Raw genomic sequence first — 144,179 nt, 5'->3', positions numbered from 1 at the left:
CTCGGTCTCTGATCCTGATCGGTTCCTGTACCCGTCTGTATTTGATTCTGTTCTTAGTAAAGGCCCTTGCTGGTAATCTGGCTAGTCCCTGTTTGTTCCTTGCTCCCTGGTCTCAGTCCCTGCTCCCCGGTCTCAGTCCCTGCTCCCAGACCTGTTACTGCACCGCTGTCCTGTTCCAGTCTCCTCGTTGCCGACCTCTGCTTGCTACCCGACTTCGCTATCTGCCACCTGCCTCGGACCCCTGCTTGTTACCCGACTTCGCTATCTGCCGCCTGCCTCGGACCTCTGATTGTGACCCCTACTACGCTCCTGCTGTTCCGGTCACCGAGATCCTACCCGCCACAGGAGTCTCCCGTGACACTTAGATTGAATGAGATGCCCAAGTTGCAAATATCTAATTCAGTATTTGGGATTTTAAACATTAGTTGTAATTTAGGAAAGGGCTTGAAGGTATTTAAATTCATCACATCTTTCACCCTAATGACTCCATGTTGTGTTCACAGTTTTTAGTTGGTTCCTATTCAAACCTGGTAAAAAAGAAGGTTTCGAGAATAGAGGATACTTCGTGGAAAAGGGAGTGGTCAAATTATTCCTGGAATAAGAGACTTCCATAAATGTGCAATGCTTGCTATAATATCTTGAGAATGGAGCAATACCATGGAGAAGGGGAATCATTTATATGGCTAGAGTTAATGTATTTGGCATGCCTCATGAGAAAGTATTTCAGAAGTACCTCACACCATCAATGGAATTTGCAGCTTATTAAGGCTGATCTAGAGCCTAAAATACACATTAGAACAGCTATCCCTCCTAGCAATAATGCAGTACCCCAAAAAGAAAGGTTAAGGGCGAGTGCTGATGCAATTAGGAAAAATCGCGGTACAGGCATATTTATTACACACGATTTGAGAAAAATGTAAAAGGTTGTGCATAGCCAGTGGTTCTCATCCAAGATTTCACTCTCACATTTAAGACCAGTTGGGGCCGACTCTGAAATGCCTAACTCTAAATTGGCTTCAAATTCCAGAAATTAAATTGTAACGCCACCTCTATTTTCCGATTACGTCTAAACTCTAAAATCGGGCCCAATGACACTAAAACCTGCATATCCTTAGTAAATATGTCCCTGATTATTTCAGCAAGGAAAGATTAAGACATTCAAAGTATTGATCCAGGGAGGGATCAATCAGGCTTTTTTTTCTCTTGTGAAACTTACTGTAATTGGCAAATATTGCAGTAACTTATTTTGTTTACTTTACCGTGTACTTCAATAAATATAATACAAGTATCTTGAATAGTTACATAGTATATGATGTTGAAAAAAGACAGAACAGTATGTCCATCGGGTTTAACCTATCTTAAGTTTAGTTAACTGGCCCCATGCATCCTATATTTGTATTTACAGTATATTGTTCCAGAGTAAGACAAACAAACAGTGAAACATTAGCCAACTATGTCTCATAAGGGAAATATAAATTATTTCCTGACTCCAGTAATGCAAGGAAAAATGGGGAATGAAAAAAAGGGGGTTGGCTGGCCTAAAAAAATGTCCATGTGGGACCTGAATTATTGTTGCTGTCTCTGCGGTATCTCTACACCAAATCTATTTTGAATTGGTCATAAGAAGTTCGTAAGTAGGGATCTACTTCGTTTGGGGACAGCTGTCCCGTTTTCTTGTATTTTTCTCTAGTAATAACAATCGGATATCTCCCTGGGTCAATGACTACTTATTTGGTACTGTATATTCCTGTGTAACGGTGTTTCCTCCACCCAATGGGAGATTCTGCCATTTCAGCGTGTGGTGCATGCTACCTGTTGGTAAGTAGGAGGGCCGAGTCATCCGCCGATGTTTGTGGGGACACAGGACAAGCTTCTAGGGTACATGCCCGATGTAGATCTCTAGCAGTACAGCATCTCCATCTGCCACAGGCTCCAGATGTATGGAGGCGATCTCCTACGTAGAACACAATCCCCTCTCCCTCCCCAGAAAGATCACACACCAGGCAGGAGGTATAATAACAGGAACGGTTTATTCTGTTCGGCTCAATGCAGTCACAGCAGGCTTCTGCCCATTGCAGTTTCTGGTGTTGTATCCAGCTGTAGGATGGTCCCTGGACCTGCACTACGGGTCAAGGGCCCCCGCAGCAGTCCTTGCTCTTCCCTGATACTCTATCAGGATCAGGGGAAAGGTGCACACTCACTCTCCCCCGAGGGGAAGGGTAACAGGGAAGGCCAGTATTCAGGCAAACTCTGTGTGGCCTGCCTCTCTCAAGTGGGGAGAGGCACTGACTACATTTGGGCAGCAATCCCCTTAAGTACAGCCAGGAGGAGGGCACCAGGTCTGACCCAGGATTGGGTGTACCCAGGCCTGGTTCCACCTCCTCCCCAGTCACTCAAGGGAACTTCTGGGAGTGTGTAAATCCCATGACAAGTACTGGTAGGCCTGTTCTTACCAGGGCTTACTGCCAGGGAGGGCATACTGGTAGCCAAGAACCAGTCCTGGCTACACCTGTATATCTTTACATTATAAAAATATGTCTAACGTGTTCTTAAAGATATCTTTTTTTTTTTAATCTGCCATGAAAGCCTTTATTGGTAATAAGTTCCACATCACCTTGGAGTCATCATAGAGTGAAAGGCACAGAGAGTCAATGCTCTTCTTGTTAGGGCTGTTATATACAGCATGCGGTCGTGCGGACGATGCGAACGCACGTGCCGCATGCTTTTCCTGTTTAGAGCAGGGAACTGTGTATGTGTGTGCATGTGTGTGTATATGCGAGTATATGTGTGTGCATGGGTTGTGTGAGTGAAAGGAAGACCTAAGCAAGATTTAAAAAATAAATAAAAGTTTAATAAATATATTTTTTTTTGTTCCGCAATCATTGACACACACACACACACATCCATACAAACACACATCCACGCATACATGCATACACACACACACACACACACATCCATACAAACACACATCCACGCATACATGCACACACACACACACACACACACACACACACACACATCCATGCATACATACATTTCAGAGCCGGTAGCGGCACGAAAAGATGAATTTCTTCATCTTCGCCGCCGTCTGTCGGCTCCCCACTCCTTGCCGTGCGCGCGCGGCCCTTCTATAGAAAGGCTGACTGACGTCCGCCAACTAAAATTCCGCGCACGGCGTAGCACACGCACGGCACTATAGAACGTGCCGTAGTTGTAACAAGATAAGAACATCCTAGCTGCTGGAAGTGCAGTATGAAGTCTCTCCTCTAGATGGTGGCATTGAGTTATTGTTGACCGATAACAAGTACTGTACAGTATGTGCGTGATTCGCGTACCCCGTGCTTTACGTAGTGTACTGTGGGCAGCAGTATAGTACATTTGCAATCTTTTTACCCATTATAAGAGGGGTGCTCAACTCCAGGCCGCAAGCCCCCCCCCCCCCCCCAAGAGGTCAGATTTTCATGATATCCCTGCTTCAGCACAGGTGGCTCAATCAGTTCCTACTTCAGCACAGGTGGCTCAATCAGTCTTTGACCGAGCCACCTGTGCTAAAGCTGGGATATCCTGAAAACCTGACCTGTTGGAGGGGTTTGAGAACTGGAGCTGAGCTGAGCCACCCTGCATTATAGTACTGTAAGAGATTCCGTTTTCTCCGGTAAGGAGCATGGCACTGACTATAACATTACATTATTCAACCTAAACTTGCCATTCCTCCTATCCAGGCACTGAAATAGGGCTGTTCCGTGTCTGGATGGGCGCAACACCACAGTTAGGCATAGTTAAATTAACATAGCGTTACTTGCTGACATTTCCCTCTCCTCTTTCCTTACGTCATTACTTCAACAAAACCCCTATTTCGGAGTCTGGATAGGAGTGACGCAAAGACTGTCATAACATCACGTTATTGGATGATACAATAGTGTGATGTCACGGCTATGCGAATGAGGTGTAGTTTCAATGCTTAGCATGGTGTGCACCATCCGGTCTTGTTTTAGGCAACGTCACGCTGACCCTCGAATTACTGGGACTGCGCGGCTCTTGCCCTAACTCTCTTTGTTCAGTATACATTTCTTTTTAAAGCGTGGGAAATCGTGCCGTAAGAGTTCGGCATAAAAGAGTGAAGCACCGTTCTGTTCTGTACTCTTGTTCACAGTGACAGTTCTGCCTAGGGAGCTCGCATCGAATTACCCGAGGCTCCCAAGCATGTCGGATTTGCAGTGGGTTTCCTCCATGCTGTATTTCTATTATTAGAAAGAAAACACGTCAGCAAAGCAAAAACTACATAGAAATCCATACCAAGCTAAAAATATAACAATTACATTTCAATATTTAGAGTGATAAGCCCAGATGCACTAAGCTCCACTATTTAACATAACGTTCGCTTCAATTAATGTTAGGCGTTAGGAATAACCTAATGTATGCACTGAAGCAAATTACCTAACGTTAAACCAGTGCTATTTCTTATATAATGGTGTAGCCCTCTTACCCCCACCCTAAGTGAGATTGAGGTGGGTAGGTGTATCTGACTACTTATCAGTGTGGTGCTGTACCTGTTTGGCAACCAGGAGGGCTGAGCTTCCGCCACGGGGAACCTGGGGTGAAATACTCTTACTACTACTATATGGTGCAGCGCCTCCACCTGCGATGGCTCCCAGCAGAGCGGGAGTTGTTCCTCGCAGGACACATACAAATGAACACATACACTGGATGTAAAATAGCAACGGTCTTTACTATATGCAGAATGTAACTTAACACATACATCAGCAATACTCAACAAGATATATGTACCACCCTCTGCCACTAGCTGGCAACTATAACCTTGCCCCAACTGGGCTATAACCTCCTTAGCCCCTAACTGAGCTATACCCTTACACCCCCTTCCCAACCCCGTGTCCAAAGAGTCCAAGCCCACCCAAGTGTGTGAACAGGCCTGTCACATGTGAGGAGCAAGTTAAAGTTGGTGCACATGTGGAAGGTTGTAAATACCTGCCCAGGTGTCTCTACACCTGGGTGTCTTCGCAAAGGGTCTACCGGCGTCGCTTGGTCCAGCGCTGATCTGTACCTCCGCGTGGGATGGGGTCCAGCCGGACGTCACACCGTAAGGACAGTCTCTGGTTCAGCAACACCGCATACAGGAACATGCAGCAGACTCTATCACTTGGTCCCTGCACTAAAGAACTGCACAGGTACTGTCACTAGGTCCCTGCCTAGCACACAGCTGAAGGGGCACAGGGTCCTTACCTAAGGGCCTTTCCCTATGAACACCCACCCTCACTAGTGGGGAGTCAGGGCCTCAACTCTAGCCTGGGGATTTCTGGCCTAGGGCAGAAGCTCGCAGCTCTGTGCTCCCCTTCTTTCCCCCTCTGTGTCCTCAGTCTGACTGAACAATCCCTGTCTGCACACAACATTGTATCAAATCCCCTGCTGCAGAGAATCTGCAAGTCTCAGTGGCTGGCTGGCTGCAGGTGACAGGGATCATAGGGCATTCCCCAGAGGCTGCTGGGAGATGTAGTCCACTCAGGACCTCTTTCCTATGGGAACCGCGTGCACGATCTCTCCTGCGCCTGTGCGAAGCTGTAATGGCCGCCGCTACGCTTAACTGCACCTGCGCAACTTCCCAGAGCTCCTGCACACTTGTAATGGCCACCGCTACCCTTGCCAACCTCTGCGCATTGCGCGAACCTCGCGTCACAACCAAGATGGCGGCGCCCACCGGGAGAAGTCGCCGTCCCCTTCCCCCACTGCCACAGGGGTAAGACAGGGGGCAAGGGAAAATTAGGGATACCGGGAGTGACCCCCTTACACTCTCCCCCTGGTGAAAATACCAACGTCCTCGCTTGGAGGACAGCGTCACCCAGCACAAAGTTATATAATAAAAATGCAGGGCATGATATATACAACTTATCACATATGCTTTGTATGAATTGGTACACCACATAACAACCACATTAATACCTGAGGCCAGCTGAGTGTTGGCTTTTTGCTGAGACCACTTGTGGGGTGCCCCTAACTGATAATGTGGGGGTACCTCACTTTGACTTTTGTGAGCCTCTGCCTGGGTAATCTCTTGGAAATCATGCTCTGGGGTAACAGTCACTGGTTCCATACTACTTCCTCCCCCTGGTGGAAGTTATAGCACAGTATCTCTTGGCCAGACCTTTACCCGGCCATCCACGGCATGGATGCGGTAGGCCAGGAAATCTTGACCTTTTCCACGGTCCTCCACATGGTGAATGCTGCACTCCCTTTTGTGCTTAAAGGAGGCAATTTTCCCTGAATCACTCACAACACAGTCCTTGTCTCTAAGCACTTTGGAGGCTTCCGTTGGGAAGCGAGCGATTAGCAATGTCTCCGTACTCAAAGTCTTTGTTACATCCTGCAGGGGGTAAAGGGTTGATACCTTACCACTGCGGGGATTCACGGTGGCCAACAGGTCCTCGGGGACGCTGTCAGTTCCCACCTCGGCTGTCTTGGGACCTGTCCCGGGCACTTCTGGGGCAGTCCACTCACTTTCTGGAAACTCGGGAGCGTTGGATCCCAGTCCTGGAACCATGTGGGTTGGAGCGCACGGGCTCACACTCAGGTCATGGGCCTTAGTTGGGGCCTTTTCCACGGCCGCCTCCATCGGAGCCTGTGGGGAGTAAGGAGATTCCTCACCACTCCGCTGGCTTGCGATGGGTTCCTCTTCCTTCGGTCCCATCTCCGGATGTCCCTCCGACACACTGGGAATCGCCACGGCCGTGGGACTCTTCCACGGCTCCGGCCGCACCAGCGCTTGCTGCCGAGGGATGTCGATGTGCAGCGGGCCCACAGCAGGGTCCGCAGCGGATGCTTCAGCTTCACGTGGGTGGTCCGCCGGCTGGCGTATCACCACGGCTGGTTGGCTGCTGTCTTTCCTCTTCACCTGGACGATAGGCGGTGGGTACTGGTCCACTCGCACCACTGAACAGTGGTCCTCTAAGGGGGACACCTCCGCCAGGACGCGATGCCGAGTGGAGCCAAACGCCCTGGTGGCCAGACTTAAGAAGCTACCGTGCTCCACGGTCACCTGTAAGCTCACACCCGACACCCCTGGGGCAGTTAACTCACCCTTGTCGTCGTTAGTTACTGATCCCAAGCCTAGGACCGACGGTACCATCATCTTAGGCCGGACTGGCCGTAGTAGGGCACACAGGCCCACAGCAGGCGAGGCAAACGGCTCTTTGTCCTCAGCTCCACTTGTCATCTGTGGTTCCGGTATTGGAACCGAATCTGGCACCGCGGTTAGGGCGCACGGGCCCTCAGTAGCTGTGGTAGGCTGGTTAGCCGCATCTTCCTCTGCGGGTTCCGTAGCACACAGCAGCACTGGTTTTAGGAACTGTGCCTCGCAGCAGGCACACTTAGGTCCACAGCTCAATTCGCCATCAGGAAAAGCACACTTGGAGCATAGGCACCGGATGTACCTTTTTCCTTCTACTTTCACTACCTGAACCCCTCGTGGTCGCTGGTAGGGATCAAAGTTCATACCACCAGAGAGATTAAGGTCTTTTTGTAAGCACGGGCACAAAAGAAATGTTACATACAGTCCCTCTGCTGGTCAAACACCATACAACTGCGGATGTGGTTCGCTGCATCCTGTACTGTACTTAGTGGAGACAGCAGTTACTGATTGGGACTCACTGTGCTGGCTCCCCCTGGTGGACTCCAGAGGCGGAGCACCCTCTTTCAAGGAGTGGTTCTGACTCTGTGCTGAGCTACTCTCAGGGCACAGCCGGGGCTCTGGTTTTCGCGCCCAACCCGGACAATACTCTGCAACAATCTCTTGCACAGTCCTGGGGCTCGCCCGACTTGGCGGGAGCCGCCATCTTATGTTTGACTCACTGCTTGAGGGAGCCTCCATTTTAATCACAGTCTCAGCAATTACACTAGGGCTCTCTGCATAGATAGGGGGGTAGCCTTCTGGTTTTCCCACCAATCCCGGACAGCTTTCTGCAAGCTAATTCGCCACCTTGAGCGCAGCAGCACGTGCAGGCTTCCAGCTTGGGGAAAATTGCCATGGCCCTAGGTAAGCGTAGACTAAAGGGTAACCCTCACGGGGGCCCCCTGGCATAAACAGTGTGGACTGTGCCTCTGACTGGCATATATCTCACGTGGGTGACACCACAAAAAGTATCGATCTGCACATGGATGTGGGGTCTTCTTCTTCATCTAAAATACAGGCGTACGGCCACCCGGGAATTATACGCATATGATCACAGACCTCCACTTCGGATATATGTGCGGGTAGGCCTCCTACGGCTACCACACGACGGGGGTTAAAATCTTGCCTCAAGGCCCAGGTGAGGACCTCGTGTCCGGACTTTACAAACATGGTGGACAATTTTGACAAAAAAATAGAATAGGGCACCCCAGGTCTGCTCTCAGCAGCGCCTCCAAATGTAGCCCTCTTACCCCCACCCTAAGTGAGATTGAGGTGGGTAGGTGTATCTGACTACTTATCAGTGTGGTGTTGTACTGTTTGGCAACCAGGAGGGCTGAGCTTCCGCCACGGGGAACCTGGGGTGAATTACTCTTACTACTACTATATGGTGCAGCGCCTCCACCTGCGATGGCCCCCAGCAGAGCGGGAGTTGTTCCTCGCAGGACACATACAAATGAACACATACACTGGATGTAAAATAGCAACGGTCTTTACTATATGCAGAATGTAACTTAACACATACATCAGCAATACACAACAAGATATATGTACCACCCTCTGCCACTAGCTGCAACTATAACCTTGCCCCTAACTGGGCTATACCTTTACACCCCCTTCCCAACCCCGTGTCCAAAGAGTCCAAGCCCACCCAAGTGTGTGAACAGGCCTGTCACATGTGAGGCGCAAGTTAAAGTTGGTGCACGTGTGGAAGGCTGTAAATACCTGCCCAGGTGTCTCTACACCTAGGTGTCTTCGCAAAGGGTCTGCCGGCGTCGCTTGGTCCAGCGCTGATCTGTACCTCTGCGTGGGATGGGGTCCAGCCGGACGTCCCACGGTAAGGACAGTCTCTGGATCAGCAACACCGCATACAGGAACATGCAGAAGACTATCACTGGGTCCCTGCACTAGGAACTGCAGCAGGGCCTCTCTCTGTCCCTGCACTAAGGAACTGCAGCAGGTCCTCTCTCTGTCCCTGCACTAAAGAACTGCAGAAAAGGAGACTGCGCTCGTCTGTTCTCTCCTGGATATCTCTGTTTATCCACCTCTCCCCCGCAGCTCCCAAATCCTCCGGCGATCACCCGGGACAACAGTCAGAAATACAATAAAGTTGGAGCGCAGAGAGAAAAGGGTGGTGTTAGACAAAATCACTTTAATGGGTAAAATAACATTTAAAACTTACAATTAGTAAAGCTGCATCGCCCATGGGGTTCCCAAGCCTGTCCTCACTAACACTGCCTCCCTCGGCAGTGTCCTAATGCGAGTCGCTGCCCTGCTACAACCCGGAAGTAGAAGTCCAATACAGGGCTCTCTCGCGAGATCACTACTCAGGAAGTGCTGGCTCTGGCTGGATAATAGAAATGAACCCCCGATAGGCTATAGGTACCACTCTCCAAGACCGAGTGTGTACCCTATATTCTATGCAACCCCTCAACGCGTTTCGCGCGATCTTGCGCTTCCTCCTGACGAAGCGCAAGATCGCGCGAAACGCGTTGAGGGGTTGCATAGAATATAGGGTACACACTCGGTCTTGGAGAGTGGTACCTATAGCCTATCGGGGGTTCATTTCTATTATCCAGCCAGAGCCAGCACTTCCTGAGTAGTGATCTCGCGAGAGAGCCCTGTATTGGACTTCTACTTCCGGGTTGTAGCAGGGCAGCGACTCGCATTAGGACACTGCCGAGGGAGGCAGTGTTAGTGAGGACAGGCTTGGGAACCCCATGGGCGATGCAGCTTTACTAATTGTAAGTTTTATATGTTATTTTACCCATTAAAGTGATTTTGTCTAACACCACCCTTTTCTCTCTGCGCTCCAACTTTATTGTATTACTAAAGAACTGCAGCAGGGCCTCTCTCTCTTCCTGCATTAAGGAACTGCACAGGGTCTGTCACTAGGTCCCTGCCTAGCACACAGCTGAAGGGGCACAGGGTCCTTACCTAAGGGCCTGTCCCTATGAACACCCACCCTCTCTAGTGGGGAGTCAGGGCCTCAACTCTAGCCTGGGGATTCCTGGCCTAGGGCAGAAGCTCGCAGCTCTCTGCCCTTCTTTCCCCCTCTGTGTCCTCAGCCTGACTGAACAATCCCTGTCTGCACACAACATTGTATCCAATTCCCTGCTGCAGAGAATCTGCAGTCTCAGTGGCTGGCTGCAGGTGACAGGGATCATAGGGCATTCCTCAGAGGCTGCTGGGAGATGTAGTCCACTCAGGACCTCTTTCCTATGGGAACCGCGTGCGCGATCTCTCCTGCGCCTGTGCGAAGCTGTAATGGCCGCCACTACGCTTAACTGCACCTGCGCAACTTCCCAGAGCTCCTGCACACTTGTAATGGCCACCGCTACCCTTGCCAACCTCTGCGCATTGCGCGAACCTCGCGTCACAACCAAGATGGCGGTGCCCACCGGAAAAAGTCGCCGTCCCCTTCCCCCACAAGGGTAAGACAGGGGGCAAAGGAAAATCAGGGATACCGGGAGTGACCCCCTTACAATGGTTATTTGTTTTAATGCCCGTTAGTGCGAATGAGATGCAAAAGAGGCGTTCCCTCCAACTGTCAAGGATTGGACTTCGGCTGAAGTGGATCCCAGTGGCAGGAACAGCAGGGAGCGAAGTCAGGAAACAAGCAGGGGTCCGAGGTAGGCGGCAGGTAGCGAAGTCAGGAAACAAGCAGAGGTCCGAGGCAGGCGGCAGGTAGCGAAGTCAGGAAACAAGCAGAGGTCCGAGGCAGGCGGCAGGTAGCGAAGTCAGGAAACAAGCAGAGGTCGGCAACGAGGAAACTGGAACAGGATGATAGCAATAGCTAGCACAGCAGTAAACACAGGAACCTTGCAGAAGCTAAGGAACCAGTATAATCAGGCAAAGAGGAACAGGAAAGGGAGGTTTATATAGGCAGGCTGAGAGGTGGAGCACAGGTGCAGAGGTGTCAGGTATCAGGTTCTGGAATGTTCCTTAGTTTAGCAGCAGCACTCCCGGTGGGCAAATATAGGTACTGCAGGCTAGAACCAGACATTGAGAGTGGCAGCAGTCCCGGTGGCCAAGCATGGGAACAGCAGGCTAGAGAATATGACACCAACATTGCACATGCACAAAAGGTTCTCCAGGTTAGCACAGGGATTTAACCTGGTGTTATTTAGGGCATACCTAAAGGAGGCATTGGTTCCCTCCAGACCCTGAAATATGTGTTCCTCTCTCTCACCTTCATATTTCAGGGTTCTGGAGGGAACTAGCGCCATCTTTCAGTAAGACATGAATTAACATTAGGTTATTTAGCAAGGTAATGCTAAATTAACCTAACGTTTAACCCCTATGCTAATGAGTTAAACCAGGGGTGCGCAAAGTTTTGGTGCTGCACCCCCCTGCCACCACTCCTCCTGTGTTTACGCCCCCCTTACCTTCCTACAGCGTCAAATGATGCGGTGGGGTCATGTGATCTGTTTAGTGGTTCCAGTATACATGTGGCAAAGTAATGTGACTGCTTTCATTCAGTGTAAAATACCACGTACATTACAGTACATTGAGATACACAGAACTACCTGGGCAAGACAAGGAGGCACAACATTAACCCTAGGGTTACCCACATTAACCCTGCGAAAATGGACCACAGGGGGTCATGGCTCTCAGGGCTAAAGGGCTAAAGGGTACCCTGATGACAACGGAGGGAAACTCGCCCCCATACAAACAGACCCAAGGATGGGAAGGGGTGAGGTGGGGAGGGAGAATAATGGGGGGGGGGAATGAATGGTTTGCGATATCCCAAGCCAACCAACCAAACAATTAACCAGATAATCCCCCTGGAGTTCAACCAAACACAGACCAGACCACGGAAAAGCCTGACTAGAAGAAAAGTTTTAGGTTTTCCGTTAATTAAGGCTACTTATGAATTTATATAAAATGGGTGATGGCAGATGAAACACCCAGTACAACACCTAACATACACCTAGAATATAATAGAAAACAACAGGACTAAATCAGAGTGATAAATAATGGTGCAGAAACTACAGAATTAAAAGAAGCCCTAACCTTGGATTGTGTGGTGTGTGTAGTAAATAAGAATCTTGCCCAAAAGGGAAATTTGGAATGTTGATGTGTCAATAATGTACTGTTTTTCAAGTATACCTGTATCCACTCAAATAAAAATACTTTAAAAAAAAACCTGGCCCCATATGTCCTGTCAGGTGGTACTGCAGCTTTATTTATATAGCACCATTTATGTACATAGCGTATCACAGCAGTAATACACGTGACCATCATATAAATAACAATTAATACAAATACCACATAATGGTAATAAGTACTTCAGACATAAAAGTGACACTTGGGAAAATTAGTTCCTGCCCGAAGAGCTTACAATCTAATGGGTAAGTAGGAAGAACGTACAGAGACAGTAGGAAGGTGTGCTGGTAAGTGCATCTGAAGGAGTCAAGGTCAGTCAATGTTTGATGTGTAAAGTATCAGCCACAGAGCTACTCATATGCCCCAATAAGCAGGTGTGTTTTAAGATGGGTCTTAAAGATGGATAGAGAGGGTGCTAGTCGGATATTGAGGTTAAGGACATTCCAGAGGTATGGGGCAGTCAGTGGGAAAGGATTAAGGCTGAAGAGGGCTTTAGATACAAAGGGGGTAGAGAGAAGACATCCTTGAGCAGAACGCAAGAGTCGGGATGGTGCATAGCATACACAGCCCAGAGCAGTAGGAGTACTTTCAAATATCATTAAAAGGTCACCTTTTTGCCTGCTTTTGGGAAACACATACATAGGCAATCCCAGTGCCTTGCAATAATCCTGGGGGTTACAGGCAGTGATACTGATGAAAGGGGCAACAGTTCTGGGTTTAACCTTTATTTTAACCATCCTGATGCCCATTTTTTCACGCTGATTACCACTGGTACAGTATGAAAGAAGAAGAAAGAATATGAGCAAAAGGTAACTGTTTCTTACAATTGCAGGTCCAGATGCCTTGTACGTATTTTGTAACTTCCAGCTATATCATGAGGAAAGGACAGATTATAAGGAAGTCATTTAGAGATTTGAAACCTATTGCACACCAAGAAGGAATGAGAGGTATGTTTTTAACTGCAGGGTAATCTGAAACCATAGATGAGTTTGCTACTGACTTATCATTGAGAAGCCAAGCGTAATTTTGGAGAACTGGGCAGATTCACTCTTTCGTGACAGAATAGTTGTCGATATAAGAGGACAAAAGTGAGAGAAATGACAGTGGGACCAAGAATTGGCATTGGAAAAAGCAATGCAAGTAGGCCAGGCATCAGTAATAACTCGGTCAAGAAAACCACCCATGGACGTGCAACATGACAGCTACAGATATAAGTGATGAAGTTGGGTGTAACCAGGTGCTTCGAAAATGCAGTGCGTTTCCAATTATAAACGTGCCATGATTAATAGCCTGTGCTAAACCCCAATTCTAACATATTAGTGCAATTAAATGTGCAAATCATATATAATAAGTGAATACAAATATATAAATGTAGCATTGGGCACCCCTGTCTTTTGAGATATATATCCTTCACCCCAGTAAAGTGAAAAAGTGCTTAGAGGTATAAATGCAGCAGCTCAAAACCCTTTTGTAGACCGTCCTCTGGTCCCAAAATAGTTTAGTTGTCCAGATGTGGGGAGCGCTTGCAGATCTCGTTGTGAATATGTAAAATAAAAATACAAATGATGGTGTAGCCAATAGTGAAAAATATATGTCTAATAATACATTTATTTGTCCCACTCACTAGTTATGGTAGTAATATGAGCGCATCAGAGATACACCTCTCTCTGATAGTGTAAGGATGGGGCTTCGGTCCCGCCCCCGTTATGCGCCCCGTGATGAGACGGGTGATGCGTCTCGCACTGAGGTTGCGAACAGGCGCCGTGCGGCCAGACATGAAGACACCGCACAGATCGGGCTTAGGCCCCGCCCCTGTGACACCACGGAAAAGGCCCCTCACGCTCACGCACCTACGCGAACAGCGCCGCATCACCAGGGGCACGCGAGGGGTTAACTCTATCTCCAATTATCCTACACCTGCGGCACACTCCGCCCCTGCCTATCAATACACTGAGTGGGTGTAACCAGTCAGTGCTCTCAGCCTGGTGCAGCCCTGCCATTGGCTGCTACTCCTTTATATGCTCGGCCAGCCCTCCTCCGAGTTGGCAGAGTATAACCTTAGTTTGTGACTCGTGCTTGCCTCAAGCAACCTGCTGTTTACCTTGCCTTGTTTCCTGCCTGCTGCTTTTCGTTGTACCTGACCCTTGCTTGTTCCTGGACCGCTGCCTTCTCTGACCCTTGACCTCGGCTTGTATTTGGACTCCAACCTTCTATTTTCCTGGACCCCCGGCTACGCGCTACGAACATCCGACTTCTCCAACCCCCCAGACCACGGCGAGTACCACGACCATCCGACTTCTCCAACCCCAGACCACGGTGAGTATCACAACCATCCTAACCTCTCCTACCCTGACCCGGCTACGACTCTGCAATTCGGACGCGGTTGCGCGGTTGTTGGTGGGTGTATTCAAATATCCCCACCTCAGCCTTGAGGTCCCGTCCTGTTTGTGGTGAGCACCCGTTACAGATAGGAGCACTGTGGCAAATCCTCCTCTATGTCGTATGTCTCGTGTCCAGTGTTATTCAGGAAGTCAGAGAGAGACTCACAATGGTGTAGTATGTCTCAGTAGATATATTGTATAAACACAGAGGATACAAATCACACTCACATTTCCAATATGTGTAAAGTTCATTGGAGAGGACATGAAGACCTCTGGTGCTCTGCCATTCTCTGCCCGCTGCCGCCTTTCCGCGAACGTCACTTCCTGTGATGACAGCAGTCCTGGCGGATGAGGCGTGTGTGGTTACTCGACTGTCAGAATGTTGCTCTGAGGAGGAGCATAGAGGAGGATTTGCCACAGTGCTCCTATCAGAGAGAGGTGTATCTCGCTCATATTACTACCATAACTTGTGAGTGGGACAAATACATTTTTTACTAGACATATATTTTTCACTATTGGCTACACCATCATTTGTATTTTTATTTTACATATTCACAACGAGATCTGCAAGCGCTCCCCACATCTGGACAGCTAGAGATATAGCAAGGCTTACTGTCCCCAGCACCATCAACGAACAAGCAAAGGTACGCAAAACTGGGGGCAGTGTCTGCCGGGATCACGCGGTGGGGGCTCCATGCTTCTGAATGGGACTACCAAAACACTAATCCTTCGGTGCCACGGTCACGGGACCACGGCCCCGAAGACGTTAAAGCTTGCTACATCTGCAGTGTAGATGCTGTAGTGTAAGCATACCAATGGAAAGAGGAACGTTTCAGAACTCCCTGGCAGAAACAGGAGTAGCAAGGAACAGGAACCATTTAAAGATGTGGTGGAAATTCTAAACCTCGTCAATGAAAGAAATGTAAAAAGTGTGGCATTATCAATCACTCTGCACATGTATGCAAACCAGAAAAAAATGGTACGTAGCCTGGATTTAAAGGAGAATTTGAGTGAAAGCTCAAATGACCTGATTGTGGGGTCAAATAACAGTGGAGGAAGAGGAATGGACGGCTGCATTGACAGTGAAGGAAACTCCCATTGTATTGAAATTGGACACACTCTCAGAGGTAGAAATAAAGATAACGCAGAAGAATATTGACTGAAAGTTAAGCTGAGCATATGGGAGGTGGGGGAGAGGGGGAGAGGGGGGAGAGGGGGAGAGGGGGAGAGGGTGGAGGGGGGAGGGGGGGAGGGAGGGAGGGGGGAGGGGGAGAGGGGGGGAAGGGAAGCTATACCTACCCAACCAGTTGAAGGAAAACCTCAGCAGCTACAATTTATGGTCGCAAAAGGAATCTGATGACCAATGCTATGGCAAGAAACTCATAAACAGTAATGTAATAGGTAAAACTGGTACCTATATTACACACCAGTGAGGTCAGTCAGCAGCAATGTCATGTAAATGTACAAGATTCAATTGCAGAATGATTCCAGGTTAAGGACAAAATGAAGTCAAAACCTAAAACCGAGCTAATTATACCCAACAAAGCCAGTTCTACATGCCCCAAGGAAAAACACTCAAGGCTCAACTGCCAAGGTCGAGAATGAAGAATGGAGAATGGAGAAACTGGGTATTGCAGAGAGGGTGCATGATACACGTGTTGGCACTTTCACTGGTGTTTTGGCCTTGGTTTTTGGTCTAAAAAATGTTTGCTAAGGCTTGTTTTTGTTTTTTTATTTTTTCAAAATACTATGGAAACGTGAAAAAAAGCAAGAAAATTATAAAACACATTAAACATGAACAATTCTTAAAATATGTTTTCAAATCATAAAAGAAACTGGGAAACTACAATATTATAACTGAACGTAAAATAATTAAAAAAATATATTTATACATTATGCTAACCTAGTACTGTATATACAGCGGCAAGAAAACATTTGTGAACCCCTTAGGATTTTCACATATTTCAAACCTAAAATTAGATCTTAATCCAAATCCTAATAATAAATACAGATAACCTGGTCAAACAAATGACACAAAATAATGATACTTTTTCAACATTTATTTATCTACAAATGATTCAACATTCAATATCCATGTGTAAAAAAGTATGTGACCCTTTAAATTCAGGACCTGGCAGCGCCCCCTTTGAGCAGCAATGAGTTCAACTAAGCGTTTCCTGTAATAGCTGATCAGTCTCACATCGGGTTTGAGGAATATTGGCCCAATCCTCCTTACAGAACTGCTTCAACTCATGACCCACTTTCGGTTTAGCTTCAGCTCATGGATAAATGGTCTGAAATTCTCCTCTAGAATCTTCTGATATAATGGTTGTGTGTCACGACTGTGCTCGCCACAAACCTGGGTCGGACCGCGTGGCTGAGGTGGGGTTGTAAAAGCACCGACCTGAGACCGCGCAGGCTGATCCGGATTGCGCAGTTCGTAGTCGTACGTAGCAGGATCAGGATAGGAGAAGACAGCATCGTCGGTGGACACGCCAGGGTCAGGACTGGAGACATCAGGGTAAACGTTGTTCAAGCAGGAGTTCGGCAACAGGTAGTCAGGAGAGCCCCGCTTCAGCTTAGGAGTGCGGGAGTGGCCTCTGCGCGTGCGGCGACCATGGCCCATGGTACTGGTCTCAGGAGGTGGTAGACAGACCAGAGTAGCACACCGCCTAGCTGCACTGGTAAACCAGTGCTTCAGCGCAAGAGTCCTGAGCGGGCTGGGGAATCCTCCGATTCAGCGCAGGAACCAGGACACGGCCTCTCTAGATTAGGGAAAGAGTAGGCCCCAGGAACCAGGAAGCTGAAGATACTCAGGGAAACCTCCGCTTCAGTGCAGGAAACCAGGAACAGACCGCTGCATGAATATAGCAGCCGGTCACAGGAAACAAGGAGCTGAAGTAACAAGGAGAGTACTCAGCTTCAGCACAGGAAACAGGAACTGACCGCTGCATGAGACTAGCAGCCGGTCACAGGAACCAGGGAGCTGAAGACAACAAGGAGAGTACTCCGCTTCAGCACAGGAACAGACCGCTGCGTGACACTAGCAGCCGGTCTCAGGAACCAAGGAGACAGACAAGACAAGGCTTATGGCAGAACACAGAGACATCCAGGGAGTACTATGCTCGGCAGGGGGCATTGTGGGAAGGCAACACTTAAAGGTCAGAGAACCAATGGCAGAAGGGGCGTGTGGCAGTATTGCTTTGGTGAGTGAATCCAGGCTGCAGTAAATATCCGGGAAAGTGTTCCAGGACTGCACAGGTCTGCAAGTTAAGGCAAACATTAAACCGAGGAGCGGATTCCTTACAGTACCCCCCTCTTCACGTGAGACCTCCGGGCGAACAAGACCACTCATAGAGTTGGTTGGACCAGGAGTTGTTCCAGAACCATCTAGGATTGGTGTTAGAGTCATGGTTCAAAGACTCATGGTCACTCCTTTGTGTACCCCCACTCCCTGGAGAGAACTGCGGCCAGATAGGGCCAGCCATGGGTCTCGGGGACATCGAGTTGTTCCTAAAGTTTTTTAGGCGGAAAGGGTATCCGTAAACGAGCAGTTCCTTGGTGAGTACTGTTCTAGGATATGAAAGTGGTGGTAGAGATATCATTGGTACCTGGCTCGCCCCACGAAATGGCTTGGGAATCCAAGGCTGTGAAGAACCAGAGGGTTCCGGAGCAGAAACGGCAGAAGAACCCCCACTGGGAGCCCAGTCTTTAGTAATGGGACCAGAATTTAGGATAAGCGGCCTTGATAGTTGATCGAATATACCCAGGCGACCTTCGGGACAGACAAAGTCTTGGCTGACCTCTGCATGTAGGAATTTGAGAGGGACTTCTCCTCCAGAGTTCTCCCAGGTAGTGGTCAGCGAGGGTATAGGGTGGGTGGGAGCATTTCCCGGTATTGGTATGGAAGGTGACAAGGCAAGCAGTAAACCAGACAGAGACCGAAATCTTGGGGTACGTACAGAGTATTTCCAACTCAAAGGTAATAACAGGGGCAACAGAAGGTTCCGAGGGGGAAAAACATCGTTTCACAGAGGCAGAGAAGCACTCAGCAGTGGAGCTCTCAAATACTGGGGAACCCTCAGTGGGAGATAGTATTGTCTGGGGAGTAGGAATAGGCTTTGGGGCTCTAATATCAGAAACTTGAGAATCAGGCAGAGCAAGGGTAGCGGAGGGAGGGGAGCTAACCTCAGAAGCTGAAGTCTGTACTTCAGTGACAGGGACCTGAGAGACTACAAAAACAGCAGCGAGTAAAGGAATTGACTCCGGAGCTGGAGGCTCGGAATCCATAACAGAAACATCTCGCAAAGCAGGGGTACCGATAGGAGAACTAGCGTCAGGAGCTGGTGCCTGGGAATCAGTTACTGGTAATGGGAGAGTAATGATGGGAGTTAAAGAGACAATAAGCGGTAAGTTGGAACTGTGGAAACTCTTAATAGCAGAAACCTTTGAAGTAAAAGGAGTCTTATCCAAAACTGCAAGGGCCCTAACAACAGGGGTGCTTGTCATGACAAAAACAGATTTAGGCGTGTTTACTAGTGCAAAAATTCTGATAACGGGACTCCTAGCCAGTGGTGAGGGTGTCAGGGTTTGACTAGTGAGAACATCAGATATAGTGATAAGTGACTTAGAATCAATCACTGAGGTTCTATGTTTGCTGGACATGTGTGAGAAAGTACCCTTTAGGACAGGAATTTTAATTTTTACCCCGAGTAACCCAACGGTTGCTGGAGCACGTTTAGCTGCAGTGCTGAGGGACTGAGGTTTAGCAAGAGCAGTAAAACTAAATAGCTCAGATTTAAACACCAGGACTTGTAATATAAGCAGGGTGGTCTCAGACTGTACTAAGGGGGTAACAACCGATATGCTGATCCCTGGAGGGTTTGCATGGGCAGAGAAATCAGGGAAACTAACAGCAAGGACGACCTCTATAGAAAGAGATTCTGAATCTGAAGGGAGGTTTTTACCTCTCCGAGTATCAGGGCCGACAAGGCAAATTTCAGAGAGAGGGGAAACTGTGTGCAGGCTTCTAGCTAGCACATATGAAAAAGCGTCGCTTTTAAGTGAAAACAGTGTGTCAGCAAACATTCCTGGGAACACAACATGAACCCCAGGAGGGGCATACTGACCACTGTACGGTTTTAACCCTAAGCTTTGAGAAGGGGAGAACACAGACAGTACACGGGGGGTAATCATTACTGTACTGGTCTCTGAAGTGGGTATTTGGTAAGGAGTGTCTGGGAAACCAGAAATGACTGCAGATTCCACGACGTGAGGACTATGTGCTGAAGCAGGGATCATCGCTCTCTGGGTGACAGACTGGTTCAGCGAAGTACCTGGAAATGGGAACTCTGCGACCAAGCTTAGGGAAAAACTTGGTAACTGAATACATTTAACTGGAATCAGAACTTTAGCCGAAGTTTCACGGGGCACAGCAGCTGAAACTTGAGCTGAAGCAGGGGTTTTATAGCAAAAACTAACTAAGGATTCAACAACCTTGGGGAAGTCATTTAATGCAACCTCTGCTATAGGACTTGGGGACACATTCTCTGAGGCTAGAACGAAGGCATTAGCTTGGAGGTAGCAAGAATTTACAGGAGTTAAAGCAGATAATACCTGAGAGTAGAACATAGAGAGTTTTTCCTCTGTAATAGGTGAGACAAGGGATTCTTCCTCTGGAGCTAGGGACGTGACCATGGCTGGCGGAGAACAGGGGGTTACAAAAGGGGACTCAGAGAGCTGCCCCACAGGGTTTAATACAGGAATGACCCTGGGAACAGAACTTAGAAATTGAAGCTGAGTACGTGGAGGTAGGAGGGATTTGTTCCCTGACAGGGAAGGCATGCAGAACTGCCTAGCAGGGGTTAAAGCAGGAAAAACTTCGAGGGCTGAAAAGGGAGATTCAGAGTTAGGAATAGAGGGAAAAAGGGACTTGTTCTCGGATACTAGAGCCTTAGTGTTGGCTAGAGAAATATACGTATACTCCAGGGGAACCTCACAGTACTGATCAGCAGGGGTTAACGTAGACGTATCATTGGTGTCAGAGTACCCGGGTGTACCATCAGGGCTAGGGACCGTGGCAGCATCTATGTTAGGGGGCAGTGATAGTGGGTCAGTTTGGTCATTTCCTGGAGAGGGAGATACGTCCCCAGGTTTAGCGACAGGACTGGCAGCACAGGTGGACTGCCAAGCGGCAGCGTAGCTGGCGAGGAGAGGGTCCTGTTCCTTTATGCAAATGTCCAAAGTCAGGGAAAGTACACGGAGTGTGTCTTGAGCATGAACCACCATGAAGAGAGGGTCCTGTTGTACTAGGTGAATGTCCAATGATAAGGCCAAGGCAAGGAGTGCATTTCGGGCGATGGCAAGTTTGATAGGGTGCACATTATCCCAGGTTAAAGGGGAACCAGAGGAGCAAACACAATCGGCCAGAGACTGTTTTAAGTCCTTGAGGCAATAAGCCTTACTAATGAGATCGTTACGGCATTGTCTTTGCAACAGGGTTAAACCTTCATACATAATCTGATCTTCAATCAGGGGTAGTATTTCGCACAGATACTGGTTTTCAAACTGGGACTGGTCTACAGGCCGGGACAGGATTTCAGACAGAAACATACTAACCCTCACCACAGGGCGGTCCGAGTTTGTGGGGCCGAGCATACTGTCACGACTGTGCTCGCCACAAACCTGGGTCGGACCGCGTGGCTGAGGTGGGGTTGTAAAAGCACCGACCTGAGACCGCGCAGGCTGATCCGGATTGCGCAGTTCGTAGTCGTACGTAGCAGGATCAGGATAGGAGAAGACAGCATCGTCGGTGGACACGCCAGGGTCAGGACTGGAGACATCAGGGTAAACGTTGTTCAAGCAGGAGTTCGGCAACAGGTAGTCAGGAGAGCCCCGCTTCAGCTTAGGAGTGCGGGAGTGGCCTCTGCGCGTGCGGCGACCATGGCCCATGGTACTGGTCTCAGGAGGTGGTAGACAGACCAGAGTAGCACACCGCCTAGCTGCACTGGTAAACCAGCGCTTCAGCGCAAGAGTCCTGAGCGGGCTGGGGAATCCTCCGATTCAGCGCAGGAACCAGGACACGGCCTCTCTAGATTAGGGAAAGAGTAGGCCCCAGGAACCAGGAAGCTGAAGATACTCAGGGAAACCTCCGCTTCAGTGCAGGAAACCAGGAACAGACCGCTGCATGAATATAGCAGCCGGTCACAGGAAACAAGGAGCTGAAGTAACAAGGAGAGTACTCAGCTTCAGCACAGGAAACAGGAACTGACCGCTGCATGAGACTAGCAGCCGGTCACAGGAACCAGGGAGCTGAAGACAACAAGGAGAGTACTCCGCTTCAGCACAGGAACAGACCGCTGCGTGACACTAGCAGCCGGTCTCAGGAACCAAGGAGACAGACAAGACAAGGCTTATGGCAGAACACAGAGACATCCAGGAAGGACTATGCTCGGCAGGGGGCATTGTGGGGAAGGCAACACTTATAGGTCAGAGAACCAATGGCAGAAGGGGCGTGTGGCAGTATTGCTTTGGTGAGTGAATCCAGGCTGCAGTAAATATCCGGGAAAGTGTTCCAGGACTGCACAGGTCTGCAAGTTAAGGCAAACATTAAACCGAGGAGCGGATTCCTTACATTGTGTCAGTGATGTAAAAAGGAAAGAAAAAATCCCTGTTGAATGCGCTCAAAGTTAGTGTAGTAAGTTTGTAATATTAGTAAAAACCTTTTAATGGTAATAGTACAAATTGATCGCGAAACAGGGATTGGTAGTAATAATACCATGACCAATCCCTTTAAACCACATTCTAATAATTGGTGCATATATGAATCACCAATGTGGCAGTTTATGGTATGTCTGCCTTTTATGAACCAAAATATAACCCCAATGGAGTATAATCTAATCTCCTATTGGGGGTGGCGGATGGGGGGTTGTGGACCAGATAGTATATATCTAAATTGGTCTCACATTAATATATTTTACTAAAATCCTCAGGGGAATAATCCAGCACCGAGCACTAAATCACCAATTGGTGAACTAATGAAAAGAGGACAGATAACAAACTATTAAAAAACTGCATGAAATACATTTTTGAAGCGTATACCACAACTTTGACGTATTTAGGTGTGGGGTCATCGACAGTCAATTGCTGAACTATAATTCACATGTGCAGCCGATCTTTCCAATACAAGATGTCACTTCAAGTAGGGAAGAGATTAACTCTAATATATGTAGATGATATGATCACTTTAGAATATTGCTTCCGGTATGTGAGAGGTTAACTCTTATGTGAGAAAGTTAGTAAAAAGACAGGTACGTCTGGATATTTAAGAAAAGACATGCGTGGAAAACCTATGGAATTTCCATAATTATCATTGGGCTCCACAAATCTTTTTCTTACCACTGTATCCAATGCCGGTGATGTAAAGGTGTTAACTGGAACTGATTGAGTAGTAGAGACAGGTCATATAATGGTATTTCTATTCCAACCTAGGGACAGATCCACAGAGCTCTATTATTTACTTAATGACGTGCTAACTACTGTAGCGCTAAAGAATGTTTTTATGCTAAAACGGACTAGCATCAGCTATAACGGACATTATTGTTAATTATATGAATATAATCGTTCCCTTTAAGATGACAAATCCACAGACCTCCATTGCAGATACCATGGCTAATTAACAAAACGCTCGTTAAGTCACAGGTAACATTGGAGTTAATCCCATACTGTCGCTTAACGAAGCTGCACGTTATGTGAAATATCAGGTTCACATAGCATTAACGATGCAGCGCTCTAGTTTACAATGAATACAGCCATTGGTTCCCAATTGTAACATTACTTACATCTAAAGCTGCTATACATATTGAAATCATATAAATTTAAAGCAACAAAATATATGCAATCATATTTTTGTTAAATAAATCTGTTCTGTAGTATTAGATAATAGTGACATGTTTTTGTTTGTTATTTTTAAAAATTATTATTATTCAACTAAATGCCATTTTAATGAGTTTTCACATACTGGGCATTTTTTGATTTCTATAGCAGGTTTTAGCACACCTCCCTAGCAGTGCAGGATGTTTGCAACACTTTACTGTTTGTGATCATTTGTTGCCAATGTTCCCAGTAGTTTACAGTTCATACTGTAACAATAGTCAATGTTAACTTAACATAATATCAGGATACATTGTAGCTGCTGAGTTGCACGGACTGAAGGATTGATTGAATCTGAAAGTAGGCCATTTCGTTACGGCTTCGAGCAGGATTTTGACGGATTTATTACAGGAGCACCAAACAATGCCCAGCTTAGGTAAGAATGCATGGTCACATGCTTTACATATAGAAATTAAAAAACAGAGGGGTCTGTGTATGAGCGTTTAAGATCAGATTTGGAGTCACGTGCTGACAGGAGTCACTCAGTTCTTGGCCTGCTGGGCACACTAAAAATGTTTAGCCTTTCGTTCATTGCAGAGTACAGTGGCCGCAGTAGGCAATAGGCATGCAACATCTTTCCTAAATCACACAGATTATATATAGGGCCGTGGAAGAGACATGTGCAGAGGTACTGTATACAGTACTCAGGGAGACCGATTTGGGGGGGAATTAAACATGGCTTTATTTAGCCTGTCACTTTAAACAGCAGTTTAAGGCAAAACATGTATACAAAGAAACAAACAACCTATCCCTGTGTAAGGGCTAAATTACTTCCCAGTCCCTATCTGCAAGACTGGGAGGAAAAGCCCCTTACCAGCCTATCACCCCAAAGTCTCAAGATAATGGAGGGGTCAGTGTGCTAGTGCAAGGGGTACATTGTGTGCTGAGGACATGGTAATGGAGGGGTCAGTGTGCTAGTGCAAGGGGTAGATTGTGTGCTGAGGACATGGGTTCCTGTACTAGTGTCAGTGGTTGCAGTACCTGGTTGCATCACTCCTTCTCCTCCCCCCGTTGGCTGGCTGGTGCTGCTGCCTCTTCTCGTGCCCACTCAGACATATTGCTATAGCTCGGGAAGCAAACCACGTGAGGACGCTCCCCCAATCAAAATCATTGGTGGCTAAATGCAATGTAATTCTTCTTTTTCCGAAAGCGGGAATGCCTGTCCATAAGTCACCTTCTGACGCGGGAATGGGAAACAAGGTGTCTTCGGGGTACTTGGCTGGTGTCTTGGAGTAGCACCACAACCTTGTCCAGCTATATGGTTCATATCATAAACTATGTATATCTTTTTTGGGCTGTTCGGATATTTAGGTTGTGTTTAAGATTTTAATCAGTGGGAATGAGGTCTTGCATCCGTAAACAAGATAAGAACGTCACAGTCCTACTGTAGCTGTATTGGCACCGGAGAAGTCAGATTCATTATAGTTGTTATAAACATGTAGGAAACAAGTGCAAAATTCCACTTTTGGTGTACAAGGGTGACAGTACCTGTAGTGGTAAGTACAGATAGATAGTACAACCCTCAGTAGGTTCTGCTCCTCAAAAAAAGACTTTCCAAAAGGCCCTCCAATCGCATGTAAGGACATCCAGAGCACACGATCTCTCAGGGCATATAAAAATACAAAATAAAAGACACTTCGGAGAAAGCAGCGACCGGACTGCAGAATGTGCACGCCCCAGATGCAGTGATCGACGCAAATTGGAAAACCATGACAAATGTGAACTGTGAGAGACATTTTCCTTCCAGGAGCTCTGCACTGCGTTCTCAGAGCTCTGCACTGCATTCTCAGAGCGACTGCACTGCGTTCTCAGAGCGACTGCGCTGCGTTCTCAGAGTGACTGCGCTGCGTTCTCAGAGCGACTGCGCTGCGTTCTCAGAGCGACTGCGCTGCGTTCTCAGAGCTCTGCACTGTGTTCTCAGAGCTCTGCACTGCGTTCTCAGAGCGACTGCACTGTGTTCTCAGAGCTCTGCACTGTGTTCTCAAAGCTCTGCACTGCGTTCTCAGAGCTCTGCACTATGTTCTCAGAGCTCTGCACTGCGTTCTCAGAGCTCTGCACTGATTGATTTGATCTTGATAAGCCTTTTACATCTTCTCTTCTGTGAGTACTTCTGACGGGAGTCCTCCTTTTTATTAATTCAAAAAATGATTTGAAGTGCCTGTGTTTAACTTCCTGTATGTGAGGGCCTTACCAACATTGACATTTGTGTTAGCTATTGATACATTTTATGGAACCAATATAAGAGTTATCTATAGATGAAATTACAGTACATAGAGCTTGCTAAACCTCACATGTACACCTGAAGACCTGTGGAGTTTGGAAGAAGCTTTGTACACTATAATGTTATCTAGGAAGTAGCTCCAGCTTCAGAAAGTTATTCAGAAGGTAGGAGTGAAAATCTTTACTACTCCAAATGTTGAATGGTTTAAATGTAAAGATGAACCCTTATAGCTCAGTTCACTAACTGGCACAATCGTCTTGTACTTAAGTGATGAATGGTGCTAATTCTAAGGCCTTGTTCAGGGTGCCAGAGGCAGGAGTTGGAGGGCGGGCGTTCGCGAGGGCGTGCGGCAGTCTGCTGGGCGATGTGTGCACATCCTCCCCAGCAGACTTTTTCAGGAGTTGAGGGGGCGGGGCTACAGACGGCAGGTTAGGGATCCAAGTTGCTGTCTTGAAATCATTCTCAGGAATGATTTCATTGGCTGCCGAGGTCCCAGTGACGCTGCTGCAGCTTCAAAAAACAACCTGGGTTGTTTATTGAAACTGTAGCCAGCGTCAACTCCGGGCTTCGGAGACCGGGCAGCTGCTACCCTGACAACCACAATTAACTTTAAATACGAGGCCTAAGGCTGCGGCCCCAGTGCACGCGACAGGATGCCTGGCGGCGCTCGATCCCGGCAGCAGCGTGACCTGGTGGACTCCAGGCAGTGCGCGACGGGGTGGACGGGGGTTGTGGCGGGGGCGCAGCAATGTCACGCGGCTGGTTCGCCCTCATTGGCTGAACCGCCGCTATGACATGGCCAGCGCTCCGTCGTCACCAATAGCAAAGACAAAATCCCTGTCCTTGCTAAATGTGGTCGTGCATCGCGCGTTGTGCCGGGGAGTGCAGGCAGCTAATGGGGGAGGGAGGCTTCTGTGCGACGCAGACGCCGTCGCAGCCGCGGACATTGGGGACCTAGCCTAACAAGAGTTCAAGAAATGCTTTTCCCATTTCCCTTTTCTTTAACCCATTCACTACCAGACCGGCATTCAATGCATTGTTTTGCTAATTCAACCCACGTTATCTCTAACCATCGCATGCATCTGTTTTTGTTAGAAAACAGATGAAAACACTTTATAAACACATTATGCCTGGTTAAAGTAATCTTTGATGTGTCTCCCTGATATATATATATGTCAAAACTTATGATGCATACCATTTTTCAAAAGCTGGTAGATGCACATATTTTAAATGCACTCAGTGACAAATTGCCCTATTACCAACACACATTACTGTATTCTGAGAACCAAAGCAGTGTGTATTAACACCAGGAAAAAAATGTTTAGCTAGCTGAAAAGACATACTTATCTACCTGACCCAAAAATGGAGACGGGAAGAAACTCATCAGTAATTTCACTCAAGTTGTAGAAAATAATTTGGAAATGTCAGACCCTCAGACTCTGAATTGACCTCGTGTGATAAAATGTGGATCCCTGTTTACTAAGCCAGCCTTGCAGAAAAGTACACAACATTTTCAAGCCCAAAAAATGTTTTCCCAGTCCTATATACCTTTATCATAATGCTGATCTCATACAAATTGGATTAATTACACTGCTCTCCTATATATTTGCGTCCTATGTAGTTTAAAAGAGCAGGTGCAAGAGAGGTGTATAATATAGTACACAGAGAGAACCCAAAGAACGGGCTCAAAGAACCCCACTATTTGCACCCATTGCCATAAGTCACAAAATAAAGTCTAAATAGCCATCCTGTGGTCCAACAGCCAGATCCAAAACAGGGTTAATAAGAGCGACCAAAACAAAAAGGTTTAAGGTGTGACTTATGGCAATGAGTACAAATAGTGGGGTTCTTTGAGCCCGTTCTTTGGGTTCTCTCTGTGTACCATAATGCTGATCTGTCTGATATCAGTGCTACATATGGTGACGTAACGTGGCTTAGTGAGTAAAGACATTAACTGGCACTGAGTTTGAAGCAGGGGAACCTGGTTCAATTCCCGGTATCGACTCCTTGTAACCTTGGGCAAGTTACTTTATCTCCCTGTGCCTCAGGCACCAAAAAATAGATTGTAAGCTCCACAGGGCAGGGACCAGTGCCTGCAAAATGTATCTGTAAAGTGCTACATAAAACTAGCAATACTATACAAGAACATGCTATTATTATTATTATTATTATTATTATTATTATTTATACTGTAGTGCAGACGAATATTCTACAACAAACCTGGGGCAATCACCAACAAGACCCAGGTACATGCTGCAACATTCCAGTGACATTTCTGCAGACAGACTAATGGCCCATCGGATTAACAGCGGGGGTCCCTGGCAGTCCCATTCAAACTGGGACTGCCAGGGACCCCTGCTGTGTTAATCTGATGGGCCATTAGTCTATGCAGAAATGTCACTTAAATGTTGCAGCATGTACCCAGCATGTACCCAGCATGTACCTGAGTCATGTTGGTGATTGCCCCAGATTTTCAAAAAATGTAGAAGGTGTGTGGTGCTCCAAAAAATAGCCTATTATTTTGAAAATACAGTTGATTGAAGATTCCTGCAAATGTGTACTCCCCAATGGATAAACACGAATTGTATCCCAGATATGTTGAACAATCAACGCTCCATGATAAACCGACTAGTGGACTAGGGTCCCCACAAGCACTGTAGTAAGGGACCTCACAATTAAGTGACCCAACATAATGTATCGGAATGGAGATTTTAAGTGAAATATAATGACTCACTCATTGTGGAATGCTTGATTCAGATTGTCCAGACTTTATCCACAGCAGGGGTTGTGCTTCTGATTCTTCAGTGTGCTAACCAGAAAGATAGATAGGAAAAAGCAGGCACCAGCAGTAAAGGACCAAAAAAAAATTAAAAAAAGAAAGAATATCCAAAGAGCGTGTGCCCATTAAAAATAATTATTTCATGGATTCCAGCAAACATAACAGCCACATTATGGGGTACAGAGCCCCCCACCACGCATTAGTGGGGGGCTCTGTACCCCATAATGTGGCTGTTATGTTTGCTGAAATCCATTAAATAATTATTTTTAATGGGCACACGCTCTTTGGATGTTCTTTAATTTTTTTTGGTCCTGTACTGCTGGTGCCTGCTTTTTCCTATCTATCTCCCAGATTTTCAAGGCAAGTTTTAGAATACTCGTCGGCGCACCTGTATGTTATTTCATTGTTGCTATTCCCCAAATGTGTTCATTTTGATATGTCTCTCTTTTCCCCCACATCGCCCCCTTTCTCTCTCACACTCCCGACCCTCTCTCCCTCACACCCTCCATCTCTCACCCTTTGCCCCATTTTTCACTCCCCCCTCTCACACTCTCTCCCAATGCCCCCCTCCCACCAATTTCTCACCCCCCCCCCTCCCTCCATACTCCCCGACCCAGGCCCTAGCTGCTGTTAGGGTGTCAAAGCCCTACCTGGCAGCCGAGGGGGGTTACAGCTAGGCTTCCAGGAGTGGAAGTTAAGAACAACTTACAGCAGACATTGATTAACACACATTCCCAGCACGCTCAAACTCCTACACCCACCACATCATGAATATATATTTATGTCAAAAAAGAGTGCTACTGAGCGTTGCAAATGTATACAACAAAAGACAGTGGTGCCCAATGCTACATCCAATTGACAAATCATATGGAGACTGTGATGGCAGATACAATGAATTTGTTCAAAAAAAAGAATGGACATCTTTTTAGTAAGGAAAGGTATACAGGGATATACCAAATAAGTATACATGGGAAGGATGTTGATTCAGGGATTAATCCGATTGCCAATTCTTGGAGTTAGGAAAGAATTTATTTTTTCCCTTTATGAGATATCATTGGATGATATGTCACTGGGGTTTTTTGTTTGCCTTCCTCTGGATCAATAAGTAAGAATAGATATAGGATAAAGTATCTGGTGTCTAAATTTAGCTTAGGTTGAACTTGATGGACGCAGGTCTTTTTTCAACCTCATCTACTATGTAACTATGAGAGGTGGCTGAAGTCATTATTTAGTATGATGTTACTGTGTATCCAGCTGGCCTGTACAGGGCACAAACAGCGTGTGGCTGGATGCTAATCTTGGTGATATTAAAAATTTGCTGTAATATCATATCCCAAAACCGCTCTATTATCTTACACTCCCACCAGATATGAAGCATTGTTCCCACCTCCTCACACCCTCTCCAGCACTTATTGGAAGTTCCTGGGTATCAGTATTTCAGTTTTTGTGGTTATAATACCACCTATACATGATCTTATATCCATTTTCTAGAATGTTCGTTGATATAGGAAGAGCTGGCATTACTCCACATCGTGTCCATCCGAGTGCAGAGTACTCCCTGCCCAGCTCTTTTTCCCAGGCTAGTACAAACCCTGGTTTAGTTTCAATATTAATTGTATTGTATTGTATGTCTTTATTTATATAGCGCCATTAATGTACATAGCGCTTCACAGCAGTAATACACGTGGTAATCAAATAAATAACAGATAATATAAATAACAGGTCATGGGAATAAGTGCTTCAGACATAAAAGTAACATTTAGGAAAATGAGTCCCTGCTCCGAAGAGCTTACAATCTAATTGGTATGGAGAACGTACAGAGACAGTAGGAGGGCGTTCTGGTAAGTGCGTCTGCAGGGGGCCAAGCATTATGTATCAGGTGTATAGTGTTAGCCACGGTGATACTCATATGCTTCCTTAGTACATAGGTCTTTTTTATATTTCTGCGTATATTTAGGTTGATGTCATAATTTGCAGTTTTATATCATTAAAACAGTGGTCAGAGTGGCTTAAAAACCCGCACTTGTACTTAACCTGATTTATTAAATAATTTAAGCAAAGCTCTTTTAGAATGATTTCAGCAATAATTATTTGGTAAAAGAAGCAACGTGGAGAAGTTTTCTAAAATAAATCAATTCTTCTTTAAAAAAAAAAAAAAAAATAAGGGGGGATTGTACATTTAAAAAGTTGTGATATTCTGAGCGTGAAAATAAAAATAGGGGAACTCGGTGTGAAAATAAAGTAATTAGTGTTACTCTGTCCCCTGCTTCCAAAGTATCACAGTGACATGTTACGACCACTGTTACCCAGAGAGAAAGGAAAAGTTGAAAGGAAAAGTTTCTCTGCGATTGGAAGCGAGTTTTATTTCTTGGGGGCCACGGGCAGCGTGACTGATTCAGCACAGTCTACATGCCAGTGACGTCACACTGCTCAAGCACCTGGGACAGATCTGGCAGTGGGACGGCTCTGCACCACACGGAATCAGCAGAGTTGTAGCTATTTCCAGGCTCTCTCCTTCCGCTGCAAGTTCACTAGAATAACTCCACGTTACTTATAGCAACATGTGGTAGGTCGAAGATGGCTTTTAAAAGTTCACATATGAAAATGCTTTATCCGACATAATGCTTGATATCTTATGTCATAGAACGAAAGTGTTTTTTTTTTTTTCTGTTTTTTTAATAATTATTATTATTATTACTGGAAGGATAATCCTATAAGTAATTAACACAGTTTGCGATGCCTCACACCCGTACTCGGAACCCTAGCCCTCCTATCCCTGACGTGAACTGGGATTCTGGGCTGAAGGAGATGAACGAAACATGGAAAGGAGCAGTCGCCTGCCTCGGGGTAGCGATCTTTTTCGTTATGACGATTGGGATTATTTACTGGCAAGTGGTGGACCAACCGAACAAAAACTGGATCCTGAAAGGAAGATTCAGTGGACTTATATGGGAAAGGAATACCCACACTCTCATACTGCAAACATTGAGCGAAAACAAGACGTACGTGGAGATAGATGTGGGAAACTTTCCCGATATGGAGCAACCTTTCGTTAAGAATTTGTGCTGGCTGAATAAGACAGAGTTTTGCTATACATGGGAGGCCACTGCAGATCTCAAAGTCTCATTAGACCGCAGTTTCTCAGCTGGTTCTGAGTGCTACAGTATAAGTTGGACCCCAGTACACTGTGACGTGAAACTTAAGGTATGTTCAAAATCTTAACTGAATTTCCTAAAGGGAATAATTTCGTTTTGTTTACACATGCTTTCTTTTATTCAAATCCATTAGTGTTATTCTCAAAAGTGTATAGCAGTTTATCTGTCCAAAAATAAATTTCCAGCAACTCTGAAACTCTATACGTAATTTAGACGTACGATAGAAGGATATCCAATTCATAAAACATGCTGTAATTATTCATCTATTAAATATACTTACGTATTTATCTACAAGCTAGGCATAGAAGAATCATTTTAACAAACTGACAAAAAATGAACTGGTTTTCTTTTTCCACATTAGCATAAACATTTAATATTGTCATGTTATATACATTCTGTTATAAAGAACAGGGTATGAGGCACATGATGAGAAATGCAGTAGCCTAGCCAAAAAATGTTCAAACAATGTTTTGACTTTTATATTGCATTGTAAGTAGTATTTGTCGGTATAATATAAATAACAAGGTACGAAAAGGGCAGATCTGTTACTCGTGAAGGCTATTTTTTGCCATATATTTGAATGTCCTCATTTAAAAGGGTTATTAAATGTTATACTGCAATGGTATAAATTAGATGCAGTGTAGACTGTTGTTAAAATATATACCACAGCAACAGGTTTTTTTAATCTACATAGATTAAGTGATCGGTGGTTCTGCAGTCACAATAAATGTTTAATACTGTAGGATCCATGGGTAGAAATGTACCGAACTGTCCAAGATGCATTTGCAAAATTGTAAAGAGTTCTTTCCCCAAATTCGTTTGGCAGCAGATAATGTTGCTTTGCTTGCAACAAAGTATCGGCAGACCGTGAGCGAAACATGATGTGTGCCCTGTTTGTAGTCTTAGTATGCAGCCAACCTAGCGATTCTAGAAAATGTTGCAAAGCCAACTAGCAATTTTAAAGAATTAAGCATAGTAAATGAAAATGACAATGCACTTCAATTTAACGCGTGGCAAATATTCGGACTCAGCCGCAGTTTTTTTTGCGACTTAAAAAGGGGTCAATTTGCCTGCCAGCTCACGTGCAAGGTTTGCACAAATCTATCCGCGGGCTCGCAGTGCACTTTCACAGGGTTCCACAGTGCTGAAAATGTTGAAAAACACTAGTCTGGAGCAAATTCCTTCCTTCTAATAAGAATTCCCCGAGGAGCACTGAAGGGTCTATATTATACATCTATTTGCTGCAGCGTTTGTGCAATACTGGAAGATCAAAACAGTACACAAAATGGGCCACTAATGCTACAAAAACACCACCACATTTATGGAATAATTAAAACTCCTAGTGTATACAGCAGTTTTTCCTTATTTCTGGGATTGTTTTCTCTTTATTTTTTACTTTTTGCACTAGTCGTGCTCCAGTTTTGGAGCGGGGAGATTTTGATACAGCTCCTATAATTCGCACATAATTTAAAAAAAAAATTGAATTGAAAGCCACTTTATTCTTTAATACACCTTACTGTATGCTGCTTTCTCTTTTTATTATACCAGCATTTTCAGTTAAGAGACGTTGACAGTTACCCAGTACTGTACTGTGTTTATAAAAGTAGAATAAAAGGAAGATTGGTGTTTGCATCCAAAACATTTGAAGTGATAATACAGTATATGGGACTGCAACGTTACTTACAGTAGCATCTTAGCGGAGCATTACAGTTGGTTTTGCAATAACACTTCTGGAAAATAGTGATAACGTTACTCATACCCAGTAACTCTTATAGACCAACAAGCAAATGTCAGTAATTCACAATACAGATGCAGCTAAGCTACACGCATGGTCGTGGCACCCAAGGATTAGCGCTCCGGGGGGTGCCATTAGAAAGTATGGACCACCTGCAACGTGCTCACATCAGATACAGTATCCAGCGGGAGTATTGTTACATCTGTACTTCAGATTGTGTGCTGGTCTAATGCATAATACATTGGCTTTAATATATATATATGTATACACACACACACACACACACACACGCACGCACGCACACACACACACACACTTTGGAAATTGCATCAAACACGTACATAAAAGTAAAGAAACATTTGCTTAATTTCATTTGAATTCACTTGGATGGGCTGTTGCATACCGTTTATTTTTAGTTTAACCGAAGGCTCCAAACCCAAACACAACAGTAAACACACAATAGTAGATTGCAATAGCTTAAATTGTATCATAAGCTAAAACTCACCACAAACACCAAGCTGTTCTCTAAATTAAAGTGTAATTGTTATCTCATCTGTCATAGGAAGTGTGTAAAACATCTATAAATATTGACAAACCCTCCAATTGATGGCACATGAAAGTAGGTGCACTATTTTCTCTGCAGGGTGGTGGAACTTCCAATCAATAGTGCAAATTACAAGGCGACACCTTAACATATGTAGAATAAAAATGTGGTGTATTTAACGGGGCAGCTCCTCCTACTCGTTTTTATGCGGGCCAAACATCACTATTTTCAACTCCCAAGATACTTACCAGTAAAGATACCGGATTTAAATTTGCCTCAGTGGAAACAAAATGGCTGCCAAACAGGAAGTTGCAACATCGGTTGCAGCTTCCTATTGGGTGCCCATTTGAAGCCCGTTTAAAAACCAGGAAGTAATACCGGTAACTTTACCCGGAAGTATCTCAGGAACCAGGGGTATCACCCGTGTTGAAAACAGTGCAGTTCAGCTCTGGAGGACCAGTTTCCAATCCTATAAAAAAAGGAGGTTATTTAGGGTGGATTGCTCTTTAATTCATTTAATTATACATATGTACATGTAAACACATAGACACACAACTAATGATACATTCCAATTAACAACATTGTTTGAATTAAATTTTAGGGCCATATTTACTAAATTGTGCTACTCCATAAGACACCATCCAGCACATGTTAGGAAATATGTCCTCTTACTGCTTGAGTTGGGTCATATGGTGTCTTCCAGTGTAGAAGATGTCCTCTGGATCGGCATTTTTTAATAATATGGTCAATGTCCCCAATTCTCTAATTTGCTGAAGGTTTTGAGATTTATCGTAGATGGGAGAAGACTGCTTCCTCTGCATTCCCATAATGGCATATACATATATAATATACAGATGCAATTCATGCAGATGTGCTCCAATGGGTACGAGGCAAAATAACTAAGTAGAATAAGGGACGTATCAAAAATGGTGCAATTTGCACGAAACCCGGAGAATCTTCCCTCAATTTGCAGAGACATACAGAGGTGCCAAGACTTGATGTCCCCAGCGCCGTGGACAAACAAAGAACAATCTGTGGCACTGGCGACCGTGTCTGCTGCGATGGCACTGTGTGAGGTCCATGCTTCTGAATGGGACCCCCGGAGTGTTATTTCTTCAGTGCCGTGACCGCGAGCCAATGATGTTAAGTCTTGCAACATCTGAATGCAGCGGCAGATTTCCCATTAGGCTCGGGCCTAGGGCGGCTAAATTTTGGGGCTGCAAAAATGTCTGCCACCATATACATTTGCCGCGCTCTTGGGCCTGATGGGAAGTTGCTTACATATGTCGGGCGCCTCCTTGCTGTCTCCGTTCTGCCGCCTTCCTCCTCCTTCCAGTTCGCAGCGCCAAATGATGCCACGGACGTCACCAACGTGGCGTCACACGGCGTCTCGTTGCCATGGAGATGTGACGTCGTGGCGTGAAAATATGTCACGTTACCATAGCAACTAGACACCATGTGACGTTACTTTGGTGACGTCCTTGGCGTCATTTGATGCTGCGAATCAGAAGGAGGAGGAGGGCGGCAGAAAGGAGGCGAAATCCGCCGCTGTCTGTATGTATGAATTGTCCGAATCTTGCTTCTTATATTTAGAACAAGTAACAGAGAAGCCCAATGCTACATCCAATATGACAAAAATACACAGTAAAATACTTATATATTCTTTTGAAAAAGGGTCATTTAGTTTAACCCTTTGGCCAAAGCGCTGTAAGCCTGTGAGCCACGACAAGGCAGACACCTGTTCACAGGTCCTAACACTACCAGATAAAATACTAATATACCTCTATTAGGATTAAAATTCTCATTTACCTCTATTAGGAGGGAGAAAGACCAACAGTGGATTCTTATATTTAGTGCAGATCACTTTGCAGAAGAGGCTAATGCCACCTAAACCTAGTGATACCCAATCCCTAAAACACTCGTGGTCCTCTATAAGTGGAGCAAATTGGGGCAAAATAATTAGCATTGCTCCTGTTTGCGACACAATAAATCTCCCCCTCCCCCCACCCCCACCCCCCCAAGTACTGTAAGTGCTAAATGTGTTAATATATTGAGAGTCAGTGGAATGTGAATGGTTTAGTTCAGGGGTGGCCAACTCCAGTCCTTAATGGCCACCACCAGCAGGTCTTCAGGTTTAAGATAGAGCCACCTGTGCTGTAGCCGGGATAGCCTGAAAACCTGACCACAAGGTGTCCCTTGAGCTGGCCACCACTGGTTTGGAAATAAAAGAAATGACCAGCCCTCTGGAAACTTGCATGCTCTTTTGGTGTATTTAAGCTCTGTTATTCGGACTTAGAAATCATGTGAAACGTTAAACCTCACTAATCCTAATCGGGATACAAGATCAGACTGAATGGTTATACTGTACGTTTAATGGGGCTGACAGGCTCAGAAGTAGCTCAGTGAACTAACTTAATAATGTGGACACGGTAAATCAATGAGCCCTTGCATTTGATATATCCAAAGTACACAGGACAAGAAGAATTTCATAATCAAATTGTGTTGTTACCAAGTCTGAAATACCTCTTGGGTTCCTTCATTTATAGATCATAAAAATGTGTGTTTTATTTTCCATGTTAAATCTGTAGACTGAATGGATCAATGAACTCACTGGGATCTATTTGTATGTATATCTTTATTTGCAGGGCTCGACAAATGATAAAAAAAGCTACTCACCAGACAAAAAAAGGGACTCGCCCCCAAACCCCAATTTAAAAGGAGACAATGTAGGGCATAATGGTCCCTACTCAATGTGTTGAGAATAGCAGTGCACAGTGAGCAATGCATTTATATGAATTCATTTGAGTTACATAGTTACATAGTAGATGAGGCTGAAAAAAGACATATGTCCATTGAGTTCAACCTATGCTACATTTAGACAATAGATACTTTTCCTATATTTGCATTTGCAGTATATTGGTCCAGAGGAAAGCAAACAAACTCCCAGTGAAATATCATTCAATGAGGTCTCCCAAAAGGAAAAATAAATTCCTCCTGACTCAAGTATTGCCAATAAGATTACTTACTTATTTGGTGTATCCCAGTATACCTTTCCTTTCTAAAAAGATGTCCAATCTTGTTTTTGAACAAATCTATTGTATCTGCCATCACAGTCTCCATGGGGTAATGAACCCCACACTGTAACTGCCCTAACTGTAAAGAACCCTTTCCTTGGTTGCTGGTGAAATCTCCTTTCCTCCAACCTTGAGGGAGTTGAAGTTAATGCTCCTTTAGCTTCTTATCGCCCCATTCCTCATCCTATTAAACAGGGGACGGTGTGTTTCCTTCTGACTAAAAATACCAAATGGTGTCAAGTAGTAACCAGGATTGTATGTATGTATATCCTTATTTATATTGCGCCATCCAGGCACATAGCGCTTCTAGCAGTAATACATGGGACGTATACATGGGACGTTTAACTCTGTGCGCAGGACATACTTGAAAACGAGAGGTAACTCTCAATGTACTGTATTACTTCCTGGTAAAATATTTTATAAATAAATAAATAATATAACACAGAGTGGTGATAAGTGCTTCAGATATGAAAGTAACAATAGGAAAGGGAGTCCCTGCCCCGAAGAGCTTACGATCTAAGTGGTGAGTAGGGAGAACTTACATAACACCCTACTACTTTCTCTGTAAGTGCTTCTGCAACGGGTCAAGGTTAATGCATCTGAGATGTATAGTATCACCCAGATGAGCTACCCATATGCTCAGTTAAAGAGCTGTGTTGTGAGAAATGTCCTAAAGATGGAGAGCGTGCCAGTCGGATATTGAGGGGAAGGACATTCCAGAAGTGTTGGTCTGTGAGTGAGCGGTTTTATGCGGAAGAGGACTTTAGATACAAAAAGGGTAGACCGAAAACATCCTTGAGCCGAATGCAAGAGTTGGGCATGTGTATATCAAAAATTAGGGTGGTGATGTAAGGAGGGGCAGAAGAGTGTGCAGCCTTAGGCTGCGTCCATGGTACCTCAGACCGCGCAGACGCGTCCGCACGCTGAGTGAACAGACTGCCTTAAGGCAGTGTTTGCGTACATGTGTTGTGCGGGCGCATGCACAGAGGCAGGAGGGGGCGCGTGATGTGCAAGAAATCAGTTATGTGGTGTTACAGAACTTGTGTAAGGGATCGGGGGACACGCGCCTCTCAGCGGGTCCCTGTCACCTCACTTCCCAGTGCGGCTCTCAGATCCAGTTCCTCGCTCCCACGGCCTCTGACCTGTCCTGCCCCCCTTTCAGGCCGCTCCTCCGCGGCACACGCCACATCCTCACGCACGCAACCAGTGCGCGCGCACGGCAAGCTTACAGAGTCCGCGCGGACCCCATCCTCTTACTATCCCTCCCGTGCCGCTGGCTCCGCCCCCCCATTGGCTGTGGGCTATTGCCATTACTCACACCTCTGAGTCCCTCCCTGCTCTCCTGGACCTATCCCTGGGATCACCCAGACAGGCCTCCGCTCCACCCCTTGCTACCATTGGTCCTCCTGCCTTTATAACCCCTGCCTGCCCTCTCCTTCCTCGCTCTGCACAGCTTCTCTGTGACTCCTGTGTGCAGTGTCTATGCCAAGCTCTGTTATCTGTTACAGCTCTTGTTCCTGTCCCTGCCCCTGTTGGATACCTTTGGATTTGATCTCGGCTCTGTTTGACTAGGTGTACCTCGCAACCCCTGGACTCGGTTATGGACCTCACTACGCTGCTATATCCTGCCCCTGACCCACGGCTCTTGGATCTGGATCTCCGTACCTCTGGCACCCCGGACTCAGCAAGTATCACGGTAACCCTTTCTCACAGGTCCGGCAACACACCTTACCACACTCCGGGCACGCCCTCACTGCTGTGGGTGCGTGTTATACCCATACCCACCTCAGTACTGGGGACTGGCCAGGTCTGCGGGCATACAGGCATTACAATTTGCTACCTCTGCTCCATCCAGAATTCCACATGGCTTAAGTGTAGAGTTTAGACTTAGCTCTTAGTACAGGAGGTCACAACACTTGTCAGGGAACTGATGGGCTGTGTAAAGAAACTAGTTTGTGGAGCTAAGGCAGGTGGCACATGCAGAATAAAAGAATTGCATGCATGAGGGAGAGGATGGAGCAGCTCAGGTGACTGGCAATGTATTTTCTTGGACAAGTTTTTAACACTGTTGGAAAAGAAAATCATATGCATAATGAATTGTCCTCACTCCACCCACATAGACTAACTGTATGATACTGTATGTATGTCAGTATGAATGCAGTATGTGTGATATGCATTTACTAAGTTGTGCTACACCATAAGATATCTACCAGTTCCTGCACTGCAGAGATATGCAAAAATGTTGCCCAAAGTAACAAAATCTGACCTAGTTTAGCCGTGAAATGAATGACATCTGAGTCAGAGGTCGCAAGCGATTCATCAAACTTTCTGATGGTGTGCATTGCAGTTTCGCTTAATATGCTTATTTGGGATACTAAAATTTCTGGATTATCTTAATGCTGAGACAATTAATAGGGCTGGCACACCATGTTTCGCTCACTGGCGAAAAAAATCAAAGACTCATTTTGCGACATTATTAGCCCATTGAGACTCGGCAAAACGTTTTGCAAGGAAGTGAAATTGAAAATAAAATGCTAAACATTTTAGATAGTCACGCACATTTCTCTCTACCAGTAACTTCGTTCTTTTAAATTGGGACAGTAGCAATTATAAAGTTAGAATGAGAAACTGATGTGAAATTTCATATGATGACCTTCAGGTTAACCAGATCTAGTCTTTCAATCTAATAGTTTTCAGTCCGTAAGAGGAGCTTTTGCCGGCCCACTCTGTCCTGTATTTCACTGACATGCTACAGAATCTGGAACTTAAGAAGAGTGGCATTATGTCCTTTTGATTTAAAATGTCATGTTACTGGATCATTTGTATGTAATTGGCATACACCAGTGTTTTGCTCATTATAACATCTGAGTTTCCAAGCAAGTTTGTGTAACATAAAGAAAGTAACATGGGAACTTCATTGCATCATGTAAATCCCAAATGGTCGCGTGCATCCACTGCATTAAAAAGAACTTAACTTGGATCATATCATGTGGCATTGCCACTGATCATGTTGTTGCTACCACAGTTTAAACATGGAAAGGTGCCATACTGTAGTTGTGTTGGCGTTGGAAGCACTGTAAACTCTTCCTCGCACTTAATGTGATATCTGTTCGCACTACTCTATCCCCCAGATTTGGTGCCCTGTTGTAAGAAGAGAGTGTAGGGTCTTAAGAGGTATTCTATTACCGGCCTGGACCTGACCAAGGGGATTCTCTAATATCCATGGACTTGTTACACATTGGTTCATTTTGTCTATATTATATACAAGAAATTATTATTAATATCTTTCTGTGTTTGACGCCAACATATTCCACAGTGCAGTACAATGTGGGGGTAAAACAAAAACAAAACATAAAATATATACAACTTAAAACAATAGGTAACGGTCCCATTTATATATTTATAGCTTACAATCTAAAAGGAATGGGAGATCGATGAGAAAAGGATAGGTGGTGGCCACTCAGCTAGATTTTAGCCATAGGCTTGTCAAGAAGGTGCTGCAGAGGTGTTTTATTAAAGCGGTGAGTTTTAAGGAAACTTTTGCAAGTGTAATAGTGCTTGAGAGTCTGATGGTGTGGGGTAAGGAATTCCACAGTTGGGGTGCAGTCCTGGAGAAGTCTTCGAGGGGGGAATGAGAGGAAGAATTGAGGAAGGAGGAGAGCTGTAGACAGAGTTGCCACCTTCTGTTCAATTATAATCTGGAGAATTTTTTTTATTTAATGTTTTTATATTTTTAACTAATCTTCTCCAGCGGCATCATCCGGCAGCATCTCCGCCTGCATGGTCCTGTCAAGATTGCTCAGCTACCTCAAATGGTGTTGTGTTGCCATGACAACGGGGCATCACGTGACGTTGCGGTGCTATGAGACGCCGCGTTGCTATGACAATGGGACCCCTCATGGTGCTGCGACATCATGCGGTGTCCTGTTGTCATGGCAACACAGCGCCATTTGACGGGACCATGCAGTGGAAGATGCCGCCAGATGATGCCACCGCCGTAGAAGGTAAGCGCCGAGGCCCGCACATATCCCTGCCCCAAACATCCCAGCCGACCCTGCAGTAACCTGGAGATTCCAATCTCAACCGTAGCCCGGAGATACCTTGTCAGGAACCTAGTGGAAACTGCGTGTGGGAGAGTACTTGGGCATAAAAATTGTAACTGTAGAGAGGGGCTGTGTCATGGAAAGATTTGTAGGTGAGAACCAGAACCTTGAATTTAATTCTGCTGGGTAGCCAGTGTCGGGATTTGCACAGGGATGCATCAGATGTAAAATGGTTGGCCAGACGGATGAGCTGCGCAGCAGCATTTAGAATAGACAGGAGGGGGGACAAGAGGGGAAGCAGGTTACAGCCATCCAGTTGGGTTATTAAGATGTTAAAAAAAATCACATATGTATATATATATACTAGCTGAGAGACCCGGCGTTGCCCGGGATGTAATGTTCCCGTTCCTCTCTCTCCTCCCCCCTCTCTCTGTTTGTCCCCCATTCACATCAATCCAGTCCCCCCCCTCCCTCCCTCCTTTACAGCTTCATGTAGCGTGTGTGCGTCAGTCACTGTGTGTTTGCTCGCGCGTCAGTGAGTCTGAGGCAGAAACACAAACACACACAGACTGACTGACGCACACACAGTCAGTGTGTGCCTCAGTCAGTGTGTGCGTGCGTCAGTCAGGCTTTGTGTGCGCGTCAGTCAGTGTGTGCGTGCGTGCGTGCGGCAGTCAGTCAGTGTGTGCGCGCGGGGCGTCAAAGGCAGGGGGGGGCGTCAAAGGGAGGGGGGGGGGCGTCAAAGGGAGGGGGGGGGGGCGTCAAAGGGAGGGGGGGCGTCAAAGGGAGGGGGGGGGCGTCAAAGGGAGGGGGGGGGCGTCAAAGGGAGGGGGGGGCGTCAAAGGGAGGGGGGGGGCGTCAAAGGGAGGGGGGGGGCGTCAAAGGGAGGGGGGGGCGTCAAAGGGAGGGGGGGGCGTCAAAGGGAGGGGGGGGGCGTCAAAGGGAGGGGGGGGGGCGTCAAAGGGAGGGGGGGGGGCGTCAAAGGGAGGGGGGGGGGCGTCAAAGGGAGGGGGGGGGGCGTCAAAGGGAGAGGGGGGGGCGTCAAAGGGAGAGGGGGGGGCGTCAAAGGGAGGGGGGGGGGCGTCAAAGGGAGGGGGGGGGGCGTCAAAGGGAGGGGGGGGCGTCAAAGGGAGGGGGGGCATCAAAGGGAGGGGGGGCGTCAAAGGGAGGGGGGGCGTCAAAGGGAGGGGGGGGGCGTCAAAGGGAGGGGGGGGCGTCAAAGGGAGGGGGGGGGGCGTCAAAGGGAGGGGGGGGGGGCGTCAAAGGGAGGGGGGGGGGCGCCTCAAAGGCATGGATTCCTCCCCCTGCATTTCCTGCAGTGGACAGGAGGGGGGGGGGCAGTGGACAGGAGGGGGGGGGGGGGCAGTGGACAGGAGGGGGGGGGGGGGCAGTGGACAGGAGGGGGGGGGGGGCAGTGGACAGGAGGGGGGGGGGGGCAGTGGACAGGAGGGGGGGGGGGCAGTGGACAGGAGGGGGGGGGGGCAGTGGACAGGAGGGGGGGGGCAGTGGACAGGAGGGGGGGGCAGTGGACAGGAGGGGGGGGCAGTGGACAGGAGGGAGGGGGCAGTGGACAGGAGGGGGGGGGCAGTGGACAGGAGGGGGGGGCAGTGGACAGGAGGGGGGGGGGGGCAGTGGACAGGAGGGGGGGGGGCAGTGGACAGGAGGGGGGGGGCAGTGGACAGGAGGGGGGGGGCAGTGGACAGGAGGGGGGGGCAGTGGACAGGAGGGGGGGGGGCAGTGGACAGGAGGGGGGGGGGCAGTGGACAGGAGGGGGGGGGCAGTGGACAGGAGGGGGGGGGGCAGTGGACAGGAGGGGGGGGAAATGGACAGGAGGGGGGGGGGGCAGTGGACAGGAGGGGGGGGGGCAGTGGACAGGAGGGGGGGGGCAGTGGACAGGAGGGGGGGGCAGTGGACAGGAGGGGGGGGGGGCAGTGGACAGGAGGGGGGGGGGCAGTGGACAGGAGGGGGGGGGCAGTGGACAGGAGGGGGGGGGGCAGTGGACAGGAGGGGGGGGGCAGTGGACAGGAGGGGGGGGGCAGTGGACAGGAGGGGGGGGGCAGTGGACAGGAGGGGGGGGGGGGGCAGTGGACAGGAGGGGGGGGGCAGTGGACAGGAGGGGGGGGGCAGTGGACAGGAGGGGGGGGGCAGTGGACAGGAGGGGGGGGCAGTGGACAGGAGGGGGGGGGCAGTGGACAGGAGGGGGGGGCAGTGGACAGGAGGGGGGGGCAGTGGACAGGAGGGGGGGGCAGTGGACAGGAGGGGGGGGGCAGTGGACAGGAGGGGGGGGGCAGTGGACAGGAGGGAGGGGGCAGTGGACAGGAGGGGGGGGCAGTGGACAGGAGGGGGGACGCAGTGGACAGGAGGGGGGACGCAGTGGACAGGAGGGGGGGGCGGTGGACAGGAGGGGGGGCAGTGGACAGGAGGGGGGGGGGCAGTGGACAGGAGGGGGGGGCAGTGGACAGGAGGGGGGGGCAGTGGACAGGAGGGGGGGCAGTGGACAGGAGGGGGGGGCAGTGGACAGGAGGGGGGACAGGAGGGGGGACGCAGTGGACAGGAGGGGGGGGCAGTGGACAGGAGGGGGGGGGCAGTGGACAGTGACACACACACACACACACACACACACACACACACACACACACACACACACACACACACACACACACACACACACACACACACACACACACACACACACACACCCACCTCTCAGTTGATGCGCCCTTTCTTTAGTTCCGTTTGGCGCCGGAGGTGGGGAGCGACACCTACCTGTACTTCCGGGCGCCGCCACCGTCTGACTCGGCGCCGCGAGGGAGGAAGGGGGTCCGCCATCTTACGCGCCGCGTGGCAGCTGCGGGAAGCGAGGTGATTTGGAGCGGGGAGGGGGGAGAGGTGATTTGGAGCGGGGAGAGGTGATGCCGCTGGGGAGGGGGAAGAGGTGATGCCGCTGGGGAGGGGGAAGAGGTGATGCCGCTGGGGAGGGGGAAGAGGTGATGCCGCTGGGGAGGGGGAAGAGGTGATGCCGCTGGGGAGGGGGAAGAGGTGATGCCGCTGGGGAGGGGGAAGAGGTGATGCCGCTGGGGAGGGGGAAGAGGTGATGCCGCTGGGGAGGGGGAAGAGGTGATGCCGCTGGTGAGGGGGAAGAGGTGATGCCGCTGGGGAGGGGGAAGAGGTGATGCCGCTGGGGAGGGGGAAGAGGTGATGCCGCTGGGGAGGGGGAAGAGGTGATGCCGCTGGGGAGGGGGAAGAGGTGATGCCGCTGGGGAGGGGGAAGAGGTGATGCCGCTGGGGAGGGGGAAGAGGTGATGCCGCTCGGGAGGGGGAAGAGGTGATGCCGCTGGGGAGGGGGAAGAGGTGATGCCGCTGGGGAGGGGGAAGAGGTGATGCCGCTGGGGAGGGGGAAGAGGTGATGCCGCTGGGGAGGGGGAAAAGGTGATTTGGAGAGGGGAGAGAGGTGTGTGTGTGTGTGTGTGTGTGTGTGTGTGTGTGTGTGTGTGTGTGTGTGTGTGTGTGTGTGTGTGTGTGTGTGTGTGTGTGTGTGTGTGTGTGTGTGTGTGTGTGTGTGTGTGTGTGTGTTAGTTATTTTTTTTGGACCTTTGGCCCGTCACTCCGCCTCAGGCCAATGAGAGGTGTGGGGGGCGGGCCAAGGGGGTGGTGTGAGTGTGTGAGGCCAATGAGAGGTGTGCGGGGGCGGGCGGGCCAAGGGACCAATGAGATTGCCGCTAGGGACACCGGACATCCAGCAGGCAGGCATGCATGCATGCATGCAGGCAGGCAGGCAGGCAAACATACAGTGCTTTCACTAATATAGTATAAGATATATATATGTAGCCCTTTTTCTGAGGCCTCCCAAAAGGACTACTGGTCACTGCACACAACCTGCTGCTCCAGGAGATTTGAGCCTCCGCTAGCTGGGAGCCTGGGGTAACTATTGTAGCACAGTGCCTCCACTTACCCAGGATCCCCGTCATGCAAGATTCCCCTGGGCAAGAAACATACCACCACAGTGCGTGCAACCAAGTTTTACTATGCAATCATACCTTATACTCTATATGACATCACACATAACATATTCTTATACTATAATGATAGTCTTGGCAGCAATACCTAACACTTTTATAACTGCTACGGTCCTTATACTATAGTGCAGGGGTGGGGAACCTTTTTTATGCCAAGGACCATTTTGATATTTATAAAATCATTAGAGGGCCATACAAAATTATCAACTTAAAAATGATAGAAACAAAAATGGGGTGAACTGCGCTCTAGTAATTGTGAACAAGTGCTTAGTGCTCATTCAGTGATTAATAAGTGATTAATATATAAATATATAAACCTGACGTCATCCAGTGGCGCCAAAAGTTTCACAGTATCGGCCAGTCAGTGAAGCAGCGGGAGGGAACGGAGATGGAACAGAATAGCAGATAGGATAAAATCGCACAGCGGGTAGTACTGGAAATGCGCCCTCTCATCCAACGCGTTTCGTACTTCAAATGTACTTGGATGAGAGGGCGCATTTCCAGTACTACCCGCTGTGCGATTTTATCCTATCTGCTATTCTGTTCCATCTCCGTTCCCTCCCGCTGCTTCACTGACAGGCCAATACGGTGAAACTTTTGGCGCCACCGGATGACGTCATTGACGTGCGCCCGAAGTAGACGTCACATGTGCGGACAGACGCCGGAAAGCCAGGGAGTGAGAGCTTGCTTCTCTGCAGCAACAGCCGTGAGTACACCGCGGGACAGACGAATTCAACCGGGTTGCTGTGTCCACGATGTGGGGCTGATGCCATACACCACGGCTGTTTGATTCGTGCAGAGAGCATTTAAAGGAGACGTGAAAGGAGAAGAAAATCCATCTGATGACCACTATACCCCATCCGTTGCTGATTGGTAACATGTCCATATACTGTACATGTACTGCCAGTAAATATTTTAACTGATGTACGTGCAATACTCACCTGTTATACCAATATAAGTTTTTTATATATACTACACTATGAGGTTTTTTGCGCTGTTTCTTTCAACTTAAAAATTAGCCTGCTATATTTGGTCAAACATTTAATGAACTCACCACTAATGTGATGGCTGGAACTGCTTCTCTTTGGGTGACAATGACTGACTGTGGGTTGTGTCTGTGCACACGCACACGCACACACACAGAAATCGGGCAGGGGGTAGGGAAATCAGACTCTCAGACCCACTCTCTCTCTCAGACTCTCAGACCCACTCTCTCTCTCAGACTCACTCTCTCTCTCAGACTCTCAGACCCACTGTCTCTCTCAGACTCTCAGACACACTCTCTCTCTCAGACTCTCAGACACACTCACAGACTCTCAGACACACTCACAGACTCTCAGACCCACTCACAGACTCAGACCCACTCTCTCACTCTCAGACCCACTGTCACTTAGACTGTCAGACCCACTCTCAGACTGTCAGACACACACACACTCTCTCAGACACACTCTCTCAGACACACTCTCTCTCTCTGACACACTCTCTCTCAGACAAACTCTCTCTCAGACACACTCTCTCTCAGACACACTCTCTCTCTCAGACACACTCTCTCTCTCAGACACACTCTCACTCTCAGACACACTCTCACTCTCAGACACACTCTCACTCTCAGACACACTCTCACTCTCAGACACACTCTCACTCTCAGACACACTCTCACTCTCAGACACACTCTCACTCTTAGACTCACTCTCAGACACACTCTCACTCTCAGACACACTCTCACTCTCAGACACACACTCTTTCAGACACACACTCTTTCAGACACACACTCTCTCAGACACACTCTCTCTCAGACACACACTCTCTCTCAGACACACTCTCTCTCAGACACACTCTCTCTCTCAGACACACTCTCTCTCTCAGACACACTCTCTCAGACACACTCTCTCTCAGACACACTCTCGGACACACACACTCTCTCTCTGACACACACACTCTCTCTCTGACACACACACTCTCTCTCTCTGACACACACACTCTCTCTCTGACACACACACTCTCTCTCTGACACACACACTCTCTCTGACACACACACTCTCTCTCTGACACACACACTCTCTCTCTCTGACACACACTTTCTCTCTCTGACACACACACACTCTCTCTCTCTGACACACACACTCTCTCTCTCTCTGACACACACAGACTCTCTCTCTCAGACACACACACTCTCAGACACACACACACTCTCTCTCTCTCTCTCTCTCTCAGACACACACACTATCTCTCTCAGACACACACACTCTCTCTCTCAGACACACACACTCTCTCTCTGACACACACACTCTCTCACACACACACACTCTCTCTCTGACACACACACACTCTCTCAGACACACACACTCTCTCTCAGACACACACACTCTCTCTCTCAGACACACACACTCTCTGAGACAGGATACAGTAGAAGGCAAGGCGGTGCAACTGCCCAGTGGTGAAGATAACAGACCAGGACCACTCAGATAACTGCAAAAGCTTTAATGGCTCAAAAGCAACATAGACCCACTCTTATGCGTTTCGCACGACTTGGCGCGCTTTGTCAAAGAGTACCAGGGGGTGTGGGGCTCCCTTCTTTTCCACTCTCTGACACACACACGCTCTCTGACACACACACACACACACTCTCTCTCTCTGACACACACACACACTCTCTCTCTGACAGACACTCTCTCTCTGACACACACACACTCACTCAGACACACACACACACTCGCTCAGACACACACACACACACTCATTCAGACACACAAACAGACTCGCTCAGACACACACACACTCGCTCAGACACACACACACTCGCTCAGACACACACACACACTCGCTCAGACACACACACACTCGCTCAGACACACACACACACTCGCTCAGACCCACACACACTTGCTCAGACACACACACTAGCTCAGATACACACACACACTAGCTCAGATACACACACACACTCGCTCACACACACTCGCTCACACACACTCGCTCACACACACACACACACACACACACACACACACACACACACACACACACACACACACACACACACACACACACAATCTCTCTCAGACACACACACTCTCTGACATGCACACACACACACACTCTCAGACACACACACTCTCTCAGACACACACACACTCTCTCTCTCTCTCTCAGACACACACAGAGAGAGGGAAATCTTATCGGGGGGGGATCGAAGCAGGTGCCCTCCGTAACTGCTGCTCGGTGTAGGGAGAAGGAGGACTATGTAACTGCGCAAGGGGGGGGGGGGAATCTGAGCAGGGGGGATCGGGGAAGATGCCCTCCTCCGAAACTGCTACCCGGAGTGGGGAGGAGGGCCGTGTAAGTGCACGGAGGGGGGAGGGGCATAGCAGGGGGAAATCGGAGCAGGTACCCTCCACAACTGCTGCCCGGTGTGGGGAGGAGGAAGAGAGGCGGTAGTGAGGTGATACTCAGGTCCTTAATCACCTCAGGCGGCTGCTGCCACACACAGACAGTGACACACAAACACAGTGACGGTGACACAGACAGTGACATACACACACACACAGAAACACACACACAGTAACAGTGAGACACACACACACACAGTGACAGTGAGAGACACACACACACAGACAGTGAGACACACAGAGACAGTGAGACACACAGAAAGTGAGACACACAGAGACAGTGAGACACACAGAGACAGTGAGACACAAAGAGACAGTGAGACACACAGGGACAGTGAGACACACAGAGATAGTGAGACACGCAGAGACACACAGAGACAGTGACATACACAGAGACAGTGATAGCAATACAGACCGGCGCCTCAAAGTCCAAAACTGAAATGAGTCCAAAGATGTGCTGCAGTGTCCAAAACGCTGATCCGGTAGAAGGACTGCAAACTCCACAACAGCACACGTGGTATCATGCAAGGGAGATAAAGAGAAAGATCATAGCGTGACACTGCAAACTGTAAAACATATAACTCATACAAACAGGACATACATGACAAACAACACTAACAGAAAGGCTGACAATATAACAGAGATTTATTTTGACAATACTAAAAATAAGAGAAGCTTTGGAGCGGGTCTAGGATCCAGTGTGGTAAAACTGGAATCCTACTTACAGCAATCCAGAAGGGTTCAAGCGGTGTGTATACTGTGCAGTTCTTTAATCAGCTTATCCTCGGCGCGTGGTGCTGCTGTAATGGCCGCCGGCGCTTCCTCCGGTTACTCTCGGGCTCAGCGTCCCTGCAGGCCAAACCTCGCGAGATTTCTCGTCCGTGACGTCACTCGCTAGGTGGAGCTACTCGCCGCCGCTTTTTCCTGTAGCGCACTTCTACACCGTTCGCTCGAGCTCTGACTGGGTGCTGTGACCTGCTCCTTTGATGCTCTCTTCCAAATGATCTCTAAAAACACCCAACGCGTTTCGTGCGCATGCGCACTTCTTCAGGGGACCTGAAGGGGACCTGAAGAAGTGCGCATGCGCACGAAACGCGTTGGGTGTTTTTAGAGATCATTTGGAAGAGAGCATCAAAGGAGCAGGTCACAGCACCCAGTCACAGCTCGAGCGAACGGTGTAGAAGTGCGCTACAGGAAAAAGCGGCGGCGAGTAGCTCCACCTAGCGAGTGACGTCACGGACGAGAAATCTCGCGAGGTTTGGCCTGCAGGGACGCTGAGCCCGAGAGTAACCGGAGGAAGCACCGGCGGCCATTACAGCAGCACCACGCGCCGAGGATAAGCTGATTAAAGAACTGCACAGTATACACACCGCTTGAACCCTTCTCGATTGCTGTAAGTAGGATTCCAGTTTTACCACACTGGATCCTAGACCCGCTCCAAAGCTTCTCTTGTTTTTAGTATTGTCAAAATAAATCTCTGTTATATTGTCAGTTCTGTTAGTGTTGTTTGTCATGTATGTCCTGTTTGTATGAGTTATATATTTTACAGTTTGCAGTGTCACGCTATGATCTTTCTCTTTATCTCCCTTGCATGATACCACGTGTGCTGTTGTGGAGTTTGCAGTCCTTCTACCGGATCAGCGTTTTGGACACTGCAGCACATCTTTGGACTCATTTCAGTTTTGGACTTTGAGGCGCCGGTCTGTATTGCTATCTCTGTGTTTTTCTAACTGTGTTTGGGTTAGGTTTTCCTGGCAGCCGTCCTATAGATAAATTTTCCACATTGTGTTTGCATTGTATATATTCACATATTGTTTAGCGCTAATCACACCACCCTTTTTTCTAGATACACAGAGACAGTGACACACACAGAGACAGTGACACACACACAGAGACACTGAGAGTGACACACACACACACACACGCACAGTGACAGTGACACACACACACACACGCACAGTGACAGTGACATACACACACACACAGTGACAGTGACATACACACACACACATACAGTGACAGTGACACACACACACACACACACACACACACACACACACACACACACACACACACACACACACACACACACACACATACAGTGACAGTGACAAACACACACACACACACACACACACACACACACACACACACACACACACACACACACACACACACACACACACACACACACACAGTGACAGTGACAGTGACACACACACACACACACACACACACACACACACACACACACACACACAGTGACAGTGACACACACACACAGTGACACACACACAGTGACACACACACACACAGTGACAGTGACAGACACACACACACACACACACACACACACACACACACACACAGTGACAGTGACACACACAGACACAGTGACACACACATACAGTTACAGTGACACACACACAGACAGAGACACACAGTGACAGTATCAGTCACACACAGTGACAGTGCCAGACACACACAGTGACAGTGCCAGTCACACACAGTGACAGTGCCAGACACACACAGTGACAGTGCCAGACACACACAGTGACAGTGCCAGACACACACAGTGACAGTGCCAGACACACACACACACACACACACACACACACACACACACACACACACACACACACACACACACACACACACACACACACACACACAGTGACAGTGACACACACACACAGTGACACACACACAGTGACACACACACACACACACACACACACACACACACACACACACACAGTGACAGTGACAGACACACACACACACACACACACACACACACACACAGTGACAGTGACACACACAGACACAGTGACACACACATACAGTTACAGTGACACACACACAGACAGAGACACACAGTGACAGTATCAGTCACACACAGTGACAGTGCCAGACACACACAGTGACAGTGCCAGTCACACTCAGTGACAGTGCCAGACACACACAGTGACAGTGCCAGACACACACAGTGACAGTGCCAGACACACACAGTGACAGTGCCAGACACACACACACACACACACACACACACACACACACACACACACACACACACACACACACACACACACACACACACACACAGTGACACACACACACACAGTGACACACACACACACACACACACACACACACACACACACACACACACACACACACAGTGACACACACACACACACACACAGTGACAGTGACACACACAGACACAGTGACACACACATACAGTTACAGTGACACACACACAGACAGAGACACACAGTGACAGTATCAGTCACACACAGTGCCAGTGCCAGACACACACAGTGACAGTGCCAGACACACACAGTGACAGTGCCAGACACACACACACACACACACACACACACACACACACACACACACACACACACAGTGACAAAGACAGACACACACAGTGACACACAAACACAATAAGCCCACCTCTGAAAACACACACAAAAATAAGGCCTCTCCCCCCTTGGGGTGGGTAAGGTGTCTGGGAGGGGGTATAAGGGGGCATGTGGGTTACCTGGGGCCCGTGGATGGGCTTCTGGAGCTGCATAGGTAGCCAGTGCAGCTGAGAGACTGGCAGACCCGCGGAGCCTAAAGGAAGGGACAGAGGGGTGGAGCCTAAAGTGAGGGACAGAGGGGCGGAGCCTAAGGAGCCAGCATTACTGGAGGAGAGAAGGGAGGGGGGCATTGCTCAGGAAAGAGGCGGGCCAAAAAAAAAATCTTGGCAGAGTGACAGCACGGCAGCCGGACCAAATGATTTCGCGGGCCTTACATGGCCCGTGGGCCGGACGTTCCCCACCCCTGCTATAGTGGCTCAGCCCCACCTCTAGGGAATAGTGTCCTGTACAATAGTGGCTCAGCCACGCTCTTATAGAGTATTGTCCTTGTATTGTATTATGTGGTATAGGCTCAGTCCTCTAGCCACTCGCTAGTGTCCCTAAAGAGTTTAGCCTAAGGCGGGATCAGCGCCTGATGACCGGTGTTGGTGCACTTGTTGTTACAATATACCTTCTGGTCACGGCGGTGACCGGTACCTCTTCACAAAGGATCACATGCCTCCGACCCTTGACCTCCAGATGTCGCGGTGTCCAGCCGTCTGGTCCCAGATGACTGCAACCGGCCGCAACTCTGTGCTTTGTCCCTAACTAATGTATAGTAGGGTGACAATCACTTTCACTACAGGGCGTCCCTGCAGTACAGCAGCCTACTGTGACTCAGGGGATGCTCCTATGGGCCTGAGGGGATAGCTGGCCTATGCAGGCGGGTCACTGACCCCCTGCACTCACACTACCTCCTTCAGCTCTGTCCAGATCTCCTCTGACTAGCGTGGTCTCTCCCCCACGCTTCCCTTTCCTGCTCCCATCATCCTAGCCTTCTGATTGGTTCTTTACATCAGGTGACTGCCCAGGAGCTCATGGGAGTTGTAGTTTCTCGACGGAGCCTCTCTGCCTTAATCTGCACAGACACACAGCTATTGCATCAGCCACTGCCTGTCTGACTCTGCTCTGACACACTGCAACACTGTTGCAGACACTCCACAGGCCTCTCACTGAACAGTGTCAAACACCAACTGAACACACATATGAGGTTCCTACCACATCCTTACATATATATATATATATATATATATATACACACATATATATATATATATATATATATATATATATATATATATATATATATATATATATATATATATATTATACTGTACCAGATTTATTAAAGGAAGCATTTAAATTAAAACCAATGAGATTTTCTTGATGCATAAATCAAGTGCAGTGTTTTTGCTCTAGTGTCGACCTGGTTTTGCAGTTGGGAGACTGCTAAATGATCCCCCAAAAGCATTTCCTTCTTAAAATGACACATGGCATTATACATTCTTGCTGTGGAAAATCTAAGAATGATATATATATGCTTATTATTGTGCCATCTTTTTGACTATAAGATGTTAAAAACGTATGGTGCTGTATGTTCCTATTTACGCATTAACTACTAACATTACTGTGATGGTAACTTTGTAACAGGCTATAATAATACACCAAAAATAACTGGGTTGGACTGAACGAGGCTTAGATATAAATAAAATGTAGTTTATTCCTTGAATAAGGTGAACTCAGCAATATAGTACAATTTAACAGACAAGAAGGTAACACTTACGTTTTGGGTTGGGAAATGAAGAAGTATCAGATAGCAATTCTCCAGCAATCAGGTAACAATCAAGATGTAATCGAAGACAAGTACTGTAGGATTGACAACAGTTTATATATCTTTGTAACCCTATTCTTAACATTGAGTACAGGCCATTGGAGATCAATTATCTGTAGCCAATCTCTAACGTGGGAACACAGGTTAATCCATGCCTGAGAGCTAGTTGGCACATGCGTCCTGGGACTCTGAGGGTCTCATTTCTGTAGCCCCACATTTAAATCAGAGGCGCCAGCCAGTCTGCTAAATGGAGTATCTGGCAGGAGATGCTTTGTTTGCAAGTGTGAGTTATGACACTCACAAACTACTCCAGCTTCACGCTTCTCCGCCTTCCTGTAAACAGTTGGAGTGCTGAGTCTTTGATCAGGGGCCTGTTTCCCTGACCATTTGCATTCCTTAGTAGGCAGGAATCTGCGCGGGCATTTGCCCCCGCTTTGAAATATTGTATGGTTCTGAATATACACACATATTAAAGTACCCGGTTCTGGTAGGTCCAGCGGGTCCAAACTTTTCAGACCTTAATGCCGGAAGTGGTACATTATAGGGTCCAAGTTTCAGACCGCTGCGACCTTCGGAACCGGAGATATACAAATATCACATAAACCGTTTCATATTTTATTATAAACATCTCCGCTATAAAGAAATCTCCGTTTTTCACTAAATCCCCATTGAAAACAACGGGCTCCGCCATTCTATGGGACTCGGCAAAATGGTGCCTGAAAAGGCGGGAAAATTAAACAAAGGGCTATAATCACTATTCAGCTATTAACCCTTGCCCTCCCGGATGGATCCCAGTGTTTGTGTGGTGCAGACACTGACATGATGATATTACATTGGAACAGGGGAACACACATTTACATGTTATGGCAAGGGTAAAACCACATTCCTGGACCGCAGTCCAGTTAACCCCTTGCCTCCCTGGTGAGGTCAGGGGGTGGCTATATGGGGTGCAACCCCTTTAATACCGGGCCAATACCCCTCTCCCTCTACAATTACCCAGTAATATTATATGCATGATCACTTGTATTAGATATGATACAAATCTGGCATAATTAAATTATACAGTAGGCAGTATAGATATCTCACATAAAATACAAAAGTTCCTATTAACATTATTTTTAAATGTGAATATAAAATGAAAGAAAAAAAAAACATTGTAGAAAAATGGGAGCTGGTAAAAATATAAAAATAATCATAGGATCTGCAAAGAAAGGAAAAACATTTTTTTCTGGGGTGTTTACAAGGAATTGACAGGTTATTCCTCTCTGAAGCGACAGTGTATTCTCCCCATGTACAGATGCAGTGGCCGTTACCCGACCATTTTTCGAATTTTTTCCCCGAGATCTCCCGGAGACCCTCGCTAAATTTTCCGCTACAGACTAATGGCCCATCGGATTAACACAGCGGGGGTCCCTACCGGGGTCTGCCTGTCTGTAAGAGACGTGCAGTAAGAGAGATGCTGAATCAGTCACTCTACCTGCATGTTTCTAACAGGCGATCACAGGGGCTTTATTTTATTTTAATACCACAGTATTGTAGCAGGGGGTCTCTGGAGCAGAACCGCATATTGTAGATTTCAGGTCCGGGGACCCCCTACTTTCCGAGTTACAGGCCCCGTTATGAGGTGCCGGTATCCCTGCCATGTTAAAATCCTCCAGTCACATGACACGGAGTATTTTAACATTGCAGGGATACCGGCACTGTAACTCGGAAAGCAGGGGGTCCCTGAGGCTGAAATCAATGCGGTTCAGCCCAGGAGACCCCCTGCTCATGCACACTATGAATAAAAATAAAATGTAAGCAGCTTCATTACCTTAGCGGCTAACCGCTAAGGCAATTAAGGGGTTAAGGCAGACTACCAGGTTAATTGGGGGTAGAGGGGGTGACTGAAGCGGGTAATACCCCTTCATTACCTTAGCGGTACGAACCACTATGGTAATGAAAGGGTTTATCCCCTCTGACTACAAACCAAGGCCTGGCATAGTGACAGCTCATGCCCACAGAGCATGGGTGTGCCACTGTGCCAATCAATATTTTTTTTTTTGGCTTTTTTTGTTTTATGGCAATGCAATGTGGTTTTTATTTGATGCATATACTGTATTTATTTTTTTGCAGGTTGCCCATTGTCTGGCATAGTGGCAGCTCATGCCCACAAGGCATTGGTGTGCCACTGTGCCAATCAATAGTTTTTGGGGGCATTTGTTAGCTTAAAATGTAATGTGTTTTTAATTTGAGGCTTGTTTTGGTGATTGGCAGGTTGTATATTGCCTGGCATAGTGGCAGCTCATGCCCACAGGGCATGGGTCTGCAACTGTGCCAATCAATTGGTTTATTTGCATTTGTAATGGGTTTTTTTTCTATGTAATACTGTGTTTTATTTTGGGCCTGTTATTTTTTTAGCTTGACCATTTATTGCTATGGTGGCAAAGCTTGCCCATATTTATGGGTGGAGGGTGGGGTTTTTGCCTGGGGAGGTTGGGTTAACCCCTTAATTACTATAGTGGCTACTAACCGCTAAGGTGATTAAGGGGTTAGGGGCCATTAGTATGTATTTTTTAATTGCATTGTTGTTGACAGCGGAGGACAAGGACGGTGATGGGGATGAGGACGCCCTGCAGGCTGGCAGGGGTTAGTGCAAGTTTTATTTACTTTATGCTGCTGGTTTATGTTTTATTTTAAATGGGCAAATGCACTATTATCCATATCTGAATAATAGTAATTTTGCCCATTACTGTACTGTATGTGTTAGGGGGGATGTTGAGGGTACAGGGGGGGTTGTTGGGGGTACACGGGGTGGGTTGTGTATTGGTACAGTAGGTAATTTTATAAGGAACGCCCCAGTTTCTTCTTTTTGTAACAGTAGGTAGTAGGTATTTTAATCTTTATTTGGGGCAGAGGGGGTGAATGAAGGGGGTAGTTGCCACAGGATGGGTGGTCAGGACTCAGTGGTTAGTGGGAGGGGTTAACCCTTTCATTACTATAGCGGTTACAACCGCTAAGGTAATGAAGGGGTTAACCCCTCCCAATGCCTACCCAAGAGACCTAACCACCCATCCTCGGGCCATTACCCCCTTCACTCACCCCCTAATAAACCTGGTAGTGTGCCTTAACCCCTTCATTGCTTTAGCGGTTAGCCGCTAAGGTAATGAAGCTGCTTACAGTTTATTTTTATTCATAGTGTGCGTTAGCAGGACCCCATCTGCGTCACATGACCGGAGGCCTTTAACATTGTGGGGATACCAGCACCCTATACCGGGGCCTGTATCTCGGGAAGCAGGGGGTCCCCAAGGCTGAAACCAACTTTGTTCAGCTCAGGAGACCCCCTGCTCATGCACACTATGAATAAAAATAAAATTTAAGCAGCTTCATTACCCTAGCGGATACCCGCTAAGCCCAGATTGTGGAGTATGGTCACACATTTTACTACAGGTATACACTTAAGGATTTCACATATGATTAACTAGATAAGTGCCGGGCTTCACATGGGCGGCAGGACTCTGGAGTCATCTTTTTCCATTGCAGAGTTGAAACTGTGACTCAAATCGGTGCTGGCGTCCTCTTTAACCCTGATCAACAATTCCACCTTCCACTGAGTAATTGGGGGTTGGGGTGCAGCATCCCCGGCTCCCATCCCAATTATAGTGACATTCACCCTCTTCACTGACACACTCCCTTAGTAGTACTCACACCCAATTAGTGACCTTCCTCTTGTACCCCCACCTCTCTCTCTCTCTCTCTCTCTCTCTCTCTCTCTCTCTCTCTCTCTCTCTCTCTCTCTCTCTCTCTCTCTCTCTCTCTCCCCTCCCCCCACCCCCATATATTTCTCTCACCCTCCCTCACTCTTCCTCCACCATCTCCCTCCCTGTTTTACTCAAGCTCCTCTCCCACTACTTCTCTTACTCCCCTTCCCTCTCTTACACCTCCACCTCTCCCCCTCCCTCTTACACCCCCACCTTTTTCAGCCCCGCGGCTCACGCTCTCCACATAAAGAATTTACGGAAGGCCTTTCAGCACGGCAACCAATCGCATACCACCTTAAAAGCAAAGGCCAATCCGCAGCCTCCTCTCTTATACCCCCACCTCTCCCCCTTCCCTTCGTACACCCCCACCTCTTCCTCCCTCCCTCTCATAAACCGTAGCCCACGCTCTCACTCTAAGAAATAAGCGGAAGTCCTCCAGCTCAACGCAGTGACCAATCACATACCTCCTTACAAATAGGGTTGCCAGGTGGCTTCTCCAAAAATACTGCACAAACCTCAGTTGGTTTGGCTTTTCTCCCCTGCTGTGTTTTGTTAATAGGCATAGTCCTTTGTTTGTTCCTGCCTGGACAGGAAAGTGCGCTTTATTTTGGAGCCAGCAGCCATTAGGAGCCGTCTGTTATTCTCATATCCTGGTAGAAAGTATCTTAATTTTCCCCTCCCTGATTTATGCCATATACCCCAGTTCCCCTCCTTTGTTGTTATTATTTGCCCTTACAATAAAAGAACAGAAAGAAAGAAGGACTCAGTGTGCATCTAAGGGAATGGAGTTAACTACCTGTCTCTAGCACTTGTCCCAGTGTGCAGGGGTCAGAATAACCACACTTCAGACACTCCCATCCGGTGACAAACTTAGGCCCTGACCCACAAAGCTTTGTTAAGTCACTTAACGTGATGTTAACCTAACAACGTCACATTCAAGCCTAACCAAGTATCTCCAAAGAATAATAACGTAGAGTTCAGTCGTGTTTTTCTCCCTAGTTACAGCCCCATGCACCCTAACATCACATATCCACTGAAGTGCATTAAGGTTAACGCGCACCATGCACCCTAACATCACATATCCACTGAAGTGCATTAAGGTTAACGCGCACCATGCACCCTAACATCACATATCCACTGAAGTGCATTAAGGTTAACGCGCACCATGCACCCTAACATCACATATCCACTGAAGTGCATTAAGGTTAACGCGCACCATGCACCCTAACATCACATATCCGCTGAAGTGCATTAAGGTTAACGCGCACCATGCACCCTAACATCACATATCCGCGGAAGTGCATTAAGGTTAACGCGCACCATGCACCCCAACATCACATATCCACGGAAGTGCATTAAGGTTAACGCGCACCATGCACCCTAACATCACATATCCACTGAAGTGCATTAAGGTTAACGCGCAGACTTTACGCTAGTTATCTCATTACTAAACTTGCACTTACGCACACCCAGACCCTATAGTGCGTTTACAGTCGCGAGTAACAGCCCCGTTAGGTATGATTTAACTCACACGGTGTCATTTCCCGACGTTGCATCCTCCAGGCTCTGGATAGGAGCAGCAGTGAGACTGGCGTACCGTCACATTATTGGGATGCAAGGTTATGCTACAATAATGGGACGTTAAGCCTATGCACATGTAATATAGAACTGCAGGTAGCCACAGGATGCGGAGGTGCAGAGCACAGGACTCCACGGGACAGCAGCGGTGTAATAAAAAGATACTTTATTCACACATCATGGTGCAGACAGGGATGGGAGCAAAAAACCCCTCCTTCTCTTACGCGTTTCACGCCTGTGCAGTGCACAGGCGTGAAACGCGTAAGAGAAGGAGGTTTTTTTTTTCTTTGCACCCATCCCTGTCTGCACCCTATGGCTACCTGATCTTCTACTCAACCCTGCAGAAGCACGCATACTGGAAGGCTAAACGGGCATGGTTCACGTGAGTCACTGTACTTATCATTGTACTGGGAGGTATACTACAGGTGCTCATAGGCGTTTTTTTCAGACTGGTCCTTATTGGGAGTGATGTGGTGGGGCTTATATATCTCCATTCACTACACTCACCAGGACATTATACATATGTCTTAGTTATACGCCCACCTATATACCTCACACACTTACTCATATACCATTAACCCAGCTATCATCCTTTTTCAATCAAGAAACTGTTTATTGATCACATGTTCAGTACCCAAGGTCATTAGAGCACTATCATGAACTATGTTCTTTTACCTTAATATAAAACTGCCATTGGCTTTGCCTATAATTCGCTTTGTGGATATACGATAACCTCAGGGAAATAATGTCCATCCCTGATTTAAGTACCATGACATTAGATCCCGGATCTTACTGAGCTTTGTTGATTCAAAACAAAAACCAAGCAGGTTTCTACTGGGTTCCACTTTTTGCATATGTGGTGTATTTGAATTTAGTCTCATGTCTACAAATATACCTGTGTGTAAGAGAAGCAGCTATGTCATTCACTATCTTCTTTTGTGTTCCTAGGATTGCTTTTCTATGACGAACATATCATGGTACGGAGGAGCAAGTCTCAGTGCCCAGCACTGGCCCATGAACAATGTGAATATGGCACTACAGCCTTTTATAATCAGTAACCTGAAATCCAGTCCCAAGGGGTACGGATCGGTTCTAGAAAGATACTTCCTGGGATCAACTGGTAAGAACAACCACATGTATGACAAGTTTTTTCTTTTTATCATTTATGGTACAAATACTAGTAGACACATTTGTACTTCCAGTAATTCGACACAATGCTAACAACATATAGAAATAAACACATATTAGAACAAAGCCAACTTACATTTGTAAAGGAAATGTACAAGTAGCCAGTGACCACAGTGTGATCGCACAAGGAGGTACAAAGTAGCCATCATTTGTTATTTTTACACCCAATGCACCACTACTTTATTAATGTACTGTACAAATAAGACCCCCTTATAAGGCTCTTTCACACAGCGTTCTTCTTTATCTGTATGTGATAAAAATCAATACATTTGTGAGATTTGTGGGTGGCCTGATTTCTCCTGTTGCAGTTATGTCTAGAGTGTACGTGCAACTCTTAAAGAAATAACAGCTTGTGATATAAGTATGTTTGCTATGCTTGTGCATTGGGGTCAAAAAGTATAGTTACCACAGGATCATGTTTCTTAGCTCACACTTCTGTTCAATCAGGGTGAACTAGAGATGATATTCATCAAGGTTTTTTGTTGACTCCAAAATATTATTCTCATTTATTTGTAAACCACCAGCATACTCCACAGCGCGGTACAATGGGGGTACAGAGATGTTATTGCATAAACAGAGTTGCATACAAATAAGGACAAACATGAACTAACAGATAAAAATGGTAATGCGGGCCCTGCTCGTGAGAGCTTACAATCAAAAGGGAATAAGGGACAATGTTGAAGGTAAAGTGGTTTCTCATTGTGAGAAGGAGTGTGCCTCATGATGGAGTTTAGTCCAGCTGCACAATTGGTCCCAATACAGGAGTTTGATGCTAGGGGTATGCCAAATAGGATTCCTTGAACGTGCAGCAGAAGTGGAGGCGTGAGTGAGGTAAATGAGTCGGGCCGCAGTATTTTGGATGGATTGAAGTTAGGACAGACGGACAAAGGAAAATCCAGTCAAGGTGGGGCAAGATGAGTGAATTAGGACTTTATTGGCATCTTGAGTGTGAAAAGGGCATATCCTGGCAATATTTCGGAGGTGGAGACTTTGTGAGGGACTGAATGTGAGGAAGAAGAGATCAGAGTCAAAGATGACCCCTAGACAATGGGCTTGAAGGGTTGATGAGATTATGGTGTTATTGGCAGTGAGGGACAGTTTGGGCAGGGCCGCCAACAGAAATCATGGGGCCCAGGACAAATGAAAGGAGCAGGGCCCTCCCCCCACCCCCGAACCCATAGCACATCTACCACTATTTTGTTTAGCGCGTAACGTTTACTTAACTGTTTTCTTTTTATTGTGATACAGAAAAAAAAATTACAATGCAACCTGTTTATTTTTATATTTTCCACAAAAGACAATGATACCCAATGCTACATCCAATGTGACAAAAGGCCTGATGGGGGGATTCAGTATAGGCCTGGGGGGGATTCAGTATGGGTCTGGGGTATAAGTGTGGGCCTGGGGGTGAGGGGCTAAGTGTGGGCCTGGGGGGGGGGTACGTATGGGCCTGGGGCAGGGGTTAAGTATGGGTGAGTGACTGCCTGGGTGGTTGACTGACTGACTTCCTGGGTTGGTGAGTGACTGCCTGGGTGGGTGACTGCCTGGGTGACTGACTGCCTGGGTGGGTGACTGACTGCCTGGTTGGGTGACATGACTGCCTGGCTGGGTGACTGACTGCCTGGCTGGGTGACTGTCTGGGTGAGTGACTGTGTGGGTGGGTGGGTGACTGACTGGGTGGGTGACTGACTACCCGGGTGGGTGGGTGACTGTCTGCCTGGGTGGGTGGTTGACTTACTGACTGACTGCCAGGGTTTGACTGAGTGACTGGGTGGGTGAGTGACTGATTGGGTGAGTGACTGAGTGACTGGGTGCATGGGTGATTGAGTGACTGGGTGGGTGGGTGACTGAGTGACTTGACTGACTGACTAGGTGGGTGGGTGAGTGACTGGGTGTGTGGGTGGGTGACTGAATGGGTGGGTGACTAAGTGACTGGGTGGGTGAGTGACTGGGTGGGTGACTGGGTGGGTGAGTGACTGGGTGGATGAGTGACTGACCTTGACCGGGTGGGTGCTACTTCCTTACCTGCCAGACGCTTCCCCCCCTGCTTCCCGGGGCGGGAGGTGGGCTCGGGGGGGCGCAGGGGGTGCGGGGGAAGCTGGGTTGGTGGGCGCAGCTCACCACAGCGTTTCCCTCCATCCCACGTGGGGAGCGGGGGGGAGCGGGCCCACAGGCAGCAGGCCGGACACCCTGCTTTCACTGAGAGCTCGGCTCTGCGCATGCACACGGGGATCGCCGGCAAAAAAAATATTTTCTGGTCAATTTTTTTTAAATAAAACAGGCCTGGCCGCGCAGAGGGCCCGGCCGCACAGGGGGCCAACCCCGGCAGAACCCCCCCCCCCCCTTGTTGTTGGGCCTGAGTTTGGGTGTAGGAGTTGAAGTGGAAGGGGAAAGAGTATTTGTTCTGTTTGGACATGTTAAGCTTCAGGTAACAGTGGTACATCCAGGAGGTGATTGCAAATAGACAGTTGGTGACACTGGACAGGAGAGAGGCGTAGTGCTCAGGGGAGGAGGGGTAAATTTGAGTGTTATTGACATAGAGACAATACTAAAAGCCAAAAGATTGTATTTGTTCCCCAAGAGAAGAGGTGTAGAGTGAGAAGAGCAGAGGGCCAAGGACAGATCCTAGTGGGAGCCTAGCAGAGACAGTAAAGAGGAGGAGACACCAGAGAAGACAGACTGAAGGAGCGGTTGGATATGTAGGATATGAACCAGGAGAGGACTGCGTCATGGCGGCCAATGCATTGGAAAGTGTGCAGGAGAAGAGGGTGATCAACAGGGTCAAAGGCAGCAGAGAGAACTAAGGGAATTTGTAAGGAGAAATTACCCTTAGACTTACTGTATCAGTGAGTTGTTTGTTGGCCACTTTTCTTAGAGATGTCTCAGTGGAGGACAGAAATTACATTGCAAGAGTCAAAAAGGGTGTTGGAGGAGAGAAAGTGAGTAAAGCGTTTGTACTGTATACAAGTAGCTTTGGAGGCAAAGGGGAGAAGAAAGAGATGGTGCTTATAGATGTTGACATGAAGAGATGTCATGTCTGATTTGACTTAATCTTGTCTGTAAAGTAGGTGGCGAGGTCTCTGGCCATGAGGGTAGAAGGGGTGCAGGTCTAGTTGGGCAGAGAAGGGAGTTAAAGGTGGTGAATAGGTGTTGAGGGAAAGAGGACAGTATTTGTATGAGTGACAAAAAGTAGGTTTGCTTGGCAAGGGAAAGGACAGTGTTTTAAAACAAAAGTATGAATTAATAGTGGAAGAAATCTGCTTTAGAGAGGGATTTCCTCTGGTAATGTTCAGCAGTCTTGAGGTCTTTGTGTGTGCCACGGTTGTGGCTTACATTATCCAGGGGTGACTTGTGGTGGAAGGAGCAATCTTGTCTAAGATTGTCTAAGATGAGAGTGTACCATCATATAGAGAGGTTGCTATGTCAGGGCAGGAAATGGTGGAGATCAGAGAGAAGAGATGAGATCAGAGAGTAAAAATGTAGAAAATTGGAGGGGTCTAGATCATGTATGTACATGTAGACGTACAGTAGGTGTGGAGGGTGCAGAGGGTAGGGTGAGGCTAAAGGTTAGGAGGTGATGATCAGAGAGAGGGAAGGAAGTGTTAGAGGAGACAGAGCAAAAGCGGGGGAATAACAGATGAAAGAAGTGTCCATTGCAAGGAGTAGGAGAGGTGGTCCACTGGGAGAGACCATAGGAGAAGGTTAATGAGATAACAGCATAAACAACTATTTCACTGAAATATTAAACATTTTATCTTTTTAAGACTGGGCATTCTTGTAATGTGGACGAGATGTGCTTTGGATCAAATCCTTGACTGTGCTTAGTTATTGGACTATGTGGAAAAAAATCCTCTAAATAATAGTGGTACATATCATTTTGTACTACTGTCTGCCCTAAAGCCTCAAAGCAGAATACATCTGATGGTGGAATATCGTGTAAATAAAATGTTTTCTCCTATTTTTTTAAATGTGGACATTGTACTAATCCATTTTATCCCACAATTTTAAGAACATTCATACATTTTAAAAACTGTCCCATTAATAAGGAGTCACGCTGCATTTCAGTTTGTTGGCTGTTTACTACAAATTTAGGAGACCCATGAGTGCAACTTCAGGTCTTCCACAGGTCTCCCAAACCTGCTTCATTGACATCATTGTCATCTCATACAGTTCTTAGGCTGCAAACAAGATCTCTGGGTAGTGACGTGCGAATGAGGACACTGGGCGGGTCACTTTTAGCTTCTTATCAATGTTACATGGTTCCCCTATAGCTATTGTCTGCTGTAATACAAAGGTTGTACATGCTGGAACAAGACAGGACAGAAATGATGGACCACTCAAAAGCAGTTTCATACTTTCAGATTAACCAATTTGAGCTGCCGCATGGTATCAGCCATTAGAGACTTTAGGGGCATGTATGTGATATAGTACAACTTGATAATAGCTGTTCACATTAACATATTGTGTAATAAGTCACAACTCATTCTCATATTTAAAGTATTTGAAGAATATACCCATTTTTAAATGAGAGGAGTTATCCAGCACTCAAGATATTTATTACAGTTTTCCCACATTAGTGCATTATTTTCATGGTCCTTGAGGCCAAATAGTCAAGGACAATTATCTTAAAGATGCTCACACAGGTACTATTGCTGATGTGGATGAGTTTCCTACTGTACATTAATCAACATTGGACAGAAATCTCCTCATAGATGTACTGTATGTTGAACACTCCCAGAATATCTTCATTATTTATGAGACTCCTGTCAACCTCATTCATTCGCATAGTTTCATTGGAATGCCAGCTGTATATAGATAGTACAGTGGATAGGAGAATGGGGAAGCATTAGCAGTACAGTACATTTAGGCAGGAACCCAGACAGCTTTCCCAGGGCTCAGGACTGGAGTTTTCACTACCCCCCCCCCCCGCCGCCCCCCGTTCCCATCCACAAATGTTGGCGGCTTTGTGAGACTCCCCTCTATATCTTGCACTCCCCTTTCTCACACACCTCGCTCTCTCACCCCCCTCAGCCACCCCCTCTATTTCTCTCCCTTTCTCATTCTCTCCCACACTGTTTCTCACTCTCCCTCACACCACCACCTCTCCCCAACCCTCTCTTAAACCTCCACCTCTCTTCCACCCCCAACTTTACCTCCTACACTCTGTTGTACCCCAACCTTTCCCCCCTTACTCTTTTCTTACACCCTGTGACTGGGCCTTAACCCATGTCTAAATAGAGCTCCAAATAGGAAGCCTGTATCTGGCCGATGAGTCCAGCAGGGAGCTGGTTAATTGCAGCTCGCGACAATTAGCCAGTTTCCACCTGGGTCATAAGTCAGGTAGAAAAGCCTCCTGCTTGAACTACAGGGGATCTCTCTAGCACAAAGGAGGTGGGTGCTGCCAGAGAGTGACCCCAGTTAACCAGATCCTCCATGACAAAGCGGTCACTGGAACCCGCCAGAGGGTTTACTCCATGGACAACCTCGACTGAGGGAAAGAGCCCCTGATAACAGGTACCTCTTTGGACTTTGAGTCAGTGACTGGTAAGAGGCCTATCCTATTACTTAGATCCTGGATCAAATGTTATCCCCCTATTAAAAACATATTTTTCATGAGTGCCATTTATGAGGGCTTCTTGTGGAGGGAGGACCTTCTTGAATCCTCACCTCCATTTTGTTTAAAGAGGCCTATCCTACCAGCAGTGCAGATAGGGACTGGGAGAGTGAGTCAGCCCCTACAGGGGGACAGGCTATTTTGTTTGTTTTTGTGCGCTGGCTTAAAGCTGTAATGTTTAAAGCTACGGGCTGAATAAAAGCCAATGTAATTTGCCCTCAAATACGTCTCCCTGGTTATACCTCTGCGCCGGGGCTCATGTCACGTCACTTCTGGTGCGTCAAGAACCGCCGGGCTCGATGGTAGGAGTCGAAGCCGTAAGCACACAACGGCGAAACGCGTAGTTTAGTCCAGCAATACCCAAGAGACGGAACACCGAGAATCCACTCCTACCATCGAGCCCGGCGGTTCTTGACGCACCGGAAGTGACGTGATCCCCGGCGTGGATACAGTATTCTGGTGAAGCGGAGGACAACGAGGAACCCAGGAGATCGCGACTCCCTGTATACCTGTTACCCGCTATCCATTTTCGCCTATCTTGATCATTCAGAGTGTAAGCCTTTATTTGTATACCTATTGTCAGAATATAATACTGTCTACACTATATGGTCTTTTTTTTCTTCCTTGGAGATTGATGGCTGGTGGCTGCTGCATATTCACAGGGAACATCCACCCCTTATAAGTTGGATGGAGGCTTGATTTTGGCTACTTCTATGTGAGTAGTCATTTTTTGAGCTTCATACCCAGAATCACTGTATTTTAACATTACTGTACTATGTGATGTTTTTCATTTTTCTATGACTGCGAGATACGCTCCCCTGGCTTTTTTGGAGTAACAGTTGATGCAAGACAAGTGGAACTGTCTTATTCAAGGGTTGTAGTGTGTCTTTCAGTCTCTTATTCACTTTTATTTAATATAGTGCACTTTGTTATTTGGCACGATTATTTATAATATTTTATATCACCTTCACGTATTACACACTATTAAGTGGTTATTTTATTATTATTATTTTTTGGGGTTTGTTAGAGCGCTATCGAGCACCTTTTTATTCTGTACTTAAGTGTTGGAGAACTGGCAGAAGAGGCGCTCCATAGTGCAGGAACTGCCCACAGTTGCGCATGCTCAGTTGAGGGTAGAAGCGGCCATTACCAGTTTGCGCATGCGCAGTGTAGTTCGTGCACGCGGCCCCAATGCTAAAGAGGGCCATGGGGAACTACAACACCCAGAAGACATAGGGGCAGATATACCAGGTGACACCAGGGAGCCAATAGGGTTACGGATTCCCCTGCAGAGAAGGGTTACATTTGACGCGCTCAGGCAGGAAGTGAGTAGGAGCTGGGACACAGACAGGGGAGGGTGTAGGTGCAGGGAGGCAAGTAGCTCCTTCACTAGGCCACGTTACCCACTAGGCCCCAGCTAGGCCCCTACTCATATCAGATTGTGGCTGCGCTAGGGAAGGCCCCTGCAGTTAGGGACTTTGCCCTTTAAGTAGTTAGTTAAGTCAGTGACACAGCTGCAGTGCTGTGCGGCTCTGACCGGTGTGACCAGTGTGGTCTGGGGCCAGACCTATTTCACTACAGACAAGAGACTGTCTGTAAGGTGATATCATTCAGAGGGAGACATCCTATCAGGAGGAGGACAAAATCGCTAAGGCTTCGGCGCTGGACGCAGACGGATCCTCTTCCTGTGGTTCTGCTGTACCCGGGTGCCGGAGCCCCGGGCAGGTATCATACACAAAGTGCACCAATTATACTCCTCATCTAGTACGGCACTGATCACGCCTAAGGGGTAAGGTTGTGGGACTCTTGGGACACCTGGGTATAGAATGTGAGTTTATGGCCCTAGGAGGTCAGTGTCATAGAGGGACACCAATGCGATGTGTTGATGTATGTTGTTCTTATCTGCACATATAGTAAATAGTCTGGGTATGTTCCTTTGCAACAGGCTGCACTTCTCTTCAGGCAATGTCGTGCAGCATCTCTCTCACTATTACTACAGTGAAAATGTCCCTATCTGAGGCCTTTGCTACAGCACTCAATGTTCACAGTACTACTGGGACTCAGGGAACTATCTGGGACCTTGGGGCAATTCTGGCCTAACCCAAGGGAGCACTGCCCCCTGCACCCTCTCTGTCCAGTTCTTGACTGACCTTTCTGCTCCCAGCATGTAATATCAATCCCTTCCCCTTCCAGGTGAAAACAGCCGTCCCATTGGTAGTTCTGGGTCACATGATCAGCTGGGTGTTGTAGTCCCTGCATAGCCTCCTTATCATTGCCTCCGCGTGCGTTTAGCGTGTTGCGCATGCGCGACACTGTCATGGCCGCCGCTGCTTGCGTCTGCGCATGCATGAACCAGAAAGGCCCTGCACTCTGTAACTCCGCATCTGAGCAAGCGCGAACTGTCGCGCTTACGTGCGCACGCAAACATGGCGGCACCCTGTGGAGGGAGCTGCCGGTGAGCACGTCGCCCTCCCCGCAACATCCCCCTGTAATTGGAGGTAAGGGGTGGGGAACAGGAGAGCGGAGGACCGGAGGGAATACCTGGCTACACAAGAATAAACCAACCTCACACTGATGATACCCATCAAGGTTGAAACATGTCTGTGAGCGGTCTGTACTTGCTTTGCTAGTCCCATGCTGTGTGTTAAAGCTGTGTGAATGGCGATGCATCAGCTTAAATGGGCTCCATGTTTATGGATATTCCAGGCAAAATGTGACATATATATTTATATATTGGAAACATATAGGCCCGCTAACAGCTCCAAGCCGGGTGGCCAAACAGCCTAACTTCTGGGAACAGCCGTCCAGACCAAATAGAACAGCAAAGCATCAGGAACCAAACAAAACAGGTAATACAGGCTCTGGCAACAGAATCCAGTGGTAACGTTAGTTGTTTTACCAGCAGCCAGGCACTGCTGGACTGGAACTATTTATAGTCCTATTTGACCTTTGGAGAACCAATCGGGAGTGACTGGGCATGTCCAGACCAAGTGTAGTCATCGCACTGGGTTTGCTGAGCAGCAAAGCTGCTGTATAACTCAGACAGCAGAACGACTAAGCAGCTGCTAAATGTCGCAGTAAGCAGAGCTGCTGCCTCTGAGAACACAAGTCCCAGGTTTAATTCCCAGGGACCCTTACCCAGAGAAGGATATGGTACACATGATCATTATGATTGTTATTGCTTATTTATAAAGCGCCAATATATTTCGCCGCAGCATACAATGTGGGAAGAGACTGATATAAATGACAAACAAGCATGAACATATATAAAAATTGGATACATAATGTTATAGTTTGTTAACAAGTATATCAGATCATTTCCCTCTTTGTCTCAGATTCAAATGAATAGAAGTTAAGGTGTGCTAAAGCTTAGCACCATTTAGTAAATCGGGGTCTTTGTACAATGAAGAGCTTCTATAAAATATACAGCAAATACATTCTGTACATTCTACTACGTGTCATTTGCATAGGTCTAAGATTCCAATAACATTCTGCATAGCACCGCACAGTTTGCCACATTCAACTAAAGTGAAAACATACCATGGCCTAATATCCTAGGGGAAAGTGAGATTTGAGGGGTCATTTGTTTGTGAATGGTGCTTCCCTGTTTGGCCACAATCCAGCACACTGTATCAGATGCCTAATGTCTATACACCTTCCGGATGCCTGCATGCAAAGAGCTATTTCTGTGTGTCCTCCAGTGTTATTGGTACTCTGCTTGATCTCCAAAGGAGATGTTCTCCTTTCACCTGTGACCTCATATGCAGCACAACATGTATGTATTCAGTTAATGGGCAGAAGAAACTGCTCAGTGGCAATGTCACTGCCTTTGTAGCGGGTGAACCCTGTTCAAAACCCAGTGACGCTAAGCCCCAGTGACCTAGAAGCAGTCTTCTGCCACAAGACAGCTTGCAGCCCTTTGACTTACTGTATATGAGCAGCATGGTGTGTTTCACGGTTTGTGATTGACCAGACAACTTGGGATCACAATTACCAGGCAAAACACAGCGATTAATAAACGTTAGCTTATTTCGCCAGAGCCACCAGTAAGTAACACATACAAAATAGAACAATAACCACACAAAACAGGACCTTAGGGGGGGGGACTCTTCGCTCGCTAGGTGTAGGGCACTACCAAAGCTAGCGTACCCTGGATGCCACCTCAATAGTCTGTTCAAGATATCCCAGTCACAAGGGAGGACTGCTCCAGGTTTACACAGTCCACGATACAATTGGTCTCCCGACACCAGACCACAATCTGTGGAGTTCGAATCGGCTTTTGCGTCAATAGTTTCCCAGCCTCCATTTGGAAACATGGATCTTAACTTAATCCACTGGAAACATGGAAACATGGAAATCCACTGGAAACATGGAAACTTAATCCACTGAGCCAATCTAAAGTTAGGGGGGTATCCAGAATGGACTACTCTGGAGAGGAGGTACCAAATGACTGGTCTGGGAGTATGGGATTTTAAAACTGACTAATGGAAACCGCGCCGTCAGGGCTAGGACCCGAATGCGGGTTCCTGAGATCAGTTCCGGACTTCCCGCAGGGCTAGACACCTCACTGCCGGGAAGAGAACAAAGCTCCGGTCTTGGAATGTGTACTCCCAGCAGGTGGACGCGTAGCTCCCTATCTCCCCAGTGTCCCCAAACATAGCACCTGTCCCACACAATGGCAAGACCACTGGCTCATTGTATGCCTGGTACTCGAGCACGGTTCCTGGCCCAGGCACCCAGCGCGTTCTGCAGATACCATGGATAAACACAGTGTATAACACACAGAAACAGATACAGAACTTCAGGTTATACATTACAAGGGTTGGGACACTTTCCAACCCTAGAATGGCAACTTTAACCCTTACATGCCATGTTGACGGGCGTGGGAAGCATGCTGGCTTAACCTTTATTTAGAGCGCCATGCTGCCCGTGACATCTCCGTGTCTTATGACAATGTGAAGGTGCAATAAAGGTGCTAACCCTAAGAGTGACAGCTAACATTATAGTGAAAAAATAGTGACATCTAAAAGACAATGTGCAAATATCAGTGCAAATACTAGTGCAAAACACTTATCAGTGTTATGTGCCTGTTTTATTCTGCATTATTGTAAGTGTGCCTTTTATAGTTTATACATAAAAACATGTTACATTTCCTTGATTTGTGCTATGGATACATGTTTTTCTTTGCTGAGGGCCATCTCTACTGATTTCCCAGTTGATGCACATCCCTATCTGAATCAAGAGAACATTATTTGCCACAGTTTTGGGGGTGCTTTTAAACATCTTTAATCTTGTGAGTAGGCTGCACAGAAGAGCCAAGATATCAGCTGATATTTAAATCACTTTCTTCAGAATCACCGACACTGAGATTGTTTTGTCTTGCTGTTTCTCTCTCCCTATGTGCTCCTCCTGGATTCTGAGAATCCATCTCAGTGCCTTATGCCAGTAGGCTCCTTAGTAAATACTATATGTCCCTGTGGCATCAACATTGTAAGCTTTACAGAGCAGAGATTTATTGTGCCTGCACAAATTCTATGTACAGCGCAGTATACACTGTGAGTGCTTTATAGGAAAACATATGTTTGCTATTAACATTGATTCTCAATGGAGAAATGTTGTATTGAACATCATGGTGGGATTTTCTGCAACTTACCTGCAGGTTAATTACAGATGTGCCTCACGGATCCTATCTGAGCACAGTGAATATTTTATTTAGGTAATCTGATGTTACAAAGCTGTAGCACACAGGGGAGTTGCAAAAAAGAATACTAGAAAAATGTACAGATTAATATAAATTGTTTGTTCTTGTATAGCGCTTAGGGTTGCCAGGTAGCTTGTCCAAAAATACTGGACACAATGGTGAAAGGTGTATCCCATGTCCGGTATTATCTCTCATATTTTACCGGACAGGCGAACCAAATACCGGCCTGTCCGGTTCTGTACCGGACACCTGGCAACCCTAATCGCGCTGCTAGTTTTGCATAGCACTTTACAGAGACATTTTGCAGGCACAGGTCCCTGCCAGGCAGAGCTTACAATATATTTTGTGGGTGCCTGAGGCACAGGGACTTGCCCAAGGTCCCGCCACCGGGAATTGAACCAGGGAATTGAACCCTGCTGCAAACTCAGTGCCAGTCAGTGTCTTTAGGCTGCGGTCTCAGTCAGCACTGTAGCACGCGCGCCCAGCGGGGGGGCTGGCGCGTGCACTGCGCTTCACTGCGATCTGAGGTCTGCGGGGAGAGGGAAAGATTGCGAAGGGGGGGGTGTGGCATGGTTTTTGCAGGGGCGTGGCCATGACCTCACGCAGCTGGTTCGCCCTCATTGGCTGAACTGCCAGCCGGGGCGTGACCACGCTTCCGTCACAAGTTGTAAGCTCAATTTGCACGTCTTTTTAAAAAATGGTCGCACAGCGCTGCTGCCAAATGCGCGTGAAGGTGCGTACTGGGCCCAGCCCCATTGAGGGGCGGTACTTGTACGCACAGCGCACACCGAGCCTTGCGCTGCAGAACACACAGGGACCGCAGCCTTATCCCATGTATAATGCAGCATCTGATCACACAACATATCCCCTGTATAATGCAGCATCTGATCACACAACATATCCCCTGTATAATGCAGCATCTGATCACACAACATATCCCCTGTATAATGCAGCATCTGATCACACAACATATCCCCTGTATAATGCAGCATCTGATCACACAAAATATCCCCTGTATAATGCAGCATCTGATCACACAACATATCCCCTGTATAATGCAGCATCTGATCACACAACATATCCCCTGTATAATGCAGCATCTGATCACACAACATATCCCCTGTATAATGCAGCATCTGATCACACAACATATCCCCTGTATAATGCAGCATCTGATCACACAACATATCCCCTGTATAATGCAGCATCTGATCACACAACATATCCCCTGTATAATGCAGCATCTGATCACACAACATATCCCCTGTATAATGCAGCATCTGATCACACAACATATCCCCTGTATAATGCAGACTGTCACACAACATATCCCCTGTATAATGCAGCATCTGATCACACAACATATCCCCTGTATAATGCAGCATCTGATCACACAACATATCCCCTGTATAATGCAGCATCTGATCACACAACATATCCCCTGTATAATGCAGCATCTAATCACACAACATATCCCCTGTATAATGCAGACTGTCACACAACATATCCCCTGTATAATGCAGCATCTGATCACACAACATATCCCCTGTATAATGCAGCATCTGATCACACAACATATCCCCTGTATAATGCAGACTGTCACACAACATATCCCCTGTATAATGCAGCATCTAATCACACAACATATCCCCTGTATAATGCAGACTGTCACACAACATATCCCCTGTATAATGCAGACTGTCACACTTTCCATGAGATTCACAGGCAGTGATAACGCAGAATATTACAACATATCCGGTCAAAACGCACAAAAGGGAGCAATAAAGACTGCTACATGTGTATACGTTGTTTTAATAACTTGTACTATATACTGTTTATCAATGCACATGGCAGTGTGTGTATTGGTGTCCATGCCTGGCAAGGTGTAAATGTACAGTATGTGTACGCTGTGTGCACCAGTTTGTCTGTATAGTTGTATCAGTGGGTTAATGTAGTGTGTGTGTGTGTGTGTGTGTGTGTGTGTGTGTGTGTGTGTGTGTGTGTGTGTGTGTGTGTGTGTGTGTGTGTGTGTGTGTGTGTGTGTGTGTGTGTGTGTGTGTGTGTGTGTGTGTGTGTGTGTGTGTGTGTGTGTGTGTGTGTGTGTTAGTGGATTCATGCAGTAGGGTTAAGCAGTATCAGTAGTTGGCATTACGAGCCAGGAGATATGAATAGCATGGCAGCCTCCTACCCGGATCACAGTAACATGAACACGGTGAATAACCGCCACTTACCAGCCATGTAAAACATAACAGTGTAATTACTGAATCATAACAAAGCAATCAGCAATTATATTGTCTCCCTTCAATTAGCAGATCATTCCAATCAAGTTGTTTTTTTCTACCAGTAAAATAACAAAGAGAGAGCAGATGTTTGAGATACAGATAAATGTTTCATCAGGTGTCCCGGGGTTAGAAGCACGTACTTCTGCGCCTTGTCACTGAACTTTCACAGGGACGTGCCTGCTGCATTTAGCTGATAAAGCATACAGTATGCCTGGTCACCACCCAAACTGGGGCGCATTATTACTGGGGGTACGTGTCACTGCCTAGTGTTACTCTAGTCACTGGGAAACGTCCCCTGCTGTAAATGAGGGCGGTAGCATGCTTCAGGTAATATATCTTCAGAATTGGTAACCCTTACAATGCCCGTATGGTGCTCTCACTTCTCAGGATACCAGAAGGGCGGTCAGACCAGTGGCCCCTCACCCAGAGAGCAGTATGCCCCGTGTGCTTATTTTCCTGGGGAGATGGTGTTCCGCTGTCACAGGGAGCAGTGAGCAGGAGGGGCTCAACTCCCGTCCTCACGCCCAACCCCAACAGGTCAGGTTTTTAGGATATCCAAGCTTCAGCACAGGTGGCTCAATCAGTCCCTGCTTCAGCACAGGTGGCTCTGATTGAGCCACCTGGCTGGGATATCCTAAAAACCTGACCTGTTGGGGGGAGCGGGGCTTGAGGACTGGAGTTGAGCACCCCTGCATTAGTGGATGCACCTCTTCTTCTTGTGTTATCACCCAGAGGGTGCGTGATAACTGCATGATTGCTATCCAGGCCCAGAAATTCTGCAGCCCTCTGGCGCATCAAAAATATTCATTCATACCCAATGTTCCAGGATAACAGTATCCTTCATACCCAATGTTCCAGGATAACAGTATCATTCATACCCAATGTTCCAGGGTAACAGTATCATTCATACCCAATGTTCCAGGATAACAATATCCTTCTTACCCAATGTTCCAGGGTAACAGTATCCTTCATACCCAATGTTCCAGGGTAACAGTATCATTCATACCCAATGTTCCAGGATAACAGTATCATTCTTACCCAATGTTCCAGGATAACAGTATCCTTCATACCCAATGTTCCAGGATAACAGTATCCTTCATACCCAATGTTCCAGGATAACAGTATCATTCATACCCAATGTTCCAGGATAACAGTATCATTTATACCCAATGTTCCAGGATAACAGTATCCTTCATACCCAATGTTCCAGGATAACAGTATCCTTCTTACCCAATGTTCCAGGATAACAGTATCATTCATACCCAATGTTCCAGGATAACAGTATCATTCATACCCAATGTTCCAGGATAACAGTATCATTCATACCCAATGTTCCAGGATAACAGTATCATTCATACCCAATGTTCCAGGATAACAGTATCCTTCTTACCCAATGTTCCAGGATAACAGTATCATTCTTACCCAATGTTCCAGGATAACAGTATCATTCATACCCAATGTTCCAGGATAACAGTATCCTTCTTACCCAATGTTCCAGGATAACAGTATCATTCATACCCAATGTTCCAGGATAACAGTATCATTCATACCCAATGTTCCAGGATAACAGTATCATTCATACCCAATGTTCCAGGATAACAGTATCATTCATACCCAATGTTCCAGGATAACAGTATCCTTCTTACCCAATGTTCCAGGATAACAGTATCCTTCTTACCCAATGTTCCAGGATAACAGTATCATTCATACCCAATGTTCCAGGATAACAGTATCCTTCATACCCAATGTTCCAGGATAACAGTATCATTCATACCCAATGTTCCAGGATAACAGTATCCTTCTTACCCAATGTTCCAGGATAACAGTATCATTCATACCCAATGTTCCAGGATAACAGTATCATTCATACCCAATGTTCCAGGATAACAGTATCCTTCTTACCCAATGTTCCAGGATAACAGTATCCTTCATACCCAATGTTCCAGGATAACAGTATCATTCATACCCAATGTTCCAGGATAACAGTATCCTTCTTACCCAATGTTCCAGGATAACAGTATCCTTCATACCCAATGTTCCAGGATAACAGTATCATTCATAACCAATGTTCCAGGATAACAGTATCCTTCATACCCAATGTTCCAGGATAACAGTATCATTCATACCCAATGTTCCAGGATAACAGTATCATTCTTACCCAATGTTCCAGGATAACAGTATCATTCATACCCAATGTTCCAGGATAACAGTATCCTTCTTACCCAATGTTCCAGGGTAACAGTATCATTCATACCCAATGTTCCAGGATAACAGTATCCTTCTTACCCAATGTTCCAGTATAACAGTATCCTTCTAACCCAATGTTCCAGGATAACAGTATCCTTCATACCCAATGTTCCAGGATAACAGTATCATTCATACCCAATGTTCCAGTATAACAGTATCCTTCTTACCCAATGTTCCAGGATAACAGTATCATTCTTACCCAATGTTCCAGGATAACAGTATCATTCATACCCAATGTTCCAGGATAACAGTATCATTCATACCCAATGTTCCAGGATAACAGTATCATTCATACCCAATGTTCCAGGATAACAGTATCCTTCATACCCAATGTTCCAGTATAACAGTATCATTCATACCCAATGTTCCAGGGTAACAGTATCCTTCTTACCCAATGTTCCAGGATAACAGTATCATTCATACCCAATGTTCCAGGATAACAGTATCCTTCATACCCAATGTTCCAGGATAACAGTATCCTTCTTACCCAATGTTCCAGGATAACAGTATCCTTCATACCCAATGTTCCAGGATAACAGTATCATTCATACCCAATGTTCCAGGATAACAGTATCATTCATACCCAATGTTCCAGGATAACAGTATCCTTCATACCCAATGTTCCAGTATAACAGTATCATTCATACCCAATGTTCCAGGATAACAGTAACATTCATACACAATGTTCCAGGATAACAATATCCTTCATACCCAATGTTCCAGGGTAACAGTATCCTTCATACCCAATGTTCCAGGATAACAGTATCATTCATACCCAATGTTCCAGGGTAACAGTATCCTTCATACCCAATGTTCCAGTATAACAGTATCATTCATACCCAATGTTCCAGGATAACAATATCCTTCTTACCCAATGTTCCAGGATAACAGTATCATTCATACCCAATGTTCCAGGATAACAGTATCCTTCATACCCAATGTTCCAGGATAACAGTATCATTCATACCCAATGTTCCAGGATAACAGTATCCTTCTTACCCAATGTTCCAGGGTAACAGTATCCTTCTTACCCAATGTTCCAGGATAACAGTATCATTCATACCCAATGTTTCAGTATAACAGTATCCTTCTTACCCAATGTTCCAGTATAACAGTATCATTCATACCCAATGTTCCAGGATAACAGTATCCTTCTTACCCAATGTTCCAGGGTAACAGTATCATTCATACCCAATGTTCCAGGATAACAGTATCATTCATACCCAATGTTCCAGGATAACAGTATCATTCATACCCAATGTTCCAGTATAACAGTATCATTCATACCCAATGTTCCAGGATAACAATATCCTTCTTACCCAATGTTCCAGTATAACAGTATCATTCATACCCAATGTTCCAGGATAACAGTATCATTCATACCCAATGTTCCAGGATAACTGTATCATTCATACCCAATGTTCCAGTATAACAGTATCATTCATACCCAATGTTCCAGTATAACAGTATCATTCATACCCAATGTTCCAGGATAACAATATCCTTCTTACCCAATGTTCCAGGATAACAGTATCATTCATACCCAATGTTCCAGGATAACAGTATCATTCATACCCAATGTTCCAGGATAACAGTATCCTTCTTACCCAATGTTCCAGGGTAACAGTATCCTTCTTACCCAATGTTCCAGGATAACAGTATCCTTCTTACCCAATGTTCCAGGATAACAGTATCATTCATACCCAATGTTCCAGGATAACAGTATCATTCATACCCAATGTTCCAGGATAACAGTATCATTCATACCCAATTTTCCAGGATAACAATATCATTCATACCCAATGTTCCAGGATAACAATATCCTTCTTACCCAATGTTCCAGGATAACAGTATCATTCATACCCAATGTTCCAGGATAACAGTATCATTCATACCCAATGTTCCAGGATAACAGTATCCTTCATACCCAATGTTCCAGGATAACAATATCCTTCTGACCCAATGTTCCAGTATAACAGTATCATTCATACCCAATGTTCCAGGATAACAGTATCATTCATACCCAATGTTCCAGGATAACAGTATCATTCATACCCAATGTTCCAGGATAACAGTATCATTCATACCCAATGTTCCAGGATAACAGTATCATTCATACCCAATGTTCCAGGATAACAGTATCCTTCTTACCCAATGTTCCAGGATAACAGTATCCTTCTTACCCAATGTTCCAGGATAACAGTATCATTCATACCCAATGTTCCAGGATAACAATATCATTCATACCCAATGTTCCAGGATAACAGTATCCTTCATACCCAATGTTCCAGGATAACAGTATCATTCATACCCAATGTTCCAGGATAACAGTATCATTCATACCCAATGTTCCAGGGTAACAGTATCCTTCATACCCAATGTTCCAGGATAACAGTATCATTCATACCCAATGTTCCAGGATAACAGTATCATTCTTACCCAATGTTCCAGGATAACAGTATCCTTCTTACCCAATGTTCCAGGATAACAGTATCATTCATACCCAATGTTCCAGGATAACAGTATCATTCATACCCAATGTTCCAGGGTAACAGTATCCTTCTTACCCAATGTTCCAGGATAACAGTATCCTTCTTACCCAATGTTCCAGGATAACAGTATCATTCATACCCAATGTTCCAGGATAACAGTATCCTTCATACCCAATGTTCCAGTATAACAGTATCATTCTTACCCAATGTTCCAGGATTTCAGTATCCTTCATACCCAATGTTCCAGGATAACAGTATCATTCATACCCAATGTTCCAGGATAACAGTATCATTCATACCCAATGTTCCAGGGTAACAGTATCCTTCTTACCCAATGTTCCAGGATAACAGTATCATTCATACCCAATGTTCCAGGATAACAGTATCATTCATACCCAATGTTCCAGGATAACAGTATCATTCATACCCAATGTTCCAGGATAACAGTATCATTCATACCCAATGTTCCAGGGTAACAGTATCATTCATACCCAATGTTCCAGGATAACAGTATCATTCATACCCAATGTTCCAGGATAACAGTATCATTCATACCCAATGTTCCAGGATAACAATATCCTTTATACCCAATGTTCCAGGATAACAGTATCATTCATACCCAATGTTCCAGGATAACAGTATCATTCATACCCAATGTTCCAGGATAACAGTATCCTTCTTACCCAATGTTCCAGGATAACAGTATCATTCATACCCAATGTTCCAGGATAACAGTATCATTCATACCCAATGTTCCAGGATAACAGTATCATTCATACCCAATGTTCCAGGATAACAGTATCATTCATACCCAATGTTCCAGGATAACAGTATCATTCATACCCAATGTTCCAGGATAACAGTATCATTCATACCCAATGTTCCAGGATAACAGTATCCTTCTTACCCAATGTTCCAGTATAACAGTATCATTCATACCCAATGTTCCAGGGTAACAGTATCCTTCATACCCAATGTTCCAGTATAACAGTATCATTCATACCCAATGTTCCAGGATAACAGTATCCTTCTTACCCAATGTTCCAGTATAACAGTATCATTCATACCCAATGTTCCAGGGTAACAGTATCCTTCATACCCAATGTTCCAGGATAACAGTAACATTCATACCCAATGTTCCAGGATAACAGTATCCTTCTTACCCAATGTTCCAGGATAACAGTATCATTCATACCCAATGTTCCAGGATAACAGTATCCTTCATACCCAATGTTCCAGGATAACAGTATCCTTCTTACCCAATGTTCCAGGGTAACAGTATCATTCATACCCAATGTTCCAGGATAACAGTATCCTTCATACCCAATGTTCCAGTATAACAGTATCATTCATACCCAATGTTCCAGGGTAACAGTATCCTTCATACCCAATGTTCCAGTATAACAGTATCATTCATACCCAATGTTCCAGGGTAACAGTATCCTTCATACCCAATGTTCCAGGATAACAGTATCATTCATACCCAATGTTCCAGGATAACAATATCCTTCATACCCAATGTTCCAGGATAACAGTATCCTTCATACCCAATGTTCCAGGATAACAGTATCATTCATACCCAATGTTCCAGTATAACAGTATCATTCATACCCAATGTTCCAGGATAACAGTATCATTCATACCCAATGTTCCAGGATAACAGTATCATTCATACCCAATGTTCCAGGATAACAGTATCATTCATACCCAATGTTCCAGGATAACAGTATCATTCATACCCAATGTTCCAGGATAACAATATCCTTCATACCCAATGTTCCAGGATAACAATATCCTTCATACCCAATGTTCCAGGATAACAGTATCATTCATACCCAATGTTCCAGGGTAACAGTATCATTCATACCCAATGTTCCAGGATAACAGTATCATTCATACCCAATGTTCCAGGATAACAGTATCATTCATACCCAATGTTCCAGGATAACAGTATCATTCATACCCAATGTTCCAGGATAACAGTATCCTTCATACCCAATGTTCCAGGGTAACAGTATCATTCATACCCAATGTTCCAGGGTAACAGTATCATTCATACCCAATGTTCCAGGATAACAGTATCATTCATACACAATGTTCCAGGATAACAGTATCATTCATACCCAATGTTCCAGTATAACAGTATCATTCATACCCAATGTTCCAGGATAACAGTATCATTCATACCCAATGTTCCAGGATAACAATATCCTTCATACCCAATGTTCCAGGATAACAGTATCATTCATACCCAATGTTCCAGGATAACAGTATCCTTCATACCCAATGTTCCAGGATAACAGTATCATTCATACCCAATGTTCCAGGATAACAGTATCATTCATACCCAATGTTCCAGGATAACAGTATCCTTCATACCCAATGTTCCAGGATAACAGTATCATTCATACCCAATGTTCCAGGGTAACAGTATCATTCATACCCAATGTTCCAGGGTAACAGTATCCTTCATACACAATGTTCCAGGATAACAGTATCATTCATACCCAATGTTCCAGGGTAACAGTATCATTCATACCCAATGTTCCAGGATAACAGTATCATTCATACCCAATGTTCCAGGATAACAGTATCCTTCATACCCAATGTTCCAGGATAACAGTATCATTCATACCCAATGTTCCAGGATAACAGTAACATTCATACACAATGTTCCAGGATAACAATATCCTTCATACCCAATGTTCCAGGGTAACAGTATCCTTCATACCCAATGTTCCAGGATAACAGTATCATTCATACCCAATGTTCCAGGGTAACAGTATCCTTCATACCCAATGTTCCAGTATAACAGTATCATTCATACCCAATGTTCCAGGATAACAATATCCTTCTTACCCAATGTTCCAGGATAACAGTATCATTCATACCCAATGTTCCAGGATAACAGTATCCTTCATACCCAATGTTCCAGGATAACAGTATCATTCATACCCAATGTTCCAGGATAACAGTATCCTTCTTACCCAATGTTCCAGGGTAACAGTATCCTTCTTACCCAATGTTCCAGGATAACAGTATCATTCATACCCAATGTTTCAGTATAACAGTATCCTTCTTACCCAATGTTCCAGTATAACAGTATCATTCATACCCAATGTTCCAGGATAACAGTATCCTTCTTACCCAATGTTCCAGGGTAACAGTATCATTCATACCCAATGTTCCAGGATAACAGTATCATTCATACCCAATGTTCCAGGATAACAGTATCATTCATACCCAATGTTCCAGTATAACAGTATCATTCATACCCAATGTTCCAGGATAACAATATCCTTCTTACCCAATGTTCCAGTATAACAGTATCATTCATACCCAATGTTCCAGGATAACAGTATCATTCATACCCAATGTTCCAGGATAACTGTATCATTCATACCCAATGTTCCAGTATAACAGTATCATTCATACCCAATGTTCCAGTATAACAGTATCATTCATACCCAATGTTCCAGGATAACAATATCCTTCTTACCCAATGTTCCAGGATAACAGTATCATTCATACCCAATGTTCCAGGATAACAGTATCATTCATACCCAATGTTCCAGGATAACAGTATCCTTCTTACCCAATGTTCCAGGGTAACAGTATCCTTCTTACCCAATGTTCCAGGATAACAGTATCCTTCTTACCCAATGTTCCAGGATAACAGTATCATTCATACCCAATGTTCCAGGATAACAGTATCATTCATACCCAATGTTCCAGGATAACAGTATCATTCATACCCAATTTTCCAGGATAACAATATCATTCATACCCAATGTTCCAGGATAACAATATCCTTCTTACCCAATGTTCCAGGATAACAGTATCATTCATACCCAATGTTCCAGGATAACAGTATCATTCATACCCAATGTTCCAGGATAACAGTATCCTTCATACCCAATGTTCCAGGATAACAATATCCTTCTTACCCAATGTTCCAGTATAACAGTATCATTCATACCCAATGTTCCAGGATAACAGTATCATTCATACCCAATGTTCCAGGATAACAGTATCATTCATACCCAATGTTCCAGGATAACAGTATCATTCATACCCAATGTTCCAGGATAACAGTATCATTCATACCCAATGTTCCAGGATAACAGTATCCTTCTTACCCAATGTTCCAGGATAACAGTATCCTTCTTACCCAATGTTCCAGGATAACAGTATCATTCATACCCAATGTTCCAGGATAACAATATCATTCATACCCAATGTTCCAGGATAACAGTATCCTTCATACCCAATGTTCCAGGATAACAGTATCATTCATACCCAATGTTCCAGGATAACAGTATCATTCATACCCAATGTTCCAGGGTAACAGTATCCTTCATACCCAATGTTCCAGGATAACAGTATCATTCATACCCAATGTTCCAGGATAACAGTATCATTCTTACCCAATGTTCCAGGATAACAGTATCCTTCTTACCCAATGTTCCAGGATAACAGTATCATTCATACCCAATGTTCCAGGATAACAGTATCATTCATACCCAATGTTCCAGGGTAACAGTATCCTTCTTACCCAATGTTCCAGGATAACAGTATCCTTCTTACCCAATGTTCCAGGATAACAGTATCATTCATACCCAATGTTCCAGGATAACAGTATCCTTCATACCCAATGTTCCAGTATAACAGTATCATTCTTACCCAATGTTCCAGGATTTCAGTATCCTTCATACCCAATGTTCCAGGATAACAGTATCATTCATACCCAATGTTCCAGGATAACAGTATCATTCATACCCAATGTTCCAGGGTAACAGTATCCTTCTTACCCAATGTTCCAGGGTAACAGTATCCTTCTTACCCAATGTTCCAGGATAACAGTATCATTCATACCCAATGTTCCAGGATAACAGTATCATTCATACCCAATGTTCCAGGATAACAGTATCATTCATACCCAATGTTCCAGGATAACAGTATCATTCATACCCAATGTTCCAGGGTAACAGTATCATTCATACCCAATGTTCCAGGATAACAGTATCATTCATACCCAATGTTCCAGGATAACAGTATCATTCATACCCAATGTTCCAGGATAACAATATCCTTTATACCCAATGTTCCAGGATAACAGTATCATTCATACCCAATGTTCCAGGATAACAGTATCATTCATACCCAATGTTCCAGGATAACAGTATCCTTCTTACCCAATGTTCCAGGATAACAGTATCATTCATACCCAATGTTCCAGGATAACAGTATCATTCATACCCAATGTTCCAGGATAACAGTATCATTCATACCCAATGTTCCAGGATAACAGTATCATTCATACCCAATGTTCCAGGATAACAGTATCATTCATACCCAATGTTCCAGGATAACAGTATCATTCATACCCAATGTTCCAGGATAACAGTATCCTTCTTACCCAATGTTCCAGTATAACAGTATCATTCATACCCAATGTTCCAGGGTAACAGTATCCTTCATACCCAATGTTCCAGTATAACAGTATCATTCATACCCAATGTTCCAGGATAACAGTATCCTTCTTACCCAATGTTCCAGTATAACAGTATCATTCATACCCAATGTTCCAGGGTAACAGTATCCTTCATACCCAATGTTCCAGGATAACAGTAACATTCATACCCAATGTTCCAGGATAACAGTATCCTTCTTACCCAATGTTCCAGGATAACAGTATCATTCATACCCAATGTTCCAGGATAACAGTATCCTTCATACCCAATGTTCCAGGATAACAGTATCCTTCTTACCCAATGTTCCAGGGTAACAGTATCATTCATACCCAATGTTCCAGGATAACAGTATCCTTCATACCCAATGTTCCAGTATAACAGTATCATTCATACCCAATGTTCCAGGGTAACAGTATCCTTCATACCCAATGTTCCAGTATAACAGTATCATTCATACCCAATGTTCCAGGGTAACAGTATCCTTCATACCCAATGTTCCAGGATAACAGTATCATTCATACCCAATGTTCCAGGATAACAATATCCTTCATACCCAATGTTCCAGGATAACAGTATCCTTCATACCCAATGTTCCAGGATAACAGTATCATTCATACCCAATGTTCCAGTATAACAGTATCATTCATACCCAATGTTCCAGGATAACAGTATCATTCATACCCAATGTTCCAGGATAACAGTATCATTCATACCCAATGTTCCAGGATAACAGTATCATTCATACCCAATGTTCCAGGATAACAGTATCATTCATACCCAATGTTCCAGGATAACAATATCCTTCATACCCAATGTTCCAGGATAACAATATCCTTCATACCCAATGTTCCAGGATAACAGTATCATTCATACCCAATGTTCCAGGGTAACAGTATCATTCATACCCAATGTTCCAGGATAACAGTATCATTCATACCCAATGTTCCAGGATAACAGTATCATTCATACCCAATGTTCCAGGATAACAGTATCATTCATACCCAATGTTCCAGGATAACAGTATCCTTCATACCCAATGTTCCAGGGTAACAGTATCATTCATACCCAATGTTCCAGGGTAACAGTATCATTCATACCCAATGTTCCAGGATAACAGTATCATTCATACACAATGTTCCAGGATAACAGTATCATTCATACCCAATGTTCCAGTATAACAGTATCATTCATACCCAATGTTCCAGGATAACAGTATCATTCATACCCAATGTTCCAGGATAACAATATCCTTCATACCCAATGTTCCAGGATAACAGTATCATTCATACCCAATGTTCCAGGATAACAGTATCCTTCATACCCAATGTTCCAGGATAACAGTATCATTCATACCCAATGTTCCAGGATAACAGTATCATTCATACCCAATGTTCCAGGATAACAGTATCCTTCATACCCAATGTTCCAGGATAACAGTATCATTCATACCCAATGTTCCAGGGTAACAGTATCATTCATACCCAATGTTCCAGGGTAACAGTATCCTTCATACACAATGTTCCAGGATAACAGTATCATTCATACCCAATGTTCCAGGGTAACAGTATCATTCATACCCAATGTTCCAGGATAACAGTATCATTCATACCCAATGTTCCAGGATAACAGTATCCTTCATACCCAATGTTCCAGGATAACAGTATCCTTCATACACAATGTTCCAGGATAACAGTATCATTCATACCCAATGTTCCAGGATAACAGTAACATTCATACACAATGTTCCAGTATAACAGTATCATTCATACCCAATGTTCCAGGATAACAGTATCATTCATACCCAATGTTCCAGGATAACAGTATCATTCATACCCAATGTTCCAGGATAACAGTATCCTTCTTACCCAATGTTCCAGTATAACAGTATCCTTCATACCCAATGTTCCAGGATAACAGTATCATTCATACCCAATGTTCCAGGATAACAGTATCATTCATACCCAATGTTCCAGGATAACAGTATCATTCATACCCAATGTTCCAGGATAACAGTATCATTCATACCCAATGTTCCAGGATAACAGTATCATTCATACCCAATGTTCCAGGATAACAGTATCATTCATACCCAATGTTCCAGGATAACAGTATCATTCATACCCAATGTTCCAGGATAACAGTATCCTTCATACCCAATGTTCCAGGGTAACAGTATCATTCATACCCAATGTTCCAGGGTAACAGTATCATTCATACCCAATGTTCCAGGATAACAGTATCATTCATACACAATGTTCCAGGATAACAGTATCATTCATACCCAATGTTCCAGGATAACAGTATCATTCATACCCAATGTTCCAGGATAACAGTAACATTCATACACAATGTTCCAGTATAACAGTATCATTCATACCCAATGTTCCAGGATAACAGTATCATTCATACCCAATGTTCCAGGATAACAGTATCATTCATACCCAATGTTCCAGGATAACAGTATCATTCATACCCAATGTTCCAGGATAACAGTATCCTTCATACCCAATGTTCCAGGATAACAGTATCCTTCATACCCAATGTTCCAGGATAACAGTATCATTCATACCCAATGTTCCAGGATAACAGTATCATTCATACCCAATGTTCCAGGATAACAGTATCCTTCATACCCAATGTTCCAGGATAACAGTATCCTTCATACCCAATGTTCCAGGATAACAGTATCATTCATACCCAATGTTCCAGGATAACAGTATCATTCATACCCAATGTTCCAGGATAACAGTATCATTCATACCCAATGTTCCAGGATAACAGTATCCTTCATACACAATGTTCCAGGATAACAGTATCATTCATACCCAATGTTCCAGGATAACAGTAACATTCATACACAATGTTCCAGTATAACAGTATCATTCATACCCAATGTTCCAGGGTAACAGTATCATTCATACCCAATGTTCCAGGATAACAGTATCATTCATACCCAATGTTCCAGGATAACAGTATCATTCATACCCAATGTTCCAGGATAACAGTATCATTCATACCCAATGTTCCAGTATAACAGTATCATTCATACCCAATGTTCCAGGATAACAGTATCATTCATACCCAATGTTCCAGTATAACAGTATCCTTCTTACCCAATGTTCCAGGATAACAGTATCATTCATACCCAATGTTCCAGGATAACAGTATCATTCATACCCAATGTTCCAGGATAACAGTATCATTCATACCCAATGTTCCAGGATAACAGTATCATTCATACCCAATGTTCCAGGATAACAGTATCATTCATACCCAATGTTCCAGGATAACAGTATCATTCATACCCAATGTTCCAGGATAACAGTATCATTCATACCCAATGTTCCAGGATAACAGTATCATTCATACCCAATGTTCCAGGATAACAGTATCCTTCATACCCAATGTTCCAGGATAACAGTATCATTCATACCCAATGTTCCAGGATAACAGTATCATTCATACCCAATTTTCCAGGATAACAGTATCATTCATACCCAATGTTCCAGGATAACAATATCCTTCATACCCAATGTTCCAGGATAACAATATCCTTCATACCCAATGTTCCAGGATAACAGTATCATTCATACCCAATGTTCCAGGGTAACAGTATCATTCATACCCAATGTTCCAGGATAACAGTATCATTCATACCCAATGTTCCAGGATAACAGTATCATTCATACCCAATGTTCCAGGATAACAGTATCATTCATACCCAATGTTCCAGGATAACAGTATCCTTCATACCCAATGTTCCAGGGTAACAGTATCATTCATACCCAATGTTCCAGGGTAACAGTATCATTCATACCCAATGTTCCAGGATAACAGTATCATTCATACACAATGTTCCAGGATAACAGTATCATTCATACCCAATGTTCCAGTATAACAGTATCATTCATACCCAATGTTCCAGGATAACAGTATCATTCATACCCAATGTTCCAGGATAACAATATCCTTCATACCCAATGTTCCAGGATAACAGTATCATTCATACCCAATGTTCCAGGATAACAGTATCCTTCATACCCAATGTTCCAGGATAACAGTATCATTCATACCCAATGTTCCAGGATAACAGTATCATTCATACCCAATGTTCCAGGATAACAGTATCCTTCATACCCAATGTTCCAGGATAACAGTATCATTCATACCCAATGTTCCAGGGTAACAGTATCATTCATACCCAATGTTCCAGGGTAACAGTATCCTTCATACACAATGTTCCAGGATAACAGTATCATTCATACCCAATGTTCCAGGGTAACAGTATCATTCATACCCAATGTTCCAGGATAACAGTATCATTCATACCCAATGTTCCAGGATAACAGTATCCTTCATACCCAATGTTCCAGGATAACAGTATCCTTCATACACAATGTTCCAGGATAACAGTATCATTCATACCCAATGTTCCAGGATAACAGTAACATTCATACACAATGTTCCAGTATAACAGTATCATTCATACCCAATGTTCCAGGATAACAGTATCATTCATACCCAATGTTCCAGGATAACAGTATCATTCATACCCAATGTTCCAGGATAACAGTATCCTTCTTACCCAATGTTCCAGTATAACAGTATCCTTCATACCCAATGTTCCAGGATAACAGTATCATTCATACCCAATGTTCCAGGATAACAGTATCATTCATACCCAATGTTCCAGGATAACAGTATCATTCATACCCAATGTTCCAGGATAACAGTATCATTCATACCCAATGTTCCAGGATAACAGTATCATTCATACCCAATGTTCCAGGATAACAGTATCATTCATACCCAATGTTCCAGGATAACAGTATCATTCATACCCAATGTTCCAGGATAACAGTATCCTTCATACCCAATGTTCCAGGGTAACAGTATCATTCATACCCAATGTTCCAGGGTAACAGTATCATTCATACCCAATGTTCCAGGATAACAGTATCATTCATACACAATGTTCCAGGATAACAGTATCATTCATACCCAATGTTCCAGGATAACAGTATCATTCATACCCAATGTTCCAGGATAACAGTAACATTCATACACAATGTTCCAGTATAACAGTATCATTCATACCCAATGTTCCAGGATAACAGTATCATTCATACCCAATGTTCCAGGATAACAGTATCATTCATACCCAATGTTCCAGGATAACAGTATCATTCATACCCAATGTTCCAGGATAACAGTATCCTTCATACCCAATGTTCCAGGATAACAGTATCCTTCATACCCAATGTTCCAGGATAACAGTATCATTCATACCCAATGTTCCAGGATAACAGTATCATTCATACCCAATGTTCCAGGATAACAGTATCCTTCATACCCAATGTTCCAGGATAACAGTATCCTTCATACCCAATGTTCCAGGATAACAGTATCATTCATACCCAATGTTCCAGGATAACAGTATCATTCATACCCAATGTTCCAGGATAACAGTATCATTCATACCCAATGTTCCAGGATAACAGTATCCTTCATACACAATGTTCCAGGATAACAGTATCATTCATACCCAATGTTCCAGGATAACAGTAACATTCATACACAATGTTCCAGTATAACAGTATCATTCATACCCAATGTTCCAGGGTAACAGTATCATTCATACCCAATGTTCCAGGATAACAGTATCATTCATACCCAATGTTCCAGGATAACAGTATCATTCATACCCAATGTTCCAGGATAACAGTATCATTCATACCCAATGTTCCAGTATAACAGTATCATTCATACCCAATGTTCCAGGATAACAGTATCATTCATACCCAATGTTCCAGTATAACAGTATCCTTCTTACCCAATGTTCCAGGATAACAGTATCATTCATACCCAATGTTCCAGGGTAACAGTATCATTCATACCCAATGTTCCAGGGTAACAGTATCCTTCATACACAATGTTCCAGGATAACAGTATCATTCATACCCAATGTTCCAGGGTAACAGTATCATTCATACCCAATGTTCCAGGATAACAGTATCATTCATACCCAATGTTCCAGGATAACAGTATCCTTCATACCCAATGTTCCAGGATAACAGTATCCTTCATACACAATGTTCCAGGATAACAGTATCATTCATACCCAATGTTCCAGGATAACAGTAACATTCATACACAATGTTCCAGTATAACAGTATCATTCATACCCAATGTTCCAGGATAACAGTATCATTCATACCCAATGTTCCAGGATAACAGTATCATTCATACCCAATGTTCCAGGATAACAGTATCCTTCTTACCCAATGTTCCAGTATAACAGTATCCTTCATACCCAATGTTCCAGGATAACAGTATCATTCATACCCAATGTTCCAGGATAACAGTATCATTCATACCCAATGTTCCAGGATAACAGTATCATTCATACCCAATGTTCCAGGATAACAGTATCATTCATACCCAATGTTCCAGGATAACAGTATCATTCATACCCAATGTTCCAGGATAACAGTATCATTCATACCCAATGTTCCAGGATAACAGTATCATTCATACCCAATGTTCCAGGATAACAGTATCCTTCATACCCAATGTTCCAGGGTAACAGTATCATTCATACCCAATGTTCCAGGGTAACAGTATCATTCATACCCAATGTTCCAGGATAACAGTATCATTCATACACAATGTTCCAGGATAACAGTATCATTCATACCCAATGTTCCAGGATAACAGTATCATTCATACCCAATGTTCCAGGATAACAGTAACATTCATACACAATGTTCCAGTATAACAGTATCATTCATACCCAATGTTCCAGGATAACAGTATCATTCATACCCAATGTTCCAGGATAACAGTATCATTCATACCCAATGTTCCAGGATAACAGTATCATTCATACCCAATGTTCCAGGATAACAGTATCCTTCATACCCAATGTTCCAGGATAACAGTATCCTTCATACCCAATGTTCCAGGATAACAGTATCATTCATACCCAATGTTCCAGGATAACAGTATCATTCATACCCAATGTTCCAGGATAACAGTATCCTTCATACCCAATGTTCCAGGATAACAGTATCCTTCATACCCAATGTTCCAGGATAACAGTATCATTCATACCCAATGTTCCAGGATAACAGTATCATTCATACCCAATGTTCCAGGATAACAGTATCATTCATACCCAATGTTCCAGGATAACAGTATCCTTCATACACAATGTTCCAGGATAACAGTATCATTCATACCCAATGTTCCAGGATAACAGTAACATTCATACACAATGTTCCAGTATAACAGTATCATTCATACCCAATGTTCCAGGGTAACAGTATCATTCATACCCAATGTTCCAGGATAACAGTATCATTCATACCCAATGTTCCAGGATAACAGTATCATTCATACCCAATGTTCCAGGATAACAGTATCATTCATACCCAATGTTCCAGTATAACAGTATCATTCATACCCAATGTTCCAGGATAACAGTATCATTCATACCCAATGTTCCAGTATAACAGTATCCTTCTTACCCAATGTTCCAGGATAACAGTATCATTCATACCCAATGTTCCAGGATAACAGTATCATTCATACCCAATGTTCCAGGATAACAGTATCATTCATACCCAATGTTCCAGGATAACAGTATCCTTCATACCCAATGTTCCAGGGTAACAGTATCATTCATACCCAATGTTCCAGGGTAACAGTATCATTCATACCCAATGTTCCAGGATAACAGTATCATTCATACACAATGTTCCAGGATAACAGTATCATTCATACCCAATGTTCCAGGATAACAGTATCATTCATACCCAATGTTCCAGGATAACAGTAACATTCATACACAATGTTCCAGTATAACAGTATCATTCATACCCAATGTTCCAGGATAACAGTATCATTCATACCCAATGTTCCAGGATAACAGTATCATTCATACCCAATGTTCCAGGATAACAGTATCATTCATACCCAATGTTCCAGGATAACAGTATCCTTCATACCCAATGTTCCAGGATAACAGTATCCTTCATACCCAATGTTCCAGGATAACAGTATCATTCATACCCAATGTTCCAGGATAACAGTATCATTCATACCCAATGTTCCAGGATAACAGTATCCTTCATACCCAATGTTCCAGGATAACAGTATCCTTCATACCCAATGTTCCAGGATAACAGTATCATTCATACCCAATGTTCCAGGATAACAGTATCATTCATACCCAATGTTCCAGGATAACAGTATCATTCATACCCAATGTTCCAGGATAACAGTATCCTTCATACACAATGTTCCAGGATAACAGTATCATTCATACCCAATGTTCCAGGATAACAGTAACATTCATACACAATGTTCCAGTATAACAGTATCATTCATACCCAATGTTCCAGGGTAACAGTATCATTCATACCCAATGTTCCAGGATAACAGTATCATTCATACCCAATGTTCCAGGATAACAGTATCATTCATACCCAATGTTCCAGGATAACAGTATCATTCATACCCAATGTTCCAGTATAACAGTATCATTCATACCCAATGTTCCAGGATAACAGTATCATTCATACCCAATGTTCCAGTATAACAGTATCCTTCTTACCCAATGTTCCAGGATAACAGTATCATTCATACCCAATGTTCCAGGGTAACAGTATCATTCATACCCAATGTTCCAGGGTAACAGTATCCTTCATACACAATGTTCCAGGATAACAGTATCATTCATACCCAATGTTCCAGGGTAACAGTATCATTCATACCCAATGTTCCAGGATAACAGTATCATTCATACCCAATGTTCCAGGATAACAGTATCCTTCATACCCAATGTTCCAGGATAACAGTATCCTTCATACACAATGTTCCAGGATAACAGTATCATTCATACCCAATGTTCCAGGATAACAGTAACATTCATACACAATGTTCCAGTATAACAGTATCATTCATACCCAATGTTCCAGGATAACAGTATCATTCATACCCAATGTTCCAGGATAACAGTATCATTCATACCCAATGTTCCAGGATAACAGTATCCTTCTTACCCAATGTTCCAGGATAACAATATCCTTCATACCCAATGTTCCAGGATAACAGTATCATTCATACCCAATGTTCCAGGATAACAGTATCCTTCTTACCCAATGTTCCAGGATAACAGTATCATTCATACCCAATGTTCCAGTATAACAGTATCCTTCATTCCCAATGTTCCAGGATAACAGTATCATTCATACCCAATGTTCCAGGATAACAGTATCATTCATACCCAATGTTCCAGGATAACAGTATCATTCATACCCAATGTTCCAGTATAACAGTATCCTTCATACACAATGTTCCAGTATAACAGTATCCTTCTTACCCAATGTTCCAGGATAACAATATCCTTCTTACCCAATGTTCCAGGATAACAGTATCATTCATACCCAATGTTCCAGGATAACAGTATCATTCATACCCAATGTTCCAGGATAACAGTATCATTCATACCCAATGTTCCAGGATAACAGTATCATTCATACCCAATGTTCCAGGGTAACAGTATCCTTCTTACCCAATGTTCCAGGGTAACAGTATCCTTCTTACCCAATGTTCCAGGATAACAGTATCATTCTTACCCAATGTTCCAGGATAACAGTATCATTCATACCCAATGTTCCAGGGTAACAGTATCATTCATACCCAATGTTCCAGGATAACAGTATCATTCATACCCAATGTTCCAGGATAACAGTATCATTCATACCCAATGTTCCAGGATAACAGTATCCTTCTTACCCAATGTTCCAGGATAACAGTATCCTTCATACCCAATGTTCCAGGATAACAGTATCATTCATACCCAATGTTCCAGGGTAACAGTATCATTCATACCCAATGTTCCAGGATAACAGTATCATTCATACCCAATGTTCCAGGATAACAATATCCTTCATACCCAATGTTCCAGGATAACAGTATCCTTCTTACCCAATGTTCCAGGATAACAGTATCATTCATACCCAATGTTCCAGGATAACAGTATCATTCATACCCAATGTTCCAGGATAACAGTATCATTCATACCCAATGTTCCAGGATAACAGTATCCTTCATACCCAATGTTCCAGGATAACAGTATCATTCATACCCAATGTTCCAGGATAACAGTATCCTTCATACCCAATGTTCCAGGATAACAGTATCCTTCATACCCAATGTTCCAGGATAACAGTATCATTCATACCCAATGTTCCAGGATAACAGTATCATTCATACCCAATGTTCCAGGATAACAATATCCTTCATACCCAATGTTCCAGGATAACAGTATCCTTCTTACCCAATGTTCCAGGATAACAGTATCATTCATACCCAATGTTCCAGGATAACAGTATCCTTCATACCCAATGTTCCAGGATAACAGTATCATTCATTCCCAATGTTCCAGGATAACAGTATCATTCATACCCAATGTTCCAGGGTAACAGTATCATTCATACCCAATGTTCCAGGATAACAGTATCATTCATACCCAATGTTCCAGGATAACAGTATCCTTCATACCCAATGTTCCAGGATAACAGTATCATTCATACCCAATGTTCCAGGGTAACAGTATCATTCATACCCAATGTTCCAGGATAACAGTATCATTCATACCCAATGTTCCAGGATAACAGTATCCTTCATACCCAATGTTCCAGGATAACAGTATCCTTCTTACCCAATGTTCCAGGATAACAGTATCATTCATACCCAATGTTCCAGGATAACAGTATCATTCATACCCAATGTTCCAGGATAACAGTATCATTCATACCCAATGTTCCAGGATAACAGTATCCTTCATACCCAATGTTCCAGGATAACAGTATCCTTCATACCCAATGTTCCAGGATAACAGTATCATTCATACCCAATGTTCCAGGATAACAGTATCATTCATACCCAATGTTCCAGGATAACAGTATCATTCATACCCAATGTTCCAGGATAACAGTATCATTCATACCCAATGTTCCAGGATAACAGTATCATTCATACCCAATGTTCCAGGATAACAGTATCCTTCTTACCCAATGTTCCAGGATAACAGTATCATTCATACCCAATGTTCCAGGATAACAGTATCATTCATACCCAATGTTCCAGGGTAACAGTATCCTTCATACCCAATGTTCCAGGATAACAGTATCATTCATACCCAATGTTCCAGGGTAACAGTATCATTCATACCCAATGTTCCAGGATAACAGTATCATTCATACCCAATGTTCCAGGATAACAATATCCTTCATACCCAATGTTCCAGGATAACAGTATCCTTCTTACCCAATGTTCCAGGATAACAGTATCATTCATACCCAATGTTCCAGGATAACAGTATCCTTCATACCCAATGTTCCAGGATAACAGTATCATTCATACCCAATGTTCCAGGGTAACAGTATCATTCATACCCAATGTTCCAGGATAACAGTATCATTCATACCCAATGTTCCAGGATAACAGTATCCTTCATACCCAATGTTCCAGGATAACAGTATCCTTCTTACCCAATGTTCCAGGATAACAGTATCATTCATACCCAATGTTCCAGGATAACAGTATCATTCATACCCAATGTTCCAGGATAACAGTATCATTCATACCCAATGTTCCAGGATAACAGTATCCTTCATACCCAATGTTCCAGGATAACAGTATCCTTCATACCCAATGTTCCAGGATAACAGTATCCTTCATACCCAATGTTCCAGGATAACAGTATCCTTCATACCCAATGTTCCAGGATAACAGTATCATTCATACCCAATGTTCCAGGATAACAGTATCATTCATACCCAATGTTCCAGGGTAACAGTATCCTTCATACCCAATGTTCCAGGATAACAGTATCCTTCTTACCCAATGTTCCAGGGTAACAGTATCCTTCTTACCCAATGTTCCAGGATTACCGTATCATTCATACCCAATGTTTCAGTATAACAGTATCCTTCTTACCCAATGTTTCAGGATTACCGTATCATTCATACCCAATGTTTCAGTATAACAGTATCCTTCTTTGCTTCTACAGGTAAAAGTTATCAACCCAGATGGTGCACTAGCACCGGTGAAAGAGTGAACTGCCCCCTGGCCATTTTTCATGTGGGGCGGCATCAAAATAATGACCGCTTTTCCCGCTGGAGCGTTGTGTACATCCAACTGCCATGCACCTGCTGGAGTAGTAACTTGGCTACAGTACATCAGCATCTGATTCATGATGTGTGTCACAGAATAGCATGGCCCTGTGCCCTTCTATAAGAATCTGCCAATGTGTGTAGTGCCTGCCTATGGCTGTCAGGACACCCAGCACTGGCTGTGTACAAAACTACAATATATCCTTGCTTAACCCCACGGAGAAGGACATAGGCAGCATGCGCCCTGAGTAAAGGTGAGGCCGCCAGCTCCCTGCTCCTCACCAACTGCTAGAGCCCTAGACTGGGGGTGGCATAATCCCCACCCCCACCTCCTGATTGGCCAGAGTTCTAGACCCAGAAGCTCCCTGATTAGCCTACTCAAAATCCCATGTTTCTCAATAGGAGAGCTTTGTAGAAGTATATGTAACATATTTCCCCCCCCCCCATGGAAGATGTGGTGGCTACAGTGTGTTTGGTCCACCACTGGGAGCCTGGGGTGTACCTGATTCATCAGGTGACAGCGCCTCCACCTGCAAGGGATCCCAACAGGGTGGGATGATCCTCTTACAGGAACAATACTAATGATGCACGCACACAAATATATGCTAACAACCTTTAATACACACAATAATAGTAGTAACCTGTACCACACTGTCATATAGGCCCAATCTGAAACCAACACTGAGTGTCCCCAGAGTACATTGGGTGCCGGGCACCAATTCCCTGATGTCCACTCCCCAATGTCAAGGCCCACCAAAAGTGTTGGAGATAGCGCTATCCCGTGGAGTGTTAGTGCACTTGGTTAGGTACCTGCCCGGGACTTCCGCACCCGAGTGTTGCAGAATAACAAGAAGGATCCGTCTGATCCAACGTTGTCGTCCGCGATGGCGTCTGCCTCCGCGTGGGGGAGAATTCAGGTGTGGATAATATGACCCTACCGTCTTTACCACATCACTGGTCTGGTCCCTGACCACTGGCCGCAGTAACCGCGTGGCGTCTCACTGGTGCTCTACCTGACTATTTGCCGCTACTGGGGAAAGGTCCCTGACTATGGGCTTTCCCTATAGCAGCCACAAGCTACAGTGAGTCGGGGCCTAGCTGGGGCCTAAGGGGGAAGATCTGGCCAAGTCCAGGGGAGCACTGCTCCCTGGACACTACCTGCTCCTCAGAGGTCCCTCTTCCGACTGGCGTGGTCCCAGATGTGCCAAAAGTATAAATTCCTGGCTGCAGGCGAATGCCGAATCCCAATTGGCTGTTTGGGATCAGATGGCTGCAGCCCCTGGGGCTGCTGGGAGTTGTAGTCCCCTGTAGACTACTGCCGCCCAACAGAAAGACTGCCCTGTGCATGCGCGAGCAATACCAAAAGGGCGGCGCTCTACAATAGGAGCCGCCGATGCCTCCGACGACACGCTCGCCTGCACAACTGTAACGCGTAGCTCACCACAAACGAGGCGCGACCGCGGGGCTGAGGTAGGGATTGGTAGAGAACGCCGACCACAACCGCGAGGGCACGTCTAGAGTGTAGGATAGTCTTGCAAGCCGGGTCGGGGTTATAGAGGACAACGTAAATGTGGTACTTGCCGGGTCGAGGAGCGGAGAGTAGCGGATCGTTGGGGTACGTAGCCAGGGTCAGGATTGGCGAGAGTAGAGTCATCATAAAGCCAAAGCCAGGGTCAGCACAGGAGAGAGCAGGATCGTCATATACCAAAGCCAGGGTCAGTGCAGGAGAGTATCACAGAGTCTAAGTCCAAGGCAGGGTCAGGCAGCAAGGTAAGAGGCAGGCAAGGCAGGGTACTGGATGCAGTGAGATGCAGCGTCACAAAACACAGGTTATGCTCGGCAATAAAGGAGACCTCAGACAGGGTATAAATAGGACCTCCCTCCAATGGGAGGCAACCAGGAAGTGGAGGAGCCCTCACTGATAGGCTGCTGGATTGTGTAGGTGCGTCCTATTGTGCAGCCGATTAGGAGTGGGACCTCTAGAGAGTGCACGCACTCCACACGTAAACCCGTGCATCATGCTGGCAACCCGGTCGCGTGCCATTCGTGCGCGTCAAGGTACCCGCGTCAGTGCGGGGACGGAGACCGGAGGCGGGACCCGAGGTGAGAAGGGAGGGACATGTGTGACCGCGGTGCCGTGTACCTCCTTCATCAGAGCGGGGGCGGAGTTGGGGGGCAGAGACCACAGGACGCCGGGGAGAGTGCGTACCGCGCATGCATCGTGCGTCATTGCCGCCTTGGGGGAGAACGTACCCTGGACACAGGAACCGCGGAGACAAACGGAGCCCGCGCTGCCCGTGCACCGCGCATGTGAACCACCACAGAGATGCCTTCTTTGAGTGCCTCTAGATCCTGATGGACAGGTGAGGGTTAAGGGGACAGAACCGCCGGAATAGCGAATCCTCACAACAACATCAGCACATGGAAACGGGGATCCGGGGAAAGGAACTCTGCTGCATATACTTGCCTCTCAAGACTTTAACTGGGGGATAACTTCTACTTATCTCAAGCCTCGCCTTGAAGCATCCCTTCTGGCTGACTCCTTTGAACCAAGACGTTGCCTCTCACCCTGCAACAAACCCACCTGCTCCCAAGGTTTCTTCCATATCAATGGACTAGCCCTCTACTCGGCATTCTCAAGTGCTAGATTCTATGTTTCCTTCCCCTTTTGTTTATCTGTTGTAACGTTGCTGACTGCAAAACAGGACACAAACCCGCAAAGCAGAGGTAAGGAGTAGTACACCGACCTGCCTGCTATTTAAAGGCCAGAAGCAGCTGCTGGCAATGAGGGCCAGTGAGAGGCTGACTTCTTGTCAGGAAGTGAGGAGCAGGAATTTCCAGGAAGCAAGATGGCCACAGAAGCTTAAGTGAGGGTGAGAGGTCACTTCCTGTCAGTAGCCATCTTAGGTATCCGGAAAGATCCCTTATATCTGTTATGTGTGTATGCTTGCTTGTTTGGTAATAATAGGTTGCTTGTCTGACTGATTGCTAGCTCACATGCTCCGTAATGATACTCACTGATTTTATTACAGTTTCTTCTATTTTTTATGTGGTGTGCTTTCTAAGGGCCTTGTGACCTTTGAGTTGGCAGAGGCTCCATGGTCTCCTGAAACTAGCCAATAGTAAATATCTTGGGTGATTTCCATGAGAGTACTGTGGTTCCCGGAGGGTGGGAGGTACCCCATTGAAAAAGCGTTGAGCTCTTGGGTGATTCCCACTGGGGGTTCCAGCTACTGTCACGCTACCATCCTAGTGGGCTTAGGGTAGGATTTTGTGCAGTTTAGGTGCTGGGTTCCCTAACGATCATAGGACCCAGAAGCTACCCAGGGTGGCAGATACGTCCAGAAGGGCACAAGGTCCTGCCGTTTCATGACAATAAGCTTCTTTTATCGCCGTTTTAAGACTCATCATTTACTCTAATAATATGGGGTTAAGAAATAAAAAGTGTGGTGGGGGAGAGGGGGCTGATGCTTTACAGCAGCACACAATGCTACTCTTTTAGATGTTTTTACTGGCTCAAAGAGCTCCGGAAAAGCTCAACCTCACTGCTGTTGGCTCCAGGAAACTTCCAGTTCCCAGTACATTCCAAATTTAATTTCCCAGGCAAGTATAATATGGCCACCAACTTCAACCTTGCTTCCGATGGTCAATAGAAAGCATAGTTGTCTTTTTTTTTTACCATCAAATTTATCGGCAACTCAAGGGTCACCGGTTGCGCTCCCAGGCTCTATGAAAATTAAATATACCTGTATATATTTTCTTTTTAGGCATGGGGTGGCTGCTTTGAGCTTAACACATTAAGGAAATAGATTAGAATGACGACCCCAAAATGTTTTCGAGGAGAATCTCAAAAATCTACTGATTTATGAACAATTGTAGTCTTAAAGCTTGCCACAGAATAAGGAAATTCTATGGCTGATATTTCCTCTCCCAGAAGCCCCTGCTTCTTCTATCGCCACAGTTGATTAGTTTGTATGGGCAGTGACATCATGAAACTGGTAATAAAGCTTCAGCTGATTACACCTGCGATGTCGTTCTATCCCAAAATGCAGGAATTGTGTAGGGGGTTTACTTTTATATGGAGAGATACATTTTAAAAAGAAAATAAAGGAAGAGGGAATTTTACCTTTTAAACAAGTGAATGATGTCTTTCCAAAATCATAATGCTAATTTTATTTCACGCGTCACAGTAAATGATATTGAATATATGTAAATTAGGCCGTTTTAAACGTTGTCTAGTTCTTTATTTGTTTCTGCTCATTTTTTTTTTTTTTTTTTTTTTTTTACAAGGAGTCTCCGTTCTGATCAACCCCGATATTCCAGTATCCATTTCAATAGAGAGAAATAAATCCTTCTGTGTGGAGACTCCCTCAAGTACAAAGATGACCCCACTGCAATACACCATGTGCATCGGTCAGACCATCCAGTCTGTCCATCAAGAAGTAGGGAACCAGCTCTATGAGAACAAGCGGATGCTTCCAAATATCGAAATTCTTTGGTTGGTAGTGTTCTCAACATCAGCAATTACAGCTTTAAAACATGGCTTTAAAACATTAGTGGTTGGTTGTGATAACTTTTACTTGACCAACATTTGAGTTCTGCATAGATTAAATTATACCATGTAGAACATTTTAAACCTCATAGAATTCTTCACAATCCACCAGGCCCGTCAAACTCAGAATAGCCTGGGGGCCGATTCTTACGTCCGACTGCAAGACTTGGGCCACACCAGATTTATTTTATTTTTTAATAAACAGTCACTATAACCCACACAGACACTTTTTTTCTTGTGTTTTCCTTCTTTTCTCCCTGCCCTCTCTCTCCGCATCCCACTTCTATCTACCTCTCTCCCCATCCCTTCTCTCTCTCTCCCCATCCCTTCTCTCTCTCCCTATCCCACTTCTATCTACCTCTCTCCCCATCCCTTCTCTCTCTCCCCATCCCTTCTCTCTCTCCCTATCCCACTTCTATCTACCTCTCTCCCCATCCCTTCTCTCTCTCCCCATCCATTCTCTCTCTCGCCCCCTCCCACTTCTATCTATCTCTCTCCCCCATCTCTCTCTCTCCCCATCCCTTCTCTCTCTCCCCCATCCCTTCTCTCTCTCCCCATCCCTTATTTCTTTCCCCATCCCTTCTCTCTCTATCCCCAACCCTTCACTCTCTCCCTACCAATCCCTTCTCTCTCTCCCCAATCCCTTCTCTCTCCGACCCCAATTATTTTCTCTCTCCCTCTTTACCCCTGCCCAACACTTCTCTGTCTTTACCGCTGCCCAACCCTTCTCTCTCTTTACCCCTGCCCAACCCTTATCTCTCCCCACCAACACTTCTCTCTCCCCCCCAACATTTCTCTCTCCCCACCAATCCCTTCTCTCTCTCTCTCCCCACCAATCCCTTCTCCCTCCCCCCTCTCCCCCCAACCTATCTCTCTCTCTCCCCCCAACCCTTCTCTCTCCCCCAACCCTTCTCTTTCCCCTAACCCTCCTCTCCCCCCAACCTTTATCTCTCTCCCCACCAACCCTTTCTCTCTCCCTCTCTCTCCCCCAACCCTTCTCTCTCTCCCCCCAACCCTTTCTCTCTCACCCCCAACCCTTCTCTCCTTCTCGCCTCCCCAACCCTTCTCTATCACCCCAATCCTTACTCTCTCTCTCTCTTCCCCCAATCCCTTCTCCACTCTTGCTCTCTCCCACCTCTTGCTCTCTCTGTCACCATATACACACAACACTCCTCCCTCCCCTACACTACCCACAATACCCCTCCCTTCAATACAATACACACACAAAATACCCCTCTCCCCCACAATACATACACAAACAATACACCCCTACCTCACAATACACACAATACCCTCCCTGTCCCACAATACCCCCATGCCCCACAACACAGCCCCCTCCTCCACAATAGGTCCACACAATCCCCCAACCCCACAATAGCCCCCACATAATCCCCTCCCCCACAATAGCCCCCCACCTGTTCCCCTCCCCCACAATAGTCCACCACCTGCCCCTCCAACACAATAGCCCCCACCTGCCCCAATACCCCACAATTCCCCCCTCCCCCACAATAGCACCCCTCCTACCCCCATCCCTCACAATAACCCCCTCTTCCAAATCTTACCTTGAGAGCGCTGCGCTGCCTTCTTCTGGCACACACCAGCGAGGGAGGAGGTGTCCTGGCAGCAACCTCCAGCATTCACCTGGACCCCGCAGTCCTATTTATAGGACTCCTGTCCCAGCTCGCCCCCGTGTCGGCTTGCAGGCAACATAGCGACACCTTGTGGGACTCATGCGGCCCTGGGGCCATGAATTTGACATCTCTGCTCTACACCCTCTAACATCCTAAATTGAATCTACATTTCTCTTGAACCATTACAGCTACTAGAGCTTTGAGCTACTTGTAAAAATGAAATTGCCCATAAATTTCATAATCTTAGTATGATTCGTGTTGAAGAGGACTTTATGGATAAAGTCACATTTTAAATAATTTCCAGTTCTCGATGGTTTTATTTTATTTTAGGATGCCACTTTGGAAGCATTACGGAATATCTGATTCTGCAGCTAAACTTGAAAGAGAATTAAGGTCGTTCCATAATAAACTTAAAAGGCATGGCTTGGGGGAAGGCTTGATTGCCATCAATGAACATTCCACTATGTTACTTTCTAAAAAGGTAAGGTCAAGATTCGCTAAGCTCTGATAAACGTAAATGTTGGCATTAGCGGAATGTAACGCCAGCTTTGATGAAATATCCCTGAACCCTAACATGCTATTCACTAAACTCCAATATTCCTATAATGAACTGCAATTTTTATCACCGACTACAGTTACAATTATCTTGCCTATGTGAATAATGGCCATTATACATATATACAACATCAGCTGAATCAACCTGAACTAAATGTTATGTATCTATTAACATTGAATTGCTTTATATATTTATATATATATTTACACATTAGTAGCCCAAAGTGACCAGGTAGTCATGGACAACCCATGATGAGCTGGCCACTGAAGTCTACAACGGGTTTAAGATATCCCTACCTACCACAATGCCATCTACTCCCTGCTTCATTGCAAATAGGCTAGTAAGGTGTCTCTTGGCATTGCCTAACTACCCCTATGGAAAACAAGGGGGTTAACCCTGACCCACCCCCCCCATCTCCCACCTAACCACCCACCCCAGTGCCTCAACCCATATCACCCATCCCTCCACCCCAACACAACTAACAACACGCCCTCCCTCGATCTACAGGAATGACTTTCAGCCTTATTAGTTAATTCTGGTTAATAGGGCAGTTAGTCATGGTACAAATACTTAGGAAAATGCAATGCATTATACATATAGTATACCGAAAGCAATAACAATACATTCAATGCAATGTATATGAGGTGGCCATCAACCCTACCCTCTCAAGGAAAGCCTAATTAGCCTGATTGGGGTTAATGAGGGTAATAAAAATCACTTGACCCATCCATAACGATCATCCAATCATGAAAACAAACAAAGGAAAAACACAAGTCTATCCTAAATGTGAAAGAAAACAAGACCATGTAATAGGGCCTGAGTTTCAGAGAGGAGAATGGACAGACTAAGGCCTTGCCCCCGCTGCCTGCTACAGCGTCCGCTGTGGCGGACGCTGCGCTCACGAGAGCCCTCCCACAATGGCGCCGGGCCCGCTGCGAGGGGGGGCCGCAGCGCTCGCGCGAGAGCTACTCCTGCTCTCAATAGAATTGAGAGCAGGAACTCACGTCGAGCGGCTAGGCACGCCCCCCGGCGGTTCAGCCAATGAGGGCGAACCTGCCGGGTGACGTCATGGCTGCGCCCCCGTCACTCCTCCACCACGCCCCCCCCGGTCTCTGCTCCTGCAGTGAGCTGCAGACCGGGGAATCGCCGGAACGCGCAGCCAAAAGCGCGGGCGCGCATTAGAGCGCCGTGACCGGGGCCTTAGCCTAAGGTGGGCCATGTGGTTCTTATCTGCTGTGAATTTCTATGGCCCAATCTTAGGGTTGCCACGTGTCCAGTATTGAACTGGACTGTCCTGCATTTGGACACACTGCCAGTAAAAAATGAGAAAACTGGACATGTATGTGCCTGGTAATACCTCTCTGAACATAGTGACCTGACAGGCTTGTGAGAGCAGGGAGAGAGCAGGGCTGTTGCTAGGGGGCTGGGCAGCTTCCTCCATCCTGATTGGCTGCTGCTGGGTAATGCAGCCAATCAGGAGGAGGTGTCAGGGGCCTGAGGGTGGGACCAAAGAGAGGACGAAACCGCATGGAGTGGAGAGCAGACAGAGAGAGGTGTGTGTGTCTCGAGTGGGTCGCACCTTTCACCAATGAGCTATATGGCGTCTATTTATCAAGACGATTTTTATGCACTTTTCCCTTCCTTTTGCACACAGAAACATCTTTGTTTAGTAAATACCATTAACATCGGTACGCCAACCTCAGTCCCTTTCTGTGCACACCCCCCTTAAAATAAAATGCTTGAAGATGCTGATGCAGATGGAGACATTTCAGGTTAATACATAGGGGCACACAAGTGCAATTTAAAATTAGATTTATATTTACAAATTTTGCACAAAAAAGCCATTTGTGACATGTGGCACCAATAGGTTTTAATGGGAAGGTTTTTCCCTGATAAATATTTTTTTCCCTTTTCTTGCCCCAATTTTCGGTGCATATTATGTACTAAGATCATATTGACATTTTTATTGTGAGTCACAAGTGTTTGAAATAACATTTGACACATTGCGTCATGTTAAATAACCGATTGATCCAATTTCAATAAAAACAGAATTGTGTGCATTTTTACTTATTAATAACCAATCTTAGTACATATCCCTTATTAGTGTAATATTATTTGCAATTGTCATAAGGTGAAAATAATACATTTTGTTAACCTACATAATAAAACATTCACACAGCATCAAATACATTTTTGGTTGATAGATAGCAACTTAATTCTGCACTCGCAATATAAGGTTTATGATAGGTTCAAGTTGGCTGACGATTTGGAAGCATGCTCTACTTTTTTATGGCGCGCAGATGATTTATTTTTTTAGTACATACAGTATCATTAACATCTGTTAACATCTGAGTAAAATCTATTGAGGACAAAAAAGTTAGTACAAGAGTGCACACAAGCACAATTACATTTAAGAAAAGTTACAACCATTAAAGATAAACTAGAGATACTGTAAAACAGTGTAATCAATGACTGTATGTACTATGTTTATGTTGATTAATTGGGGTAACATTATTGCCCCATGGAATTTATTGTATTTTTTCTCTTCCCTATAGGACCACATACCCGTTGCCAACCAAGGAACAGACACTCAACGACATAGGCGGGATCCATATCTGCTTAAACATTTAAAACTATTAATAACCACGTCGCCCTATGCAAGTATCAACTCCGAGCCATTTAAAATGTATTTGCAAGAAGGAACAGGAAACTACTGGCTCAGTCTTCATTCAAAGTCAGATGGATCCATGGTATGGGCTACAGTATATTACACAATTATTAGGCACTAAAATATATGCTACTAAACCTTCCAGGACCAAAAGCACTGACACTTACATGCAGTATTGTCCATGTGTATTAAGCATAGCAAGCTGGTGGTCTAGGACATTTGGTCGTGGCCGTTTTGCCGCGACTTAAGTTGCTGCCGGTGTTTAGCCGGCACTCAACCCATCACCGGGACATCGCTCTGCTGTCCATTTCGCTGCTAAAGAAAGCCCTTAACCTTACCTTTACCCTAAAACCCCCTCATTTTAACTCATAATACTAACGTTACCTCCTCCCCTAAAAACATTAACTCCTTACCCTAAAACTCCTAACCTTATCCCCTAATTCTAATGCTACCCGTTACCCTAACCACCTAACCCCTTAACCTAAAACCCCTATCCTTGACCCCCTAACTGCTAAAACTCCCTTAAATGGGCAGCGACTGAGTGACCAGCGACAGAGCGGCTGCGGTGAAGGGTTCGTCTGCGGCCAAACGCCGGCACTGACCTGGTCATGGCAAAACACGACCAGATGTCCGATTTCGCAAGCTGGAGCATTGATCCCCATATAAAGCAAATTAAGTTATTTTCACTGGATGTCATTTCAAGTCATTGAGGTCTATTTATGCAAATCTGGGGAAATACCAGTGCACCACTGCACCAGATTTACGGTATTAGAGAAAAAGGTCCATTAGGAAACAGCTGGATTTTTTGCTTTGATAAATATTGTGCAGATGTTCTGCTTCAGTAGGAGGCTTTGGGGACTACAGTATGTAGTAGTTGAACGTATTATGAAGGGCCTTCCGGAATGGGATGTGTGGTCACGGCAGTTTCTTCACGACCACGGCTGCTTCTAAGGGGTTTTAGCATTTAAGGTAGGTGGTTAATTTAAAGGGTGTTTATTTAAGGAGTCTTAGTGGTTTGGTTTGGGGTTAATTTATGGGGTTTAACAATTAGGACAGGGGGTTCATTTTAGGGGGTTTAGTGGTTAGGGTAGGGGGTTTGAGGGTTAGGGTAAGGCGTTTTAGTGTAAGGAATTAGGTTAGGGGGATTTAGGGTAGGGGGTTTAGGCACTTACCTTAGTGGCCGGTGACGACAGGTCACAGTGGCGGGCTGAGTCACGGTGAAGTGCTGGCGGTCATTTGGTCGCGGCAAAATGGCAGCAACCAAATGTCTTAGGCCGGTTCCTTCTGGCACCACAACGTGTCTTATGGAATAGCACTGCTTAGCAAATATGGGCTCAAATGTTTTATTTGAAAATCGGACAACGCAAGTAGAAATAAGCAGATAATTTTACTTGAATATTATAGTTGCTGCCTTGGCACAACCTGCCTATCGACATCGGGAAAGCTTCCCACACTCCAAGCTTTGAAGAAATCACCTAAGATCCTCCTCTTCTTAGAAGCATTTGGGCACTATCCTCACCTGCTCACCATATTGATCCATGCTGGGTAGTTAGCGCGATAAAAAAACATGGATTCATTGATGATGTGTCCTTGATGTAAAGTACAAATATAGATCATCCTCTCTCATCAAAACACTAAGAGCCAGATCCACAAAGCTCCATTAACTGAGGGCTCAGAACGTCATGTTGCTACAATCAGTAACGGACATTATGTTCCCTGAGTTTAACGCCAATCCAGGAAGTGAATGTTATGCAAAAGCAACAAGTGCTCATTATCTCATTAGCATAGGATACAGAGCTCCTATCCTGGATCTCCTCTTACCTCTCCCATCATACTTTCAATGTCTTGTTTGCTAACACCTCCTATATCGATCTCTCCGTAGGGATACTCCGGGGCACTGTCCTGGGACCTATTCTCTTTACACACTCTCTCTAGGTGATCTAATCACATCTCTTGGTTCATATATAACCTCTATGCTGATGTCACACACATTTACTTTTCAACCTCTAACCTTACATCTGCTGTACAGACCAAAGTTTCTGAATATCTCTCCTCGATATCATTCTGCATGGCCCTGGGCCGACTCAAACTTAGCATGTCAAAAATGTTGATACCACCAAGGTTGCGCTCCTAACTGCAGTTGCGGGCGCGCGTCCGGGACGAACGGCCAACTTGCGTGTGTACGCGCGGAGAGGGGAGTCTACGCGACCATCCAGCTGATCGGCAGGACGCGCCATGCGCGATCCTGACACTCCCATCTTGATTATTGTAAACTTCTACTGTCCGGCCTTCCTGCCTCTCACCTGGCTCTTTCAATAATAATAATAATAATAATTGTTTGTTTGCTCTTGTATAGCGCTGCTAGTTTTACGTAGCACTTTACAGAGACATTTTTGCAGACATAGTCCCTGCCCTGTAGAGTTTACAATCTGTTTTTTGGTGCCTGAGGCACAGGGAGATAACGTGACTTGGCCGCTGAGCCCCTCCTTCAGCACAATATATCCCAAACGCTGCTAGAATCACTCTACTCTGTCCTAAATCTGTCTCAGCATCTCCCCTGCTGAAATCCCATTCCTGGCTTCCTATCAAATCCCGTATTACACACAACCGTCTGCTCACTTTTAAGGCTTTATACTTCTTCTGCTCCTCCTTACATCTCAGCCCTAATTTCTTGCTATACACCTGCCCGACTCTTGCGTTCTGCTCAAGGATGTCTGCTCTTTTCCCCTATTGTATCTAAAGCCCTCTCCTGCCTAAAATGTCTCACTCACTGCCCCACACCTTTGGAATGCCCTTTCCCTCAATATCCGACTAGCACCCTCTTTATCCATCTTTCAGACCCTTCTTAAAACACACCTCTTTCACAAAGCATATGGGTAGCTCCATGGCTGATACTATACACCTCAAACCTTGGCCCCTTGCCGACGCACTTACAAGAACACCCTCCTTCTGTCTCTGTACATTCTTCCTGTTTACCACTTAGATTGTAAGCTCTTCGGGGCAGAGACGCCTTTTTCCTAATGTTACTTTTATGTCTGATGCTCTTATTCCCATTATGTGTTATGTTAGTATGTCCCGTGTGTTACAGCTGTGACGCGCTAGGTACTTAAATGGCACTGTACAAATAAAGATATTACATAAATGCAATAATGGAACTTTGTGGATCTGGGACTAACCTGAAAATAAAAAGACACAGGCATACCCCGCATTAACGTACGCAATGGGACCGGAGCGTGTAATATACAGGCATACCCCGCATACCCCGCATTAACGTACGCAATGGGACCGGAGCGTGTAATATACAGGCATACCCCGCATTAACGTACGCAATGGGACCGGAGCGTGTAATATACAGGCATACCCCGCATTAACGTACGCAATGGGACCGGAGCGTGTAATATACAGGCATACCCCGCATTAACGTACGCAATGGGACCGGAGCGTGTAATATACAGGCATACCCCGCATTAACGTACGCAATGGGACCGGAGCGTGTAATATACAGGCATACCCCGCATTAACGTACGCAATGGGACCGGAGCGTGTAATATACAGGCATACCCCGCATTAACGTACGCAATGGGACCGGAGCGTGTAATATACAGGCATACCCCGCATTAACGTACGCAATGGGACCGGAGCGTGTAATATACAGGCATACCCCGCATTAACGTACGCAATGGGACCGGAGCGTGTAATATACAGGCATACCCCGCATTAACGTACGCAATGGGACCGGAGCGTGTAATATACAGGCATACCCCACATTAACGTACGCAATGGGACCGGAGCGTGTAATATACAGGCATACCCCGCATTAACGTACGCAATGGGACCGGAGCGTGTAATATACAGGCATACCCCGCATTAACGTACGCAATGGGACCGAAGCGTGTAATATACAGGCATACCCCGCATTAACGTACGCAATGGGACCGGAGCGTGTAATATACAGGCATACCCCGCATTAACGTACGCAATGGGACCGGAGCGTGTAATATACAGGCATACCCCGCATTAACGTACGCAATGGGACCGGAGCGTGTAATATACAGGCATACCCCGCATTAACGTACGCAATGGGACCGGAGCGTGTAATATACAGGCATACCCCGCATTAACGTGCGCAATGGGACCGGAGCGTGTAATATACAGGCATACCCCGCATTAACGTACGCAATGGGACCGGAGCGTGTAATATACAGGCATACCCCGCATTAACGTACGCAATGGGACCGGAGCGTGTAATATACAGGCATACACCGCATTAACGTACGCAATGGGACCGGAGCGTGTAATATACAGGCATACCCCGCATTAACGTACGCAATGGGACCGGAGCGTGTAATATACAGGCATACCCCGCATTAACGTACGCAATGGGACCGGAGCGTGTAATATACAGGCATACCCCGCATACCCCGCATTAACGTACGCAATGGGACCGGAGCGTGTAATATACAGGCATACCCCGCATTAACGTACACAATGGGACCGGAGCGTGTAATATACAGGCATACCCCGCATTAACGTACGCAATGGGACCGGAGCGTGTAATATACAGGCATACCCCGCATTAACGTACGCAATGGGACCGGAGCATGTAATATACAGGCATACCCCGCATACCCCGCATTAACGTACGCAATGGGACCGGAGCGTGTAATATACAGGCATACCCCGCATTAACGTACGCAATGGGACCGGAGCGTGTAATATACAGGCATACCCCGCATTAACGTACGCAATGGGACCGGAGCGTGTAATATACAGGCATACCCCGCATTAACGTACGCAATGGGACCGGAGCGTGTAATATACAGGCATACCCCGCATTAACGTACGCAATGGGACCGGAGCGTGTAATATACAGGCATACCCCGCATTAACGTACGCAATGGGACCGGAGCGTGTAATATACAGGCATACCCCGCATTAACGTACGCAATGGGACCGGAGCGTGTAATATACAGGCATACCCCGCATTAACGTACGCAATGGGACCGGAGCGTGTAATATACAGGCATACCCCGCATTAACGTACGCAATGGGACCGGAGCGTGTAATATACAGGCATACCCCGCATTAACGTACGCAATGGGACCGGAGCGTGTAATATACAGGCATACCCCGCATTAACGTACGCAATGGGACCGAAGCGTGTAATATACAGGCATACCCCGCATTAACGTACGCAATGGGACCGGAGCGTGTAATATACAGGCATACCCCGCATTAACGTACGCAATGGGACCGGAGCGTGTAATATACAGGCATACCCCGCATTAACGTACGCAATGGGACCGGAGCGTGTAATATACAGGCATACCCCGCATTAACGTACGCAATGGGACCGGAGCGTGTAATATACAGGCATACCCCGCATTAACGTGCGCAATGGGACCGGAGCGTGTAATATACAGGCATACCCCGCATTAACGTACGCAATGGGACCGGAGCGTGTAATATACAGGCATACCCCGCATTAACGTACGCAATGGGACCGGAGCGTGTAATATACAGGCATACACCGCATTAACGTACGCAATGGGACCGGAGCGTGTAATATAAAGGCATACCCCGCATTAACGTACGCAATGGGACCGGAGCGTGTAATATACAGGCATACCCCGCATTAACGTACGCAATGGGACCGGAGCGTGTAATATACAGGCATACCCCGCATACCCCGCATTAACGTACGCAATGGGACCGGAGCGTGTAATATACAGGCATACCCCGCATTAACGTACACAATGGGACCGGAGCGTGTAATATACAGGCATACCCCGCATTAACGTACGCAATGGGACCGGAGCGTGTAATATACAGGCATACCCCGCATTAACGTACGCAATGGGACCGGAGCATGTAATATACAGGCATACCCCGCATACCCCGCATTAACGTACGCAATGGGACCGGAGCGTGTAATATACAGGCATACCCAGCATTAACGTACGCAATGGGACCGGAGCGTGTAATATACAGGCATACCCCGCATTAACGTACGCAATGGGACCGGAGCGTGTAATATACAGGCATACCCCGCATTAACGTACGCAATGGGACCGGAGCGTGTAATATACAGGCATACCCCGCATTAACGTACGCAATGGGACCGGAGCGTGTAATATACAGGCATACCCCGCATTAACGTACGCAATGGGACCGGAGCGTGTAATATACAGGCATACCCCGCATTAACGTACGCAATGGGACCGGAGCGTGTAATATACAGGCATACCCCGCATTAACGTACGCAATGGGACCGGAGCGTGTAATATACAGGCATACCCCGCATTAACGTACGCAATGGGACCGAAGCGTGTAATATACAGGCATACCCCGCATTAACGTACGCAATGGGACCGGAGCGTGTAATATACAGGCATACCCCGCATTAACGTACGCAATGGGACCGGAGCGTGTAATATACAGGCATACCCCGCATTAACGTACGCAATGGGACCGGAGCGTGTAATATACAGGCATACCCCGCATTAACGTGCGCAATGGGACCGGAGCGTGTAATATACAGGCATACCCCGCATTAACGTACGCAATGGGACCGGAGCGTGTAATATACAGGCATACCCCGCATTAACGTACGCAATGGGACCGGAGCGTGTAATATACAGGCATACACCGCATTAACGTACGCAATGGGACCGGAGCGTGTAATATAAAGGCATACCCCGCATTAACGTACGCAATGGGACCGGAGCGTGTAATATACAGGCATACCCCGCATTAACGTACGCAATGGGACCGGAGCGTGTAATATACAGGCATACCCCGCATACCCCGCATTAACGTACGCAATGGGACCGGAGCGTGTAATATACAGGCATACCCCGCATTAACGTACACAATGGGACCGGAGCGTGTAATATACAGGCATACCCCGCATTAACGTACGCAATGGGACCGGAGCGTGTAATATACAGGCATACCCCGCATTAACGTACGCAATGGGACCGGAGCATGTAATATACAGGCATACCCCGCATACCCCGCATTAACGTACGCAATGGGACCGGAGCGTGTAATATACAGGCATACCCCGCATTAACGTACGCAATGGGACCGGAGCGTGTAATATACAGGCATACCCCGCATTAACGTACGCAATGGGACCGGAGCGTGTAATATACAGGCATACCCCGCATTAACGTACGCAATGGGACCGGAGCGTGTAATATACAGGCATACCCCGCATTAACGTACGCAATGGGACCGGAGCGTGTAATATACAGGCATACCCCGCATTAACGTACGCAATGGGACCGGAGCGTGTAATATACAGGCATACCCCGCATTAACGTACGCAATGGGACCGGAGCGTGTAATATACAGGCATACCCCGCATTAACGTACGCAATGGGACCGGAGCGTGTAATATACAGGCATACCCCGCATTAACGTACGCAATGGGACCGGAGCGTGTAATATACAGGCATACCCCGCATTAACGTACGCAATGGGACCGGAGCGTGTAATATACAGGCATACCCCGCATTAACGTACGCAATGGGACCGGAGCGTGTAATATACAGGCATACCCCGCATACCCCGCATTAACGTACGCAATGGGACCGGAGCGTGTAATATACAGGCATACCCCGCATTAACGTACGCAATGGGACCGGAGCGTGTAATATACAGGCATACCCCGCATTAACGTACGCAATGGGACCGGAGCGTGTAATATACAGGCATACCCCGCATTAACGTACGCAATGGGACCGGAGCGTGTAATATACAGGCATACCCCGCATACCCCGCATTAACGTACGCAATGGGACCGGAGCGTGTAATATACAGGCATACCCCGCATTAACGTACGCAATGGGACCGGAGCGTGTAATATACAGGCATACCCCGCATTAACGTACGCAATGGGACCGGAGCGTGTAATATACAGGCATACCCCGCATTAACGTACGCAATGGGACCGGAGCGTGTAATATACAGGCATACCCCGCATTAACGTACGCAATGGGACCGGAGCGTGTAATATACAGGCATACCCCGCATTAACGTACGCAATGGGACCGGAGCGTGTAATATACAGGCATACCCCGCATTAACGTACGCAATGGGACCGGAGCGTGTAATATACAGGCATACCCCGCATTAACGTACGCAATGGGACCGGAGCGTGTAATATACAGGCATACCCCGCATTAACGTACGCAATGGGACCGGAGAGTGTAATATACAGGCATACCCCGCATTAACGTACGCAATGGGACCGGAGCGTGTAACATACAGGCATACCCCGCATTAACGTACGCAATGGGACCGGAGCGTGTAATATACAGGCATACCCCGCATTAACGTACACAATGGGACCGGAGCGTGTAATATACAGGCATACCCCGCATTAACGTACGCAATGGGACCGGAGCGTGTAACATACAGGCATACCCCGCATTAACGTACACAATGGGACCGGAGCGTGTAACATACAGGCATACCCCGCATTAACGTACGCAATGGGACCGGAGCGTGTAATATACAGGCATACCCCGCATTAACGTACGCAATGGGACCGGAGCGTGTAATATACAGGCATACCCCGCATTAACGTACGCAATGGGACCGGAGCGTGTAATATACAGGCATACCCCGCATTAACGTACGCAATGGGACCGGAGCGTGTAATATACAAGCATACCCCGCATTAACGTACGCAATGGGACCGGAGCGTGTAATATACAGGCATACCCCGCATACCCCGCATTAACGTACGCAATGGGACCGGAGCGTGTAATATACAGGCATACCCCGCATTAACGTACGCAATGGGACCGGAGCGTGTAATATACAGGCATACCCCGCATTAACGTACGCAATGGGACCGGAGCGTGTAATATACAGGCATACCCCGCATTAACGTACGCAATGGGACCGGAGCGTGTAATATACAGGCATACCCCGCATTAACGTACGCAATGGGACCGGAGCGTGTAATATACAGGCATACCCCGCATTAACGTACGCAATGGGACCGGAGCGTGTAATATACAGGCATACCCCGCATTAACGTACGCAATGGGACCGGAGCGTGTAATATACAGGCATACCCCGCATTAACGTACGCAATGGGACCGGAGCGTGTAATATACAGGCATACCCCGCATTAACGTACGCAATGGGACCGGAGCGTGTAATATACAGGCATACCCCGCATTAACGTACGCAATGGGACCGGAGCGTGTAATATACAGGCATACCCCGCATTAACGTACGCAATGGGACCGGAGCGTGTAATATACAGGCATACCCCGCATTAACGTACGCAATGGGACCGGAGCGTGTAATATACAGGCATACCCCGCATTAACGTACGCAATGGGACCGGAGCGTGTAATATACAGGCATACCCCGCATTAACGTACGCAATGGGACCGGAGCGTGTAATATACAGGCATACCCCGCATTAACGTACGCAATGGGACCGGAGAGTGTAATATACAGGCATACCCCGCATTAACGTACGCAATGGGACCGGAGCGTGTAACATACAGGCATACCCCGCATTAACGTACGCAATGGGACCGGAGCGTGTAATATACAGGCATACCCCGCATTAACGTACGCAATGGGACCGGAGCGTGTAATATACAGGCATACCCCGCATTAACGTACGCAATGGGACCGGAGCGTGTAACATACAGGCATACCCCGCATTAACGTACGCAATGGGACCGGAGCGTGTAACATACAGGCATACCCCGCATTAACGTACGCAATGGGACCGGAGCGTGTAACATACAGGCATACCCCGCATTAACGTACGCAATGGGACCGGAGCGTGTAATATACAGGCATACCCCGCATTAACGTACGCAATGGGACCGGAGCGTGTAATATACAGGCATACCCCGCATTAACGTACGCAATGGGACCGGAGCGTGTAATATACAGGCATACCCCGCATTAACGTACGCAATGGGACCGGAGCGTGTAATATACAGGCATACCCCGCATTAACGTACGCAATGGGACCGGAGCGTGTAATATACAGGCATACCCCGCATTAACGTACGCAATGGGACCGGAGCGTGTAATATACAGGCATACCCCGCATTAACGTACGCAATGGGACCGGAGCGTGTAATATACAGGCATACCCCGCATTAACGTACGCAATGGGACCGGAGCGTGTAATATACAGGCATACCCCGCATTAACGTACGCAATGGGACCGGAGCGTGTAATATACAGGCATACCCCGCATTAACGTACGCAATGGGACCGGAGCGTGTAATATACAGGCATACCCCGCATTAACGTACGCAATGGGACCGGAGCGTGTAATATACAGGCATACCCCGCATTAACGTACGCAATGGGACCGGAGCGTGTAATATACAGGCATACCCCGCATTAACGTACGCAATGGGACCGGAGCGTGTAATATACAGGCATACCCCGCATTAACGTACGCAATGGGACCGGAGCGTGTAATATACAGGCATACCCCGCATTAACGTACGCAATGGGACCGGAGCGTGTAATATACAGGCATACCCCGCATTAACGTACGCAATGGGACCGGAGCGTGTAAGATACAGGCATACCCCGCATTAACGTACGCAATGGGACCGGAGCGTGTAATATACAGGCATACCCCGCATTAACGTACGCAATGGGACCGGAGCGTGTAATATACAGGCATACCCCGCATTAACGTACGCAATGGGACCGGAGCGTGTAATATACAGGCATACCCCGCATTAACGTACGCAATGCGACCGGAGCGTGTAATATACAGGCATACCCCGCATTAACGTACGCAATGGGACCGGAGCGTGTAATATACAGGCATACCCCACATTAACGTACGCAATGGGACCGGAGCGTGTAATATACAGGCATACCCCGCATTAACAATGGGACCGGAGCGTGTATGTAAAGTGAAAATGTACTTAAAGTGAAGCACTGCCTTTTCCCCACTTATTGATGCATGTACTGTACTGCAATCGTCCTATATGTGCATAACTGATGTAAATAACGCATGTGTAACAGGCTCTCTAGTCTCCCCGCTTGCGCACAGCTTCGGTACAGGTAGGGAGCCGGTATTGCTGTTCAGGACGTGCTGACAGGCGCATGCGCGAGCTGCCGTTTGCCTATTGGGCGATATGTCCTTACTCGCAAGTGTACTTAAAGTGAATGTCCTTAAAGCGGAGTATGTCTGTATACTACATTTCAGTTGGAATTATCATCTACCTTGACATAACTTTTCTTTCCTGTGATTTACCTCTTGCAGGCACCTGTTTTGACTAAATGGAAGGGCCAGTTCTCTGGGCGATTAAATATAACTAGTGAAGCTGCAGTTAAGTGGTACTTAAACACTGTGAGTACTTTGAAAAAGAATCTCGGAGCTGAATACATGACATTTGAAGGTGTGGAAGGAAACACATTCATGGAACAATCAATCCAACCACCAAAAGGATTGGAGGGGGACAGTTACACAGGCTTTCTGGCCCTGCTGGCAGCAAAGCTTGGAAATTCAACAATAATTACTGCAAGTACAAGGTAAGTCAACTGAACTATACACATGCAGTCATACAGTATCTTACCAGGCAAAGAATAATAGCTTGTAAGACTTTATTCAATACTAAGGGCCTATGCACTAAGCGCTCATAAGCCACATATCGACCACTTATACGGCAAAATACCTACTGCTATTCAGTAAGCGTCGATAAGTGGGCGATAAATGCCTGAATCGCCCCAAAAACTTTTTAACAAAATCAAATCGCCGACTGAGCGGCGATAAGACACTTATCGACGCTTTTCTGAATGATCATAAACTCGCGCAATTCTTGTAGACGCGAGTGGGTTATCGCCGCCTATCGCCGCTCTAGAATGGCAATTTTCTCCCCAAATCCAAACGCCAGGAGAAGTTGGCAAGTTGGTGGGGAGAAGCGGAAATGAGTATTGATAAGCGGAGAGACGGGACTTAGAAAAAATCAGGCCTTTTTCCTGCCTGGGATTGATGCCGGGGGTCTCCGGAGCTGATACACATTAATACCAGCACCGGAGCCCCCCGGCATGCATCCGAGGCAGGAAAAATGCATTTACAGCAACTTCATTACCTTAGCGGCTAACCGCTAAGGCAATGAGGGGGTTAACCACCCGTGCCAGGCTTATTGTGGTTAGCGGAGGTGGGTGAAGGGGGTATTTGGCCCTTGGTGGGTGTTTAGGCCTTGCGGGAGATTGCGGGTGGACTTAAGCCCTTCATTAACTTTGCGGTTAATACCGGGAGTTAACCCCTCCCGCTGCATCCCCACAAGGCCTAAACACCCATCCTTGGGGCTAATACCCCCTTCACCAACCCCCGCTACCCACAATACAAACAACAGCCCCACTAACCACCTCCTAGGCCCCCCAAAAAAACATTACAAAATCTAATAAACACCAATACACCACCCACCCATACCCACCCATGCCTCCCCATACTGTAAAACCATGATTTATTTTTTAACATACAGTATTAATACCCCAGGCCGGCGGGGGTCCCCGGTGGGCCCGACGGGTGTCAGCAGGCCTCACATGCTTTCATTAATTCATTGTTGAGCTGGGAAGTGCTTTTATTAATTGCATTAGCTGGCTAGAGGTTTGATTTATTGAATGGTGGTGTTACAGTGGTTTTTAATGTTTTCTTATTTTGTGTTTTGTGCATTAATGTATTTTGATTAGGGTGCCCATTAAGTGCTATAGTGGCTTGTCATGCCATATTATTATATGGGTATGATGTACCAGTATACTACTCAATGGGTACAGGGTGGGTATAGTGGGTCCAGGGTGGGTACTTAGGCCTCCCTGGGCTGGCAGCGGGGCAGGGTGGGTTAACCCCTTAATTACTATAGCAGTTATTAACCACCATGGTGATTAAAGGGTTAGGAGACATTAGATTGTATTTATTATGTATGTATGCTTTCTGGCAACGGAGGACAGGGACCTTAAGTATCCTGACGAGGACGCACTTTATAATGCCAGGGGTAAGTAGAACTGTAGTTATTTACTTTATTTATGTATGCTGGCTAATTTTGTGATTAATAATGGGCAAATAATCTATTATCCATATCTGGATAATAGTTATTTTGCCCATTACTGTACTGTATGTGTTTGGGGGGGAGGATTTATTTAAATGTAGCGACCACCCCAGGGCTCCAGACCCCATGAGAACCACCCAAGGGCCCCCAGACTCCTGTGGGAACCACCAGAGGACCCCCAGACACCCACGGGTACCACCTGCAGATCCATGGGAGACACCTGGGGGGAAAAACCGGGGGCCCCACAGCTGTGGAGGCCCCGCGGACCCGCAGGGACAACCCGAGGGCCAATGACCCCCTTGGGAACCACCTGAGGGTCCCAGACACCGGTGGGGATGACCCGGGGTCCCCCAGACACCACCCGTGGACCCCATTTTGGCCAGCGGGTACAACCTGGAGGCCCCCGGCGCCTAGCGGTGACCAACCGGGGACCCCCAGACACCCATGGGCACCCTCCGGGGTGCACTGTGGGGCCTGCGGACACCCGTCGGGCCCACAGGGGACCCCTGCCGGCCTGGGGTATTAATACTGTATGTTAAAAAATAAATCATGGATTTACAGTATGGGGGGGCACAGGGGGTGGGTGGTGTATTGGTGTTTACTAAATATTTTTTTTATATACATATTCATCCTAGTGTAGATGTGCAGGGGGTCTCCGAAGCAGAACCGCATTGGTTTGAGGTCCGGGGACCCCCTGCTTCCCGAGATACAGCCCATTAGGGGGTGCCGGTATCTTCTATGCATTTAATTGTCCTGGTCACGTGACGTGGTAATCCAATGCATAGGAGATACCGGCACCCCCTAACGGGGCCTGTATCTCAGGAAGTAGGGGGTCCCCAGACCTCAAACCAACGCGGTCTTGCTCCGGAGACCCCCTGCACATCTACACTAGGATGAAAATGTATATTAAAAATCATACATTTCAGGCGAGATTTTCGCTGGGAGAGGTGGCTCTCTCTGCAGCAGAAATGAATCGCCGGGTAAGGCCTTTCCAGAGGGTTGATCCTATCGCCGGCGGAAACTCGCCCGTTTTGGGAATTTTGCTATGACAGGTAATCAATGCTTTCTGAATACCGTGATAGCAACGCTCCAAAAAACGGCGATATAAATGGCCCGGCGACTTTTCTTTTTTTAACCTTTACTGCATAGGCCCCTAAGATTGTGTGATGTATCAGGCATGGGAGTAATCATTAATCTACAACTTACGTACAGTGGAAGGCGATTAATTGAATAAAGTATTGTTAACAAGCATACATGCAGTTCATATTTTCAGTGGCCAGAAGGGCCAGAGAAATGTACATTTGTTGTTGTTGGTTGTGGGCGGGGAGGAGGATCATGGTCATGCTGATGTTGTGAAAGAAGTTCCATCACATTTTAGCATCCCCTTTTTCTACTTCGTTTACCCAAACCCCTAACCCGAAGTCTCTTGGAAGTTAAACCTGCCCCAGTTTTGCATCTGGAAAAATACATGTAATTAAATCCTCAGATTTATCAAAGAAGTCAATGCCATTTCTTTCAATGAGAGTCAGTTTCCCTGGAAAAATAGGATGCAGTTTTTGCCTTGGACCAGTTTAGCAGAGACAATTTTGAGACATAACCCCAACCAATTATAGACTCAATGTCTAAATAGTTGCGGGTAATAAATAATAATATTTAATTGGTTAATTTTAATGCATGTACTAATTATTTTATTTACATTTTTAAATGGGCCGCACATTTTGAATTGTTGTAAAGTGATGGGAAGCAACCGTAGACAAACAATTAGTGTGTATGAATAAAACATACTTGTGTATTCTTCCTCTGCAGATCAAACTATTTACCGTTATTTGTTCAAATGAGCCCCCTTCATTCGGACTGGACCTACCGTGGACTTAAAGGAATTATTCCTTCCATTCTTCATTACAGTTTATTAGGATACAACTTTTTCATTCCAGATGCAGTAGGTAATGGATTTATATTTATTTATATCGACATTATTTATTTGGAGAGAACACCAATCCCACGGGGACCCTGGAAGAATGTAGTAATGGGGGGCAGTGAAGAGGGTCGTTTATTCAAGTCTCCCAGCTGCAACACTGGAGCAAAGCTGAATGCCAAATGATTACGCCGGGTTTATAGTTATAAATCCCATCAGTTCCAATGGGAATCGTTGTCCTTGATAAACGTGGTGCTGTTTCTGGCCCTAGCTTTGCACCTGGGACACTTGGCAAAATTAATACCAGAGAGATAATATCAAAGACAATACTGAAAGGAGGAGGTGCATTGAAGAAGTCCACAGCATATAAAGGTGTATAGTCTATTAGTCTTCTCTTTGAGTGCCGAAGGGGTAGTGGTGCTTCTCCAGCACAATGCGGTGACATGACCGCAGCACCTATTTTCTGTGCGACGGAAGAGGAAAAGTCCTCCTCCTCACAGGGCAGATCTAACTTGGACAAAAATGACCCTTTGAGGATGAGGTCGTCACTACGTCATGGCGCCCCCCCAAGTGCAAGTGCCCATAACATAATCCTGTGGCACTGAAAGGGTCAAAAGAAGAGCAATCAATCTTCATAGTTATAAAAGATGTACCTACTTGACAGCGCCTCCTCTGCTACTTTTACACCAGACCTTGGTTTTACAGCTACTTTTCTTGCAATAACGGCTTCCAGTCCCTCTTGTATGCGTACCTGTTGTTAGTGCAATTCTTCACCCCCACACATGCTCTCTCCAACGATATTTATTTGAACCCAAGCCTAAATTCAACCCTCTGTTGAGTGGTGTGCAGATGTAGTGACCATCATTGCACCAACTAGCGCATTAGGACACAAAATGCGCAGCCCGCTTTTTCCGAGCCTCTCCATTCAAAGTGCCAAAACCCATGCAGAAAAACGCGTCATCCATGATCTCCCAACGCGTTAATGGGTGCAGTAATAGCTGCTACATCTGTAATGCATAGAGATTGACTTTAAATGGTCTGCTTCTCCATTTCTAGCAATTGAATAAGGTAACTTTCTGTGAACTCGGTTGTGTGCTATCTTGGCTGGGAAGCAGCTGGATTAGCCCTAGTGCGAGCTTGTGTCATAGTGAAGTAAGGAAGATCAGTTATGTATGATTTTCACACCCTCTAGATTTTTGTTATTACAGTTAATAATTGTGATGCTCACACCACATTGCAGTCTCTTGTATCCCAGTTTAAGGCCAGAAACACTGTATTTTCTATTCAGGGGTTTATTTACAGGGATTAAATCATATAGCAACAGGCCCACCCTCCCTTTAAGAAAAACCAAATAATAGAAAATAAACACCTATTCCCTTTAGGGAAAGCTAACTACACTGTAGCTTTCGCTCTCACTAGTTGGATGGCCAACTATGCTGGTTTCCACCCTCAAAACATGCCCTAGCATATGCAACAATCTACACAGTCTTTTCACACAGCAATAACAAAGGTTTTTTTGCTTATCTGTTTGTAAGTCCTCCGGAGCAGACGTCCCTGCTTCAGCACAGCCTTGTCATCCTTTCCTTCTTAGGGGAACTCGGCCCCACATGAGCCCAGAGAAACTCTCCACTATACCAGCTTCTGCAGCTGGGGAGCACTTTTATCTCCCCCTCTCCTCCAACCCCTTCCCCACCCCCCGCTCCCACCCCCCCCCCCCACACACACACACACACACACACTCTGGGGAAAACAGCCTCTCAGCATAGCAGCTTAGTCTGTCTTTTAAACCAGTTCCTTGTTCACTCAAGAAGTCTGATTAACTCCATTAGTTAGCAGCTGATGCTGGCTTCTCTTTGAGGAATTAACTCTCTGTGGACTGGAAAGCACACTTACTGCACTGTTCCAGCCACTAGAGGACAGTGATGGTGTCACATAATGTAATGATGTGCAAAGCAGAGCAAAAGTAAGACTCTCAGAGCTATTACTATCTATCTCTGCAATTCATTTATTTGCAAATTGTAGTAATCAAGCAGAAAAAGCAGTATTCTCACAAGAAGGAACCTATTTTAAGCTACACTCATATTGTCAATCATGAAAATACATACTCCTGTGTATAAAACGTCTAAATATTCTAAAATCAAACCTCAACACAACCTTCATGTAATGAAGCCTCACTCCATTACATGAATTGAAACGACACATACTATCCCATATTTACTAAGCGATGCTACTGTATCTCATAAGACACCTTCTGACGGTGGAAGCCACCTAACCTAATATTGCCCATAGCTTGGACTCGGTCCATGGATATCTTTTCAGCTCTCTTCTTCCTCTGCCTAGTGTGGTCAGTTACCTTAACTTCTGATAGAGGCTGAGTGAAGAATGAAGGGTGTTTTCAATAAATAGGGCTACTTCCTTCTCCTTTGGTTGTCTACTATTAACATCTCTCCTGTATCAGATCTGTATTGATATTATAAGGCAGTTAAAAGACAGCTGTTGGAATCCTTTAATGGGCCCATTTATATTTTCCAGATCTTTATTCTCTAAGTACTGTAGGAACAAATGTACAAGTGTGTCACACTTCCCTGGGATTCGTGTGAGAAATATAAGATGTTTGGTAGAGCATAAGTCTATCCCAAGTATTCAAAATATTAAATGCTACTTTATAAGTGTTTAGCAAAATGACTTTTGTAACTTTCCCAATGTGTGTTTTTTTTGTTGTTTTGTTTTTAAGGAGGGACATTGGCAGATGAGTTTTTAACAGACGAAGAACTGTTTATCCGTTGGTTGCAAATTGTGACTTTTCTTCCAGTGATGTCCTTCAACACTCCTCCCTGGGTTTGTTGTGATGATTGGGTGAGCAATTGGTTATCTTTTTATCCTCTCTCTGAAGAACACTTAGGATTGTGAAGGTTTTAAAGCATTCTCTGTAACAATGTGTTGCCGTTACTTTTATCCATACAGACGTGTACTGTAGTTTGGTGGTCATATAATCACATTTGAATCAATTTGCACAACAAACACATATGGTATTCATCCCACAGCAGAATGACTGCTATTGGGATTTATTTGCTGGTATTGATTGCACTGGCAGATAATGGTATATTGTCAGGTCAATGTAGGGATGTGACGGTAGCTTTGAGACAGGCTATTAATAATACACACCAAATATAACTGGGTTGAACTGAACGAGACTTAGATATGATAAAATATAATTTATTCCTTGAAAAAGGTGAACACACGAGATTATACAAATAACAGACAAAATATGGACACTCACTTAAGATGGAAATGATGAAATAGTCAGAAATCGTGACTAGCAGTTCATACAGCAATCTTGAAATTCACAAAAGACACGAAAGACAATAGCCATAGGCTGAGCCTGGTTCTTATACCATTATTTCCCATTGAACACAACCTAAACCCAGCCCCTCTCATAAATCAGTGGTGAGGTTGACAGTATCCCTCAGAGTAAAACTCCTCCCACCCAAGGACGTTTAAAAACTGCTTTTCCTATCTAAATAACTTCATAACTTCAGTTCAGTAATACTTACTGGCACGCGAGCCATATTAATACATTCCGGCACGCATGACGCTCCCAATAAGACTAAATATTACCGTGTAATATTAAAATTAAGAGAGATATTAATATCTGTCTCTTAGTACCTGCTAGACATCAGGTGTCTGTAATCCTTATGTGCGAATCAGTCCCACGAATACACATATGTAGCTTTTAGCACGTTCAGCCGAGGACATCTCATAATATTCTTATATATAATAAGGTCACTCATTCTGAGATCTCCTTGCGTAACCGCACCCCTGGCCCCCATCAAGAAATCCTTTGAAGCTGGGCTGTGTGTAGTGAACATTTGTCACCGGTGCTATATTTCACACCCAATGCCCCAGCCTGGGTCCTAGCTGTCTCTACCAGCAATATGTTTTAACATACACCAAACCCCCTCTGTACTTTTCACACCCAACTTCAATCAAGCCTGTTGAAGCCCAGATGTTTCTGAAATTACCCCACACAATTGTATTTTCCTAAACTGTAGCTCATTAACCCCTTAAGCCTCCCGCATCTATCCCAGTGTATGTGTTGGTGCTACACTGGAACAGAAACAATACATTTTTACAGGGGACTATACATTAGGATGCTGAAGCAAGGTAAAAACACATTACTGGACCCCAGTCCAGTTAACCCCTTGCTTCCCAGGTGAGAGTAGAGGGTGGCCAAATGGGATGTAACCCCTTTAATCCCGGGCCAAATCCCCTCTCTCTTGACAAGGAACAAAGCTGAGCAACCCCTATATTTTATCTACTCATTGAGGTTAAAGGATATTCTCTCTGTTCAATTCCATTAGTCTCTGTGTTTCTGAATTCATCCTCCTTTAAGCAGACTTCTATATATACACATTGCTTCTGGCTTATACATTTCAACAAGTTTTTACAAACCCCAAACATATCTTCTTCAGGTTTTACAATAAATAGTTGCCAATAATATATTACAGATGAATATGTATCTCCTAGTTGAAGAGCAAATGATTTGCAGTTTGTGCGACCTTTCACCAAAATTAACATAGAACTTGTCCAGTTATGATTTGATTTACCTTTCCATAGCACAAAAGTCTCTTCTACTGTATGTGTATAGTTGTATGGGCTATGTTTACTTCTGCCACAAGATCACTTCTGGTGCTGCAATTGCAAACCAAAATATTGGTTGGGCAGTATCCCTTTGCCTAAAATATATCTAATAAGTAAAGTTGTGCACTTGCCTTGTAGGGTAGATCTAAATGAGCTGACCTCTATTAATCATCTCTTGTGAGTTTAATGTTTGTGTATTTATTATGGCTATGGGAAGTAGCTGTTTTCTGAGCTTATAATTGTAGTAGAAGATCAATACCTCTTAATTTAGGATGTTTGTCTTAGAGCACAGTGTGTTCTTTGTGTCATAGATGAGTGGTTGTAGATATAATTTGTTCTGGTCTGGTCTATGCAGGTCCTAGCACTACCTGTGAACATTCTCATTTACCTCTGCAGTGCAGGGAGAATGGCCTCAGTGCACCTGTCCTGCACAGGTACGTGGAAGAACCTGCTACTTAAAAAGTAGAGGTAAATGAGAATTGTCATATGTAGTGTTAGGACCTGCATACTGGTCATGCCGTGACTTGGCTGCAGGCTTATAACGCTTTGGCCAAAGGGTTTATCTAAATGACCCTTACTCATGAGAATACTAGCATTGATGTATCTAACTACATCACATTGGATATAGCATTGGGTATTTTTGTCTATTGTTGTATAACTCACATAATGTTAGTATCTTGCCTCATGAGTACAATATGCCTGGCTCTTTAAAAATAATCTTTTTAGTGTTAAAACTCCCGATTTTAACTTGTGAGGTCACTGTGGTAACCTTCAGACTGCCATGGTCTCTAGGGACACTTAATATTTTAAATGATTATATCCCCTTAACGAATCATCAGATTGTAAAGATAAAAACAGCATTGACAAGGGAAACAAATGGCAATCAGCACAGACCACTGCTTTATAAGGTATCCCAACCTACAGTAAGAAAGAATGTTCTTTTCTCACGGTTTAATATGGCTTTTAATCTTCAATTCAGAACAGTTCTGTGAAGTTACTAAATGCTCTTCCTTATGTAAATACTTCCAAACCATATGATTAGATGGAGATTGTAAAATGCTATTATTTTAAGTGGATAAAGAACGGCAGCTTTTGTTACATTTCACAAAGTTGTTTGGCGATGTAAGTCAGCTTTCTCCAGATAATATACAGTATATGAAAGAAAGTTCAAGACCACCAAGTCCTACAATTATTTATTTACCTTTCATACTAGCAGGAAATCATTTTTTATACCTGCCGCATTTGTTCAATAAAAGTTTTAGTATGTTTCTCCAATTGCTCTTTCTTTACATTTATTTTCTTACCTTCTGTAGAATATGACTCCCTAGGTTCATGAACTTGGCCTATGCAGTATAGTCTTTTCCCCTTCATTTTTATTTTTTATATATTTTATTTTTTTTATACGTAAAGCATATGTACATTGTATGTATCCTGCACCTATATCTCCATTCAATGTGTTCCACGTTCTTGCCTAAGCTGGCAATCGTTTGGTGCTCCTGTTTTAGATCTTTCAAAATCCTGATTGTGTGCCTAAGGCCGCGTTTATACTCCGTGCGATTGGGCGCTTGTGCGCAACAGGAATAACCTGCTCAATCCCTATGATGGCTTCCCTAGAACGCGCACTACGAAGCGCAAAGGCGAAGGCAAAACATTTTGTCTTTTCAAGTGACGGCCGCGTCACGTGAGTGGTTCAGCCAATGAAGGCAAACCGCTCACGTGACATCACGGCCACGCCTCCCCATTGCCTGAACATAGCCACGAAACACAGTTCACATTCGCGCCAGTAACAGGCGTGCGTCATGTGCATGCGCTCCATCGCGCGTGGTGAGTATAATCTCAGCCTAACATAATAGCCACTTCATTCAGTGTAATGTACTCAGCAGTTACAATGTATCTTTATGTTACTTAGGTAACATTATCCATTGTTATAGTTTACAGCTCAAACTGCTGGGAACGTTTGCAACAAATTATCACAAACAGGAAAGTGTTGCAAAGATGTTGCACTGCTGGGGAGGTGGCTAAAACCTGCTGCATAAATCAAAGGATGCTTTAAACTCATTAAAAATGGCATTAAGCATTGAGTTTAAAAAAGAAAAAACAGTCACTATTTTCTAAAACTACAGAACTGATGTATTCATTTATTTTAAAACAGAAAATATCATGTTTTACTGCTTTAAGATACCCTTTAAAAAGGCAAAAGAATGCCAGAAGAGACATTAAACCTTTGAAAGAAAGAGTAACAATTTGAAACCATTGTACACATTACCATGTGTATGAAAACCTCTATTATTGGTCCATTAACAGGAGCAATGACTTCCTGTGATGGTAACTTTGTGACAGGCTATTAATAATACACACCAAAAATATACCTGGGTTGAACTGAACGAGGCTTAGATATAATAAAATATAATTTATTCCTTGAAAAAGGTGAACACAACAAGATAGTACAAATAACAACAAAATATAGGCATTTACATAAAGGTTAGGACAAGAAAGCCATCAGGATACAGGATGGTCCATTTCTTCCATAATTCAGGTTCAGATGTGGACATCACGACAATACATGAAGACAATTGAGTAAGGGCTGATCCTGGTTTAAATACCATTTCAAAACCCATCTCTTAACCCTAGGCACCGAGCTGGCTACAAAAATCTCTTTGAAGTAGATTTTGGCTTCCCTTGTAAGTGTGAAGTACCACACTTAAAAAATACTCAGCTCCTTTGTTCCTGACCCTAGTATAAACAATCAGGGCAGTTAACTTTTGATCACTTTTGATCACTGGGCTATGCTAAATCTTCAGGATGGCCTTCCTGCCCTATTAGCATAGCAGATGGAGTCTGCATTTTCAGAGCAGATCCAAAATCCCATATAAACTTTAATATCTTCACATATTAATAAGTTCCGTTCTGGTGGGTCCAGTGGGTCGAAATCTGCCAGTTTTTAATGCCTAAAGTGACCTTACATGTTTGCCAAATTTCAACTCTCTCCGACCTCCAGAACCGGAGATACAGAAATGCACTTTAACACATTTTTAAAATACAGGATTCGTCCCTTTAAAAATGAATCTCTGCTTTTCATTCTTTCCCCATTGAAATCAACGGGGTCCACCGCCATAGCGTTAAATGGCGGACCCAGCCATTGCCGTCAATGGGGTTCCCCGCCATAGGCTTTCAATGGGGTAACCGCCGCCATTGAAGTCTATTGGAAAAACCACAAATCTTTACCTTCGCCCACACTCTGTCTGGTTGCTCGGAGGGGGCTGGGAATGGCCATGCATTAAAGCCGGAACCTTGGTTACATACCACCCAAATCCCATCCCTCTGGTCATTTCAGAACCGGAGATATGGACTTACATTTTTCAGCATTTCACACTTAGTCGTTTTTACGCCACGCGGCTTTTCCCCATTGGAATCAATGGCCGGCGCCGCCATAGACGATGCATGGCGCACGTCGCCATTAGATTCAGTGTGACCTCCGCCCCGCCATTGAAGTCAATGGCGCGACCTTCCTTCTCCGCTCGACCCCTTACAGGGGTCTCTCATTGCTAGACCCGGTGTGGATCGTGTGTGGGGGTTCCTAGGAGCTAGGGGCAAAAAGAATTTTATTCCCAGGGGCCCTAGAACCTAAGATTCCCACGCCAATTGTCTTTGAACTTGACCGAAGTGATTAAACTCTTTTCAAAGACATTGTATCCGCTTTTGCGGTCTGCGGTTTGGATGGCTGCCAACCTGTTCCTCGAGGCCGGCGTTGAGGAATCTCCATTGAAGTCTTTTAACAGAAACAGCTGGTGTTCAGCAAAAATAGGGTTAAAGGAATAAAAAAATAAAAAAAATCCTATCTATGGGGCGCAGGGGCTAGACCCCTTATCAACAACAATCACAGAAACAGTGTGGAGGTCAGTTACCTTCAGGCCCCGGCTTCCTCCTCTCTGGCAAGGAGAAGGGGTGATAGGGGGAGAGAAAGGGGGGGGTAATAGAAGGTCCAAGCTGCAGGGCGATTCCTCTTGCGCGGTCCAGGTGCAGCGAGCCTCCTGGATCAGAGAGAGGTCCTTGCAGGGTGATTCCTCTTGCGAGGTCCAGGTGCAGCGAGCCTCCTGGATCAGAGAGAGGTCCGTGCAGGGCGTATTGCCGGCTTTTTAAATAGCGTAATGAGGCAGCTGAGGAGATTAACTAAGGCTGCCTGCTTTAGAATTAACCTCCTCAGTGCTGTGTCCGGCGACGAGAACAGGTTGGGTTTTACTGTATGTTAGTACATTGTGCTTGCTCAGTCATCCCTACATTTGCTTTCTTTCTTATGTGATAGGTTTTAAATCTTACCAGACAGTATATACAGAAACACCAAGACTTTGTGGCCCCTCTCGTGACAAAATATGCAGAAGAGTGGCTTCGTTGTGGGACCCCTATCTATAGACCCGTGTGGTGGCTGAGCCCAGACGACCCCGTGGCATTCACAGTAGACAACGAGTTTCTGATAGGAGATGAGGTAAGAACGCACGCGCACATGTAATTGGTTTTATATTATTTTTGCGTTACCGTTCACACTTTTCGATAATGACATGTTTTCATGTTTCCGGGATATTGACAGACTACCGGTGGAATAGTGTAAAGATCAAAGCTTAAGCACAGTCCATATTAATGTGCTATCACCCTTTATCCTACTAGAGGTTCCGCTTATCAGAGCCTCCAACTGTGCCATATCTGGAACAATTAAACAGCACCAGATGTATTAAAGAAAATGAATGAAGGTTGAATTAATGAATGAACTAACGAATAGGATATTTTTCCTTTGATGAATAAGGTGAAATTATGATTGTGCCCAAGTTTTGCAACTAATTCATTTTAAGATACAGGTTGTCCTCGGAATCCGATGGTCCGCTTTCCGTCATCCATTTGCCTCATCCAATGCCGTATAATTCAGTCCACTGGACACATTATCCAACGTCGGTCCTGCTTATCCGACGTCACCGCCGCCGATTATATATAATTGTGGGGGAAAGACGTATAGTTACTGTGGACCACCCTCTTCTCCTGTGCATTCTTCATTCTCTTGGCATCCGTTACCTCCATCACAGTGGCAGATTTTCCATTAGCCCGGGCCTGGGGCGGCAAAATTTGGTGGCGTCAAAAATGTCTGGCCCCCATACACTTTTGCCGCGCTCTCGGGCCTATCAAGCCTGATGGGAAGTCACTTACATATGCCGGGCACCTCCTTGCTGTCTCCTTTCTGCCAGCCTCTTCCTCCTTCTGATTCGCAGCGTCAAATGACACTGCGGACGTCACCAACGTGGAGTCACCCTGGAATAAAAATGACATCATGACGTTGTGTTACCATGGCAATGAGACACCGTGTAACATAACTTTGGTGACGTCCGCGGCATCACTTGACGCTGGGAATCGGATGGAGCAGCAGGACGGCAGGTACGGCCTAGGGGCGGCAGATTTCGAAATCCACTGCTGCTTCTACTGTAGCGTTGTAAAGCGCCACATACATTTTTAGCGCTTTATAATTAAAATTACACAGACTATACATATATCATGGGGAATGAGGGGGGAAAGTGTATAATAATGTATGTAGCAAAGGATGTGCCAGGTTTATCCTTTATCGACTTAGTTGTAGCATAGGGAATGGTTTAAAAAAAAAAAAGCCTAAGCTCAAGTTGAGAAAGAGAGAGGAGAGGGATATAACACTGGTAACCGCATGTCTGTGGCACCTATGGCTGGTTGATCATACCTAACTGTGGTGTTACACTCATGCAGACCTGTACAAGCCCTCTTTCAGGGCCGGGATTTGGGTAGTGTCCAGTTTAGGCATTAACTGCATTAACTTTAATGGACCTCTATTGATATGCAATGTCATGGTACCCATCATTGGCATATAATCAATAATGGCCCTTATACTTAAATCTACATGTAGCCCTGATTTTTTTGGGGCTATAGGTCTGCTCTCCTCCTGGCAGTAAAGCCTAGTAAGGCTAGGTTGCCAGGAGTAATTATGGGTTTGCCCCAGTCATAGCAGTGCATTGAGTCAGAGAATCTAATGTAATTAGACCTTGTGTCCAATCAGAGGCACTGGGGTGTTTCCTTCTGGACTGGTACTTAAGGCACTGCACTTCCTGTATTTAGCCAGTCTGCCTCTACCGTGATAGAGGCTGGTTTACCCAAACCAAGCTGTCAGGGCTCTGGCTGTTTGAGGCCCTTCCTTAGGGGAGCAGAGGGAAACCGTTTCCTCTTATCCCACCATGGGATAGGGGAAGAGCTAGGACCGCTCCTTGTGCCCTTTGGCTGGGAGTGAGTCCACAGACATCCTGAGGGTGGACACCCTACAAGCTACTATCAACTGTGCTGCTGAATACAGAGAGACAATAAAGGACACTGTGTTGTATTATACCTCCTGCCTGAGAGTGAAGTCTATTGGGAGGAGGGAGAAGAGATTCTTCTGCAGAGACTTCTCCCCATACACCTGGAGGCTGCAAGAGATGGAGGTGCTGCACCTGTGAGTACTATTCGGGCAAGACCCCAGAAGCCTATAACATCATGCAGGAGACCCAGGGCCCCCTGTTACCAGCAGGTTTGCACCACACTATACCATGTAACCAGAGCGAGTTTGCCAGAGAGAAGCCCTATGTGAGATTGGGTGGGGGGGGAAACAGGGTTACATACAGTATGTTTTTTTATGGGAAATAACATGACTTAACATCCTTAGAAGATGCACCGTTACTCTTAACATGAAGTTAGGCTAAGAGAACTTCATAAACCCTGCAAATTAAGTTAGGTGAACGCCACGTTAAGTGACTTAACAAGGCTTTGTGGATCTGTGCCAAGAAGTCTTATGAAATAGCACCATTTAGTGAATATTGACCAGTGTGCACGCACTGCTGTAAAGATTCCAAAGTTTATCGGTTCAAATCATCCATGCTCAATACCATGCTTCTATCTCAGCAGTTTTATGGATCATATTAGTATCTGCTGCTTTGATGTACTCTTTAGCCAGCACAAGACAGACTGAAAGAAACAATGCAACAGAGTTTCCCAAGTGAGACACCAACTGGGACTCTACTCACCGATTTCTTAGTGCAGTCTCTTCCATTTATTAGAGAGCGGTGAAGAATGCAATGTTTCAGGTTCCATATGGACCTCTCATCACGGGCATTGTGACAAGACAAGCAGCATTACCCCAGTAACATTCCATGCAGCTGGGAATTGCTGGAGAAAAATGGCAGCAGCAATCCCTGACTCCGTGGAACGCTGCCGCGGACATCTGAGATGTTGCAGCTGTTTGTCTCACATCTCCAGGAAAGCTACGTCAGGCCTCATCTGTACACTCAAGTTTGCAAAAGAGTGTAAATAGTAGAGATGGGCGAATCCACACAAATCCGTTCCCCGGATTTTCACTGAAGTTACCTCCAACATCCGTTTGCGGTGTAAAATCCGGAAACGGAATGCGCGGTTTCAACCCCCGCGGATTCTTCCAAATCCACCATTGATACAACCCAGCGGACGGATTTGCAGAATCCAATCTGCCGACTCAGCCAACAGACTGCTGAATCCGCGGATTGGATTCCGTCCACGGGCTGTGGAATCCGTGGAGTGCGTTGGTTATAATCATTTTTAAAAATCCTCAAAACACGAATCGCACTTTATGACATTGATCCGTTGAAATCTGGGGACCAAAGGACCTGCCCGATCCACTGTGGGTCCAAACTCACCAAAAAATGTTGCCAATTTCTAATAAACGGCAGCGCCACTTAACAAACTGATATTACAAGTAAGTGAAAACTTCGACATTCTCTGCCGGTTCAATGTTTGTTTTCTTTTTTAAGATACGCTTTTAAAAAATGTGCTAGAGGGGGTCAGAAAAGTATGGTCGGTGCTTGCTGCTGTGATGTACAGTTAATGGATGCAAGAACCAAATGCCTAACACATACGGGGAATAACAATCATTGAACCGGGCGATCCCAACAGTGAGCGTGTCAATTGGTGAATAATAAATAGTGAATATGAATCATTCAAATAACGGGAACTAATAATATTATTGTCAGATGTATATCTGCAAGTGCTTAATAATGGTGCTAAGTCTGCTGCTTTAGTTACCCAAGTGGACCTGCCTTTTGGTTTCAAATCTGATTTAACTGAAAGTAATGGTGAGCGCTGGTTTACATGTGGGTGATATATATTAAGGCATAAAGAATTGCAAACACTGTCAACAATGTCCCACATGGTTATTAAAATGGATTAACTTCTACAATAAAATTAAATATTAAACCATGTAGAGTGCTTATCATGATCCTGGATTCAGCCTCTCTGATCACAGCGCAGGTAAGCTGCATCCAGTCACAATTCTCCTCAAAACAGCATCCCGAGATAAAAAGGGAAGAGCCCAATGGTGCCGGTTTGGTTTGTGTTGATAAAAACTTAAGAGCAGTGTCAATTATGCTCACATTTTCAAAGTTCTTTAATGCTTTTCACAAACATGGGGTAAAAACAGGAGCTCTCAGGAAGGTGTCACCGCTGCACACATTCACCTCCGCTCAGCTTGTTTGGTTCGCACTGTCTGTTTGAAATAACGTCACCCTCTGGTCTCACGGTCTCTCTGAGTGGGATCTCACAGTTTCTCAAGGTGAGCTGCTGGTCTCGCGATCTCTCCGGGTGAGAATTCACCTCTCCTTTATCTCTGCTCCAGTCTCCCAATAGACTGTACACGCGTTTCGCAGAATTGCTTCCACTGGAGTCCTGGTACCAGTACTCCCTATGTCTTTCATTCTAACCCATATGGGGCCTGATTCACAAAGCTTTACATGATTTAAGGTGACGTTAACCTTATGTTATGACTTACCGCATATCTTCAATGGATAATCACATAATATTAAGTCTTGTTGTCCTGGAACCTCTCTGCATGTTTGGATCCCTGTTCTGTGGCAGCCATTGCCCCTCAGTGTATATTGCAACATTGTTGCTTTTCCCCATTGCTAAATCCTCTCTTCTTTTGGCTTTACCCCCCTGCTATATTTTGTTAGTTGATTAGTCCTCTGCTTGTTCCTGCCTGCACAGGAAAGTGCGCTTCCTTTTGGAGCCAGCAGCCATTAGGAGCAGTCTGTATCCCATCTCCTGGTAGAATTATCTTAATTCACCTCTCCCACACTTAAGTCACTTACCCACAATTCCCCTCTTTTGTTACTATTGTTTTACCTGTACAATAAAGAACAGAAAGAAAGAAGGACTCAGTGTGCATCTAAAGGGAGTGAGTGAACTGCCTGCCTCTACCACTTGCCACAGTGTGCAGGAGTCAGAATACTTGTTTTCTCACAGAAAGAGCATTACTTTTACTTTCACAGTTGTCAGTAGTACTGTACATGTAAAAGTGGCATTACCGCCTAAGAGCGCAAATTCATTAAAGTCCATTAACCTTAAAGCGGTGTCTTAATGTTACATTAGTTGCCATACCTAGAGATTTGTGTCGGTCCCATCCAGACCCTGAAATATGGGTTTTGCTGGAGAGTAGAGGAAAACCCCAATTTCCGGATCCGAATGTCATACAGAAAGTCACGTTATTGGCAGATCACACAATGTTGTGTAACAATAACGTGACGTTGAGCCTTTGCTGATGTGTTAATCTCAGGGAAAATAACGTCCATTACTGTTATGAGACCTTGGGTAACAGAGCCCATGGTATTGTTAGTTGCCTGGTCCATAATAGGCTGGACAAGCATGGTTTTACCTAAAAGTGCACACTTCCTAGCTCAATCTTTTGGTTCTTTCTTGGTTAGTAATGGAAGAGATAGTTGAGAGAGCAACTACTCTTTATTTAGGGATTTCCTGGCTTCGGTGCTAAACCACCTAACATCTCCCACAATGCATCATCAAGTTCCAACCACTGACAAAAGGAATCGCCAATAGCAGATTAAACTTCTTTTTTTTTTTCACTTAAAATTTTATTTGGTTTGTACATTGAAAATACAGGTATGTGGTGGGGGGTGATTTTGTAATGCAAATCTGCAAGTAACTGTTGTTACCGATCGAAAAAGTGGGACAATTATTGTTTGAATCGTTACTGGTTTCTGAGTTTTGTCCTTTTTTTTTTCAGATGCTAATAGCACCCATTACAGAACAAGGCCAAGTTCAGCGAGATGTGTTTCTTCCCGGAAATGAATATAAGTGGATGGATACAAGGACTACTCAGGTGTTTGATGGAGGAACCATCTTAAGAAACTATGACTGTAGCCTATTGGAAATTCCAGTTTTCATAAAGAAAGCCTCGTAGATTCTAAATGATTAAGAGTAGAATATATTACTTCTAAGAAGACCGTTATTACGGAGGTGTCTCTTATTTAGAGATTCATTTGAGATGATCGCACTTTTTTAAGCAGTTCACCTATCATATATAATTATGTTAGCCTTTGTTTTCTTATAAACTGTTCTGGTCTGGGTCTTTGGCACAAACATTTTGCAATATTCCGGATCTGCTGATACACGGCTAAGTGTCATCTGCTTTTACCGGACGAATGCCAATACTGGTGTGATGTGCTATTGGAAGCTCAGATCATGCACTGTAATATTTCTTGCAAAAATAAGTCTTAGTAGGTCATTTACATTATCTACCTCTCTGTATTAACACAATGTTCTATAATGGCTCACTGTCTGCTTTGTAACTCCTTTTCACACTAGAGACTAAATGAATAAAGCATTTTGAGTTTGTTGAAAGACAACTCATCAAACAACTACTGTAGAAAAAGTCACATTCTATTGAAATCGGCACAAAAGTGTTTGCATTTTTCTTATTCATGTTTGTAAGAGATGTGTGCAGAGGTACGTAGCGGAGACCGTTTTTAAGGTGAAACTAATATAAGGCTTTATTACCTGCTCCTTTAAATAATACGGGAAACAAAAATATACATAAAACAACAAACACCAATCCCTGTGTAAGGGCTAACTTATTTCCCCAGTCCCTCTCTGCAAGGCTGGGGGGAAAAGCCCCTTACCCACTTATCACCCCAAAGTCTCAGCGGTACCTTAATGCAGATGGCCCTTCAGGTAGTTGTCTGCTTAAGGGTCCAGGCATAGAGGTTTGGTCCCCTTTTGTCTTGCTCTCAGAACACAGCCCTCCTTTTCCTTATGAAAGCCCAAATGTGAGCTAAGGAATCTCTTTCCTGTGTCTCACATTACACTCTTTCACAGAGCTCCCTTTAGGCAGGTGGAGTCTGGTCAATTGCCTGGCTGCACTTAACCAGCTTCCTTGCTGGATTTACAGGCAGTTTCTTCAACAGGGATAAGTCCCGGTTACAGTGTTATTAGCAATGAATTCAAAACTATTCACGGTGACCTCTCTGGGAGTTCACATCTGCTGTTTAATTGGTCGTCAGTTTCTCCAATTTATGGCTATGATAGTTATAAAGGATCTGAAACTCATTAGGACCGCTCCAGATGTTCCTGAGACAATTGAACATCAGCTGACAGGTTTGAAAAGAGATGTTCTTCTAGTGACCTGCTGGTGATGCATGTGCAATACAATACTGGCTGGATTAGAACTGCAGATCAGTACAAAATGTGGCAGCTAATCATTCCTAACCCCAGTTATTGATAGTGAGCGAAGTTTGTAGCCTATTGATCGTATTTGTTTATAACCCCAGGGCACCAATACTTTTTATTTCTAACTCCACAGAGTACGGTTACTTTTTAGTGGCACACTTACAGTTCCCTTTTCTTTTTAAACAAAGGGAATTTATTCTAGAAATATGGTCTCACCTTACTGTTTTCGTAGCATAACTATTGTATTAATTATTCTAAAATATGTGCACAGTCCCATGCTTTAAATATGTTGTTTTATTTTTTATTTTATTTTTAGATTATGCACAGTTTAATGGTCCAATTTCATCTTTAATTTTAGGAGCTAGCATCACACTTTTGTGCCCTACAGTATATACAAAAAAGAAATATGTTTATTGTGTAGACATTTTGAGAATTGCACCGTGTTGGTTATTAGATTATATGGGGCGGCAAACTCCAGTCCTCAAGGGCCACCTTCGGGCCAGATTTTCAGGATATCCCTGCTTCAGCACCGGTGGCTCAGTCATAATAACTGAGTCACTGATTAAGCCACCTGTGCTGAAGCAATCAGTGACTCGGTTATTATGACTCAGCCACTGACAGAGCCAACTGTGCTGAAGCAGGGATATCCTGAAAACCTGGCTTGTTGTTGGCCCTTGAGGACAGGGGTGGCAACCCCTCCAGGGGAACAAAATGGTGATTTAAATCTCGAGCGTTACACGGACGAACAGGAAGCACGTCGTCATCCATGGTGGCTTCCTACTGGCCCATGTGGCGCAGGAATTTAAATACCAGGAAGTAGCCGGCGCTAGCTTTCCCGGTATGTATTTCCAGAACCATGGGGTCCCTGCATCTCAAATGTACACTGTTCAGCTCAGGGGACCCCCTGCTTCCCTTCTCTTTTAATAGAGTTTCAACAATAAAAATCTGTACATTTCCATTCTAATGTCATCTGTTTGATCTCGAGTTCAGTAGTTGGTTAACATCTGTTCCAGGCATGTGCTGGCAAAAACTGTGTTTCATCGGCTGAGCTTTCAGCAGTGAATTTTATAGCAGTATACAGGTTTACCGAGGGTCATCAGGGTAAATATCTTCCATATTTATTCACTTTTAAATCAATCCTCTCACTGACGATTCTCCATTTGCTAGTGTGTATTTATTAATGAATTCAGCATGTCTCCAGTTATAATTATCCTTTGACGAACAAGAGAACATTATAAGGTCTTACCTTTGACATTAAATTGCTTTTCCTATCATCTCTGAAACCTTCCACTATTTTGTAAGCAGATCATTGAATTATCTATCACTTGTGTTCCTATAAATACTACTCTATATCTATGTAGGTATCTCTGAATGACTAATTACTAAACTAGCTCCCTGTTTTGTTTTGTTTTGCTTCGCGCAGGCATAACCTTTTCCCTGTCCTTATGAGGTAACCAGTTTGGCACAAAGCTGGAACGCCAGGGGCGCTTGTGCCGTACCGGTACATGATGCTATACTGCAGGGGTGCGCGAACTTTCTGCGATGCGCCCCCCTGCTTGCTCTTCCAGTGTCGTGCCCCCTCTTACCTTTAATCTGGCGTAAAATGTGGCTGCGGGGTCATGTCACATGACCTTGTGGTGTCATTTGACGCCGCATTGCCATGGCGACGTGTTGCCCGAAGCCGGCTGAATTCAGGTAAGTGAATTAGAGAGGCCAGGGTCGCCAACAGAAATCCTGGGGCCCGGGAGAAATGAAAGGAGCAGCCCCCCCCCCAACCCATAGCACCCCCCCAACCCATAGCACCCCCCCAACCCATAGCGCACCTACCATGTAAAAAGATTTTTAGCGCACAACTTTTACTTTACTTACCCCCCCAATACATATAAAAATACACCCCACCCCACCAATACATATAAAAATATACCCCCCCAATACATATAAAAATACACCCCACCCCACCAATACATATCAAAATACACCCCCACCCCACCAATACATATAAAAAATATACCCCCCCAATACATATAAAAATACACCCCACCCCACCAATACATATCAAAATACACCCCCACCCCACCAATACATATAAAAATACACCCCACCCCACCAATACATATAAAAAATATACCCCCCCAATACATATAAAAATACACCCCACCCCCCCAATACATATAAAAATACACCCCACCCCACCAATACATATAAAAAATATACCCCCCCAATACATATAAAAATACACCCCACCAATACATATAAAAATACACCCCCACCCCACCAATACATATAAAAATATACCCCCCCAATACATATAAAAATACACCCCACCCCACCAATACATATAAAAATATACCCCCCCAATAAATATAAAAATACACCCCCACCCCACCAATACATATAAAAATACACCCCACCCCACCAATACATATAAAAATACACCCCCCCAATACATATAAAAATACACCCCCACCCCACCAATACATATAAAAATATACCCCACCCCACCAATACATATAAAAATACACCCCCCCAATACATATAAAAATACACCCCCCCAATACATATAAAAATACACCCCCACCCCACCAATACATATAAAAATACACCCCCACCCCACCAATACATATAAAAATACACCCCAAACGCCACCAAATACATATAAAAATATACCCCCCCCAATACATATAAAATTACACCCCCACCCCCCCCCCCCCCCCACAATACATATATAAAAAAAGCATACGAGTAGCTCAATGGCTGATAATTAACACCCCATACATTAACCTTGGCCCATTGAAGACGCAATTACTAGAACGCCCTCCTACTGTCTCTGTACTTTCTTCCTATCAACCAATTAGATTGTAAGCTCTTCGGGGCAGGGACTCATTTTCCTAAATGTTACTTTTAAGTCTGAAGCACTTATTCCCTTTGTGTTATTTATATCTTATTATTTATATGATTGTAACCATTACTGCTGTGAAGCGCTATGTACATTAATGGCGCTATATAAATAAAGACATACATACATACAAAATATACCCCCACCCCCCCAATACGTATAAAAATATACCCCACCCCCACCCAACCCAATACATATAAAAATACACCCCACCCCCACCCAACCCAATACATATAATAATCAGACATACCTTGTGGATGGTCTCAGGTCAGGCCCAGTGGCTGCGGGGTGGGCCGGTGGCTTTGGGAGGGCCGGTAGCTAGGGGGGGGCGGTGGCTGAGGAATGGGCGGTGGGCCTTGGGTTGCTACTTGGGGGGCGGTGGCTGCTACAGGGAAGGCCGTTGCTGCGGGAGGGCCAGTGGCTGTGAAGGGGGTGCTGTTGCTACGGGGAGAGGGGGGGGTGCGTTAGGCTTGTGGCTGCCGGATGGCTGGGAGGGGGGGGCGGCAGCTAGGGTTGGCAGGTGGCGTGTCCAAAAATACTGGACAAATGCTAAAATATGTGAGACCCTCCGAATACATATAAAGATATACCCCCACGTCCTCCTAAAACATAAAAATACCCCCAATACATATAAAAAATACCCCAACTTCCCCAATACATATAAAAAATATACCCCCACCACCCATTATATATAAAAATATACCCCAACCCCCCCAATACATATACAAATATATCCCAAAATACATATAAAAAAAAATACCCCTAACCCCAATACATATAAAAAATACCCCAAGGGCTGGCGGTGCTACGGGGGGCGGTGGCTGGCGGTGCTGCGGGGGGTGAGGGGGGAATGGCTGGCGGTGCTGCAGGGGGGGGACGGTGGCTGGTGATGCTGACTGGGGGAGGGTTGGTGCCGGTGCTGCAGTGGCTGGCGGTGCTGCGGGGGGGGGAAGTGGCTGGCGGTGCTGCGAGGGGGGGTGGCAATGGCTGGCGGTGCTGCAGGGGGGACGGTGGCTGGTGGTGCTGACTGGGGGAGGGGTGGTGCCGGTGCTGCAGGGGGGGGCAGTGGTTGGCGGTGCTGCGGGGGGGGGGGGACAGTGGCTGGCGGTGCTGCGAGGGGTGATGGTGCCGGTACTGCAGGGGGGCCAGTGGCTGCGGGGTGGGCATTTGCTGCAGGGTGGGCATATGCTGCGGGTGGGGCAGTTACTGCAAGGGGCCAGCGGCAGGTCACAGCAGTTGCCGCTGGCCCTGCCCTGCTGCAGGCAAGTGTAACACGCTGCTGCTCACGCGCGCGCCGGCCCCCCTCTCACGCCGGCACGCCGGAAGCTTAACCCAGCTGACTTCCGGCGCTGCCGTCAGAGACCCGGCACCGGTTGCAGCCACACTGCGGGTTTTTTGTTTTTTACTATAAACGGGAACGGCCAGGACCACGCAGGGGGCCCGGGCGGCTGGGCCCCCTAACTCACGGGGCCCGGGATGCCAACCCCCGGAAGACCCCCCCCTGTTGTCAGGCCTGGAGAGGCCTCGCGCTAAAGAGCGCAGGGCCTCAGTAATCGCTACATCCCCCAAAAAATGTTTGTGCCCCCCCCCCCCCAGTTTGCGCACCCCTGCTATGCTGTAAATGCTTGTTTTCTAGCAGTTTATTGCATTATACCGATGGAGCAGTGAGGCCCAATCAGAGAGGTGAACGAGATCGGAATGGACATGGAGCCCTCTCCACTCCTCATCCCTGTGGGAATGGGGGGCTCGCGATCATGGGATTTGATACCATAGAGATCACATAGTCTCAATCCCAGAAGTCCAGTGGCACTTGGGTACTGCCAGTCCCCTGCATATACACTGGCGACACACTTTATTCGAGCTCGGCTAGTCCCACGAATTCGGGTATACCCGGGTGTATTGAGGTTTGTGACCGTTTTCTGCCCGAGTGCATTGAGGTATTTTACAGGCAGGGATTGAAGCATTTTATTCCCGCTGGCTGCAATACTGCACAGTATATATATATATACTGCATTACAATTCATGAATTTATGCCATCTGGTAGACACGCGAAGCATTGCAGCCTATTAAATCCTAATCATTATCATTTAACAGATCAGCCGCCCATCAGCCAGGCATGAACCCAGGCTGGGAAGGCAAATGCAACGGGGCTTGTCAGAGGTGAGGAGCGGCGCATTCCAGGTATCTGCCAGGTACATACTGGGTATTTGCTCGAATAAAGTGTGTCGGTGCAGTATAAAAATTTTCAGCCCTTCCCTGCCCGAGGTGCCAGCAACAGGACCAGTACTAGGACTAGACAGGCACATAGACAGATACAGAGGTGGTAGTCGTTATAACCCCCGTTAACACACAAAATAATGCGTTAAATAATGTATGCATGATCACCTTAAACCATTGTTTTCAATAGCGGTATTGTTAAATACCGCGCCAAGGTTAATGCAACGCACCGCGATAACCGGAGCGATAATGCCTACTAATACCTATAATCTGCATAAATACACAGGCAGAAAATAAAGTCTCCTGATCATTATGTACCCAGCTTAACCAAGGATGAGTTATCCAAATATGAGAGGATCAATATGTCCCTCTATTAATATATTTCTATACCTCTAGAGTTGTGCGTGGAATGGGTAGAGTTTTTGGCGTGGCTGTTGTAGTATGTTCAGAGCACGTGTTCTTCATATGTTTATAAATCAGCAGCTCTGTTGCTGACTGTTCCTTTTACAGAAAAAAAGAAGCAATATCATATTCAGATTTAAAGTGATTTTGATATCCTGTGCCAAGGGTGTCAATGATAATTAGCAAGGATTTGAGTATAGCATTTATAAAGCCTGTGTCATATTAGACTTGATATAAAATTAGATTTGATCTGATTTTATTTTTCCTTTGCAACAAATGCTTGCGTGAGTCTTGGGATATGTAATACCCAGTAAATGAGTACACGAGTATTGGATTTTCGGTTGGCCCTAGAAGTTCCAGAAATAAGTTGAATCAAAGTTTAAAGAACATACTGTATTCTTTTTTTTTTTTTTTTGGTTTGACGTGTCTAACCAATTTCAATGAATTTCCAAGAATCAACGTTTCACAAGCATGGTTATACGAGGAATCCTGTCCAATCAAAGTGATTAAATAACATACTGTACAGACTGCCAAAGTCCTTTGGGAAGGATATGCAAAGTAAAGGTGGAGAGGTGATCAGAAAAATACTAGATGGGTCTGAGTTTCACCTAAATGAATAGTTTTGGCGACATTGGATGAGTGCTGGGTTTCATGGTGCAAGAAGTGCAGTTACTGTACTCCACCTGCCCTGAGAAGACAACAAGAGACAATCCAGAGTGAACCATAACATGGGAATTATGTTCTATCAAACAGGTAAAACACGGACATAAAGTTGACGCATTAATGCTCCAATCACAATAGAACGCCTGAGCAGATGGAAATCCATAAGTATGACAAAGTGGAGAACTCTATACACCTTCATTTATTTCTGTTTTCATTTGTTTCAGATGACAGTGGATCTTCCTTTGGGTTCTAATCAGAACCTAGAAGGGACCGGAAATAGTGACTGCTTTACTGTTCGTTAAAAGCAAATATAACGAGCAATGCCTACGGCAGCCAGAGTGCGAATCCTCTCTCTCGCACAAAAGAACTTTGCATGGCATAGATTTGTTTATACGGTTGTGTTGCTCTCCTAGTGCAGGCCCAGGGGAGAATAACACTCGGTCTTACACAAAGCTTGTTATCCAAAAACTGCTCAAGGCTATTGAATTATTGGACATCACACATGCTCTTAATTAAAGGGCGGTGCAGAGGGTTTAAAACAAAGTAACTAAAAGGGAAACCCTAGTCAGGGCCATCATAACAACATTAGGGGCCCCGGGCAAAGCAGTGCACAGGGCCCTGCCTACACTGCCACTCCCACTCCCAGCCTCCCCCGCGCTCATAAGCAGCAGCAGGCACCGGAAGTGCGAGGCTGCGAGCGGTTGTGATGCGAACCGGGGTGCCGGGCGGGGGGAGAGAGAGTGAGCGGAGTTCCACTTCCGGGCAGCGGAGAGTGAGCGGAGCCGGGGTGCCGGGCGGGGGGAGAGCGAGCGGAGCTGGGGTGCCGGGCAGGCGTAGAGCAGGCGGAGTTCCACTTCCGGGTGGGGGAGAGCGAGCGGAGCCGGGGTGCCGGGCGGGGGGAGAACCAGGGTGCCGGGCGGGGGGAGAGCGAGCGGAGCCGGGGTGCCGGGCGGGGGGAGAACCAGGGTGCCGGGCGTGGTGAGAGCGAGCGGAGCCGGGGTGCCGGGCGGGGGGAGAACCAGGGTGCCGGGCGGGGGGAGAGCGAGCGGAGCCGGGGTGCCGGGCGGGGGGAGAACCGGGGTGCCGGGCAGGTGGAGAGCGAGCGGAGCCGGGGTGCCGGGCGGGGGGAGAACCGGGGTGCCGGGCGGG

General features: G+C 45.7%; 1 protein-coding gene across 2 annotated transcripts; it reads left to right on the top strand.

Moving 5' to 3' along the window:
• Positions 1-31,053: 31,053 nt before the first annotated feature.
• On the top strand, positions 31,054-136,044 carry LOC142464234 (SITS-binding protein-like). Of its 2 annotated transcripts, XM_075567640.1 has the most exons (10): positions 31,055-31,805; positions 60,062-60,233; positions 100,587-100,794; positions 102,810-102,960; positions 105,591-105,785; positions 116,985-117,253; positions 120,580-120,716; positions 123,423-123,544; positions 129,633-129,812; positions 135,411-136,044. In XM_075567640.1, the coding sequence occupies exons 1-10, from the start codon at positions 31,338-31,340 to the stop codon at positions 135,585-135,587; spliced, it is 2,079 nt and encodes a 692-aa protein (XP_075423755.1). In that variant the 5' UTR covers positions 31,055-31,337; the 3' UTR covers positions 135,588-136,044. The 2 variants fall into 2 exon arrangements, 1 of the variants encoding a protein (XP_075423755.1); XR_012787623.1 differs by lacking the exon at positions 123,423-123,544 and having other exon boundaries at positions 31,054-31,805; positions 135,411-135,549.
• Positions 136,045-144,179: the final 8,135 nt, after the last annotated feature.

Source organism: Ascaphus truei, chromosome 12, assembly GCF_040206685.1.
Source record: "Ascaphus truei isolate aAscTru1 chromosome 12, aAscTru1.hap1, whole genome shotgun sequence".
Taxonomy (NCBI): Eukaryota; Metazoa; Chordata; class Amphibia; order Anura; family Ascaphidae; genus Ascaphus; species Ascaphus truei.
Note: the sequence above shows the minus strand (reverse complement) of the source record. Positions and strands in the feature narration are given on the sequence as shown.

Bases quoted from the DNA above. Each gene is read 5' to 3' on its own strand.
- LOC142464234 (XM_075567640.1), top strand. From the start codon at position 31,338: ATGCCTCACACCCGTACTCGGAACCCTAGCCCTCCTATCCCTGACGTG. The intron at 31,806-60,061 runs GTATGTTCAAAA...TTGTGTTCCTAG, and splicing joins ACTGTGACGTGAAACTTAAG to GATTGCTTTTCTATGACGAA. The intron at 100,795-102,809 runs GTTGGTAGTGTT...ATTTTATTTTAG, and splicing joins CCAAATATCGAAATTCTTTG to GATGCCACTTTGGAAGCATT.